Here is a 118185-nt window from a genome sequence, read left to right as displayed (position 1 = left end):
CCTAGAACTGGATTAAGACCTCCCAGGTCTACACCACCACCAAGCATCTCATAGCCTAGGGCAGAAGTTACTGAGCCTTGGAGCCTTGGAAGAAGAGGAGGGCAAAGATTGGGGATCCTAAAGAGCAAACGACTGTGGCAGGAGAAATTGGAGTGGAGAGGGGATGGGAATAGACAGCAAGGAGGAGTGAGTGGAGGCCCCTTTGGGTGGTGATGGTAATGATGTTGTCCAGGGGATCAGGAGCAATGAGGGCCAGCACTGGGTCCAGCCCTCTTTGGATCAATCTTTCCCCCATCTTCCTCTTATTCTTCTCACCATGGACACGTCGGGGGAGGGAGGTGACTGGGAGGGGAGAGAGGTGCAGTGGAGAGACATAGGTGACAAGATGAGAGTCTTCCCATTCTTCCTCTCACCTCTCCACATTCAGCACCCAGGACTAGCGGGAGGAACAGAAAGGATAGGGTGAGGAAGAGGAGAGGGAAACTCTTTGTCCCTCTCCCTCTGTCTCTTTTCCTTTCCCCCACTGAAGGCCTTATTTCCAACAGATACTCATGTTAGAACTAGGAGAGGAGATTGGTTGGGGGTGTCATGTGGTAGACAGAACTGGCTGAACTCAGACACGGTATTATGCAGTGATGACTGCGATGACAAAAGAACAGGGCAAGGAGAGGCAGAGTGCATGTGCGTGTGTCTGTGCGCGTGTGTATGCGTACACCTCCAGTGTTATGGAGCGAGGGAAAGGGAATCTCTGGAATCACCCTGTTGTGTGTGTTGGGGGGGTGGTGCGCAGGTGCAAATGGCCAGCGTAGATCAATGAACTGCAGTCAAGGACGAGCTGTACAAGACAGGAGCCTCCCAGCGGACAGGCAGGCAGACAGCCCGGCGCTGTGGTTCTACCACAGCGACTTTTGAGTTTCAGTGCCAAGGCCTGACAGACTCCCACAGGAGTGGTATTGGCCGTTAGTGGAAAGAATGGCACCCACAGGGCAGGACCAAGAGGGTGCAAATTAGAGAAAAGCATGCTGGTTATTAGCTGGTAAGCTTGCCTTTTATTCAATTATTTTTAATATTAAGAAGCTTAGAGGATATATTTCAAATTTGCCTTCAAGCTTTTTCACCAAACTTCTAGAAAAGTTCCACTTCTATGCAGTGTTTTTCTAAAACAACACAAAAAAGATTTTGGATTGCACACTTACCTTCCCCACCAGGACCTCATTCCATTGTTATTGGAAGTAACTGTCTAAATTTAATTTTTAATGGACTCAGTTTAATTATTAAAACCTTATAAATGAACAGCGTTTAGATAAAAATAACACATATGTATTTCAAAAGCTTCAAAATATAGAAACTACTTGGTTATACAGCACCAGTATTTTTTTCATAGAATTGAAATATTCAAGTGCTGCCTTGGCGAAACTTTATACTCGACCATGTTCTCATCATTATCCAGATGTCTCTTTCTCACTTTGTTGATAGAGTCAACAGCAAAGGAATCCCCTCTTGTTTCCTTGACTTGGTGAATTTTGCATCCTATGCTTCCTCCTCAGACCCAGGATGAGTTGGGGGGAACGGCGTGGAAGACTAACCATTTAGCTACAGAGAGCCACAAGTGGCCAGTCAGCTGCAGCTTCCTCCTGTCTGCTGTCCCTGTGGAATGTACTGTGGAATAAGAGGGGGCTGTGTGCTTACCTTACAAAATCATCCCACAAAGACATCACTCATTCAAGTACGGAAGGAACTATAAGCAAGCTTATAAATAGCGTTTATTAATGTTTTTTAATATTACATTTCACTGTTAGTTTTGTTATACCAGTAACTTATATCTATTAAAAAGAAGGTTCTGGACTCTTGCCCTGGCTTCCAGAATTCTGGGGGCGGTGGGGGGATTCGAGAAGTGTCTTCTTGTGCCTCCTCCATAAAAATTACCCTACTCACATGTATACGATTCATTTATTTATACAGAACCTACTTAATAGAAGATACTATGGCCTCTACTCCAAGACATTCAGCTGTATAAATATATATTTAGATGTGTACATGCAGAATCACTCTTTATGTGTATGTCCCCTCCTGCTAGCTAGTGCTCCTCTTTAGGGCAGGTTTCATGTCTGTTTTATTTTTGTATGTTTCTCTGGTTTTTTGTTGTTGTTATAATGCACAATTTATTTTTTATTATTTTGTAACTTATTAAATTCATTTATTTATTTTTATTGAGGTAACATTGGTTTATAACATTATGCAAATTTTAGGTGCACAGCATTGCATTTTGATTTCTGTGTAGACTACATCGTGTTCACCCTCCAAAGAGTAATTACAATCCATCCCACACACATGTGCCCTGTCACCCCTTTCACCCTCCCCCCTCCCCCGTTCCCCTCTGGTAACCACCAATCTAATCTCTGTATGTATTTGTTTGTTTGTTGTTGTTGTTATTTTTATCTTTTATTTATGAGTGAGATCATATAGTATTTGACTTCCTCCGTATGACTTATTTCGCTTAGCCTAATACCCTCAAGGTCCATCCATGTTTTGCAAATGGCTGGATTTCACCTTTTTATGGCTGAATAGTATTCCATTGTGTGTATATTTGTCTGATTTTAACACAGTACCTTGACCCTAGTAAGGACTGAATAGGTATTTGCTGGCTGGTGTATGGTCTGTGAAACAAAGATGTTAAAGACAACCACAGAAGAGATGGGTTTGGACAAGTTTTGCTAAAACATGCCCTCAAATGCAAAAACTCTGCTCTCTTCCAGAGCAAATTTCCAACATCAAATATTAATCAAGCCTACAAGCTTTATTTCATTTTCTCCATGAGAAGTAGTCTCGCTAGACAGGACGCATCAAGCAGAAAATAACACATGACTTCATGACATTCCCTGTCCACGATGTCGTCATAAGCACTTAGCCCCAGTCCATTCAGCTTCTATAGTACTGGCTGCGGACATCAGCTGAGGTGACAATATCATTCAGGCGTCTGCGTCATCCCTTTCCATTCCCTCCAGCTTCTGGAGTCTCATTTTAGCTGCGGGAATCACGCGGCAGGGCCTGTCTATAATGTCCCTTGTAGAGATACTCTGACTCTTTTGCCCCTACTGTCCAGTTTCCCCACTCCAACACTGTGCCACGTACTGTGCATGTGACTTAGAAGAAGAGAGTCTGAGCAGAGGGCTTTGCCTGCTGCAAATGTCTCAAAAAGAAAGTATGAGCAAGGCAGCTTCTCGGCGCTCATCCACAAACTTGGCCACGATACCTATGTAGCTATAACTTACATCACATTTTCCCTAGAGTAAGTAACAATGGAATACAAATTCCCCCTGTGAGTAAGAGCTCCAATTATCCTGCAAATTCTCCTGCAGTTTCATCCAGATGAAATTTCATCCAGATTGCCATCCAATCAGCGGCAGCAGAGATTTTAGCAACCCATTTTTCCACCCAGGAATATCTCTTTAGGACAATTGCTTTCATTTTATTGCTATTCAGTTCCAGTCCCATAAACGTAATGAGGGAAATACAGAAATAGAATCAGAGGGACAAGGAAAGCAAGCAGTGGAACAAAATACGTTTTAAGAGCTGTATGGACTTTATGGAATGTCCTTTCTTAGTAATCCTCAGGATCATCAAAAATAGGTCCCGGCGGGCCTTTTTGGTCCTGCAAAGTTCTAGGTCTTGTACCCCTTCTAACTTGAACACGAAGCTGGGCAGGTGGGAGTGTTCAGGGCAGGGGTCCCTTACACAGCAGCTGCCCATAAGCTTCGTGAACTGAGGTTTGCTGTCCTCCATTAGCTGGTTGCCAGGTTTCTGGAGGATTAGAATAGTAAACAGTTGTTTCTGAGAAACAGAGATAGGGTTATGCACAACCTCACAAGCTAAATTTAAACTTAATAAAGCTCTTTCCTAACGTCCTAGATGAGTGATTTTCAACCGGGGTGGGGACGAGAAGAGATCCGTCTCCAGGGGGTACGGGGAGAAGGAACCTGCATGTATAGTTTGAAAAGCTCCCCAGGTGAATTTGCCTCCCATCTGAAAACCCCAGCGCCTCTTCAGAAACCCACTGGCACGGATCTGGGATGCTGACAGAAGGCCTCACTAGCTTTTCCTGCAATTTGCCCACAATGCTCCTGACATTTCAAAATGAACCTCTGAAGCACTTAGGGAAGATCACATAGGGAGACGTTGTAAGTCCTTGGCCCGTCTCCCCAGTGTTGCCCTGTGAACTTTCTCACAGTTATAAGGGCATCTAAGCTAAAGAGGCTGAATAGCATAATGAGAATGTGGTGGGTATAATTAAATGTTGACAACTGTTGACCAAGAGTCTTAAGTTTGATCCTTGGAGCTGCCAAAGATTTAGAGTGTGAATTGGGATGTCATCAAACATCTCTTCCTTAATCCCTGTAGATCAGAGATGGCTGCAGAGATGAACAGCAATGAAGTCTGGAGCAAAAGGCTGAAGATGGAAGTAGACGCAGCCTTTCGCTGCCCGTGTCTCAGATACCTCCTTCCACTCTGTACTCTACTCTTGTGCTATCAGCTTGGGAGGGAAGCTTCCTTCTTTTTTTTTTTTTTATTATTTTTTTTTTATTAATGTTATGATGGATTACAAGCTTGTGAAATTTCAGTTGTACATTTTTGTTAGTCATGTTGTGGGTACACCACTTCCCCCTCCGTACCCTCCCCCCACCCCCCCTTTTCCCTGGTAACCACCGATCAGATCTCCTTCTCAATATACTAATTTCCACCTATGAGTGGAGTCATATAGAGTTCGTCTTTCTCTGACTGACTTATTTCGCTTAACATAATGCCCTCGAGGTCCATCCACATTGTTGTGAATGGGCCAATTTCGTCTTTTTTTATGGCTGAGTAGTATTCCATTGTGTATATATACCACATCTTCTTTATCCAATCATCAGTTTCTGGGCATGTAGGCTGGTTCCACGTCTTGGCTATTGTAAATAATGCTGCGATGAACATAGGGGTGCAACGGACTCTTGAGATATCTGATATCAGGTTCTTAGGATAGATACCCAGTAATGGGATGGCTGGGTCATAGGGTATTTCTATTTTTAACTTTTTGAGAAATCTCCATACTGTTTTCCATAGTGGCTGTACCAGTTTGCATTCCCACCAGCAGTGTATGAGGGTTCCTCTTTCTCCACAACCTCTCCAACATTTGTCGTTCTTGGTTTTGGATGTTTTTGCCAATCTAACGGGGGTAAGGTGATATCTTAGTGTAGTTTTGATTTGCATTTCCCTGATGATTAGTGATGATGAACATCTTTTCATGTGTCTATTGGCCATATTCATATCTTCTTTTGAGAAATGTCTGTTCATGTCCTCTGCCCATTTTTTGATTGGGTTGTTTGTTTTTTTGTTGTTAAGCAGTGTGAGTTCTTTGTATATTATGGAGATTAACCCTTTGTCGGATAAGTGGCTTGTAAATATTTTTTCCCAATTAGTGAGCTGTTTTTTTGTTTCAATTCTGTTTTCCCTTGCCTTGAAGAAGCTCTTTAGTCTGATGAAGTCCCATTTGTTTATTCTTTCTATTGTTTCCCTCAACTGAGGAGTTACAGTGTCCGAAAAGATTCTTTTGAAACTGATGTCAAAGAGTGTACTGCCTATATTCTCTTCCAAAAGACTTATTGTCTCAGGCCTAATCTTTAGGTCTTTGATCCATTTTGAGTTTATTTTGGTGTGTGGTGAAAAAGAATGGTCAATTTTCAATCTTTTGCATGTGGCTGTCCAGTTTTCCCAGCACCATTTGTTGAAGAGACTTTCTTTTCTCCATTGTAGGCCCTCTGCTCCTTTGTCGAAGATTAGCTGTCCATAGATGTGTGGTTTTATCTCTGGGCTTTCAATTCTGTTCCATTGATCTGTGGACCTGTTTTTGTACCAGTACCATGCTGTTTTGATCACTGTAGCTTTGTAGTATGTTTTGAAATCGGGGATTGTGATTCCGCTGGCTTTGTTTTTCTTGCTCAGGATTGCTTTAGCAATTCGTGGTCTTTTGTTCCCCCATATGAATTTTAGGATTGTTTGTTCAATTTCTGTGAAGAATGTTCTTGGGATTCTGATTGGGATAGCATTGAATCTGTATATTGCTTTAGGTAGTATGGACATTTTAACTATGTTTATTCTTCCAATCCATGTGCAAGGAATGTTTTTCCATCTCTTTATGTCATCGCCTATTTCTTTCAAGAAAGTCTTGTAGTTTTCATTGTATAGATCCTTCACTTCCTTGGTTAAGTTTATCCCAAGGTATTTTATTCTTTTTGTTGCGATTGTGAATGGGATAGAGTTCTTGAGTTCTTTTTCTGTTAGTTTATTGTTAGTGTATAGAAATGCTACTGATTTATGCACGTTAATTTTATACCCTGCTACTTTGCTGTAGTTGTTGATTATTTCTAATAGTTTTTCTGTGGATTCTTTGGGGTTTTCTATGTATAAGATCATGTCGTCTGCAAACAACGCTAGTTTTACTTCTTCGTTACCTATTTGGATTCCTTTTATTTTTTTTTCCTGCCGAATTGCTCTGGCCAGCACCTCCAGTACTATGTTGAATAGGAGTGGTGAAAGTGGGCACACTTGTCTTGTTCCTGTCCTCAGAGGGATGGCTTTCAGCTTTTGTCCATTGAGTATGATGTTGGCTGTGGGTCTATCATATATGGCCTTTATTATGTTGAGGTACTTTCCTTCTATACTCATTTTACTGAGGGTTTTTATCATAAATGGGTGTTGGATCTTGTCGAATGCTTTCTCTGCGTCTATTGAGATGATCATGTGGTTTTTGTTTTTCATTTTGTTGATGTAGTGTATCACGTTGATTGACTTGCGGATGTTGAACCATCCCTGTGTCCCTGGTATAAATCCCACTTGATCCTGGTGTATAATCTTTTTGATGTATTGCTGTAATCGGTTTGCCAAAATTTTGTTGAGGATTTTTGCATCTATGTTCATCAGTGATATCGGCCTGTAGTTCTCCTTCTTTGTGTTGTCCTTGTCAGGTTTGGGGATCAGAGTGATGTTGGCTTCATAGAATGTGTTAGGGAGTTCTCCATCTTTCTCAATTTTCTGGAACAGTTTGAGGAGAATAGGTATTAAGTCTTCTTTGAATGTTTGGTAGAATTCTCCAGAGAAGCCGTCTGGTCCTGGACTCTTGTTTTTGGGGAGGTTTTTGATTACCGTTTCTATTTCCTTACTTGTGATTGGTCTATTCAGATTCTCCATTTCTTCCTGATTCAGTTCGGGGAGATTGTAGGAGTCTAGGAATTTGTCCATTTCTTCCAAGTTGTTCAATTTGTCGGCATATAGTTTTTCATAGTATTCTCTTATGATCTCTTGTATTTCATTGGTATCTGTTGTGATTTCTCCTCTGTCATTCCTGATTTTATTAATTTGCGCTTTCTCTCTTCTTTTCTTGGTGAGTCTGGCTAGGGGTTTGTCAATTTTGTTAATTCTTTCGAAGAACCAACTCTTTGTTTCATTGATCCTTTCTATTGTCTTTTTTGTTTCAATATCGTTTATTTCTGCTCTTATTTTTATTATTTCCCTCCTTCTACTGACTCTGGGCTTTGTTTGTTCTTCTTTTTCTAGTTCCGTTAGGTGTCGTTTGAGGTTGCTTACGTGAGCTTTTTCTTGTTTAGTGAGGTAAGCCTGTATTGCGATGAATTTCCCTCTTAGGACTGCTTTTGCTGCATCCCAAATGATTTGGTATGTCGTGTTCTCATTTTCATTTGTCTCCAGATAATATTTGATTTCTTCTTTAATTTCTTCAATGATCCATTGTTTGTTGAGAAGCGTGTTGTTTAGTCTCCACATTTTTGCACCTTTCTCTGCTTTTTTCTTGTAGTTGATTTCTAGTTTAATAGCGTTATGATCAGAAAAGATGCTTGATATTATTTCAACTCTCTTGTATTTATTGATGTTTGCTTTGGTTCCCAAAATATGGTCAATCCTTGAGAATGTTCCATGTGCACTTGAGAAGAATGTGTAACCTGCTGTTTTTGGATGAAGTGTTCTATATATATCTATTAAGTCCATCTGGTCTAATTTTTCATTTAATTCTATTATTTCCTTGTTGATTTTCTGTCTGGATGTTCTGTCCATTGGTGTTAATGGTGTGTTGAGGTCCCCTACTATTATTGTATTGTTGTTGATGTCTTCTTTTAGTTCTATTAAGAGTTGCTTTACGGAGCTGGCCCCATGGCCGAGTGGTTAAGTCCGCGCGCTCCGCTGCAGGCGGCCCGGTGTTTCGTTGGTTCGAATCCTGGGCGCGGACATGGCACTGCTCATCAAACCATGCTGAGGCAGCGTCCCACATGCCACAACTAGAAGGACCCACAACGAAGAATGTACAACTATGTACTGGGGGGCTTTGGGGAGAAAAAGGAAAAAAAATAAAATCTTTAAAAAAAAAAAAAAAGAGTTGCTTTACAAATTTTGGTGCTCCTGTGTTGGGTGCGTATATATTTATAAGTGTTATGTCTTCTTGGTGGAGAGTCCCTTTTATCATTATATACTGTCCCTCTTTATCTTTCTTTATCTGTTTTGCTTTGAAATCTACCTTGTCTGATATTAGTATAGCGACACCTGCTTTCTTTTGTTCATTATTAGCTTGGAGTATTGTTCTCCATCCCTTCACTCTGAGTCTGTGTTTGTCTTTGGGGCTGAGGTGTGTTTCCTGGAGGCAGCATATTGTTGGATCTTGTTCTTTGATCCATCCTGCCACTCTGTGTCTTTTGATTGGGGAGTTCAGTCCATTTACATTTAGAGTGATTATTGAGACGTGGGGGCCTACCACTCCCATTTTGTGTCTTGTTTTCCGGTTTTCTTCAGTTTCCTTTGTTTCTCGTCCCATGGTTTAATCTGTTCTGATGTAGAGCTGCTACTCTCTGTTGTTGTCCTTCTACTTATCTCCTCTGCTCTTGGTTTTGTAGCCCCTTTCCTTTTTTGGATTTTTCAGGAATGAGGGTTTTCCTGAGGATTTCCTGAAGAGGAGGTTTTGTGGCAATGAACTCCCTTAATTTTTGTTTATCTGGGAAAGTTTTTATTTCTCCATCGTATTTGAAGGATATTTTCGCTGGGTAGAGAATTCTCGGCTGTAGATTTTTGTCCTTCAGATTTTTGAATATATCATTCCACTCTCTTCTAGCCTGTAAAGTTTCTGCTGAGAAATCTGCTGATAGCCTGATGGGGGTTCCTTTGTAGGTTAGTTTCTTTTGCCTGGCTGTCCTTAATATTTTCTCCTTGTCGTTGACTTTTGCTAGCTTCACTACTATATGCTGTGGAGTTGGTCTTCTTGCATTGATAAAGTTTGGATATCTATTGGCTTCTGTCACCTGAAGATCCATCTCCCTCACCAGATTTGGGAAGTTCTCAGCCATTATTTCTTTGAATAGGTTTTCTGCCCCTTTCCCCTTCTCTTCTCCCTCTGGTATACCTATAATCCTTACGTTGCATCTCCTAATTGTGTCTGATAATTCTCGGAGAGTTTCTTCATATCTTTTAAGTCTTGCTTCTCTCTCCTCCTCTGCCTGCAACAATTCTATATTGCCATCTTCCAAATTGCTAATTCTTTCCTCCATATTATCGGCCCTACTGTTCAGAGCATCTAGATTTTTCTTAATCTCCTCTATTGTGTTCTTCATTTCCAATATTTCTGTTTGGTTCTTCTTTATCGTATCAAACTCTTTTGTGACATAGCTCCTGAACTCGTTGAGTTGTCGGTCAGAATTCTCTCTTAACTCATTGAGAATCTTAATGATGGCTGTTTTGAAGTCATCGTCATTTAGGTTATATATCTCATTTTCTTTGGGATTGTTTTCTGTGTATTTGTTGCTTTCTTTCTATTCTGGAGATTTAATGTATTTTTTCATATTGCTTGATGTTGTTGATTTGTGCCTCCGCATGGAGATAGAGTTTAGTTGCTCCTTTCACTTGTTTCAGCTGCTGCGGTGGGGGGAGCAGCTGTTTATACTTCACCAACCAGGAACCCTGTCTGTAGTTGCTAACTGGGCCTGGGCCCCTCTTCGTAGCCACAGTGGCCCTTTGGATTCCCTCCTCTGCCGTGGGGGCCGTCACAGGGGGGCTTCAGGCTGCAGGTGCCTACTGTTGCAGCCCAGGAAGCTTCCTTCTTGCAGAGACTTCTGGGGAGACAGAAAGCCCAGACATCATTGTGTGAGCCGTGACTGAGACTAACTCTTGAATCGGCCATTTAGTTACGCAAATAAAAGGCAAAGCCCAAAATTGGAAATGGGGCCATGGCAGACACTCTTTGATGGCTAACTCAGAACTTCCAAACTATTGATCACATCTGTACTGCACTGGTTCTCAAAGTGGTCCTGAGACCCTTTCAGGAGGTCCATGTGGTCAGAGCTATTTTTGCGATAATACTAAGATGGTATTTGCCTTTGCTGCTCTCATCCTCTCATGAGTGTACAGTCAGGTTTTCTCAATGCTATATCGTATGCGATAATGAAACAGAATCTCGGAGCGGATAGGAGAATCCAGCGGTTTTCCATTAGGACACATCATAAAGAGATATGCAAAAATGCAAAACAATTCCACTGCACCTACTGATTTTTTTGGAAAGTGGAGTTGTGTTTCATAAAAATACACTCTCTGTGAAATCTGCATGTAATGGGTTTGTTATTTTAAAATAAATTAATAAACGTTCTTAAAATTTCTCAGTTTCAATTTCTAATATGGGAAATATTGATAGACATAAGCTAGATAAATAAAAGCTCTTCATAGCTCCTCAATGTTTAAGAGTACAAAGGGGTCCTGAGAGCAGACAGTGTGAGAACTACTCCTACCGTGGGGTTGGTGTGCGGCACAGTGAAGTCAAGAGGGAATGAGCTCGAGGCCAGAAGCAACAAGTGACCAGCCTGAGGCTCTGCCCCAGCTGCCCTGAGGGGTCGCTGTTTCTGCACAGTAACCTGTGCCGTGCTACCCCTGCAGGGAAGCTCTGGGACTCAATAGGGATTCCCAATCCCATTTCCCTCCGTCTGCCTCCCACTATAGAAACTGGAAAAAACAAACAAATAAACACGCAAACAGATATTCGTTTTCCTGGCCTACCTCACAGCCAGCAGTGACCACGTGTCTCAGTTCTCATCAATGAGACATAAAAAGAAGTGCGTGGGAGTTTCTGAGAAAGCTTTTGCTTCCTTACAAAAGGCGGGAGAAAAGAACATGCCGGCATCATCCCTTCCTCTCCCTCTTGCCTTGGATGGCTGGATCTGAGGCAGCCATATTGCAACCGTGAGGAACCAAGCATATGGCCTTTCAGATGGTTGAGTGAGGAAATTGGCTTAGACGGCATGTTGTGCGTCCCCCATAGTCTTTTTGTTACCTCAGAAAAATAAAAGCTATTTGGTTAAGCTCCTGTTAGTATGACTTTCTGTTTTTAGCATCCAAAAGCATTGCTAACGGATCCAGTTACCTAAGAAGCTCTTAAGTTGTGTATGTGGCAGGCCAAGTGCAGTGCCACAGATTTTGGTTGCGTTGAGAAAAATGTTTTATTCTTTTTTTTTCCTTACAAATACCTAGAGATTTACTCTGTGCCCCCCAAAAAACAGCGACAAAAAGAAAATGTGTGCTATGGAAGGAGCATGTGTCATTTTTGAGAGTTGCTGACGGATCAGTTGCTGGGCAGAGTTGAGTGAGCTGTCCCCCGGCCCTGGCAAGAGCAGCGCTGCTTGGGCTCCAGAGACGGACAATGGGGCAGAGCAAGGAAAAGGGCTCGAGGGTCATCCACCCCTTCCCCACACGTCAGCCAAACCCCAGCACCCGGGAATGGTGGCCTTCCCAAGCAGTGCCACCCATAGAACCAAACCTGCGAGACCAGTGGCTGGAGGCAGTCACTCAAATCAGCCTCTCTCTGCGTAAGCCTCGGCTGCTTTGGCTGGGGCATGTGACTGGTTCCAAACTCTCACCTCTTTGTCTCTGTGTCTGGCTTCTCTATCTTGGTGTTCATCTCAGTTCTCAACTCATCTCAGCATACGGAATTCAGCGTTCATTCTATCTTCACCCTTTCCTCCATCTGCTGCATCTCCCATCAATTTACATGACAACCTCTTGCTCTTGGTCCTGGCCCCTGGAAACCTGACAACTCCCACAGAATCTCCTTGGTGGTTGTCTGGCCAAGCCAGCTCCAGCCCCCTGTAAAAGGGAGGAGCAGGGAACATGGCCACTTGTGATGAACTGAGGCAACCGTCCTGAAAAATGATGTCTGTGAAATAAGCTCTGAAAACAGAGGCACCCAATCATTAGTTAATGCTGTGTTCGGGAATTCTCATCTTGGTGGGTGTCTTAGTGTATAACTGGATGGCTGGTGAGCCTGCATGCCCCATCCCCTTTCATGTTCCACTCACATTCTTCAAACTGCACACTGCCATTTATGCCTTATTTTTTCTTAAGATTGCCTTAATGTTTGCTTTTACTTTGTTTCACTGGAATAAAATACATGTGAGTGACACTGTGAAGGAGAAGGCAGGTGTCTGTGTGGGGTGGGGTGGGAGACACAATGCACAATCTGACTTGTGTGACAGAACATAGGGCATCTTCCTGAATTCACTCTCATCCTTTGTTTCCTCTTTCAAACAGTGTCTAATTACCTGGGTCTTTCTTTCAGTTATAACCTGTATACTATGTGCTTACTATCTTCCATTTGTTTTCTAAAAAACCTAGTTTGTGGCTTTTATTCCTAAACATATCTGCATGATGAGCAGCCAGGCTGGGAAACACCATGTCCCCAAGGCCAGGGGGCCTTAGATGATGAGATTCTGAACACACTGTAATTAAGCTCTCTCTCCTCTTTCATTGCTTTCTAGGAAGGGTAAACCATTGTGTGCTGCAGGAGTGTAACCAAGCAGGGGCGGAGGGTCGACATAGCTGTCTATGGAGACAGTCTCAGACCTTATCTGAGCAATCCCAGTGAGGCATCTGAGGGAAGAGAGCTGCCCCTGGGGGCTTTTACCCTCCCTTCAACCAACTGGCTGATCTATTCAGCTTTCACCCTTGGTTCCTCTTCTCTGTACGTGTAGTAGGGAGAAAGTGGGTCCCGATTAAAAGCATGGAAGTTAATGAACCTGACTGGCTTACTTGGGAGTCTTAACATAGGATGCTGGCCTTATCGGCCAGCAACCACTTAAAGAAATTGGTAATAAGAAAGGGGTGGCAAGGATCTACTGAATTTCAGACCACTTGAGTATAGTATCAGCTTTGAGGGCTCTTCAGTGCCTTCCAAATTCAAACTCAAGATTTATCCAGATGCTGAGTGGAACTGTCTTTTACGTGTAATTTGGTATTGGAAAAAAAGAAATACCATAGAAAGAAAAAAATCACTGGACAAAGAAAGAAGATTAAAGCATTTCTTTTTTTTAAAATTTGCACCTGAGCTAACATCTGTTGCCAATCTTCTCTTTTTTTGGTCCTTCTTCTCCCAAAGTCCCCCCAGTACATAGTTGTATATTCTAGCTGTAGGTCCTTCTGGTTGTGCTTAAAGCGTTTCTTTTAGGTTAACAAAAAAACGACAGACTAAAAGCTAATTTCCAAACCTAATGGAACATTCTTTTATCTATAAGGATTACCGTAAGTGATGGAAATTATAGAACTTGAATATTTATTTTATTTTGGTTAAATAAAGCAATGAAGAAGAAGGAAGAAGGGGAAGAGGAGGAGAAGGAGAAGAAAAGTAAGAAGAACAAGAGGGAGAAGAAAAGGGCAGGAGGAGGCAGCAGAAGCAGACACGATGCATCTAACGTGCAGGAAAACTGTATTTTAAATATGATTAGTAAAATATGGCAATGTGCTATAAATATACATTCACAATTTGTATGTAATTATAAATATAATTTACTGGATCATTTGGTATCTATGTTTAATTAGAAAATGTTTAATTATCGTATATATAATTACACGTATAAAATTAATAATTGCTTTCCTGCATTTATGGAATTAGTAAAAGTACAATCATACAGAGGTACCCTTTTAGTGTACCATTGGAGTACATACAAATGTGTGACTAAGCAAACTGGATGTTTGCTTTTTCTAATCTGCTTTCCATTATTTGATTAAATAGGTGATGTAAGTAGAGTGCTTTGCATTGTGTCAAGGCATAGTACAAGCTTCATAAACACTAGATTTTAAGTTCTATTCTTAGAATTAACCAATCAATGTGCATTTCCTGAATGGCCTGAATACTGTGTCCAGTTCAGATTTGGAGGACAAAAAGGCCGATTCCTAACCCACAAGGTTGTTTACAATCTACTTCTGCATTTAGAATTGATCCCTGCATCTTCAGTGTTCTTCTAGCATTTTGCTTATACCTGTAGTGTGGTTTTTCATTCTTCTTTGTATTATATTTTGTTGCATGTATATCTCCTCTATTTGACCCCAAATTCCTTGAAGTCAAGCCTACAGCACTATCACCTGGGATTTGCATATAGAAATTATTCAATAAATGTTCTTTGAACAGAAAAGTTTGGTTTATTGAGTCCAGCTTTATAGATGCCTTTTGATACACTGTTTTCATGTCAAGTGTACAGTCTCCTAAAAGAACATAGCTACTGGGGCCAGCCTGGTGGCATAGTGGTTAAGTTGGTGCACTGTGCTTAGGCGGCCTGGGTTTGCACATCTCTTGTCAAGTCATGATGTGGTGGCAGCCCACATGCAGAACAGAGGAAGATTGGCACAGATGTTAGCTCAGTGACAATCTTCCTCAAGCAGAAAGAGGAAGACTGGCAACAGATGTTGGCTCAGGGTCAATCTTCCTCACCAAAAAAAAAAAACCAATATAGTTACCAAATTGTAATTTTTTCTGATATTTATTTATAAGGTGATAATGCACAAGTACCAGATTTTAATGGATAGTTGAAAGTGTAAAAGTTGACAAAAGGGTGAGATCAAGATTGACTTAAATCAAAAAAACTTTGGTATAGCTATACTATGGAATACTATGCAGCAATGAAAAAAGAATGTAGAATATCTACATGTTTGGGTGTAAAAAGGTCTCGAAGACATACTGTTAAGCAACTCTCCCTCTAAGCTTCCCTATTTTTAATAGCATTCCACTCTTCCAGTAATACAGGCTTATCCTTTTCTCTATTCTCACCTCTAGCAAGTCATGTGATCCTTTCCACTTCAGGATCTGCCATCTCAATTGCAACCTACAGCACAGTCTATTTTTAGTTTCTTCCTGCTCTGCTGCTTCATGGTGAGTGTTCCTCAGATGTGACTCTACATACGTCGTGTGCATGGCTCACATTTTTCAGGAGCCTGTATTTAATAGTTTTAGCTTAACAGTCATGACTTTTCATAATTTCATCTCTACCTAAACTGGGGTTTTAATATTATCTCACGTTATCTACTTGAGTTGTTTTCTAGCCAAACTCAGTTAGGTTTCGTTCCCAACGCTCCACTCTTGTTCGCAGAATCCTGGGCACCAGGTTGCCCTCCTCCACGTTGAGTGCTGTAATGGAGGGCGCTAGACCTGAAGTGGAGAGCCTGGCCTCTGTTCTCCATTCTGCCCTTCACCACCAGTGATGTTGGCTGGCGAGTCCACCTCCTTGGATTTTGCTGCTTCCCTGTCAAATGGAGAGGCAGCGTCTGCCTCGCCAACCCCTTCAGGTTGCTGTGAAGAGCAATTAAGCCATGCTTGTGGGAGGTTAAAGAAGTGTAAATAACAATACAATCATAAGATTTAATAACTAGAAAGATGCATACCAGGTTAGACCTCTTCAACAAAACCTTTCCCAGCCCTTAATAATCATCTTCTTATTGTCAATGCACTTGATTTAGCTGCCTCATGGTATGTTTCTTTTTTGTAAATATCTTCTCCCCTTAACTAAATTTAAGCTTTATATGGAAGAAATTACATTTTGGGCCTCTTTGCATCCCCATCATGTAACACAGTCCCTGGATGTAAGCACTGTTCAATCAATAGTGTGGTTATCTCCAACATATCTATTAACAGCCTCCCCTTTCACTTTCAGATGTATCCCAGTTTTGACAATACATTTTCTGGTCAACCTGTTGATAAGGGACTGGGGATGGTGATGATGGTAGAGAAACATCCTTGATGCTGCATTTTATTTGGCTTCTCTTTTTGCTCTCCTTTCCTTCCTCAATGCTACAGCTAGATTTTTGGTGTTTGTTTCTGAAAACAGAACAAAACCATTCGGTAGTGGTTATTTCACTTCGAAATAGAGGATTATAATTTTCACTTCAGTCCAGCAGTATGTTGGGAGGAGAGAATCATCTCCTGAGAAGCTGCTTTGCTTCCTCTCCTCTGGGCTTAGCTGACAGACACAAGGGCAGAAGCTGGTTGGCACAGATATGACACAGAATGGACTCAACACTCTGCAAGTAGCCTGAGCTAACCCTTTGGGTCTGAATGTAAGAGTACCATAAAATCAGCAGGGGACACAGGAGATAGTAATTTGGTTCCCTGATATTTTAAGACATCATTATAATGAATTGCATGGGAAGACATGTTTTCAGATATCAATTATCATTGGCACCAAAGAGATCAAGAAATTAAAATTTTTTTGGTTTCTAAGCAGACAATTAAGATGCGACCCACTGAATCAATGTGATTTTAGGACTTAGATTCTTGTTTGAATTCTTTTGAAAATATCAGAACAGATATCACCTTGTTCTGAATTTAGCATGGCCATTTTGGCAATAGGCATAATTTGTGAGAATCCTCCCTTCGGCAGTGATGTGGGCCGTCTTGTCTTCTGGGTAAAGAGGCTTGCCTTTAAGTTTGGCACCCATTCCAGCATAAGAACCCTTAATATAAGAAACACACTAAGTTCTGACTTGGAGGAGACAGAACTGCTATAGGACGGAAGGATTGAGAACTGACACTTGGGGCTAGATTCCCCTCCTGGAGTATGTATGTCTTTGGAACAAGCGATGCTCTGCAGTGTTCAGTAAGCTTAGACACCTTTTATAAAGCACAAAGTTTCAGAGTTAAGTAGTGTGTTCAATTATCCCTGTGCTGTAGATAAAAACCAGCTCTTGGATGGAACCCAAGTGATATCTTGTTGGGTTAGATGATAAATCTTACCCCACATACAGGCATTCTGATACAAATTTTAATCCTCTTATGACTTAGTGATTGAATTCTGATTCTGGCTTCTATTTTCGGGTACCTTCTTCTGGAAAGTGTCTTCTATTCCCTACAAATATCCTGTGGTACTCTTCTTCTGAAGTGGCTCTCAATCTACGCTCCTGCAAAAGCTCTGTCACTCCACATGCTAAACTGAGGTGTTTTTCCGCTAAATTCCAAGAACGGTGACAGCTCCTTACCTTTCAGAAAATGACAATTGAATGGATAAGATTTTCTCAACTTCAAATTATTTTTTCCATAATTCTCTTTAAACTTAAGAACTTGGGTTGATCAAAGACAAAATGCATAAAAATTTAGCAAATAAATGAAAACAAGAAACCCGTGCTTTCATAGGTTTTATGTTTACGATTTTTATGTTCATATTGATCGTCGTAATTTTATTTTGCATCTATTAAATAGAATTATCCTTTCTTTCAGCCAAATTGTCTTGGTTTTTTGAGCGAATTGAATATATCAGTCAGTATCAGAGCCTACCACAGTGCAATCACTCAATAAACATATGTTGAATGTCTGATTAATGGAAGAATACACGATGGTCTTCCCAGACAGCATGGCATCCTGCAAGAGCATCCTGCCTCTTGAAGAAGTTGGTGAAGTGGCTGACCAACCCAAAGTGAGACGCTCTTCTAGTCCTCCAGAGGGAAACAAAGAAGAGCTAGACAGTTTCCACCCTTCAGAGAATTGATAATTTTCAGCAAAATGTGATTTGTAAAACATGGCAAGAACACAGATTCCTATACTACCATTTAGAGAAAGCTAAGTGTCAATGGCGGGATAAACAATTATGTCTAACTGGAGGCGATCAGGACAGACTTCATGATGGTTCTTCTAGTACTTACTGTTGGCCCCGAAGGACAAATCGGATGTTGGTGAGTGCAGGCAAGAGGTGTGGAATGAATTGCAGGGGCAAAAGCAAATAGTGGGAAAGCCTCAGAGCAGATCCAGCAAACCTTGAGTTCTGTTTGTTGTGTGTCAGTTAAAGCGAATGGGGGCTCTTCCATGTGGAAAGTCCTACAGGCAGAGGGAAGGGGTGATGGTTAATTATGCGAGCAACGGAAACCACAGAAAGGTTTTGAATGGGGTAGCTGGTGCGACTGGAGCTGCTCTTTGGTAAGGTCAGTCTGTATGGGATGGATTAACCCCCACAGGAAGTGAGTAGGATTCTACAGTCATCCAGGGAAGAAGTAATCATTAACAACAATTCTGTGTTCTTTTGAGTCCTTATTCCACAGCCATACCAAGGTCAATATGCAATAAATACTCATTCTTGACAATGATCTGAGCTGCTACCCTTGAGAAGCCAGTGGCTAAAAGACAGAGCTGTCTAAATCGCTGTGACATTCGATCCTTAGAGAGGGCCTCTGCTAAGGCTGGGCAAGTAGGGCTGGCATGACTCCAACAAGCACCCTTCACTTCAGGGCATCACAAATTTACATAGTGATGATGACACTTCTCTGGCTGATGGCTGCAAAGTGTCCTGAGGAAGGGGATCCCTTTTATAAATTGCACAACGTCTCCCTGTATGCAAACAGTAGGGCTGTGTGTCCATGATCCTTCAGAGGAAAAGAGGGGTAAATTTCGCGGTATTTTTAGAGTGGCTTCTCTATGTTAGATGAAAGCTAACTAGTACCCTTCATTTCTAGTCTGCAAACATCTCACCATTCCAGGCACTCTTTACTAAAACTGGTCTCTCAAACACTGGTCTCATCACTACATTCTTAGTGAGCATGTCCTTATGTCCCCTAGCTACCACTTTGGAACCAAGAATCTTTCTCAGCCAGTCTGATAAAATCTTAATTTAGGCAATGACTCTTTCAATCTCCCATCCTTTTTGTCTTCTTGGCAAAACTTGTCTAGATGGTCTGTTTCTATGAGTTAAATGCCATTTACCTTAAGGAAGCAAAATAAATGGATTTTGGTTCTATATTTCCCTACACTGTTGACACGTACAACCACAGGACTATATAAAACCCTAGAGCTATTATGAGCTCTGACGGAAAGGAAAATAAGTCAAGAGGTATGCCAGTGTAGGAAATCCCATCCTAAAAAAAGAAGTGGCCATCTTCATTTTGCTTCCCTAGCCTTGACTCCTCTCACAGTTGGCTTGGCAGGGTACGTGGTTGGTCTCACTTGGGTGTGCTTTCATGTTAGGCTCCTAAACGATTTCTCCTCTGAAGGGAAAGATCATGTGGCGCCGAGTCTGAGAGACAGGCTGGGTGGACAGTGCTCTGCCTGCTGTGATTCAAAGGGCGAAGTCCTCCATTCTCAAAACTATGTATATTTACATAGCTATCGCTTTCTTTTGACACACATTTGTCTTTGAAATGCAGACATTCCTGCTAGAGCCCTGAGGAAAGCTCAGTCCACTAGGTGTGCAGAAGAGAGGAAAGAGCCAAAGAGGGGGCAGAGGAAGGATGAGACTGGACCTCACGCTGTCCTATTTTGGCGAAGAGATTTCCCGTTTCTGCACACCAGCGTCTGGCGGGTGCATTAGCAGACTGGCAAAATACCTGTAACTAAAAGAAGAATTTCTAAATAAGCCTGTTTCTTTGAGTGTAGAAGCAGTTTAAAGATTCTTAGCAGTTTTTAAGGTGGCTTTCCCAAATAACATTTTTCATTCACTCTAAGTTTATTTTAAAACCAAAACCATGAACAGGACTGGCTACACAATTTATGGAGCCCAAGGCAAAAAGAACATGCAGGATTTCTTTTTCAAAAACTAAGAATTTCAGGTGGCTGGTGATGGCAGAGCATTCAACCAAGCACAAGACCCTTCTCAGGGGAGGTGGGGAGGCCTGTGGGACTCACAGGTTGCATGTCCATGAATGAGCCTTATTGACTGACTCTCCTTTGACCAGAGTTTTCTCAACTGCCACAAGCTAGTGGCTCTCAGAGGAGAGGTCCCTGGAAAGCAGCACCAGCAACATCTGGGAACTTGTTAAAAATGACAATCTTGGGCCCCAATCTGTGTTTTATCAAGCTCTCTAGATGGTTCTGTCTCATGCTCAAGTTTGAGAACCACTGCCATGTGATGGATTTCAGTGACTAAAATGATGGATCTCAGAATGGAAGCTCTCTTAGGAATCATGTGGCCTGACCATCCCACAGGATGAGGAAATTAGGGCGGGGTGAAGCAGAGGGAGGCCTGGGGTTCAAGTTCGACTCTCTGCTCACCCACTGAATAATTTACAGAGCACCAAATGGTCTGTTTCATTAGTTAATCACTCATAGTCACCTTCCCAGTTAAAGCCAGCTCATATCCCAATTTTAAAGATGAGGAAATCAAAATGCCAAAAGTGTTCAATGAGTAGACAAGTGGAGCTGGGATTAAAACCCAGAGCTTCTAAATCCCCTCTCCCTGGCCCTCTACTGGGTCTTCAGGTAATCTGATACAGCTGACAGGTGAGCTAAACTGCTTTCCACTCTCCGACAGCATCAAAACCTAACACGAACCAGCATAGCCTGATCGTCCCAGGAAATGTGCAGTTCACAGTGGCTCAGTTTGCTGTAATGACAAGGACTGATGGAGGGGTTGGTTGTTTTGAAGAAGCTGGTGTTTGTGAGACGCGTCATATGGACTCGTGGCTCTCAGCACCACCACGCAACTGAGTCATATAGTTCACTGTCCCAGTCCAAGTGGCCAGCATGAGAGTAGAATGTAGCCCAAGCCCTCCACACTTGCAGGTTTTTTGGGAGGCCTGTAACACACTCTTCTGTATCCTCAGGTCTGTCCCTTGCAGTCCTGTCATTAAGTCACTTTGAAGTCCTTGGCCCCGGCTTATCATTTTTTCCATTCTCAGGCCAAGGCTATTTGTAGTTTCTCCACCTGTCACCATATGTGTTAGGCTGCAAAGGGCGAGTGCAGCTTCATTAATAGCATGAAACCAGCTCAAGCTCATTTAGAACACTATGCTTTCTTTGAATGTTCCTTTTTAGGGATCCTTTAGGACTCTTCACAGCTTTTCAGCTGTGTAGTTTCACTTGGGTTGGGTGACACACATCGAGTTAGATCTATACTGTATTAGTTTCTTTTAAGGCCTGAACTATATCCCATTTGTAAATGAGGAATCTTTGATAACCTACTGGTCGCACAATGTGCTCATGATTGAAGAAGTTACTGCATGAGTCCAAACAATACAGATGTTATAAAGGGATTATTATAGATGAAATATCTATGGAAAGGAAGCAGGAAAACATAGAAAGTAAGAGAAAAACCTAATTTTCAGAGTGCAATTTATAACGCAAAATGGAAAGTAGTCACCAATGCAATAATAAAATGGAAAATTGTGGAGAGTATTAATCAACAAAGAAAATAGAATGTATCATAGATCCAAATGTAAAACTCCTAAAAGATGACATAAAGAAAATCTAGGTGACCTTGGGGCCAGCCCAGTGGCATAGGGGTTAAGTTCATGTGCTCTGCTTCAGTGGCCAGGGGTTCATGGGTTTGGATCCTGGGTGTGGATCTATGCACTGCTCATCAAGCCATGCTGTGGCAGCATCGCACATACAAAAAATAGAGGAAGATTGGCACAACAGATGTTAGCTCAGTGACAGTCTTCCTCAAGTAAAAAGAGCAAGATTGGCAACAGATGTTAGCTTAGGACCAATCTTCCTCACCAAAGGGAAAAAAAGGAAAATCTAAGTGACCTTGGGTTTGGTGATAACTTTTTAAATACAACACCAAAAGTATAATCCATGAAAGAAAAAAAATGATGTTGGACTTCATTAAAATAAAAAAAAAACTTCTGTTCTGTGAAAGATATCACTAAAAGCATGAAAAGACAAGCCACAGACTGGGAGAAAATATTTCCAAAAGACATATTTGATAAAGGATGGTTATCCAAAATATATAAAGAACTCTTAAAACTCTACGATAAGAAAACAAACAACTCAATTTAAAAGTGAGCAAAAGATCTGAATAGACACCTCAAGAAAGAAGATATGCAGATGGCAAATAAGCATATGAAAAGATGTTCACATCATATGTCAATAGGGAATTGCAAGTTAAAATAATAATCAGACACCACTACATACCTGTTAGAATGATCAAAATCCAAAGCACAGACAACACCAAATGCTGACAATGATGTGGAGCAACAAGCACTCTCGTTCCTTGCTGGTGAAAATAGAAAATGTGAAATACAAAATGTGGCAGGTGAAAACCACCACTTTAGAAGACAGTTTGGGCGTTTCTTACAAAGCTAAACATGCTCTTACTATATGATCCAACAACAGTGTTTGGTATTTACCCAGATGATTTTAAAACTTATGTCCATGTAAAATCCTGCGTATGAATGTTTACAGCAGTTTTATTCTTTTTTTTTTTTATTAAAGATTTTTATTTTGTTTTTATTTTTTCCTTTTTCTCCCCAAAGCCTCCTGGTACATAGTTGTATATTCTTCGTTGTGGGTCCTTCTAGTTGTGGCATGTGGGACGCTGCCTCAGCGTGGTTTGATGAGCAGTGCCATGTCCGCGCCCAGGATTCGAACCAACGAAACACTGGGCCGCCTGCAGCGGAGCGCGTGAACTTAACCACTCGGCCACGGGGCCAGCCCCACAGCAGTTTTATTCTTAATTGCCAAAACTTGGAAGCAAGCAAGATATCCTTGGGTATGTGAGTGGATAAATACATTGTGGTACATCAGACAATGGAATATTATTCAATGATATAAAGAAGTGAGCTATCAAGCCATGAAAAGACACGGAGAAAGCTTAAATGCATATTGCTAAGTGAAAGAAGTCAGTCTGAAAAGGCCACATACTGTATGACTCTGACTATATGACATTCTGAAAAAGGCAAAACTATTGAGACAATAAAAAGACCAGTGGTTGACAGGGATTTAAGGGGAGCGAGGGACAAATAGGTGGATTACAGGCCATTTTTAGGGCTGTGAAACTATTCAGTATGATACTGCAATGGTGGATGCATGTCATTATACATTTATCAAAACCCATAGAATGTACGACACTAAGTGTGAACTCTAATGTAAAAAGGACTTTCGTTAATAATAATGTATTAATATCAGTGCATCAGTTGTAACAAATGTACCACGCCAATTGTGAGATGTTAATAACTGGAGAAACTGTTGTGGGAGTAGATGGGAGCTCTCTATACTTTCATCTTGATTTTTCTGTAAGCCTAAAACTGCTCAAAAAATAAGTGTGTTGATTAAAAAATTATATAAACTTACGGCAGAATAAAGGATTAACCAAGCTTGAACCTCCTACCTTTGGATTTCTTGTTATGTGGGGCTATACCATTTCCTAATTGTTTAAGTGACTTCTAGGCAAATTTTCTATTACTTGTAACCAATAGTGTCCTAACACAAAATAGAGTTTTTCTATTTGTTTTTGGTGGTGTTGTTTTTTAGAATGATGTCTTTTACATCATTCTGTACCACTTTAACACATGCATTCCCAGTGAAAGGTGAAAAAAATCTTACTCTTTTTATGTATAAAGCACAGATACATGTATGGTATATAAACAGATACACAGATTATCTCTGGTACTTCAATGTCATGGGGGGAAAATTAGGGAAAAAAAGACTAAAAAATGCTTCTTGGGGGAGTAAGAATGAAAAATGGTTGAGAAACACTGCTTTCACATAAAAGATCTGAAATTTAGATAACAGCATGATGTACTGAAAAGAACATTGATTTGATGTCACAAGAATAGCTATATGACCTTAGTAAGCCATCTAAACCCTTTGGCCACATTTTCTTTGTCTACAAAATTTGGGGATTGATGATCTCTAAATGTATATTCAAGTTCTAACAGTCTATATTTTTGTTCTTTATTTTTACAAATATAAAATTTTCTAGCATTAGATTATAGTATTGTCAAAAGCAATCATAGTGCCAACACCACCACTTAACCTTACAGTGAAGGAAATAATAGAAAAATAACATAATGTTGCCCACAATGAAAGTGATAACTATTCAGCTTTCTATGTATAGGGCCACGTACTAGAAAACTTAAGTTTATTTATCTTGCTGATGAAGATAGGGTTCTGAGAGCAAAATGCAACTGATCTCATGGGTGATTAATGTGTGACAGGGCATTTCTGGTCGGCTGTTGCCCAGGTAGGTGACAGCTCGCCTCTCTCTCTGCTCCATCCTTCCCCCACCTCCAAACACACACACGCAGACATGGTCATGCACACATCAGTTTGCCTCAAATGATATGCAATTAGATTGTGTTTTGTAATGGAGGTAGAAAGAAGAGTTTGTGGTTGGAGAGGGAGCGTGAAGAAAAGAGAGGAGGGAAAGAATGGACTGGCTTCTTTTGTAAACTCAGGCACGTGAAGGAGTCTTGAGGTGCTTTGGGTAGCAGAGTGAAGCCTCGAAGTTGAAAGAACTCTCCAAAAACAGAGACTCTAGGTTCAAGCAGAGCCGTGTGGAGTTCCAGATGTGAAAGCTGGAAAGGAAGCCTGTCACCTGGGCTCTGCACAAGATCCGACAGTGCTCTGACATCCCAAGTCCGGAAAGCGCTGGGGCTCTGGGGTTGGTGCCCTGCTGATGCGCAATCACTGAAAGTTGCTTTCAGGGCCATTCCACTAGACTAGTGGCAGAGGATGGACAGGCCTGGCACTGTGGGGAAGTGAAGCTAACAAACTACCATGTGAGCACATGAGAATCGCCCCCTTAAGTTCTCCAAAAATAACTATGGGATGCTTTGAGGGGGCCTGAGACCCTGTTGTTACACATATGGATGCTGTTGAGCCAGTCAAAGTGTAGGTGAAGAATGATATCCTGTTTAATCCTGTTTGATGGGTACAGAGCTTCAATTTGGGAAGATGAAAAAGTTCTGGAGACAGATAGCCACAATGGTTATAAAACAATGTGAATATACTTAATGCTATTGCTCTGTACACATAAAAATGGTTAAAATGGTAAATTTTAAGTTTTAACACAATAAAGATGATCTTGCAGAAATGCTAACTGCTAGTCATCTTCTGTTACCATAGTCTCTTTTCTAAATAAAATTAGTAAAGTAGAGGTCTGGGAAAGAAAAATTGGATCAATATTTCTAGGACTTCCGTCTGGAAAAATGATCTCTAATTTCCTCCAAGCTCTAAATTACCAAGCTTCCATAATTCTATGACTTAATAGGAAGGTTGGATGGCTAATGAAGCAAAATGAAATGGGAAGTCTCATTTTCCATTTTATCACTCCAAGTTAGGCTCAGCTGTAGTTCTAAATGGCTCTACAATCTAGAAGTGGTCTTCTAGAAAATGAGGCACAATTGCGGAGGGTGAATTTGTCTCTCTCTCCCTTTGTGGTACTTTCTGCCCTTCCTGGGAGGAACTTCTCAACTCTCTCATATCCCCTAACTCTATTCGTCTCTTACTCTCAGCAGACGTCCTTGCCTTACACACTTCATTCACGAGCCGTCAGACAGAAGTGCCTCACCTGCTGGGACCAAGCCCGCAAGCCAGCCAGCATCTGCACACATCTTCTCCTTCGTCCTCCTTAGTGGCGCCTCATCCTTTCCACACGTGCTCTGATCCCACTCCCTTCCCCTTTCGCATGGACTTCGTTCCGTATTTCCCATTTCTCCCTCTCTCCCTCTTTCATCTGGATTCTTTCCCTCAACATTCAAATATCTCTAATATATTCTACTTTTCTGTTTTCCTCCCTTTTTTCTTGTATTTTTACAGATGAAATATTTTTCCCTCAATCCAATTTTTCCTCTTCACTACTTTGAAAGTTATACACTGTATTTCTATTATTTTAGTAGTTATCTGGGAATTACACATGATATATAAGTTATCAGCTTCCTAAAATTATACAACACCCTTATCCTCTTCCTGGATAATGCAAGGACTTTAGACCACCGCAGTGCTGATCATCTGTTCCTCATTGATAGGCTATTGCTGTCATGCCGGTAAGTTCCATCTTGATTTTTTTTATTATGGTAAAATATACATGACATAAAATATAGATGATATAAAAGTTACCATTTTAACCATTTTTGAGTGTGCAGTTCAGTGGCATTAGGTACATTCACATGTTGACCAACCATCACCACCACTCATCTCCAGAACCTTTTCATCTTGCAAAACTAAAATTCTGTACCTATCAAACAATAACTCCCCACTCGCTCCTCCCCACTGGCAACCACCACTCTACTTTCTGTCTCTTTGGATTTGACTCCTCTAGGTACCTCATATAAACAGAATCACATAGTATTTGTGCTTTTGTGTCTAGTTTATTTCACCTACCATAATGTCCTCAAGGTCACCTATGTTGTAGTATGTATCAGAATTTCCCTCCTTTTTAAGGATGAATAATATTCCATTAAAAATACATATCAATATATACATCACATTTTACTTATCGATGGACATTGATTGGCTTGTTTGCCAATCAATGTTTCCACCTCTTGGCTATTGTGAAAAATGCTGCTGTGAACATGAGTGTACAAGGATCTATTTGATTTCCTGCTTTCGATTCTTTGGGGTATTTACTGGATCATATGGTAATCCTATACTTAATTCTTTGAGGAACCACCATACTGTTTTCTCCAGCAGCTTCACCATTTTACATTCCCACCAACAGTGCACAAGCGTTCCAATTTCTCCACATCCTCACCAACACGTCACTTTCTGTGCGTGGTTTGTTTGTTTTTTGGCTTGGTTTATTTGTTTATTTACTCATTTATTTGTATGGTAGCCATCCTAATGGGTATGGGATGGCAGGTTTGGTTTCCTTTTAATCAACATGTTGCTTCTATATTCAAATTTTATAAAATGTTAATGATGGAAAAACATGGTAGCTGCTGCCATCCCCATTTCCGTGTGGAATTTTTCCAGACACATGCATGTGTGTTCATGCAAGTAGTTCCGACTGCTCTGACACTGATTTTCCTTCTGAAATTGGGGTTTTATAAGATCAAGTGACTTTTGGATTACAAAGGGAAAATGAAACTGTGTTCCAGTTATTTTTGTGTTTTTTTCAAGGTAGGAGTTGCCAAACTTTTTCTGTAAGGGCTGGATAGTAAATATCTACTTTGTTGCCTATATATGGTCTCTGTCGCAACTACTCAACTTGTAATAATATAATTAATGTAGTTATAATACTATAATAATATCCCATTGTATGTATAGTCTTGAATTTTTAACCACCAAGACATTACTATTTTTGTCTCACACTGTTTCTTTTTTTTTTTTTTAAAGATTAGCTACATATTTGCCACTCTGTTTGTGTGTGCTTTCTTGCATCTCAGACCTGACTGGGTTCACTTTCCTTCAGTCTGAAGTACATTCTTTAGACTTTCTTTTAGTGAAGGTTTATTGATGACAAATGCTCTCAGATTTTGCTTTCTGTGAAAATATATTTAATTTACTCCAGTTTTTCAAAAACAGTTTTATTGAATAAGATTTAGGTTAATGGCAATTTTCTTATAACACTTTAAAGTGTTACAGGTTTAACACACTTTTTTACTGTCTTCTGGCTTCCATCGTCGCTGTTAAGAATTAGTTGTGAATCTAATTCTTTCTTTGTGGTAATCTATTTGGGATTTCTAATTGGTTTCTCTTAAGAGCTCCTTCTCTTTGGTGATCTATTGTTTAACTATGATTTGTCTAGGTCTGGATTTTGTTTCATCTATCCTGCTTGAGAGTCAATAATTTCCGGAACCTGAAGATAAGGATCTTTCATCTGTCGGAACAATCTCATGCAGAGTCATGAACTTCATAATGACGTTTCTGTCAACAATGACCACATATATGACGGTGGTCCCATAGGATTAGTCCCACATAGCCCAGGCGTGTAGTGGGCTGTACCATCCAGGTTTGTGGAAGTGCAGTCAGTTATGTTTGCACAACAATGAAATCGTCTCACAATGCATCTCTCAGAACACATCCCCATGGTTAAACACACGACTGTCATTGTTTCCCTGAATATGGCCTCCTACCCATTATTTCGTCCTTCTACAACTTCCACTAGTGATACATTATCTAATTTGCCTCCCACCCTCCTCCACATTTCCAAAACTTGCATATCTTCTATCTCTTTCTCTCTATGCTGTAGTCTGGATTTTTTTTTTTTCACATCAATCTCTAAGTTATATATTTTCTCTTCAGAATACCTGTATTAGTTTTCTATTGCTGCCCTAACAAACTACCACAAACGTAGCAGCTTCAAAGAACACAAATTTATTATCTCGCCCATCAGGAGGTCAGAAATCCGCTCAGCTGGGCTGGCTTCTCTGTCCAGCGCTCACAAGGCTGAAAGCGGGGTGTGGGCAGGACTGCGTTTCTTTTGGCAGGCTCTAGGGGAGAACACGTTTTCAGCATTTTCTAGAATTTTATATGCGTGGAATCATGCAGTATGCACTCTTTTTTTGTCTGGCTTCTTTCACTTGGTATAATTATTTTGAGATTTACCCATATTATTGTGTATATTGATACCGAACCTGAAGTGATTTCGCTCACCCGTTGCACAGCAAGCCAATCTCTGACACTGGGTGTGGTGGAAGAAAGTAGGAATTTTATTTTTGCACAGCCCTGAGCAAGGAGAGAGGGCAGCTAACGCTGAAATCCCAAACTCCCTGAAAAGCTAAAAGGAAGGGTTTTTATTTGGGGTTTTAGGTAGGGGAGGGGGAGCATATGGCCTTCCTGGTGGGAGCTTTCCCACCAGCCTGTCTTTGGCCTTGAGACTGTTTGTAGAGAGGAGGGAGCTTGTGACCTTGCTGGTGAGCAGCTTTCCCACCAGCCTGTATCTCTTTGCCGGGAGGAGATAATCCAGGTGCTGGTCCTTGGCAGTGTCTGTCTCCATGGAGGATAGTGGATTCTGGAGCCAGGAAGCCAGAGAGTAAGCAGGGAATGAGAGTTTTGGTTTTAACCCATATAGGCTGGGTTTAATGTGGGGAAACTGATATCACAGTCAATATCAATTCAAGTGTTCATTCCTCTCTATCACCCAATAATATTCTCTTGCATGTATATTAGTTTCCTAGGGCTTCTGTAACTAATTCCCACAAACTGAGTGGCTTAAAACCACAGAAGTTTATTCTCTCACAGTTCTGGAGGCTAAAAGTCTGAAATTCAGCAAGACCACTCCCCTTCCAGAGGCTCTACGGGAGAAAGTGTTCCTTGCTCTATTCTAGCTCCCGGTAGCTGCCTGCATCTCTTTACTTTTGGCTGCACCACTCCAGTCTCTGCCTGTGTAGCCACATTACCTCCTCCACTTCTGTTTATTTTCTCCTCTGCATGTTGCCTTAGGTCACTTACGATGGTATTGAGGCTTATCTGGATAATCCAGGATTATCTCTTCACCTCAAGATCCCTAAGTGAATCATACATACAAAGACCCTTTTTCCAAATAAGATAACATTCAGAGATTCTGGGCATTTGACTTGGATGTCTATAGGTGACAATTTTTCAGTCTATCACAGTAGGGATATACCACAATTATTTTATCCATTCACCTATTGAGAGATGTTTAGTTTATTTTCAGTTTTTGGCTATTACAAATATGGATATTTATATATTTCTTTGTATGGACATATGATTTCATATCTCTTGGGGAGATATCTAGGAGTGGACTGGTTGGCACATATGGCAGGCATATATTAAATTTTTTAAGAAACCGTCAAACCTTTTTCCACCAGCAGTGTATGAGAGTTCTAGTTCTTCCACAACCCGCCCAACAGTTGGTATATTAAATCTTTTTCATTTTAGCCATTCTATGGGGTATATAATGCTATTTCATTGTGCTTTTAATGTGCATTTCCCCAATAACTATTGATATTATGCATCTTTTTCTGTGCTTATCTGCCACTCCTATATTTTCTTTAAGGATTTTTGTATGTTTGTTTTTTGGTGAGGAAGATTGGCCCTGAACTAACATCTGTTGCCAATAATCCTCTTTTTGCTTGAGGAAGATTGCCGCTGAGCTAACATCTCTGCCGGTCTTCCTCTATTTTCTGTGGGATGCCTCCAAAGCATAGCTTGATGAGCTGTGCTAGGTCTGTGCTCCAGATCTGAACCTGTGAACCCCAGGCCGCCGAAGCAGAGTACTCAAACTTAACCACTACACCACCTGGCTGGACCCTACTCCTATATTTCCATTGGTGAAGTGTCTGTTCAAATATTTTGCCCATTTTTAAATTGGTTTTCTTATTATTGAGTTGAACCATCATTATGTATTCTAAATATAGGCATTTTACTAGGTATGATTTGTAAATATTTTCTCTCAGTCTGTAATTTGTCTTTTCGTTCTCTTAACAGTCTTTTGAAAAGCACAATTTCCTAATTCTGATGAAGCCAATTTATCATTTTTTTCCTTTTGTGGATAATGCCTTTGGTGTCATATCAAAGAGATATTTGTCTAACCAAAAAGCAAACAGATTTTCTCCCAGAAATTTTATAGTTCTAGGTTTCACATTTAAGTCCACAATCTAGTTTGAGTTAACTTTTGTGTATGGTGTGAAATACGGATTTAAGTTAATTCTTTCATCTGGTGTTTCAACTGTTTTAGCACCACTTGTTGAAAAGACTACCCTCTCCCCATTGAATACCTTTGCAACTTTGTCAAAAATACCTTTGCTCTTATATGTGTGGGTTTATTTTTGGAGTTCCTGCTCTGTCCCTTTGGTCTGTTTCTCTATACTGTGTCAATACCACGTTGCTTTGTTTACCATAGCTTTACAAAAATTCTCGAAGCTACGTAGTGTTAGTTCTCCGACTTTGGTTTTCTTTTTCAAATTTGTTTTGATTACTGTAGACCCTTTGCATTTTTATGTGACTTTTGGGATTAATTTTTCAATATTTACAAAAGCTAGCTATGATTCTTTTTTATTTGATTTGATTTTTTTTTCCTTTTTCTCCCCAAAGCCCCCTGGTACATAGTTGTATATTTTTTTTTAGTTGTGGTCCTTCTAGTTGTGGCATGTGGAATGCCGCCTCAGCATGGCCTGATGAGTGGCGCCATGTCCGCGCCCAGGATCTGAACCGGCGAAACCCTGGGCCACTAAAGCAGAGCGTGTGAGCTTAATCACTCGGCCATGGGGCTGGCCCCAACTAGATATGATTTTGATTGAGATTGCATTGAATCTATAGATCAATTTGGGGAGAAGTACATCTTAACAACGTTGACCTTTCTGACCCATGGGCACAGTATATCTCTCCTTTTATTTAGGTCTTCCTTAATCTCTCTTAGCAACATTTGTAGTTTTCAGTGTACAGGTCTTAATATATCTTTTGTCAGATTTATCCATAAGTAGTCCATATTTTTGATGCTATTATAAATGCCATTATTTTAAAATTACATTTTCCAATTGTTCATTGATAGTATATAGGAACACAATAAATTTTTTGTACATCAGTCTTGTATCCTGCAACCTTATAAAATTCATTTATTAGTAGATCTCATCAGATTTTCTACACAGACAATCAAGTCATTTGTAAATAAGAACACTCCTTGTGTCTTTTGAATCTAAATGCCTTTTACTTATTTTTCTTGCCTTATTACAGTGGTTACAACTCCAAGTTGTATTCAACAAGTATAATGTTGAATAGGAGTGGTGAGAGTGAAATCTCTGTCTTTTTCCTTACCCTAGCTGGGGAACTATTCACAATGTCAGCATGGAATATAATGTTAGTTGCAGTTTTATTCTTTAGCAGGTTGAGGAAGTTCCTTTCTATTCCTAGTTTTCTGAGAGTTTTTATCAGGAATGGATTTTGGATTTTGTCAAATAATTTTTCTGCAACTATCAAGATCATTATATAGTTGGTTGTTCCTTATTAGTTTTCAATATAATGAGGTATATGACTGATTTTCAAACATCAACCCAGCCTTGTATTCTTGGGGTAAACCCCATTTCATCATGATGTATTCTCCTTTACATATACTACTGGATTTAGTTCACCAATATTTATTTTAGAACTTTTGCACATAAGTCCATTAAAGAAATTTTCTACTTTTGTAATGTCTTTGTCTGATCTTGGTATCAGAGTAATGCTGGCCTCATAGAATAAGCTGGGAAGTCTTCCTTCCTCTACAATTTTCTGGAAAATTTTGTATAGAATTGGTGTCATTGGTAGAATTCATCAGTTGAGCCATTTGAGTCTGGAATTTTCTTTGTGGAAAAGTTTTTAACTACAATTTCAATTTTTTCAATCAGGCTGTTTAGCGCACCTACTTTTTGTAGAGTGAGGTTTAGCAATGTATGCCTTTCAAGGAATTCATCCATTTTATTTAAGTTGTTGATCTTTTTGGCATACAATTGTTTATAATATTCCTTTATTATTCTTCTAATATTCATAGAATCTGGCATTTGAGAATGAGGAAATTGGTGCAAAAATGTTGATACTCTGGCTACTTTATGGATATGAGCAATAAAATCCTTTGTCTTCGACCTAGTAGTCTCATGTCTTCTGCCAGCATCCATGAAACTGAAGCAGGCTAGATTATTAACTTGCAAATAGTGTAAAAATCTCAAATCCTTTGAGTTCTGACAGTCATCCTTTACTTTTAACCAATTTTTGACTTTATATTTAAGGTGCATTTCTTCCATTAACAAAATGAAAAGGCAACCTACAGAATGGGAGAAAATATTTGCAAATTATATATGTGATAAGGATTAATATCCAGAATATATAAAGAGTACATAGAACTCAATAGCAAGAAAAAATTCAATTAGAAAATGGCATAGGAGGGGCCAGCCCGGTGGCATAGCAGTTGAGTGCACACACTCTGCTTCAGGGGCCTGGGATTCTCCAGTTCGGATCCTTGGCATCGACCCATGCATTGCTTATCAAGCTATGCTGTGGCAGGTGTCCCATATATAAAATGGAGGAAGATGGGCACAGAAGTTAGTTCAGGGCCAATCTTCCTCAGAAAAAGAGGAGATTGGCGGTGGATGTTAGCTGAGGGCTAATCTTCCTCAAAAAGAAAAAGGTATAGGAACTGAATGGACAGTTTTCTGAAGAAGACATACAAATGGCCAACAGTTACATGAAAAGGTGCTCAACGTCATGAATTATTACATTAGTGAACATTAGTGAGTCATCAGGAAAATGTCAATCAAAACCACAATGAGATACCACCTCACACTTGTTAAAATGACTATTATCAAAAAAATAAGCGATAACAATTGTTGGTGAAGATGTGGAGAAAAGGGAACTCTTTTGCACTATTGGTGGGAATGTAAATTGGTGCAGCCACTATGAAAAACAATATAGAGTTTCCTCAAAAAATTACAAATAGAACTACCATATGATCCAGCAATTCTGCTTCTGGGTATATATCTGAAGAAAAGAAAATCACTATCTCAAAGAGATATCTGCATCTGCATGTTCATTGCAGCATTATTTACAATAGCCAAGACACGGAAACAACGTAAGTGTCCATTGATGCAAGAAAGGATAAAAAATATGTAATCTATCTATCTATCTATGTGTATATAGACACACATGGACATACATACAATGGAATATTATTCACCTGTGAAAAAGAAGGAAATCCTGCCATTTGTGGCAACATGGATGGACTTTGAGGGCATTGTGCTAAGTGAAATATGTCAGCCAGAGAAAGACAAATGCCACATGATCTTACTTATCTGTGGAATCTAAAAAACCAAACTCATAGAAACGTTTGGTGATTGCCAGATGTGGGGGGTGGAGAAAATGGGTGAAGGCAGTCAAAAGATATAAACTTTCAGTTATAAGATAAGTTCTGGGAATTTAATTTGCAGAATGGTGATTATAGTTAATAATATTGTATTGTATATTTAAAATTGCTAAGAGAGTAGATTTTAAAAGTTCTCATCACAAGAAAAAATTTATAATTAGTGAGGTGACAGCTGTTGACAACTTATTGTAGTAATCATGTAGCAATATGTACATATATCAAATTATTATGTTTTTTACATGTAAAACTAATACAATGATATATATAAACTAAAGCTCAATAAAACTGGAAATAAAAGAAAAAAGTTTATTTCTTATAGGTGGTATATAGTTGAGTCTTACTTCTATATGCAGTCTGATGATCTCTACCTTTTAAGTGGATAGAGACTTACATCTAATTAATAGATTTACTTCTAATGTGATTATTCATATGGTTAGGTGGAAGTCCATTATCTTCCTCTTTGTTTTCAATTTATTCCATCCATTCTGTTTCCTTTCCTACTCATTCTACTTTCTTTTTGATCAATTGAGTGTTTTTAATGATTCCATTTTATCTCCTTTGTTGGTGTTTCAGCTCTAACTGTTTAGTTTGTTATTTTAGTGGTTGCCTTGGGGCTTGTATTCTATGTCTTTAGCTTATCAGAGTCTATATTCACGTTATATATTACCACTTCACATAATACAGAACTTCCTCGATTTACAATGGAGTTACCTCCAGATAGACTCATTGTAAGTTGAAAATATCGTAAGTTGAAAATATATTGAATAGATCTAACTTACTGAGCCTCATAGCTTAGCCTAGCCTACCTTAAACATGCTCTGAACACTTGCATTATCCTACAGTTGGGCAAAATTGTCTAACACAAAGCCTATTTTATAACAAAGTGTTGAATATGTCATGTAATTAATTGAATACCATGCGTATTAAAAGTGAAAAACAGAATGATTATATGGGTACAGAATGGTTGTAAATGTATCACTTGTTTACCCTAATAATTGTTTGGCTGACTGGGAGCTGCAGCTCATTGTCACTGCCCGGCATCACGAGAAAGTATCATACCACATATTGCTAGCCCAGGAAAAGAGCAAAATCCAAAATTTGAAGTACAGTTTCCACTCAATGCATATTGCTTTCGCACCATCATAAGGTCAAAATCATAAAGTCAAATTAATGTAAGTTGGGTGTTGTCTGTATATAGTTTCTCCCTTCCTGACCTTTGTGCTGTTGTTATATGTTTTACTTTTATGTATGTTATAAACTCCACACTACATATTATTATTTTCCTAAATCATTAATCTTCTTTTTAAAAGGCAAATAATAATTTTTAAAAATCTTATGTATATCCATTTTATTACAATTTCTAGTATTTTTTATTTCCTTGTGTGGATCCATATTTCCATCCGGTATAATTTTCCTTGTGCTAGAAGGACTTCTTTTAACCTTTCTTGTTGGTGATAAATTCCTTCAGCTTTTATGAGTCTGAAAAAGTATTTACCTTCATTTTGAAAGATATTTTCACTGGGTATAAAATTCTAAGTTTACAATGTTCTTTGAATACTTGAAGATGTTGCTCCACTGTCTTCTAGCTTGCATTGCTTTCAAAGAGGAAACAGCTGTAATCTGTATCTGTTTGGACCTGTCTTCTTTTCCCCTCTGTATATAACATGTGTTTTTTCTACCTGACTACTTTTGAGATTTCTCTGTTTATCCTTGATTTTGAGCAATTTGATGTATTTTTCTTCATGTTTCTTCTACTTCAGGTTTACTGAGAGTCTTGGATCTATGAGCTTACAGCTGTCATCAAATTTTGGAAAATTTCATCCATTATTTCTTCAAATGTTTTTTCTGTTCCCTCCTCTCACCCCTGTTTTCCAGGGATCCCAGTTACTTGTATATTAGGCTATTGGATGTCCCACTGTTCACTGATATTCAATTCTTGTTTTTTTTTTTAATTCTCCTTTCTCTCTGCTTTAAATTTCTTATGATTTCTCTTGCTAAGTCTTCAAGTTCACTAATCTTTCCAATGACCATTTTAAACTAAACTCTTGGTTTGAGATTTTTAGAAGTGTGATTGGGGTTGCAAGTCCAAACTAATGTGAGGGCCAGTTTATGCTTAGAAGTTCTCAGGGAAGAATTTTTTTCCCTTTCACTCAGCACCAACATTTAAGACAGACCATTTTTTTGTTGTCCTCTACCAGTCATTCTGGTTCACCAGAATTCACAGTGAATTCACGCAATTCACTGATTGCACGAACCTTTGGAGTTTCAGCTTTTTGAGGGAGAGTCTTGCATCAGACTTTCTCTGGTCAGCATGCTGAGCATGCCCTGGCCTTTGTCTTCTGTGCTTTGCACCTTGCATGCCCAAGAAACCCCACTTTTTTTAGCATACGCCCTCAGGATGAAATTTGACTTTAGATGTTTACGTTACTTCTCATAGCTTCTACTTTCACTTAGTTTTGCCTTCTAGATGTCTTACTTTCCTGCCAGCCCATCAACGCATTTACAAAGGCAGGAATTATTCACACTTTACAGCTGGGGGAGCTGAAGCCTGGAGAATAATTTGTGCAGCCCCACATAAGAATAAGTGATAATGCTGGGCCTTGAATCCAAATTCTCAAATCCTGGTAATGTGGGATGTGAATTTGATCCTTAAAAGTAATTTGTTTTTATATGCCTGCAGTTTATATTTTTTAGGGTTTAAACACCTTAACTGGTTAATATAATGAAAGGGCTTATGAGCAATACTATAGCATGGAGTGTTTAAACACAATGCTTCTCAAACTTTAATGTGAGTAGAAGCCAGTGGTGGATCTTGTTAAATGCCAATTCTGATTTGTGGGGTCTAGTCTAGGGTAGGGCTTGAGGCTCTGCTGTAGAATAAGTCCCCAGGTGGGACCACAGGTCTGCAGACAGCCCATATTTGAGTAGCAGGGGTTCAGCAATTTCTTCAAACAAACAAGATCTTATAGTGTAAGGGACAGTAAAATGTGGTTAAAATGTCCCAGACTGGGAAGCAGGTAATACTGTCTCTGATCTTAAAAAAAAAAAAAACCACGTGGCTGCTCTCCGCGGATCAAGCCCCAGGCCCCAGGCCTTGGTGACCAAGTGAGCCAGGCAGAGGCTCCCACCTAGCCCAGATGATGGTGTAGCACTGTGCACGGAAGTGCAATTAAAATAAATAAATAAATAAACCAAACCAACCAACCAACAAAAAAGCACTTGCAGGATGCCAGAACTTAAAGTGACAGTAGAGATTTTATAACCCAGGTTTTTCATTTTCTACATGTATGGAAATCTAGCTCAGAGAGGTAGCTAAAGCTGCCTGAGGTCTCAGAGCAGGGCCAAACCTGGGTCAACCTGGTTCTGATGCAAGTTCTTTTCTGCCATAGCACACAGCCTCTCCAGACACCAGTGATAACTAAGCTGGGGCAGCCCCCCTAGTCCCTCAGCCTCGGTACGCTGACCTGTAAAATGAGAGGGCTCTATCTAGTCACTAAGACTCCGTTCTCTCTGGTACCTTCTACAAGTTGTATCTCCTTTATTTCTCATATCGGAAAAGAGTAGAAGAAGAAATGGGTCCCTCTCCTACTATGGAACTTTAGACCTAAGGCAATTAACCCAGGCACAAAGTGTTGTTTAAAATAAAATTTCAAGTGGGAGTGTACTCTTTCCACTGTTAGAAGAGAGTCTCCTGATTCTCAGACTCTGTCAAGTGAGAAAATTGTATTGACTTTTGCCTCACAGTACTTGTCTTATTTTCAGCTGAGTTACCTTAAGGACTAAATCATAGGGGGATTTGGAACTCGGCTTACTTTCTGCGACTAAGAGATAACAAACACTCGCCCTCCTATCCCTTTATTACCGCCAGCTCTCCCAGGAGGGGGTCTTAACAGCCCGTCAGTTGTGGTCTTCCTCCTCTTCCTCCATGCCCTGACTTTTCATTTTGTTTAGCCTCTCCAGGTCCATTACGAGGGATTGGGAAAGGGACACTCAGTGCAATTGGTCTTTAAAAGATACACTTGAAGATTTCTCTTTGAATAAAGGAAATAAAAATTCCTAATGATTTTATAATTTTCCAGAAAGCAAGCATGTTCGTGTGAACATTGAGAAAAAAGAAAACATATTACTCAATACCGCGGAAAAAAGAAAGAGAAGATGAAAATAGAACAGAAAAATTTCAGGCTTTCTGCCAAAGAAAAACAACCAGCTTTTTGGTATATTAGGTAGAACCATACATCCTGATTGAATTCAAACTAACAGTAACTATTTTGGATCTCCACTAATGAAAGTTTGGCTCATCAATAGGCCTTGTCCTGAGCATAGAACCTCATCCATAAGAACATACCTGAGTGAGCAGCACATTTTCAATCAGCGTTCTTGTCTATGCCAGAGCGGATGCTTCCCAAATGTCTCCTTCCAACCAGCTCTCTCTCCTGCACTCCAGATCACAAGTTGGGTCTGACTATTGAACATATCCCCAAACTGAATGCAGCATGTTCCCCACTTCTTCTCCAGACCCCCATGTCTGCTACTTTTCCTCTGCTGTCTCAAGAAATAGTACATCCACCCACTGACCACATCAGGAACTAAAAGGAAGCCTAGATTCCTTTCTTTCTCTTCCTCTGCCTCCATCTAATCAATTAAAACATCTTCTTCTACTTTCCAAATGCCTCTCATAGCCATTCCCTCTGCTCCGTCCCCATTGTTGCTGTCCTAGCTCCCACCTTATCTTTGCTGCTAGAATGATCTTTCTAACATGGTAATTCAATTAGGAACCCCTGAGTAAATTCTCCAGGGCTCCTTTTGATTTACAGAACAAATCTGCACTGTCCAGTGTGGTAAACAAGGTCCCTGTTCAGGGTTTGCATTAGCCCATGTACCATGTGTCCCGTCTTAGTTCCTCTATGCCCCACGCTGACACCTCACGTTAGACTCTCACTCAAGGCTCTAACAGGCCTCTATGCCTTTGCATGTGTTGTTGCTTCTTTCTAAACACTGACTCCAGCTTAGCTACCTGGAAGACTCCTGCTCATCTTTCACACCTCAGCTCAAACCCCACCTCCCGTGTAAGGTCTGCCTGTATCACCTAATCAGCCCTGAGTCCTGTCTTCCGTACACCCACGCATTGGTACCTACTCCCATTACAGCTCTTAAATTATCATGCCACAGCCCTTCGTTTGTGTGATTCTCTCCCCTTTCATCTGTGAGCTCCTCGAAGGTGAGAGCAATCTGCTTTCTTCTTGGAATCACCAGCACCTACCATGGTCCTTGGTACTTAGAACATGCTCAAAAAATATTTGCTGAATAAAGAAGTAAACTTTTAGACTTGCCTTGTCCAAATTGTTTGGCTGAGCCACAGCAGATTCAGAGAAAATTCTAGAAATTCTTCCCTTGTTATATGGGAGTGGCCCAGGGAGGGGGTCATTCCAGAACAAGAGTTGAACCTACTTTCCCCCAAGCACGTGTTTGGCAACTTCTTTTGCCTTGGGTTTCCTTACACTCTTGGGGAGAATCACTAGACTAAGTTCAAGAACTACGTCAGAGGATATTTGACGAGCCTGGATCAGAATCAACCAGCTAAAGTGAGATAGACCGAGATTACTGCCTTTGAGAGAAGCAGTATAACACAGTGGCTAAGAAGTTTGAAACCAGGCAGATCTATGTTTGAATCCTGACTGCGGCATCTACTCCTTGTGGGATGATTTATACTCATTCACTTGACAATCATTTTTTTAATGGCCTATGTGTCAGAGACTGTTCTACATTCTGGGGATAATAAGATCTAACGTTAGTGATGTACTTAACACATACCTGTAAATCACACGTCCTCACCATGTACTACACATTATTATTAGCAATTCCATACTAGACTGACATCAAAATTCAGGCATTGACATCCCAAGGAGCCATAAATATGCTAATGGCATTAAAAAAGTTTTTAAGGAATTATTCCAGCCACCACCAAGTTTCAGTCAAAATTACGACGTATGCAAAAGTCTTCGCCTACCTCTCTCACTTCCTCCTTCTCTTTCAGCACTGTGTTCTGTCCTTTATCATCTAACATCCTACATCCCACCCACCCAAGCATTTCCATTTTCCAAAAGTCCAAATTAAATCTCACCGCCTAGAACCTAAACTCAAATTCACCAAGTCCATCTCAGACATTGCCTGAATAAAATAACTGACACAAATGGAGGTTTCTGAAGGGGCAGCTTAACCCTGTTAGTCATCAAATCTCCTGGTCCCCATAGGTACGTGAGGATGCTCTCCTGGGGCTTACCCGGGCTGAGTGGATCCTGAAGCGCACATCTGGCAGGGAGAGCGTCTGTTCCCTGGAGATTTGAATTTGCCAAAATGGGAAATAGGGAAAGTAGAGTCAGATGGAAGGGAGGGAGTCCAAAAGCATTGTCTGATCAAGAGCATAAGACTGAAGCAGAAACTAAGAGATGGAGTAAAAAGCCAAGTCAAGGAGGAGACGAGAACCTGGGTGGACTGAGCATGTGGAAAGTGACCTCCAGTAACACCTGCTACAGGGTTGCTGCCACCCAAGGTGCTTGCTGGGCTGTAACTCAAAGGTAACCTGCAGAAACAACATCTACCATCTAAATGAATTATCTGTCAATCTAAATGGCTCTCCAGTTAGGGGAATATTTAGGACACAATTTTTGAGCAGATGAACTTCCGATATTCCTTGCCTTCCGAAGTTTCAGGAGGATGCACATTCTTCCTCTCTCTACCCCTCCTTCCAGCCCCTTCTCCCTCACCCCTCCCACATACACACAAAGATTGACCATCAAGAAGTTAAATCAACATTATTGAAACAATGCTGCTTTTAGGAAGAATGATGTGCATGCAGTGATATAAAAAGACTTCCAAGATACAGCGTTATATTAGAAAAAGGAAGTTACATAATAGTTCATATAGGTTAGTCCTGCTAAGTTTTTTAAAAACAATACTTACGTATGTGTGACTATGTATGTAAAAATTCTGAAAGGATTCATAAGAATCTATCAATGCTAATTGTTTGTAGGGTTAGGGAAAACGATTACATTTATAAATGTACATTTATAAAAACAAACAAATTGAGATACCAGGAATTCTGAACCTCGTGGCAACTCGAGAAAATCGTAAACATCATCAATAGGAAAAAGAATGTGGGCTGATGCATGAATGAGTGTTGAAAATGCCAAGGATTTCATGTTGTTTTAAGTCTGTTCTTAAGAAGAAGTAACAATAGTTGGATTGAATTTTATCTCTTGTTATTTTACCCACGCTGCTTTCTGGTTCTGTGTAAAACCTAGGTGTTTTAACTGACGGCGAGATCGATAAAAGCTAACTGTAGGCGGACAAAAATTCAAATGCAAAGTTAAACTGGATTAATAGATGTGATGTTCAGCTCTTGATGATGTTTTGTTCTCCGAGCTGGTGAGAACACAGCTGGAGTAATAAAGGCTATCATTTATTATAAATGTAACATGTACTCACTGCAAAAAGCAAATAGAACAAAATTGTATGAAATACATTGTTGAAGTTCCCTCCTCTTTCCACCCCCTACCCATTCCCCATGGTTTGCTGATGTGGGAACAGTTTGGATGCTTTCCTCGAAATACAAACATTTTATAGATGTACATAATCTTCTTCCACAAAAGAAATCACTTTTGCAACTTGCTTTCCATTTCTAAATCACAGACATCAAAATTTAGAGATTTTCCATAACTTCTTTAATCAGCCCCCTACACATGGACATTTTTTCATATTTGTAGGGTAGATTCATAGAAAAAGAATTTCTGGGTCAAAAGGTACATGTACAATTTTTGCCAGGTAGTAACAAATTCTTTCCCCAAAAGATAAGATGGAAATCACATTTTAGAAACATTTTATATATACATGAGGAGTGTGTCTAGAAAAAAAATTAAGAAGATAATATGACATAGCTGTTGAATGTATGTGTTTTGTAATAATTGACGATACTTGAGCTGTGTGACCTTGGATGTGTCATATAACCTCTTCAATCTCAGTTTCCTCATTTGTAAAATGGGAATCGTAGCTCCTGCCTCCTAGGTGGATGTGCAGATTTAATGAGGTAATTTATGTAACATGATTACCACAGTGTTTATCACATACACAGCCCTTAATAGATGCTAAGATGAAGAAGAAGCTGGAAAACAAGTGTCACAAGATAATATAAAGAACTTTCTGTGTACTATTGATTGTCCTAAAACGATTGAAAGGCGACCATGTGGAATCAGATTTGATGTTTTCTCTGGAGCTCGAGAAGACAGATGTGGCTACTAATGGGTAGAAGTTACAGCACCTCTTCCAGTAATAGGATGAGTTCAGGGGCCTGTAGATTATTCGGTTTGGTGGGCCTCACTTAAGAAAAAGGAATACAAAATTATAAATTCTAAATTTGGGACAAAGTCTGGAAAGGGTCATGCAAGCGAAGGTCTCTAAAGCTCAAGATTCAGTAAATCTACCTCCAGATGAGTCATTTTGGAGTAGTCAGGCTTCTGGGACTGGAAAATTATTTTCAGGGTCATATCAGCCACACTTTAGGTCTAAAAATAATGCATACAAGCAAGTTTTTTTAAATTTTATTTTTTTATGGTGTTTGTCAGTTGATTTTCTGCTAGGTGGGAGTTGGACTATATAACATCTAATAGCTCTTAAATTCTTCAGTTTCTATGAATCTGAACGTTATTTACATATCAAATGACCTAAGTATATGTATTCAGAAAGAGAACAAAGTGATTCACAATGTTACATATTATTCCTTAGACAATCCATAGTTCTTAAGATTTGAGTTTCTTTTGGGAACAAGAATAGTGTGATTACAGTAGAGTGGAAGATTGGAAAGGGGACTGGGAGCACCCAAGAGAGGATGATAGGAGGGCTTGACTGTTAATACAACAGAAGGAGGAAGCCAGCAGGGAAGCAAGCAAGCAGGCAAGGTTCGACTATCCTTGGCAGGTTCTTTGGATTCTCATGCACGTCAAGGATATTTTGGAGGTGTGAAAAAGATTGCAATTCTTGAGCCATGGAATTTTTCATGAACTTGAGCTGAGGAAATGGCTGGGTGAGTGTTTAGGCAGTTGACCTGAAAGAAGGCTTGGAGAGGAGCCAGTGGCGATGGAGACACGACCTCTACTTGTGGCTCTGTCACTAATTAGTTGATCTCAACCAGGCCTCCTAATCTCCTAGCAGTGGTTAACAAGAGTCGTGGGTTCAAGTTCTGGTTTTACCAACTATTAGTCATATGATCTTGGGCAAGTTACTCTCTAAGCCACAGTTTCCTCATGTGTGAATGGGGTGATTATACTTACTCACACGTAAGGTTTTTGCGAGATTAAATTAGGTGGCATTCAAAACATTCTCCATAGTGCTTGGCACAAATAAATGTTGGCTATATTTATTAGCTTTTTTAAATTATGGACATCTACTAGGTACCATTTTTTTGTATTAGATGTAGTGGTATTCCATACTGTACAAGGTAAGATCCTTGCCTCCCAGGAGTGTATAATCCGGTAAGTGAAATGATGCATAATTATTTATGATTCAAGGAAGTCTTTGTTAGTTATAGAAGCTTTAGTTACGTTCTAAAGGTTATTTAGAATGCAGAGGTGAGTCATTTCTGGCTGAACTTCTCAGGAGTTGTTTTAAAGGAGAAGACATTTTAGATGGGCCTCCAAAAATGGTCAGCAGTCTAAAAATGGAAATTTGTGAGATATATTGAAAGAACCATCATCAGTAGATGCTGAGCCAGTCCAGGTTGTGGAGGCAACCGAGAAGTACACAGTTAATCTTTTAAAGAGCTTTACTGAGATATAATTGGCATAAAATAAACTATGCATATTTAAAATGTACAATTTGATAAGTTTTGATATACACACACCTGTGAAACCATCGCTGCAATCAAGGTGAGGAACATATCTATCACCCAAAAAGTTTCTCATGCCCCCTGGTAACACTTCCCTCCCATTCCCACCCAAATCCTTCCAATCCCCAGGCAACCGCAAATCTGTGTTCTGTCAGTGCAGACTAGCTTACATTTCTAGAACTTTATATAAATCAAATCATACAGGATGGACTCTTTTATGTCTGCTTTATCACATTTAGCATAATTATTTTGATATAATCCATTCCTTTTTATTGCCAAATAGTGTTATATTTATGAATTTACTACAATTGTTTATCCAGTCTCCCATTAATGCACATTTGAGCTATTTCCAGTTTTTGGTTATTGCAAACAAAGCTGCTATGAACATTCATGCACAAGTGTTGGTGTGGACACATGCTTTCTTTTCTCTGGGATAAACACCTTGAGTGGAATGGCTGAGCCATATGTAGGAATATGTTTAACTTTTTAAGAAATTGTCCAGCTGCTTTCTGAAGTGGTTGTACCATTTTATATTCCCACCGACAATGTATGAGAATTCTATTTCCTCCATATCCTTGTCAACACTTGATGTATTCAGACTTTTTAAGTTTAGATATTCTTTTTTTTCCTAAAGATCGGCACCTGAGCTAACATCTGTTGCCACTCTTTTTCTTTTCTTCTTCTCCCCAAAGCCCCCCAGTACCTAGTTGTATATTCTAGTTGTAGGTCCTCCTGGTTGTGCCATGTGGGATGCTACCTCAGCATGGCTTGATGAGTGGTGCCGTGTCAATGCCCAGGATCCGAACCAGCAAACCCTGGGCCACCAAAGCAGAGCACATGAACTTAACCACTCAGCCACGGGGCCAGCCCAAGATTAGATATCCTTACAGGTGGGTAGTGATATCTCATCATGGTTTTAATTTGCATTTTTTGAATGACTAATGACGTTGAGCATCTTTACATGTGTTTATTTGCCATTAGTATATCCTCTTTGGTGAATTATCTGTTCAAGCCTTTTGTCCACCTTTTTATTGAGTTGATGATTTTCTCAGTGTCATAGGAAGAGAGTTTTTTACACATTTTGGATATAAATCTCTTGTTGGATATGTGATTTGCAAATATTTTTATTCTTTTTACACATTACTGAGTTCAATTTGCTAATATTTTGTTGAGGATTTTTCTATCTATGTTCAAGAGGGAAATTGCTCTGTAGTTTTCTTTTTTTGTACTGTCTTTGTCTGGTTTTGGTACCAGGTATTGCTGGCTTCATAAAATGAGTTGGAAGCGTTCCTTCCTCTTCTATTAGGTGGAAGAGTTTGTGTCCGATTGGAGTTACTGCTTCTTTAAATTTTGTTAGAATTTGCCAGTGAAGCCATCTGGGCCTGAAGATTTCTCAATTTGATTTTTGTATGTTGACTTTGTATCCTGCAACTATGACAAATTAACTTCTTAGTTCTAATAACATTTTTGAAGATCCCATTGGATTTTCTACATACACGGTCATGGTCTGTGAAGAAACACAGTTTTACTTTTTTCCAATCTGAATGACTATTTCTTTTTCTTATCTAATTGCCCTGACTAGAATCTCCGGTACAATGTTGAATAGAAGTTGCAAGGGCAGACATAACTGTTTTGTTCCTGATTTTAGGGGGAAAGCATTCAGTTTTTCAACACTAAGTATCATGTCAGCTATAGTTTTTTTTTTTATAGATGGCCTTTTTCAGGGTAAGGATGTTCCTTTCTATTCTAGTTTGCTGAGAGTTTTATTAGTAACAAGTGTCAGTTTTGTCAAATGCTTTTTTGTGTCTATTGAGATGATCACATGGTTTTTCAATCCTTTTTAATCTGCTAATGTGGTGAACTAAATTGATTGATTTTTGAACATTTAAACCAACCCTGCTTTCCTGGAATAAACCCCACTTGATCATCATGGGTACAATTTGCTAAAATTTTGTCAAGAATTTTAGCATCTATTTTCATGAGAGATATTGATCTGTAGTTTTCTTTTCTTGTAATGTCTTTATCTATCTTTGGTATCAGACTAACATTGGTCTTACGTAATAAGTTGGGAAGTATTTCCTTCTCTTCAATTTCCTGGTTGTGAATAATTGCTACTACTTTTTTCTTAAACGTTTGATAGAATTAGCAACTGAAGGCATCTGGGCTGTAAGAGTGTTTGTGTTTGTGTTTGTGTATGTGTGAAAGTTTTAAACTACAAATTGAGTTTATTTAATAGATATAGGGCTATTCAGATTTTTTATTTCATCTTGAGTGAGCTTTGATAGTTTATGTCATTAAAGGAATTTGTCTATTTCATCTAAGCTGTTGAATTTATTGGCATATAGTTAATAATATTCACACATTATTCTTTTAATATCTATAGAGTCTGTAATGGTGTCACCTCTTTCATTACTTATTGATAATTTTGTGTTTTTTTCTAGATCAGGGTGGCTTGAAGTCTATCAAATTATTGATCTCAAAAACTTAGCTTTCCATTTATTGATTTTCTCTACTTAGTTCCTGTTTTATATATTTTATCGATTTCTACTTTGATCTTTAATATTTTATTTCTTTTGCTTACTTTGGGTTTTAAAAGGTTCTGCCCTTTTTTCTAGTTTCTTAAGGCAGCAGCTGAGGTCATTAATATAATATCTTTCTTCTTTTCTAATATAGGCATGTAGGGCTATAAATTTTCCCTTAAGTACTGCTTTAGTGGTGTCCCACAACTTCTGATATATGGTATTTTCATTCAGTTAAAAAAATACTTTCTAATATCCCTTTTGGTTTTTCCTTTGATCCATGGTTACCTAGAAATGTGTTATTGAATTTCCAAATATCTGGGGTTTTCTAGAGATCTTTTTGTTACTAATTTCTAATTTAATTCTATGGTGATCTGACTGCATACTTTTAAGACTTGAATCCTTTTAAATTTGTTGAGAGTTGTTTTATGGCCCTGAATATGATCTAGCAGATGCTCATGCTGGCTCTCCATAATCCCCAAGTCCCGGTGGGTGATATAGTGGGCCCATTATGGAAGCCTGCACACACAGTAGGTTTCATATTAAGAGAGGAGCACTGAGTTTGGGATTCATGACTTTTAGGGCAAATGAAGCAAGACTGCTCTTTGTTGGGGGGTAGACATTACCTCATTTGTCAAGGCTGCTCATTGCAAATACAACTCTGAGAAATGGCTTAATAAAAGCTGCCAGGGCCCTATAATTTTGGCATACCTGAGAGAAAGTGCAGGCATACTCAGGACCCATGGTGGACTTCCCTCCAACAAAGTCACTGAGCACTTTTAATTCTTTTGGATTATTTTTATTCTTTCTGTGTTTCATTTTGGGTAGTTTCTATTTCTATGCTTTCAAATTCACTAATCTTTTCTTTTGCAATGTCTAATCTGCCCTTAATCCCATCCAGTGTATTCTTTATCTCAGATACTGTAGTTTTTATTTCTAGATGTTTCATTTGGTCTTTTAAAAAATATCTTCCATGTTTCTACTTAACTTTTTGAACACACGGAATACAGTTGTAACAATTGTTTTAACGTCCCTTTCTGCTAACTCTAACATCTCTATCAGCCCTGGGTCAGTTTCGATTGATTGCTATTCTCCTTGACATGGGTTGTGTTTTCCTGCCTCTTTGGATATGTGGGAATCTTTGATTAGATGCCAGATATTGTGGTTTTTACCTTACTGGGTGCCAGATATTTTTGTATTCCTCTAAATCTTCTTGAGCTTTGTTCTGTGATGTAGTTCAGTTACTTGGCAATAATTAAGTTACTTAGAAACAAGTTATGTATCTGGAAACAGTTTTACCCTTTGGGGTCTTGCTTTTATGATTTTATGATTGTTTTATGATTTGTTAGGTCAGTTCAGAGCAGTGCTCATTCCAGGACTTGTCTGGGAACAATTAATTCCATACTACTACTGGTCAAGGAATAATTAATACTACACTCCCACTACTCTAGGAATAATTAATTCCACACTACTGAGGCAAGACCTTCCTAAGTACTCTACCCAAAGCTCTGTGAATTATGTTTTTACAGTTCTGCTGGTGGAAGCAGGCACTCACCTGGCCTGTGAAAATGCTGGGCACTGTTCCCCCTAATCCTTTCAGATGGTTCTTTTCTTGGACTTGAGTAGTTTCCTCACAAGCATGCTTTGATCGTTACTCTGCTGAATACTCGGGTGGGAAACTCTGAAGATCTCCAAAAGCTCTCTCTGTGTGTGGCCCTCTCCTTTCTGACACTCTGTCCTGTGACTATTAGCTGCCTTCTACTCCCTGGACGCTAAGCTTCTTCTCCTCAACTCAGGGAATCCTCTGGACTCTACGTCAATGCTCTGGCATACAAGTTCTCTCAGTCTGTAAACTGAGGCAATCATTGGACGCTCCTCATTTGTTTCCTATCTCTCAGGATTCCTGTCCTTCATTGCCTGATGGCCAGTGTCTTGAAAGCCATTGTTTCATGTTTTGTCTTTTTTTTTTTCAGCTGTTTCAGGAGGGAGGGTGATTTTAGTGCCCATCACTCCATCTTGGCCAGAAGCGGAATTCTCCTTACTAATTTCTTGACATTAGCCATTATTTCTTCAAGTATTTTTTCCTGTCCTCCCACTTTAGAGACTCCAATTACACAAATATTGGGCTGCTTGCAGTTTTCCCACAGTTCGCTGATCCTCTGCTTATTTTTTCTAAAGTCTCTTTTGTCTCTGTGTTTTATATTGGATTATTTCTATTGCCATGTCTTCAAGTTGACTCACCCGCTTTTACGCAGTGTCTACTCTGTAGTTGAACCCATTCAGTGCATTTTTAAATCTCACACATTGTACTTTTCCTCACTAGAGAATCAATTTGTGTCTTCTTAAAAAATATATCTTTCATGCCTTTACTTAGCATGTTCAATCTTTCCTCTAGCTTCTTGAATATACAAAATGCAATAATAATTACTTTTAATGTTCTTTTCTACTAACTATCATGTGTTAATTTTGGATTAGTTTTGATTGATTATTCTCATTATGGATCATAACTTTCCTGCTTCTTTGCATACCTGGTAATATCTGATAGGTGCCAGAAATTGCCAACTTTCCCATCTAGGTGTTGAATGTTTTTATGCCTATAGAAATATATATTTTTTAAAGATTTTATTTTTTCCTTTTTCTCCCCAAAGGCCCCCGGTACATAGTTGTATATTCTTCGTTGTGGGTCCTTCTAGCTGTGGCATGTGGGACGCCACCTCAGCATAGCCTGATGAGCAGTGCCGTGTGTGCGCCCAGGATTCGAACCAACAAAACACTGGGCCACCTGCAGCGGAGTGCGCGAACTCAACCACTTGGTCACGGGTCCAGCCCCGCCTATAGATATTTTTGAGCTCTGTTCTGGGACATGGTTAAGTGATTTGGAAACAGGTCGATCCTTTCAGGTCTCACTTGTGAGCTTCTTCAGACAGGACCAGTACGTCATTTAGCTTAGGGCTAATTTCTGCCCCCTTCTCAATGCTCTATCTGATGCTCTGTGAATTAGGAGGTTTTCCACTCTGGCTAATGGAAGCAGGAACTATTCCCTGCCCTTTATGAATTCCAAGCATCTTTCTTCCTAATCCTTTTGAGTGTTTCTTTCCTTGGCCTCAGTTATTTTTCTCCCATGCATTCACTGATCAGACCGGAGGGGGACCCTCTGCAAATCTCTAGGCTTCTCTCTTTGTAGCTCTTTTCTGTAATTGACCTTGCAGACTCTAGCCACCTTGGTCTCTCTGAACTCCCAGTTTAGGGAGTTGACCAGTGAGCTACGCCTGGGTTCCCCTTTATTGTATTGCATCTTGGAAACTTTCCAAGCTGGGACAATCCTAGTGCTCATGTTGCTTATTTCCTGCCTCTCAGGGGTCGTCATCCTTCTTTGCCAGATGAACAATATCTTGAAAATCTTTGTTTCATATATTTTTTTCCCCCAGATTTTAGCTGTTTCAGGCAGGATGGTAAATCTGGTGCCTTTTGATCCATCTCCTTTGGAACCTGAAGTCCCCACCATTAATTTTTGAAGACTAAGATTAATGGTTTTTATAATTGTTGATCCAGTCTCTAATAGTTAAAATTTACTGATAGACTTGTTCAGAGAGTATGATTTTAATCTAAAATATAAGCTTTTGGGGCTGGCCCCGTGGCCGAGTGGTTAAGTTCGCGTGCTCTGCTGCAGGCGGCCCAGTGTTTCGTCGGTTCGAATCCTGGGCGCGGACATGGCACTGCTCGTCAGACCACGCTGAGGCAGCGTCCCACATGCCACAACTAGAGGAACCCACAATGAAGAATGCGCAACTATGTACCGGGGGGCTTTGGGGAGAAAAAGGAAAAAATAAAAAAAAAAATCTAAAAAAAAACCAAACTAAAATATAAGCTTTTAATCCAAACAAATTAGCTCAGTCACTGTTTCCAAGGATACTTATTTCTGCAACAAATATTTGAGTACCTACTATGAGTAGGCACTCCTCTAGTTGCTGGGAATTATGGCTATGAATAAGGCAAAAATCACTGCCCTCATGGGGTTCATATTCTAGTGAATATGTTTTTTAAAATGTTAATGCAATGCATTTGCTAATTTGTCAAAGTCTTTTTGCAGAAAGCTCCAAACAATAAAACTAAGTGATGTAAACCCTTCTAAGGAACAGTGATAAATCCAGGCGTGCTTTCAGCTTGAGACATGTCAACAAATTAGTAGCTGTGAACCACAAACCGTCGTGTAGCATCTGTGGGCAACTTTTATTCAATTTGACATAAGCTTCAGGAGGCCAGGGCCCTAACAGCTAGCCTCTGTATCCCCAGTGCTTAACAGAGTGTCTAGATGACAGTAGGTGCTTAATAAATATGTGATGAAAATATTTCAACCTACTGGTCCCAGGGGTCCTCGTCTTGGTTCCTTCTGGGGCTCAACCGATAGGGAACAGCTAGCCAGCGCCACTGGGATGAAAAGGCTTAGGTGCAACACATCAGGGGGAGAGGGAAATGTATTCCATCCTCCATTGTCAGTTCTTTTAAATTTATGACTGGCAGGTGAGAGCTGACACTTCCTGCCTTTGGTTTGGTTCCTGACATTTTAATATGGTTGGTCCAAGTCCCTTGTCTTGATTTCCCCAGGTGAGGGCCGGGAGGAGAGGAACAAAAAGAGGGGATTCTGCAGCTTTTGAACTTTACTTTTTTTCGGGGGGGGGGGAGTGTGAGAGAGATAGCTAATGAATATGTGGAAATACACGGAAAATGTGAAAATACAAATAATATATGGAAAACTTGGATGCTTTGGGGGTGGTTGGGGACCCAGGTCGTGGGTGTCCCTCCCCTGGCCCGCGTACATCCACCCACCCTGGGAACCGATCCAGGCTCCCGCAAGTCAAGACGCACCAGGAGCCAGAAGGCAGGAGGGAGGATGGGAGGCGTGGGCTGCCGCCGGCAGCCTCAACGCACTGCACCAGGGAGGTTTCGAGCGGCGGTAGGGGTAGGAGCCAGGCCCCGGGAGCCGCCGGCGCCCCTGCCCGCCCGCCGGCAAGTGCTCGGAGCGGCGGGGGCGGCGCGGGCGGAGTGGGGCGGGGGCGCGGCCGGCGGCCACGTGACGGGCGGAGCGGGTATTAAGCGGCGCGGCGGCTGCTCGCAGCCGGAGCTGGTGCTTCGCCCGCGACCCAGCGTCTAGGTGCGCCGCCCCGAGAGGAGCCGCGCGAAGGTCACCCGCGCCAGCCGCCGCCCGCGCCTCTGCTGAGCCCCGCGCGCCCCGCCGCCTCCGTCCGCCCGTCCGTCCGTGCGTCCGTCCGCGCCCCGCGTGCCCGCCGCAGCCCCGGCTACCTGAGCGCCATGAACCAGATAGAGCCCGGCGTGCAGTACAACTACGTCTACGAAGATGACGAGTACATGATCCAGGAGGAGGAGTGGGACCGCGACCTGCTCCTGGACCCGGCCTGGGAGAAGCAGCAGAGGAAGGTCAGCCAGGGCCCCGTGCCCGCCAGCCGCGGGTTGGCCCGCGTGTCTGTGTCCCATTCCCCCCGGGGCTCCGGCCCGTGGGCGTCGCCCACCGACCGTGTGGACTAGCGAGAGGGGCTGGATGGAGGTGTCGTGTTGTCCCATGTCATCGTAGCCTGGGTGCCCCGTTAGAAAGAAGAACACGTCCAGGGACAGGCAGGAAACTGGGCGTCGTGTGTGTGCGCGCGCGCGTGTGCCTGTGTGCGCGTGTGGGTGACAAGAGTCACAAAACAAAAAATGTTAATGGAAGAACAGCGCTGTGTGAGTGTGTTTCTGTTTTAACCTGCATTAGATCCGAATTTGAAAGAGTCTCGTGTCCGCTCCGGACCCCTTGAGTCTGTGACCTTGGCCGCAGAGTTGTGTCTCCTGGCCCCGATGTGTCCTTTCCCCTTAGCGCATCTCTCCCCAGATAAAAGAGGTCAAATGAACATCAGCTTCCTTCCGCTTTTCACAGGGCTGCCCCAAAGAGTAATTGAAAATCATTTATTAAATGTGTTGGGCTCCTTAGAGAGGGATGCTGTGTGAAACTAGACATTCACCGATAAAGTAATAATTATTTCACCCTCTATTTATGGTTCATTGAGGTAAGCACAAAGGGACGAGGGAGTCAGCCAGCTCTAAAAGCTCCCTGCCCATCTTGGTTGGTGCTCTCTGGGGCCCAGTGGAACATTCCACTATTGGAAGGTTTCTTCTTGATCCCCTTGGCTAGAGCAAGTAGGGGATACTTACCAGGAGGCTAAATCCTGTCTCCTGTTTGGCTGGGCACAGAGCCTGGCTGGGTCAGGCATGCCCGCACAGACCTGCTAACCCAACCTTATGATGACAGGTCATGGCAAAAGCAAAGTGCCCTCTGCTTTTTCCCCTGTTTTTCTGGGAGCGGAGCAAAGTGGATTTCCCTTCTAAGGGTGTGCTTCTAAGTGGACAACCTCTGTTGACCATATGTGTGCATGGGAAGAGCTCTGTGTAGCTGCACTGTGGGTGACTATGGGACAGTACATGGTGAATAAGTGTGTGACTGTGGAAAACATATATCCCATACTTCTTTCCCAACAAATGTGTTAGCTGGAGGAGAGAGGTCCCATATTTGGATAATTGTCAAATAACCATTTATTTTTGTTATTTATAAAATTACCATGGTATTTTTATATCAAGATTTCTCTTTTATCTGCCTTCTCTCTTAAAATACCACTTACTATTATTATTCGAAAGCACTAATTTAGCTGCATTTCGTTCTCCACCTTAGTTCCCTAAGACTTCCACCATCTTTCCCTTCTTGGGAACAACAGAATGTGAACGATAAATAGAAGTCTCGTCTATAAAGGAAAATAAGATTTCAAACCTACAAATTTTAAAATGACTTGTGAGGGAAACACATGGTCTGAAGGTTATGAATGTGTCATCTGGACTCATTGATGCATTATCCATCAGCAAGAAGTTAAAAAATGACTTTAAGTTTTAGCAGTGAGTGTTTCTTTTTAAAATTTCCCCACAATTTTGATTACTACATTTTTCATGGATTAAAAAGAAACCCCAAACTCCTAAGTCTTTGCTTCAGAGTTTGCCTTTTTTTCTTATAAGGAACAGTAAGATAAGGAATTGGACAGGTAGTCTGCCCATCATTTTTTAAAGTAATAGTCTAATCACAGTGGTTTCTTTTGATTTTTTTTAAAGTACAGTGCAATAGCAGGATAGAGCTGTCAATTGCCAAAGACCACATTGATATACCTTCTGTCATATTTAATTTTTCTAAGGTATTTACAATATTTGTTTATGTAATTGTTTATATAATTGCATTCTTGTAATTTTTTTAAGTTTGGGATTCCCGTGTGAATGTATTATAATAACCGTATAGCACTTGAAGTATATTATTAAAAACAGACATACTTCCTGGTCCTAGTACAAAATAATGCTAAAAGTTTAAAGTGAGGATTCATTTTTTTTCTTAGATATGTTGAGTGTTGCAGACACTGGGGAAAAACAAAACACTACTTTGGGGCATAGACCTGAGCAGGTTCAGAAGATACTCTGTTTCTACTTTGGTATAGAACTTACTCAAGTCAGTAAAATAATATTGAACTGTGAGCTCAGTGCAGCCAGAGCAGTGGCCTCTATTTATGTCCTGTGAGACACACTGTTGGAACAGGTCAAGGATAAAATGCCATTGTTTCTATTGTGGGCTGCCTTCTCCACACTTGCCATTTCAGTGATATGCTGGGTATGAGATCTGTCAACAGATGCTGGTAACACATGATGACGTCTGAAGCGTTATAATGGATGTGGTGCCTAATTATATCCACAGTTCAGAGTCTCATGGGCTTTGGTAATCCTTGCTCTCTGGTGTGGAATTCCTTGCTACAGAAGGACTTCATGAAAGTGTGGTGCTTTTTTTTTTTTTGGTAGATTTCTTTTTTAATTGTGGTAAAATACATATAAAAATTACCATCTTAACCATTTTTAAGTGTACAGTTGGGTAGTGTTAAATACATTCACAATGTTGTGCAACCAATCTCTAGAACTCTTTCCATCTTGCAAAACTAAACTCTATAAACCCATTAAAAAATAGCTTTCTGTTCTTCCCTCTCCCTAGTGCCTGTCAACCACCATTCTACTTTCTGTGTCTACAAATTTGACGACTCTAAGTACCTCATATAAGCGGAGTAATCCAATATTTCTCCTTTTGCTGTCTGCCTTACTTCACTTAGCATAATGTATTCAAGGTTCATCCATGTTATAGAAGAATTTCCTTCCTTTTTAAGGCTGTATAATATTCCACCACATATGTATACCACATTTTGTTTATCCATTCATCCATCAATGGCCCCTTGGATTGCTTCTCCCTTTGGTTATTTTGAGTAGTGCTGCTATAACATGGGTGTACAGATATCTCTTCATGACCCTGCTTTCAGTTTTTTTTGTTATATACACAGAAGTGGAATTTTTGGAACATCTTGTAGTTTTGTTGTCAGTTTTGTAAGGAAGTGAGGTGCTTTTTCCCAAGGAGGCAATTGAGAAGATGTTGAATTTTGCATGAGGACATGCAGGCATTTCAAAGTGCTCCCCTTCTCTTTCAAGGATGTTTAGTAAACCAGAATAGGAATATTTATATTAGGAATTATTATATTTATATTTATATTATATTATGTTATAATTATGTGATATACATATTGCATAAGTTAGGCTCTCTTCAGTGGACTTTTGGAACTTCTAGAGTTTTGGTGTTTAAAAGCAAGCTTCTCCTGGAACCAAGGAACACATTCAGCCTTTAATTCAGCTGAAGCCTAATCAGGAGGTGACTTGTCAGAAGAGCAATGCTGAGTATGTGTGCTATCTCCGCAGCACAGGGCGCTGTCCTCACCACTCTGCCAGGCTCCAACAGACCTTTTAAGGAGATGGCTGAGTGTTTCGATGCATCAAGGGTCCTTGCATCCTTAATCTGTATATGGCTGGATGATCCATAAACTTTTCTGCCAGTTGTCGAGAGCCTGAGAGAGTCATTTATTTGTTCCACGTTCAGAGTTCTGATTGGTTTCAGTCATTCCTAAAGAAATTCAAGGTCTTCTGAATAGTCACAATTTAGATGGACCAATTCACCATTCACCTCAGAGCACCTCCTGTCCTCCAGGCTAAAATGTTGCCATGTCGGGTCGGCAGCATTGAAGGACACGTGTGCAGGAGCAGCTGCCCACAGGGTCTGGATTGTGTAGAGAGCCAGGGAAGCTGAGCGTGGCCCCTTTCAGTGTTGGTGGAGAGCAGCTGCTGATTAAGGGCGCCACGTGAATGCTCTTCTCCCCTGCCCAGAGGAATAGGCTCGTGCATGCATTTTTCTGGGGTGAATAGGCACTAATTGTTCCAATAAAGTGAACAATTAACAAAAAACAAACAACAAATAAAAGCTTGTGAAATTTCTCAGATTCATGAGACGCACATAAATCTCCACTCTGCCTGGTACTCTCTGTTGCACCATAATCAAGTCACTAAACCTCTCCAGTTTCCATTTCTTCATCTAGAAAATAAAGATAACTGATACCTGTCTTTCTTACCTCACAGGGGCTTTCAGGATCAAATGGTTTGACTAGTTGATGTTGAAGTGGCTTTGTATGTGTCAAGTGATCTGTAAATGTTCAGATGTTATGACTCTTATCCTTGTGCAGCAGATGTTTCTTAATTTTATGAGGCGATGTAATAGTAATGAGCATGAGTGACAGATGGTGAAGTACAGGATTTCTTCCTTAGAGTCTTTGATGTACTTTTTAAAATTATGGTAAAATAAATGTAACATAAAATTGATCATTTTAACCATTTTTAGGGATACAGTTCAGTGACATTAATACCTTCACATCCGTCTGCCGAACCTTTTCATCATCCCAAAATGAAACTCTATTCTAGTTAAACAATAACTTCCCATCCCCCCACCTCATGTATTTTTAAAGACAGGATTTACACGCTTGAACACTTAGAACCTAGGCAATTTTTTTTTTTTTTTTTAAGATTGGCACCTGAGGTAACGTCTGTTGCTGATCTTTTTTCTTTTTTTTTTCCATCTTCCCAAAGTCCCCCGGTACATAGTTGTATATTTTTAGTTGTGGGTCCTTCTAGTTGTGGCATGTGGGACGCCACCTCAGCATGGCCTGATGAGCAGTGCCATGTCCGCGCCCGGGATCCGAACCAGTGAAACCCCGGGTCACCAAAGTGGAGTGCGCGAACTTAACCACTTGGCCATGGGGCTAGCCCCTAGGAAATTGTTTTATATTAGGTTGCAGATGCTTGTTGTATAAAGAGCAAAAATTATAGGTCAAATAAGGAAAATCACCATGGGTGAGAATAATGAAGAAACAACTTTATAAGGGAGTAGAATGTGGGGTTGGCCTTAATTTGTGTACTTACTAAATGTTAGCTGAGTGGAGAAGAGAAAGAGAGCATTCCTGCCTAGAGAAATAGAGTGATGGGGGTCTTTTTTTGCCGGGGGGCGGGGAGAGGGAGTGATAAGTGTGATGTTATAATAAGTGTGTACATGACCCTTTAGCACTGGGAAAGCACCCTCACATCCGTTATTTCATGGGACCCCCTCACCCACGGTCTGATAAAGAGATGGAGGGACAAGCTCAGAGAGGGGACTGTGGAAGGAGAAAGTAACCAAGGTGGCCACACCAGGATTCGGTGTCCTGACCCCCAGCTCTGTATTCTTTGATGTGTTTGAATCCTCATGATGAGTTTGAGGAAGTGTGAAGAGGAGATGGGCTTAACTGAAGCTAAAGATGCAGATTCATAAATTTGAATCTGCATTCAAATTGAGAGAAAATTGGGTAGGTAAACGGGGCCCAGGTTGTAGAGGACCTGGCATGCCAGGGTGAGTGTGGACTCTATTCTCCAGGCAGCACAGCGCTCTGGAGGGTTCTGAGCTAGGAAGAGCTGAGCTTAAAGTAGGATATTGTTTGCAGAATAAGTCAGACTGCATAAGGGCCTGAGGTGGGGCCCCCAGGCAAACGCCCGTTAAGGGATCCTAAGGATAAGGTGGTGAGGATTAGAATGAGGGGGCTAATAGAAGCAGTGGTGAGGAAGGCATCAATTTGAGAGTGATCAGGAGGGATTATAAAAAGGATTAAATAACCCCATGTTGTTCCACGCGGGCTGTTGTATAAATCCAATTAAGCAGACATGACCTCACCATGAGAGCTCCTGGACTTAAAACTCAAGACAGTGGTGTTGACAAGTAACCAACAAACTAATGAGGAGAGTCTGTTTATCCCCTAGGAGATTGCGTCTGGATGGAAAGCTAAGTATTTACGGGGTGTGTCAGTGCAAGGGAGTGGGCCGCAGTGCTGAGGGGCGAGTCCTGTGTCCCTGTGGCCGGTACTGGAAGGGAGGGCTGGAGTGTCAGGTGGGCTTTGATGGGCAGAGAAAGTTGTTGATGGGCAGGTGTGTAAAGGCAGAATTTAGTATGAGCCCTAAGAAACACCAGCCCCCCGAGGGCCTGTTGTCCTGAACATGCGCTTGGTTTGCTGTGGAGAATCACAGGGGCCTGTGTGGAAGGCAGAAAGACCGCTCTTCGTCTGTGCATCCTCCGTGAGGCACGGTGATGTGTCCTGGGATCTGCCCTACCCCTTCAGCCAAATTCACCAAGGAAGAAACTTGAACCCAAAACAAGATTTTCTGAGAGTGGGAGGAGGAATATAACTCTTAGCTGGGAAACTTAATTAACGCAGCTTCAGAACCCTGTCAGAAAGTGCTGCTGTGAGTGGCTGCAGCTGGGAGACACCTACAGACAAGGCGCAGCTCCGGAGTGGGTGGGGGGCTGCCGCGACGAGCAGAGGAGTTGATAGGGAATACGTTGGAGGACAGTCGGAATTGTACCACTGTTTCCCTGGGAACAGTACTAATTCTTCCAGAAAGAACAGAAAGCAAAGGTTAGGGGAGAAGCTTGCTAACTACCGTGCTAGACAAATTTCAGAGGAAGCAAAATCTTGATTGCAAGAAATTGGTCTTTCTAAGGAAGTCTGAGGAACATTTTTTACACAAGCGTGTATCTGTCTGAGCACAGGCACACACACCTGCACGCACACACAACACCCCTCCCCACAATTCTCTAGATCGGAAACCAGAAGACGTTTTTACCTGCAACCTTATTGAAGAACAAAATATAAATGGAGCACAGCATCACTCTTCATTCTTGCGTTCATTTGGCAGACATTTATTATGGTCCTGCTCAGGGCCACGGATAGTGAATTGAGTTGACAGCACCCTTGGCCGTCAGGAGCTTACAGCCTACTTAGGAGACAGAACAGGCCCGTCAGAAGCACAGAGGAGGGACACCCCATTCAACCAGGCTGGTGAAAGAAAGTCGAGAGTATTTCCAAAGTGCCCCTCGTATGTGGTTCCCTGTCATGGTGAGTGGAAACATCTCCCTCCCGGTGCCCAAGCCAGGAGCCTAGATGTTATCCTTGATGCCCCCCTTTTTCCAATTCCTGTGGAGCCCACCTCCTGAAGCCGTCTGGACTCTGCCCCTTCCTCCTGTGATGTGCCTTAAGGCCTTCTGACTCTCTGTGTTTCCTGCCTGGATGGGGGTGGTGGCCTCCTGCTTTGTCACTCTCCCGCAGATCATGCTTGTCTTCAGGCTTTTCACCGTGATGCCGACAGGAATGATCTTTCTAACACAAACCTGCTCCTGATAGTCCCTGCTTAAAGCCTCTCTGTGGTTCTTTTACTGCCTTCAGGAGAGAGTTCAGACCTCTTGCAGTGGGTTGTGAGGCCAGGCCTGAGCTAGCCTCTGTCCACTATTCCACGTGCCCCCAGGTTCTTTAAGAGCCAACCGTGCAGAGTGGCCCTCCCCATGTTTGACTCCCCTTTGCCTTATACTCAGCCCCTACCTCCTCTGCCCCTCTTATGAGTTCCTTCTCCTTCAGGCCCCACTGCTGGGCGGCCTGCCCTCTAGCATGTGGGTCACCTGGTGCTGTCTGGGTCTCCCCTCTGAGGTCTGTGAGCGGATGCTCCTCTCCGGTGCCTGCAGTGGGCCTGCTCAGAGTCTGTGCTCAGATTTGTGGAATGAAGGAATTATGAGTCATATTTTTGAAAAGAAGTTAGTATAATTAAAATTTTTTTGGAATCTTTATAGCTGCTTGAGCTATCAATATGTTAACTCCAACTCATGCTTATTGTTTAATGCTTTTAAAAAATATTTTCTTAAAGCGTTTTCTGAAGTCCCCAAAATGATGGAGTTCTCTGGTTTAATTCTAAGACTGAGCCTTCAAAGATAAGCTGCTTAATCTTTTAAAAAATAATTTGGTATTAAAAAGTCCTACATGCTGTATAATGTTATAATCCAATGTTACTGTGATAAAAAATAAAAGTAAAAAAAATCATACATGCAGATTTATTTAAATTGTAATAAAATGTGTCACCATATTAATGAACAAAGCTCTGGTAACTTAAATTTGATTCAAAATGACTGTTTTTTCCAGATTGACAATCCACTTGATAAAATTCCAAATTCATTTATGATTCAAATAAGTATAAATTTAAATTTGTGTTTTTGTGTATAAGACATGATAAAATAAATTTCTTTGGAAAACATGCTATGCTTCATTCATAGTGGAATTGGAAAACAGAGAATAGATGCAGGTGATTCTGAAGAGTGTGTGTGGTCCTGGAAAAGTTTGTGCCTGAGCAGTACTGATACATGCCAAGTCCAAGACTAAGAAGTTAGCATGACTTTGAGTTGTCTTGTTTTGTTTGTTTGTTTTTGCCCAGGGGATAAATGTGTCTGTCGTAGTCCGTAGAAATTACTATAGTTGTTAGTGTCTATTACAACCTTTTCATTAAAAGACATGCTATCTTGGGAAAACTCTCATTTTTTAGTGATTGTGAGGACCAAATGGACAAGTAGGTGAATATGAGATTGTTTAGGGGGACTGAGAACAATATTTAATAAGAAGCTGTGATTGAGTTTTACACAGACAGTTATAATTGAGATTGGCAAATCAAGAAATCCTATCTTCTAAAGTCATAGGGAGTCTTTAAGTTACTTCGTTATAGTCAAACAAGACGTGAAAATAATAATTACTTAGAAGGTAGGTAATCACATTCCTCTTTATTAACGTTTTGAGATATTTTACATGTATTAGGTTGAACCATATGAAATTCTCGATACTGATCATTTTGTCCTCCAAAAATTTCAATTTCTTATGGTTCACTCCAATAAAACCATGGTAACAGTATTGTCCCACTATATCTGAGGTCCTTGACCAATACTACACAACAGCCGAGCCATAAAACTGAATTCTAATCATTTCTAGCCTTATTGCTAAAGACTTTGGTATTCATTTGGGAAAGTAAGGGGGTTGTTGGGTTTTGGAGAAGTTAAAAATGTGAGGCTTGGAGTGCAAACTGGTGCAACCACTATGGAAAACAGTATGGAATATCCTCAGAAAATTAAGGATAGTTCTACCGTATGATCCAGCTATCCCACTGCTGGGTATTTATCCAAAGAACTTGAAAACACAAAGGCATAAAGATACCTGCACCCCTATGTTCACTGCAGCATTATACACAATAGCCAAGACTTGGAACCAACCTAGGTGCCCATCAAGGGATGAATGGATAAAGAAGATGTGGTATTTATACATGATGGACTACTACTCAGCCATAAGAAATGATGCAGTCCGGCCATTTGTGACAACATGAATGGACCTTGAGGGTATTATGCTGAGTGAAGTAAGTCAGAGGGAGAAAGTCAAATACCATATGATCTCACTCATAAGTAGAAGATAAAAACAACGACAAACAGACACATAGCGTTGGAGGTTGGATAGGTGGTTACCATAGTGGAAGGGGGGAGGAGGGAGGGCAAAAGGGGTGATTGAGCTCACGTGTGAGGGGATGGTCTATAATTAGTTTTCGGGTGGTGAAAATGATGTAATCTACACAGAATTCGAAATATATTGTGATGTACATCCGAAAATAAATAAATGAAAAAAAAAAACAAAAACAAAATAACCAATAAAAAAAATGTGAGATTTGGATTGAGAGCTTAGTGTCCAATGGAAATATCAAGGAGAAAGGTCAAGGCCGGAGATTTAGGTATAGGAGTTATCTGCTTATAGGCGATGGTTGAAACTTTGGGGAGGGGAAAATGGAAGAATATCTACCTGAAAGGCGCTGAGGTGAGCAAAGAATGGAGGACCCCTAGAGGACGCAGTGACGTTACCTGAATGTGGAAGCCTTGCTTCTCTGGTTGAAAACATGCGTGCAGTAGACAACTTGGGACCGCTTGAACTGTTGAGATGTCTTTGATTTTCTTCCTGGAGAAATCTCACCTTGGTATTCCATTGGAACTTCTCCAGTCCGTCTGAAGCTGGCATTTGAATTGGTTTAGTTGCTGGAACAGAAACCCAGGGATTTGGCACTGTGGAATGGGGTATCTTTTAGCTCATGAGATGAGTTATGCTTCAAAGGAAGTGAAAAGCTGTAAGAAATTATTTGTGATGTTGTGCTCAAGTCTGTGACATAAAATCCTTCTGCAGTTAGAGTGGCCAATGATAGGCTTTATTGAGGAAGTCTTTATTGAAAATTTGTAAGGATTACTGATAAAAGTAGAATTTGTTTCATCTTTACATAGTAAATGTAGAATTTAACCCCGAGATAGATTTCCTTCTCCTGTTTTGTCATTTATAAAATTAAGGAAATGAAGTCAATTATTGTCCTCATTTAGGTGGTTTGTTTTAAGGTTTTTAAAAAATATTATCGATATTTTGGATATTAGCATCAGCCATGAAAATGGTAAGAGACATATACAAAATTATAATCAACTTAGAGATTACCCATAGAGGTTAGTATTTTTCTATTTTGAAACATACATATTTTTGAGGGCAGGCAGGGGCAAGGCTCAGGTTGGGGAGAGAGATGTTAGCTGGAAAAATGCAAACCATATGTTTTCATTTTACAAACTGTATATTTCTATTCTATTATTGCAATTTTATGAAATAGATAGTAAAATGCAATATTTTATTGCATACTTTGATCTTTTATGTTAAATTTTTGGATATAAGAATGTTTTAATTTTTTTTTCAGTGTAACACCAAAACTAAAAGAATTCCAACAAGACAGTAAAAGTGATATTATATGTGGATTTTTCCCAGTGGATTAAGAAAAAGAGGGGGAAGGGATGTGATGTTTTGTTCCATGTATCCCAAACTATTCACTATAGGGCAGGGCAGCTATTTATTGAGAATTGCCAGGCACTATTTTAACTATAGATATTATTTTATTCGATCTTCACAAGAATCTTGAGAGATGAGTATTGTTATCCTCATTTTTCAGCTAGGGAAGTTAAGTAACTTGTCCAAGGCTGAGGAAGTGGTAGCTGAAAATGCACATAGAATTTTATCTAAATTATGAAGATTCAGTTCTGGCTCACAATTGAAATTTTATAAATGTGGAGATTCTAGTTGTTTTATTGTATAGTTCTACGAGCAGCAGAGTTGAGTTTTGGAGAGAGGCTGCTTAAGTCTACAGGCTGTGTTTTTAACTACTAAACTCCTGTTTTTGTTGCTTTCTGCTCTTACTTGTAACCAAGAAGCCAGAGGAGAAGCCTGGATTCAGTATTCCTAATTTCTCACTTATCGATAACCTACTGCCATTGTGGAAGGGTGTGTGTGTCTGTGAATTTTTAACTTCTAAATGGGTACAACTGGAAACTTCTGATGAGAATGAGAAAACTAAATTTTGAGGCATGGTGAATATTGTCATTTGAAGATTATCTCCATGTCAGGCTCTAGCTGTTGGTTTGTCCAACAGAAATGCCCAAAGCAGGAGGAAGGGACCACAGGAAAAGCCAGCCAGACTTCTCAAATGGAGTTTTATGGGACATGCCATGAAGGGCACATCTTTGGAATTAACTGCTGGTTTGTCTGACTCAGATCCAAAAGAAGCTAGAATTCAGGATGCCTAAGTATTTGAGTCAACTCTCTCTTGTGGCTAGACAACGAGACTGAGTGTAGATTAGAGTTCTCCTTCTGCAGGCATGAGGATGTATTAATGAACAGGAGTGCTCTTCAAGATCCGGGCTCCAGGGAGATTTATCCTAAGATGTTGTGAAATGGCAGTGCCAAGGGCTCCCTTTACTTTACATTCAAAAAGTCCTGCTTTTCTTTTACTTATTTAACTGCTTATTATGCAGAATTTCAAACATACATGAAAGCAGAGAGAATAGAGAATATAGTGAATCCCTCTGAACCCAACTGGCCGAGGAAAACCCAAGTTTCATGACTAGGGAAGGTCAGTTCTTTTTTTTCCCCCCAGCTTTATTGAGGTATAATTGACAAATAAAAAATTGTGTATATTTAAAGTGTACAACATGTGTTGATATACTGTATACATTGTGAAATGATTACCAGGGATGTCCTATTCTAAAAGGATAAAAAAAATTTTATGTTCAACAAATGCTTTATTTGTTAAACAATATTTTGAAAGAAATTAGCCTGAAGCAAAACTTCAAAGTGGGCCAATTGTTGCCTTCCCGGTTTTGGAACTCCTCTCTCCTCGCCCAAGACCCCGTGCGTGCTTTCTGCTACCCCTTCTGGCCATCGAGGCCTCCTCCCTGCTCTGCTTATATACCTCCCCTCGCCCCCAGATTCTCCTAATGATTTCTTAGGTTCTTAACACTGTAATTGTCTATTCCTGAAAACTAAGGATTCCCAAGACCTGCCTTTCCATAGATCATCAGTATTTTAAAGGTGACCTTTCTAAGACAGTAACCATGTTGTCTAATTCTGGGAAGGACCCTAGGGGTGAATGTCAGGCCCGATAGGAGAGGAGGATGGAATTGTGCTAAGAAAGCACAATTTTTGTGCAGAGGCGAAGCCTCTTAGCATCATGTAAATTTGGATCATTACTATTTGTGCCCACGTGTGAAGTCAGTATTGATGGGATATATGCTCTGTGGAAGGAGTATTTCTCTCCTGCTGCTGTGAACTGATCTGATAAACTGACCCTATAACCTCTTCCAGGTTTGTTGGTCTAGTCCTCTCTTAGCTCCTGTGACCGTTGCTTTTACTGCTTTGAGTGGTGAGCTTGAATTTGAGAGAGGAGGTGGGAACAATGTCTGAGGATGCTGAATTCGATACTTCTGCATCTTTATTTCCTCTGCCACCCCCAGAGTACAGCCGGAGGAAGGAGCAGGGCAGACATTTAAAGGGTTCTTGGGGAAAGGTTATTTTTAGGGGCGGTCTTGCCAAGACTGCTTCCGGGAATTTTATTTAGACACTCATCAGGCCCTTGTTCTTTTAGATATGTGAATTTTCAGGGTAGGCCTGGAAGTGATGGGGGGCTGCATGCATGCACCATTTCATTCCTTACAAAGATTATTTTATTTTTTTCCCAGCTTTGTAGAGATCTAATTAACATATAACATTGTGTAAGTTTACAGTGTATGATGTATTGTTCGTCTCTCAACCCTCTATTCTTTCTGAAGGAAATGATGAAGGAGGGTGAGTAATTTCAGAAGTAGTGTGACCCTACGTCCTGTTTGCCCAGGACAGTCCCAGTGGTGGCTGTTGTCCCAGAGTAATTAGAAAGAACGTCTCCTTTGACTCTCAGAAGTGGTCCAGTTTAGACTACAAACTCTATGGTCACTCTGTTCAAAGGAGATAGACACAGCAATCTCAGAGAAGGTTAAAATAATATTGAGGCCCAAGTAATTTACACAGGCTAGTAATGCCTTCTCTCAAAGGACTGGCCTATTTTTGAACTTTAAAAAATACAAATATTAGTGAAATGAGATTTCTAATACTTTGACAAATTTGGATACCAGAGTCTAGTGATTTCTGAGTCTTTTAATTCATGAATCTTTCAGAAGACTGAGCCTTGCAGCCTGCTGTGGGAGAGAGCCCTGTGTCTGGAGGGATAGGGGACCCCCAACCCTGCTGGAGCCCTCTTGGGGGCCAGGTTCTCCTCTGAAATGCATGTCACCATTACACTTGGTATTTTATATGCTATATATTTGGTTTTATAAATATTACATATGCTCACACTTTACATGTGCTCAACGTTAAGGATGCTTGTTTTGCATGTCTGGAAAACTAAGGATTGAACATTATTTAAATATCTGAACCAATTACCAAGGTCAGATCTCTAGGTTTGTTTTTATGACAGTTTAAGTCTTTTCTAAGAAAAAATATTTGTGTGTTCAGACACTTGCAAATCTGGGAATGGAGTGGTGATCAGTATTTTCACTGTGTGATAAAATCGTGTTCCAAGTAAACTTTTCCCTTGAGTGCGTGAGACACAGGTGGGGCAGTCACTGTTGGGTCCTTTAAGGACTCGGTAGGGGAGCAGGAAAAATCCTGTCAGAAATACCTGGTGGGTGACAGTGGGTGCTATTACTGTAACGAGTATCTGGGTAACTGGATATTAAGGGCTCCAAAGGATTTCTAGTCTCCTGTCCTAGAATTTGGACAGTGTGTACCTTCTCCATTAGGGTTTTAAAATGTGATGTCGAAATAGGGATTTTAATGTGAAACTTAAAAAAAAGTCTTGAAGTAGCGCTACATTGAGTGATTAATTTCAGAAATCTAGGGTTGCTGGATTATATCCAATTTAAGTAGTTCTTCTGCAAGAAACGTGGATGATGAATGAAGGAAAGCTAGCTAACGTAATTACAGATAACCAGGGAAGAGCAAAGAATCTAGGCTAAAAAATTTTATATACTTTTCTGAGTTACTTTTTTAAGATACATTTATAATTAAATAATTGCATAATTCATACATTTTCATTGTAGAAAATATAGATAAGAAATTTTAAAGTCACAGTCTAGAGAAAACTTTTGTTAACATTTTGCCCTATGGCCTGCTAGATCACTTTATGCTATACTATAGAAGCATATACTTATATGTTTTATACTATTATATATAATTGCCTGAAATGGCTCAGGATACAAAGACTTCCTTATATATTTTTATGAACACATTCCATTCAGCCTGAGCCCTAGGAAAGAACATCTTGATGGAGGAAATCTCAGCCTGGTTCCCTCCTGTGTGGAGTGGGCAGGAACTTTGGAAATGCCTGGCTTCCCTGTTTTTCTTCTGATGTTACCCAGGGCTTTTCCCATATGTAGAGGAAATCTCTAGGTGTACCTGACTGGGGCGGCTGTTCCTGACTTAGAATTGTGCTCTGATCCAAAACGCCAATGCAGAGAGTATGGTGTGTTACAGAGAGCTGTTTCGTTCTAAATGAACACTTTCAGCCCTCGGTGTAGGCAGCCATTTATTTGGGTCCCTGAAAATAGTAACAGTATGGTGAACTTGAATTAAAGAATGTTTATTTTGCTGTCTGTGTAGTACAAGCTGCTTCCCCAGTTGCCAGGATGGGCTGAGGGGTTGAGGGGAGCATTGGTGTGCTTTCTTTAACCTTGAATTCATCCTGAAGAAGAGAAGAATGAAAGTACAATAAATGTTGCTGTCGCCTAAAACTGAGCAACAGTTGGGTCTACGCTGTCACAGAGCCACATCGTGCACATAATTACCCAGGCTCCAAGGGAACAAGTTATTTTGGGAAGCGTAGCTCAGGATCAATCATATGTAAGGCTGTTTGTTGGGAGTCTTAAATGCTTGCTTACCAGAAAGTCCTCAAAGGAATTCTTCACGTAGATTGTGCCAGCTTGGGGGAGGCAGGTGTGACCCCACAGAACTCCCAGCCGGTGGCTAAGTCAGGCTCTTGGCCTCAGGAAATCTTGAAGCTCTGATGACCAGGCCACCAAGAGCTTTCATGTAGTCTTTGACTTGCCACCCTTTTCTTTTTTTTTACCTTTTATAACAAAAATGACTTAGACTTTGATTTGGAAGATATTTGATTTGGTTAGTTTACCATATGCTTCCAGCTCTAAAATAGTTTGGCAAGAATCTGTATATTTCTAATCTTAACTTTTTTTCCATTTAATGGGGAGTTGCGTCAAGATCATTTGTTACCTGGCCTTTAGAAGAGAGAATGCTATAATATTTTTTTTATAATTAAAATTTTATTTCAAAAATTTTAAAACACCCTTTGGAGTTAAAGTAGAGGTAGCTTGGATTGAAAACTAGATCGTGAGTCAAGGGCTCAGAGAAATGTTTGGGGTCCTTGCCATGTCTTAACTCTACCTTGAGGATACTAGAGACATGGAGATGAGTAATTGCGGCTGAAAAATGAGAATTAGGAGAACGAGTAATAAGGACTCCTGTAAGTGGTAATAAAATGTTTGTAGGAAATTTTCTTGAGCAGGGAGGAAATTAACAGATGGAAATAGTTTAGCTTCTAGATAAATGTAAGATCTTTACGAAACAGAAAAGTGCTAAATAATTCAACCCAAATCCAGTATTATTTATGGTGATCCGTATAAGAGGGAACGTGGGGACACATATTGGATTTTAAATGGAGAGTTTGACGTGGAGAAGGAATGCGGTAAGCCGAGACTTAAGACAGTTGTCACTTTCACGGGACAAGGGAAGCATTTGCAATTTAAGATCAGCAAATGATAGACTTCAGTTAGTTCTGTGTATCGTTTTTGTGTATTAATTACTATTTGTCTTCACTGAAATCAATAAAATTTAGATTGGAATAGTGACTATTTTAGCATATTTGAATGTTGACCTCTGTTTAGAAGAAAGACTCTAAAACTATGTTATCAAAAGACAATGGTTAAATAAAGGTGAAATCATGACTCCCAGACAAATAGAAAAGTGAAATATAAACATGTTAAAGATATTATTTAACTAATTAATGAGAAGATGGAAGAAGTATTACAACCAGTTCAAAAGAGAATCTGAAGGATAGGCACATTTGTGGATCAGAAATATTGAAGTGAATGTCCAAATGGAGGCAGACTGTCTGCTGGGGGAGGAAGGAGTGTTGTCCCTGACTGAACAGAATGCATTTCTTGTCTATAGACAAGAATTATTTTGCGTTGCCCTCAGTTACCTGTGGCTTGCGGAGTTGTAGAATAGCATAGAAGCAGTGCTGTGGACAATCCACAAGTTTCCCATCGAAGGTCTGACTTTTCCCAATGTAAAGTAGCCTTGTTAGCCATTTTCCCTTTCCAAATTCCATGACTTTAATCTGGTCCATCCTTTCTCGAAGTTATGGAGGAGATTCCACGGATCAGAGAGGTCATTCCTCAAACTGGAATTAGTCTGTGCTAGATTTTGCTTTGTTAAAAAACCCTGAAAAGTGTTTTCTTCTCCTGTTAGGCAGCCTCAGAGTTTTTGGCACCTTTCTTTATGTATTTTGAACAGCCCAGGGACTAAATGAAGTCTGTCTTATGAGCCTGGCGATTGAAGCCTAAAATTCACACTTCAGAATTTCTGAGTAAAACCAGACCTGGATAGGACTGTCTTTTCAAGAGCTGGGAGAGCCATCTTTAACCTTCCCACTTAAAGTCTCTTCCATTAGCCCCATTCTATTTTTAGATACCGTCAGCACTGAGGTTGCCTTTTATTTTTTACAAGGTCTGGTTTTTTTTTTTGGCAAGATTATAGAGTCTTTTTTTAACATTTAAGGATTCTGTAGTTAAGTTTGACATCATAATAATTTTTTAAAACCTGGAACTTGAGCACTCACAGATTTTTAGCTCCTTGGTCGTTTTTATTTTTTCAGTTTAAAAAATCTGATTGCTGGCCTCTTTGATCTGTCCCAGTAAGTCTGAGAAATAAGCTCTTATTCAATAAATAGTTACTGAGTGCCAGTGTGTCCTAGGCGCTGTCTAGAACACAAACCAAAGATCCCTGCTTTTCTCTGTCACTTTGACCGGCATTTTTAGAATGTTCAGTTGGTGGTATCTCACACCAGGTATGTCTGACAGTGTTTTTCCTGCTTCCCCACCAAGTCCTTAAGAGGATTTTAATGGTGACAACCCCACTTGAGTTGTTTGTGGCTTTCCTACCCTTTAATTTGAGATTGTTAGGTCTTCTAACATTGGATAGAAAGAGATCCTAAATCCTGCATTTAGGCAGAATTTATTGGGGGCGAATCAAGAGAAAAAGGCTACCTCTTTTTTTTTTCTCTTACTTTGTCTTTGAGCAAATAAATTGGTATTTATGAGTATTCCTGGAACTCAAGTTGAAAGCAGTATTTTGGGACTATTGATTTCCAATTTATTTATGCCTGAAATTGTCACAGTTAAAACTTGAAGTATTGAGAATTTACGTAGGTACTAGCTCTGTATGTGTGAATGCAGGTGCACCTCCTCAGTGCTGGGTTCTTCAGGTGACACAAAGGTGAATAAGGCAGATGAGAGGCTACTGTATTCATTTTTGGTTCTTTGATTCATGCTTGCAGGCATATAAAAGCCTGGGAAACCAGTTGTGAGCCTTCCATTTGCAATGGAATGTGATGGGATTTGCCTTTTTACGCGAGTTAATTTTAAGGCTCTCTGTGCCTGGTACGTTATGAACCAAGTCCTGATTCGAATGTCGCCCTTTATAGTCATCGTTGCTTAGGAATAAGTTTTTTACAAAGTGCATAGGCATAATATTTTTACCCCCATTGGCAAAAACTAATGTTCTGAGCACGTTGTACCTTGAGGAAGTTAAGATATGCTAATGATGTTCTTTGTTCTCTGAACAGTGGTGTGAGTACTTGCGATAAATCAGGAAAAGAAGACCTGGCATCATTCTGGATCCTTGGATCACAGAGCCTCTTGCATCCCTTTTCTGACTGTACAGCCGCAGTCTATGAAATATGCTAAGCAACAGCATGTTTGTGCTTAGTTATTGGAAATGGAACATTTCCTGTGCTCAAGTAGACTTCAGTCGTGACTTCAGGCTGTCTTTATTTTTCTCTGCAATGACTTAATTCCCTTTCAGTTTAAACCCCAAAGCACCCCTAGTGTTTTTGAATTGCCATCACTGACTACTGTTCTTTTGTGTTTCTGTGGTGTTTATATTTGTGAAATATTTTCCAGTCTCTTGGGATTCATCATACTGCACAGCCAACTAGTTGAGTGAGATTAATGTGCATTCCTAGAGGGGGAGAAATAAACAACAGGAGAGGTGAGCTGACTTACCCACGTCGGACACTGAGATGGTCACAGACCCAAGTGTCTGATTTTAGGGCTGCTGTTTTTCAGGGATTGCTAAACTGAGCTGTCGCATGCCATGTTATCTAGCAGGATCTTGGAGACTAAGTAGAAATTTGTGGGTGGAGAATAAAAGGGCTGCTCACTGTGTAGTTAGATGCCTGGTTATGCAAGTTATGAGACTATTAGGGCTCCACATGAACTTCCAAGACATCTGGTAGTTGATTGTAGTACATGTAAGATCCTTAGAATTAACGCTCTTCTACTTACATCCTTCTTGCTTGAATTAAGTTTTTTAAATGTTGTGTGAGTAGTTGAAAGGTGTACCTGAGCCTTTGGCGACCTTGAGGGTTTGGAAGTTTTTCAAGATCAGGTGACTATTCAATGTTCTCTGTGCTGAAGAGTCATTCACCACTTTGAGTGATTTCTGGGTCTGGAGACTTTTTAAAAAATGTTTCTAAAAGATGATTGAGTGAATATTTAAATTTAAGATCATGCTGCTGATGTCTGATGTGATTCTGAAGTGGCCCGCTGTTGGGGCATCATAGCATTTGTGAGGATCACCCAGTGCAGTCCCCCCGTGATGTGCGGATCAGGGGCTTCCCGGCTGAGGGGACGGTGAAGATTTGTGGTGAACGAGCGTGCTCTGCTTCTGCCGGCCCTGCACCTTGTGGCCATTTCTGCCCTCTCAGAGGAGGCGGCCGCCTGCCTCTAATAAAGGCAGTGACTCCTTCCTTAAATGCTAGAGCTGAAACCACAGTTACTTCAGAGAAACAGCTCTGACCCTCCCCTCTGACCTTAGCCAGAGATTTTACCACTGGGTGCAGTATTCTAGAGCCCACTTACTTTTCCAGTATTTAAAAAGGACCAGGAAAGCAATGAGACGGAATCATGGCAAACTGAGAATTTGTGAAGTGGAAAAGAAAACATTATTAAAGTGATTATTGTAAATAGAAAAATAAATGGAGCATTTTTAGAAAATCAACCTAAGAGAGTTGGGGTTTTTAGTGGTTTTACGTGAGAGGGTGTTCAGACCATTGTGAGAGGTATTGTTGGCAGGCCGGTTTCTATATTTCTTCTCCTCTTGATAACCTTTTGAACAGCATATTTGAACAATATCATGACAATTATTATCCTTTTTTTGATAGTTGGGAAAGTGTGAGGGCATGAAGGACACAATCGCACAGTGTTACAGTCAGGAACAGAATCGGAGTTTTGGGCCACAGCTACAGGCTGGACTGGGCTCTGCCTGTCCTCTTGGCTCCCTCTCAGGGACCACTGTCCCTGCTTACCTGGGGCTCGGTTGTCCCACCCCACAGAGGCAGGCCAGGAATCGACACAGTGAGCCTCTTGATGTCTTTACTCACTGAGGAAAGTAAACGATGTGCAAACTCAAAATCAGAACACGCTGACAGTGCCCCAGACCGTTTTCGACCTGACAGACCTGCTGCTTTGTAATTGATAGGTTTAAAAGCTAAAAGCTGGTCAGGCTGCCTACCCCCGAGCTGCATGCTGCAGGCTCCGCCTGAATGTCCCAGCCATCCGTAGTCTCTGTTCTCTTTCATTCAGAAGAGCCCCATGGCTATAATGAGTCTCCATTTCAGACAATGTGATCTGGAATGAGTATTTTATGTAGTTATTGTTAAAGAAAAAGCTGGTTTAAAAAGAATAAAGGAAATTTATAGATACTGTATTACCAGACTTTTTGTTTGGAGAAAATGGAATAGTAAATTGAACAGATAGTCTTATAGGAACCAGCACAGGCCTAGAACCTTATTACTAAAAGAATTAGTAATTAACTGATAGCATGAAATGGACTCATACTCAGAGAACCATGGCAGACTCAGCATTGATTATTTTGTCCTTATCTGTATATCCAGGTAATAATCTCTTCCAGGTAGAGATGTGAACTTGTTTTATATTAATAATCACAGATGTTACTCATTTGGATGAAAAGGCCTTTTTCCCCTTCGCTCAGTGGAGTAGTCTGCAACGTAGGTGGTTGTATCTATACGCTTAATTAACTTGAAACCAAATACAGATGCATAGGGTTCATTAACACAAGCTTATCTCAACGTTTCAATAAGGACATAAGTACTTTTTTGCCATTAAGCATACTGTGCTGATTATCATATAATTTAATTTTGAGAAATATAATAGTCTTATAATTCCTATCAACTAGGGACTTTTCTAGTAAGTTCTTCACAAACAAGGGAATGGCGTTGCCCACCACTGAATGGGGCTTACAATTCTTGCTAACAGATATTCCTGGGAAACTCCTCCAACTGATATTTTTCTCAACCACCATGTTTTGGGTGTTGAGGAGCATTTTCTAGGCCTCTAGATTATGTTCAGAAATATAACAGAAGAGAGACTGCTGATGATTTGAGTATCCTTCAGACTTTCCACATGAACACCTAACACTGCAAGTCACGGGAACACAGCCTTCATCCTCAGGCCGTCTGCTGCTGCTCCCTGTGCTTGGAGAGCTTCCGTCCTGCAATCAGGAAGGATCCGTATGGGCAGGAAGACCAGTCTGCACTTACAGGACTGCCCATCCTGTCCAGTGACTTGTGAGTCTTTATGTTTTGGGAAGAGATGCTAATATTTGCTCCCATTGTCTAAGGAATAGACATAGTGAGACAGTGACTGTCACTGTTTTTCTGGCTTTTCTTTCTGTGACTTGAACACTCCTTCCCTTAGCTTTGTTGTGAGCTTCTTTGAAAGGGGAAAAGGACTAGAAACGTCAGCCTTTCCTTTCTGGAGATGGATGGTTCTGTGGTTTCCCATCTTGGTTCTCTTCGTGTGACTCTGAAAGTTTTTTATGTGCCTATTTTCGAGATGCAAAAAGCATTTGTATTTACCTTTAGGTGTAGAAGAGCAGGGAATGAGCTGTTCTCCAGGAGAGAGATAGAGGAAAGTTTGAATTGGAAGGAAGAGAGGAGGTTGGAGGCCCTCCGATGTGACTGGGCAGCTTCTGAGCTGAGCTGTAGGCTGGGGAGACGTTGGCCTCTTTGCATGATGGTCTCTGTCTAGTTCATAGAGCACCGTTTCTCTTAAGAAAGGACATCGAGCTTGGTAATCTGGTTTGACCCAAGGAGGCTGCCTCCAAAATCATGTGGACTACCTTCATTCCATTTTAGTTTTCCAAGATTTGGTTTTCGTGGACCGGAAAGATGCATGTTGCTACCACACAGCAAGAAGGTCCACAAAGAAGCACAGGTATATGTGTGGGGTTTTGTTGCTGCTGTTGTTGCTTTTGTTTCTATCTCCTTGATGATTACAGGCTTTTCACAGAAACAGAGGACGATGGGAAATGCATAGGAACAGTCTCTGTAGCGCATGGTAATTAAAACTGTAAATAGAATGAAAACTAAACAGTCTAATAAAGCATGAATTCCTTTTTCAGAGTGTACTGGCCTCTTTGCAAGCTATTATCACAGAGCTGTTGGGATCCTCTTTCTCATTTAAGTTGGTTAGTCACCACCTTTATTGGCTGTTAGGAATACTCATTAAAAGTAAGGAAACTTCATTATACTTAACTAAATAAATTGACCTTTTAGATTGAAATCATTCTCTGGATTTGCATTACCGAATAATTACCTATGGTAAATTACCTTCATTATATGTATACCTATGAAAAGATGGTATCACACAGACTTTCACAGTGTTCCATAATGGGGTCAGGAAGCTTGCATTGATTTCATGAGCAGCTTTGGGGTGATAGCCAGAAGTGCTTCTGATCCTTTTATTATGAAGGGACTTAAATAACATGGTAACAAGGTAAGGTAATTTGCACCAGCACTGTTGCCCATTTTAAGTAGATGTAAATAAAGAGAACTCTGTAAATATTTTATATTATTATATTTTTTCTCTATCAATTCCATTTTTAAAAATCACAGCATGCTATTCTCTTGTGACTTTCCCAAAAGATTAGTTATGTGAGTAGTCTCAGTAGTGTCAGTTAAAAAGAAAAACAAAACCAAAACACTTTTAAAGTAGTGTTGCTTGCTGAAAATGGAGCCTGGGATGTTTTTTACTGTGAGAATTTAGTTATCTGGAAACAACCTAAATGTCCATCCTTAGGGAACTAGTTACGTAAAGTACAGTATAGACACTACAGTGGAATACTATGCAGCCATAAAAAGGAATGACCTGTACTGGTATGGAATGATCTGTAGGTTATATGTTTTAAGTGGGTGAAAAAAGCCAGGTGCGGAACAATGCATATACTATGATTTGTCTTAAACACACAAAAAACAGTGTGTGTGTGTCTGTGTATTTATATTTGTGTAGAATGTCATTGAAGGGATACAGAAGAAACCAAATCTGTTTGTTCCCTTTGGGGAAGGGAACTGGGTGACTGGGAACAAAAGTGAGAGGGAGGCCTTTTACTTTATAACCTTTTGTACCACTTGAATTTTGAACCAAGGACATGTATTAGCTATTCAAGAAGCAAATACATTAAATAAATAAATACATATATAATAGACTCTTGTAATAATCTTTAGCTTTATTTTGTTTTCTAGAGGAGTACTGTCCAATGGAACCTTCTGTGATGCTGGAATGTTCTGTGTCTGCACCATCCAGTCCAGTAGCCACTAGCCACATGTGAGTTTTGAACACTTGAAAGGTGGCTTATGCAGCTAAGGAACTAAATTTTTAAGTCTTGTAATTTTAATTAATTTACATTTGTGGCTAGTGGCTACCACAGTGATTGGGTGCAGATCTAGAATATATGGCTTAGAGGATCTCTTCTGTTTAGACCTGACTAAAGTTTACATGTGTTTTAGGAGAAATACTTATGAGTTTAGGCTCTCAGGGTCAAATTCATTATTCTAAATCCAAGAAAATGCCCCATTTTCTTTTAGCCCTCAATTTAATACCATCACATAGTTCTTGAAATAAGTGATTTTTACTTTAATTTGAGATTTTAAAATCGTCTTTATTACCCAGGAAAATCATTTTGATGGAAACTGTCTTTTTGTCGTCTCACTTGGAAGCAGTCTGTTTCTGAGGGGTTCGTTTTCTCATCTCTAGCACAAACCCTATTTGTGTCTCCCCTAGTATAACGTGCCGGGCACTTTGTTCTTGAGCCCAGCAGCTGTTGCGAGACAAGGGGACGGTTTGCATTCTTAGCCAGCAGCTGCCAGAAGCATTTCTAATCTGGTTTTGGCAGGAAATAGTGCACAAGTGGAAGCCGAGTTAAAAGAAGCTTGAAAAATAAACGAATGACTTTGGATGCCGCTTAATATGTAGTTCATCTTTCCGCTGCGGTTTGCCCTAGTAATTGTCACCGTGACTAGACTGTGAGCCCTTCCAGGGCAGGCTGCATCTAATTGTCTTTGAAATCCAGGGTCTAGCCCAGGATCTGGAATATGCCAGTAAGGGGTCATGATTACTATTATTATTATTATTTAAATGATCGGCTGTACTGCGAATTTGTTTAATTGGTTTAGTTACTAGCTTCAAACTGTTGTTCATCCAGGATAAACTAGTTGTAGATAATTAGTGGTTATGGGTCCCTCCTCTCTTCTCCTTTCTGCTACACAATACCGCCCACCCTCTGCTCTAAAGTAAGACATTTTGAACATTCTTTAAACATTATTCATCCATTCTGCAAGCAAGCTTATTTTTGTTGTATGCAGGGAGTAAGCATATCCTAATTTAGTCTATCTTACCTACAAAGTAAAAGGTTTTCAGAAGGTGAAGGCATAGATATAAATGTGGCACCTTTTTAAACTGAAGGCAAAAATTCCTCAGGTTGTATACCAAATAAATGATTTTTTGTCTCTAAAGAGGAAATTTTACTAAAATCTTACTTTTAGGCCTCCAATCATTCTTTTCATCAAATTCTGTTTGCTTTCTCTAGAGGGCCCAAGGAGCTCCAGTCCCTTAGACGCCCCAGAATGTGCAGGATGTGAAGTGTTGTCTGTGTGGAGGGGGTCTGGCTGCTGATGGGCTGTGCTAAGGAGTGTTTGGTTCTTGTTGCAGACCTTCACTGCCTGGTGTAACTCCCACCTGAGGAAAGCTGGCACCCAGATTGAGAACATCGAGGAAGACTTCAGGAATGGCCTTAAGCTCATGCTGCTGTTGGAAGTCATCTCAGGTTGGTCTTAAACATTTTCCATAGGTGTTATACCCCAGCCTGTTGTTCTGTGTGTAAGCAGTAGATATGCATCTATTTAAAGATGACTGCCTCAGGAGTTCCATTTGAACCTGGCTGGGCAAGAATGTGGTATTATTGGCAAAGAAAAGCTTTTCAAAGAACATCTGCCTAGAGTTATTTTTCTGTTCTAAAAAAAGAGTGAATTCTGTTTAAAATTGACTTATTAAAATAATATTTATACCACCCACCTTGAAACAAAATAAGAGAAGAAAAAATGACGTTTATATGGCTACCCACCATACTGCCCTTTCCACTCTTAGACCAGTTAGTGCACATTCCAGAAATTATCTTTCGTGCAAAAAGCCAATGTATATGTTAGCATGACTCTGAAAACATGGGTTAAAATCCCAGAGGGGTTATGTTTTGCCCTGAATTTCAGTTGGCTGGCTTAGACTTTGCACTAGAGAATGGATCACCCTCGAAGCAGTGTGGCTGGGAAGGATGATGGCACGTCCGCCCTGATCCATATCTTTTCATAATCAGGTGTCTGAGATGAGCCCTGGCAGCCACCTCTGTGATTTGAACTAGGCTACCCTGACTGCCTCTAACAGCTAGTCAGCAACTCCGAGTGCTCCAGGGACACCAACCAGCTTCTTTCTTTACTCATTTGTGAGTTGGCTTGGAGACAAAACCGGACTCTCCCAGCAGATCTGAAAGGCATATGGCCTTAATAATATAGCTCTCCACTGGTCCATTTGATCTTGAGAGGTTTTGGTCAGTGGTCCCTCTGTGCTGTGATTTATAGAAGCTGAGGACACATAAGAAACAGATACCTATTTCTGTTTAAGGAAAACACACACTCCAAATTTTGGCATCTTGATTCTGCATCAAGGGGTTATTTTCTCTATGTCTATGCTCTTCTTTTTCCATCCGGCAGGGGAAAGGCTGCCCAAACCTGACCGAGGGAAAATGCGATTCCACAAAATTGCTAATGTCAACAAAGCCTTGGATTACATAGCAAGCAAGGGTGTGAAACTGGTGTCCATCGGGGCTGAAGGTGAGTGAGATGTGACGGGAATACCCCTGACTGCCTCCTCAACCTCACAGCGGGGTGTGGGCCTGCAGCTGGATGAATCTTCCCTCCCTCCCTCCCACCATTTACCGTCCACGCCTCATGTCAGGCTCTCTACTAGGCTCTGGGCGTACAGAGACAAAAGCAAATGGTACCAGGAGTGGGAGACTAGGCTCTAGGATTATTTTCAGAGAATAGAGTCAGACATAATGCCGTCATCTTCAAGCAGATCATAGAAATGAGAAAGAGCTTATACATCCCACAGACTCTTAATAAGAACTAATTAATAGGAAGGAAGTGGCCCCTTCATTCTCTGTGGGAGGGTGGGGTCCTGGTGATTCTGGCAGGAGCCACGACTAGCCTGCCTCTCGTTGTACACAACTGAGTCCCGCGGACCTGCCAGCTGGGAGCACTGGAGGAAGGATGGATCAGGAGGGACCTGTGTTCTCTGAACTTGATTGTTTAGAACCTTAGCTCGTCTGGTCTTTAAACTTGGAAACTCCTGGGTTGTGCTCAGTGATTATACATATGCAAGATTTGTGCTTATTATTAACTCAGAATTCATTGAAACTGGAGACAGTTGGTTATGAATACCATGTGTATAACTAGACACACAGTGACGCTTATAAAAAAAACATAAACTGGTCTTTCCATATATATATTTTCCAATAGCTCTGAAGTCAAAACTTATGGGAAACTTATAGGAAAAATTTATATACTGATTATATTATCTTTACACTAATTTGCTGTCTTTTCTTACTTAAAGAAATTGTTGATGGCAATGTGAAAATGACGCTGGGCATGATCTGGACCATCATCCTTCGCTTTGCTATTCAGGATATTTCAGTTGAAGGTAAAAGACATGGTTAAAAGTCTGATTGTATGAAGATATTTAGAGTATTTTGTAAATTGAGCTTATAAATTAAAATTTGAATAGGATTTTGTAAACTTGAATAGCCATTTGCATGAGTGAATAAAAGTTCTGTGAGTTGGTTTTCACAGGTTTTATATTTGTATGGGAAAAGACCCCAGCAATGCTGTTCCATTCATGGGGGTGGAATCATTTTGGAAAAGAGGAGCACATGTTCAGAACAGAAGTCGCTTTTTAAAATGAGCATTTTTTGAGCTTCTTTATTGCTTATTAAACTAGTAGGGTCACAACTATAACAGAATTCTTTAGACTTAGAGCTGAAACACTTTTTTTTCCGGTGCAAAAAAATAATCAATTGAAATCAGCGTTTGTTCGTCTGTCCTCCCTCCCTCGCTTCCTTTTCTCTCTCCCTCTTTTTTTTTTTTTTTTTTCAGAATGTCTCTATTGTCCTTATATCTCTTGGCCTAACAACTGTTCCATTATTATAATAGAACCCTAGTCCTTGGCATCACCACTGAAGGTGATAATCTTTAGTCTTTTACGCCCACTGTACTCCTAAATATTTTGATAAATTCAGTACTGTTGAAAAGTGTCAAATTGACATTCTTAAAATTAGAATTTGCTTATTTAGCCCTCCAATCGTAAAACGTATAGTTGCAGAGTGTAAGGGCAGTCTGAATTGTCCAGCCAGTCAGCCTCCCCCAGCTTTGTCACCTAACACGTGACCAAGTACCAGCGTAGTCAGGGTGGAGGCGTTGTCTATAATTCTGCTCAGGACGGAGTACCCCTGACTCTGGTCTTTTAAAGTGATTTTAGTTACTAATCTACGAACAAACATTACAAATCACCAGTTTGCCTCCTGTTGTACCAGATGACATGCGGCCTGCCGTACTTGCCCTGAAGGAGTTTCTAACCCACTTAGACTAGCCGCTTCTAGCACTGACGCCCCATGTATGTTGTCTAAAAATCAAAGTAAGATATAATGACACTAAAACCTCAATAATTCAGGCTCAGGAATGACAGCCAGCTTGAATTAATGAATAGTCTGAATTTGAAAACTTTCATACAATGTACTTTTATTAAAGTACACTCCTTTCATGCTAAGGAAAATAATAAGATGCTTCTTTAAAGTTGCTGCTTTATTAAAAAAGAGTAATTTGTAACAATTTTATCAATTTTGTATACTTATAAATGTAAATGTTTAAACAGTTGAACCAACTTTAAAGAACAAATACTATTTTAAAAAACTTTGTTCACGCTTCTGCATGTGCTGGACTAGGAAATCCTTTTCTGACAAATGTTATGGAGAGGAACTTGTGCTCAGGTTGTTTTCTTATTGGTTACAAATTTCAAATTCGTGATGATATTAATTTAAAACAATTCTATTCCAAGGGTAGATATGAATGGTATAATCCATTAGAGATTTTCACCTAAATTATTAATGTGCCCAAAATAAGGTAATCAAATGACAGTATTTTGTAAAACATCACAATAAAAAGGTACATTAATGTACTTTTCAAAAGAGTAAGAAATTAAACATTCATAAGTGGTCATTTCATTAGCAAAGTACTTAAATCTCTTCAAGCAGACATCTTTCAGTGTCCAACACAGTAGATAACTTTAGTTTGTTAACTTATATTTTTCTTTTAGTTTTATGGATTCATTTCTTAACAACCTCACTTAGTTTCTGTAAGTCTACAGAAAAATCATCTTAATTTGCCTTAGTGAAGTATATGATGTAGGAAAAGACATTGTTGTTACAACTGAATTCTTTGAGGAGCCGGTCTCCTTCAACAGAATGGTGGGTCTGTTCCATGAGAGAAAATGAGAGATTAATGTGTCTGTTGACGAGGGCAGTCCAGATGGAAGTAGATGGGGTTCCTTGGTGGGTCATGTGGTTTTTCATGATGGAATGACACATGACACTCCCTACTATTATACCCTCAATCAGGGTTTGGTGTGTGGACGTATGTGTGCGCCAAATGGCCATGTTTCAGATTTCACCTACACCTGCAGGGCATGGGGCCTACCACAGTCACATACGTAATTGACACAGGCTTGCGGCCTCTTTACTGAAAGCTTCAAAAGGGACTTGGGGGTGGGAGAGCCTCAGCTTTGATTAGAATAGCCAGTTAAATAAGGAGAAAACGTAGTTCGACATTCATAGCCTAAAAGTGTTCAGACATGTTCCGATAGAAATTAGGTGAAACTCCATTTGTAAATCTTGTAAACCTAAACTTCAGTCATAGGATTTCCTTGACCTCCTGTACCTCTGTTTACTTTTCTAATCTAAGTTTCATTTAAACTTTATAAAATACAGTACATTATTTCCTCCTCATGTGCTTTTTCTTATTAATAACATTGGCCAGGACCCCAAAGGTAGGCAGTTATGTATATAGCAGAACAAGTAGATATGGAGTTTCTTATTTCAACATCTATACCAATTAATCTTTTAATGAAGTCTTAGAACTTTCAGTCTTTTTTATTATCAAGAATTTGCTAGATAAGAGACATGAACAGGAATCATTCAAATATTCTTTTAGCACATAAAATTTAGGGGATGTGTTTATTTCATCTGGGTTATGGGTCAAAGAAAAGTCGGAACAAGAACAGACATTTTAGATGAATAATGACGGAAGACTTATTTCGATTTGAAAAAATCAGTGTTGAGCCTTTAATAAAATGGAAGGCCAGGGCCCAGTGTTAGTTAAGAGTCCACATGTTTATATGGGCTTTCTAAATTGTTGACATTTAAACACAGGCAGAATCCTGGGTTGCATAGGTCCCTTTGAGGAGCTGTTTGGAGGTATGTAGCTTTGGGTCCTCCAAGAAGCAAGTGCCAAGATGGTATTAGAAGCTGTCTTGGTCTGTTTGGGCCACCATAACAGAATACCACACACTGAGTGGCTTAAGTAACAGAAATTTATTTCTCACAGTTCTGGAGGCTGGAAGTCCAAGATCAGGCTGCCAGCATAATCGGTTTCTGGTGAGGACCTTCTTCTTAGCTGGTAGATGGCTACCTTGTCACTGTGTGCTCACATAGCAGAGAGAGAGACAGACAGAATATGCAGCACGCTGGCATTCTTTTGTCTCTTCTTAAAAGGGCTAATCCCATGATGAGGGCCCCATCCTCATGACCTCCTCTAACCTCCCTAAGGCTCCATCTCTAAATACCGCCACGTTGGGGGTTAGGGTTCAACATAGGAATTTTGGGGGGACACAAACATTCAGTCCACAACAGAAGTGCGAGAGTTTTGTTGGAGGAAGTGCCTGTGGAGGATGAGGGGTGAGGCGCAGGAGATGGCTGTGAAAGCCTTCAGGCCAAAGCACTTCGCTAAGTCTCTGCTGGAGAAGGGGCAGGGAGGGCTCGGGGAGGAAGAGTCTCGCTCTGCAGTGCGGTCCTCAGGCTGGTTCAGCCCAGCTGATGGGGAGTCCTTACGCCTAGGTTGCTCTCAGAGGAGCCCCGCATGTGGCAGGAATGGCCCAGGTCTAGCGCCCCTCCCTTGTTCAGTCTTTGGCTGGAGCAGCCCTGAGGAAATATGGCCTTTGGGGAATGCAGGGGTGGATTCCGAGTGTAGCAGCTGGGACATCAGTGGCTGTCCTGTGTTCCCGGCAGCAGGACGTCTGACCAGCACGTCTTCATGGCTACCACAGAGCATTGTTGTTTTGTTACCCTGGTGAAAGCTCAAATGGCCAAACTTGAAATTTACCAATAAAGAGCCTTTAAGTGTTGTAAAAGTCACTGGGTAAGGGAACAAATTTGAGACATAGTGGCCTCTGTGATTTCCATTTACCTAAGAATATAAATCATAAGTGAGATGAATGACTGGTTAGTTAAGTCATAAACTATACACATTTTTAAATTTTTCATTAAACCGGGTAAGCTACCCACTGCCCTGAAGTCTGGTTTTGTATTGATTATGTCATTAACTTAACAGTTGCTCCTGTGTTGTCCTTTCCAAGTCCCTCAGTGTCATCAGCAGTCAGTCACTGGGAGCAGGGTTCCAGCTCCCGGTCTCTTGCAGAGACTACGAGAAGAGATGATGATGCCTTTGGCTGTTGGCCCCCCGGGAGGTCTCTTCAGAAAGTGACTAGGAGTTGAGTGAATTAAGTGGCAAATATTTCCTTGTGGACATTTTTTTCTTGGTTATCGTTACAGAAACGTCTGCCAAAGAAGGTCTGCTGCTTTGGTGTCAAAGGAAAACCGCTCCTTATAGAAATGTGAACATTCAGAACTTCCATACTAGGTGAGCGGCGGGGGGCCCCCTGGTCCTTATGTTCTCGCTGGAATCCACGGATGTAGGGAGAACAGCGTTTATTTATAGTAGTGTTTTCCTCCTCCTACCTCAGGGGCTTTCTTTGTATATAGCAGAATTAAGGCTATGGAATTTTTAACACTTAGGGTCTCTCAGGGCAAAACGTTTGATTAAGGTTTGGGGTGCTGGTAGGACAGTGCTGTGTTTAGAAGTGAATATTGTGAGTGCCAGAGTGGGTCTCCAGAACGTGGGGGTGAGTGAATGTGCATTCCCGAGCTTCACCTCGTGCTGGCAAGAGGCGGCGGGAACGGCTCCTCGGTGAGAAGGAGAGACCGCAGCAGAGTCCGTAGGTTCCCGTGGACTCGCTCCACCCTGATGTCTCCACTCCGTAGTGCATGGAAAGACACTTCATCCACCAGTTTTGTATGATGGAATTCAAGAGAAGTAGGAAAATCATGTTTGAAAAATTGTAGGAACTGGATGAATGAAACCGCTTGTCATCTGAGAGCGTGATTTTGTCACTTGCTTCAGTCTTCTTTCTCATGCAGATCTTTTGTTATGATTATGTGTGAGTAGAAGTTTGTTTAGTTTTTTACCCTTTATATGGTGGGTCACCTGTGAATATAAATGGATCCCCGGCCACCATGGATGGTGAGAAATGAAGGATAAAGATGAGCCACAAGGAAAAATTGGGGAGGTTCTAGGTGCACAGATATTAAAGTGTCTGTCTACCAAGTGTCCGGTGCTGAGCTGGCCTTGAGTGTGCAAAGGTGAGAGAGAAGCCTGTCTGTCCCTGTAACGGGCTGCCTGGAGGACGAGAGGAGCTGCAAAGGGCTGGGACCCTCTGCCTAAACATCAGGGGGCCCAGACTTGCCTCCCACGCACCTGCTTGCTTTCTTCCTCGGGCCCAGGATCGGCCCACACTCTTCAATAGTGAAGCCCCTGTGTTTCCTTGTCCCCCGACCCATAGGAGAACTGAACCCCCACTCCCAGGCTTCAGTAGCCCGCTGGTCACTGCTGGCAGGCCCATAGCCTGAGGTTGTCTGAGGGACAGTTAGTGCTGGTGTTTCTGGGGACGCAGACTGGAAATCCAGATCCCCCCTGCTAAGTCCCTCAGGCACCTCCATGTCTTTCCCTTTAAAAAAAAAAGCATAACCTTAAGGAAGAAAGACAGAGGAGCGCCTGTGAGCTAATCGTGGCTTTTTCAGTGTTCTAGAACCCTTGGAGGAAAATGTGTCCTGGACATTTCAGGAAAGATGCCCTTGTGTATGTTTATTGGGCAGACCCTATGGAAAGTTCCAGAATGGAGACTTGGAGGAGAGAGAGAGAAGGAAATCTGGGCCTGGAGGGCGCTTACAGAGGAGGAGAGCAGCACAACAGTAGAGAGGGCATCTTCCCTCCTGCTTCTGCCCGTTCTCCCAGCACAGAACCAGCCTGGGGCAGGGGACGGGGAGGAGTTCCAGGCCCGGGGAGCCTGACGCTCTAAATGGAAAGGGGAGGAACAAGGGGGTGGCAGTCCTCCGTGGACCTCAGGAAGAAGACGGGTGTTCTAGGGGCCACAAGACCACTGGGTAGGGTGGGGAGGAAGGCACATAGGGGCCTTTTGTTGAAGTCAGATAGAAGGAAGTTAGGGGCCGTGCATCCCAAATTTCAGGCCAGCGTCTGACCAAGAGTGGACCCTTGCTGCTGCTTTCTCTCCATTAACATGTCTTCCTGTTCTTCTCAACCGTCGTGCAGCTGGAAAGATGGCCTTGGACTCTGTGCACTCATCCACAGACACCGGCCCGACCTCATTGACTACTCAAAGCTTAACAAGGTCATTCTGGGGGCCCAGCATGCAGTGTTCCCTCCGCCCCTCTGCATGTCGTCCTGAAAATGAGCACATCAGCACCGTACAAACACCGAGGCCACCGCCAGCATCGCCTGTCAGCCGCCTTGTGCACAGGGAGAACAGGAGGCGTGGCCAGGAAAACGCTCACTGTCCTGTTAGCGCAGGACAAGACCCAGAGCCAAGTCACCCATTTTGCCCAAATTAAGATATGTTTGTCGTTTTGGCTTGGTTTACTGTGAAGGCTTTATCTATGTTTCTTAGAGGTTTTACACTCCTAGACTGTAAATATGAAAAGTGAACTATATGTTTTTTTGAGGAAAGAAAGGTTCAAATACAAGATAATTTACTTTACCTTTTCTGAAGGATTTAGTTACAGATGTATTTATTCAGAATTATTAACTTGTTTCTCACACAAGGGACACTTCATAATTATCTTGCTTTTGATATCAGATATTAGTGGTAGCCTGAGAAGTTTTGGAGGTTTCTTTTTGGTTTTAGTCTTTTCAGAAAATTCAATTTAAGAAACTTTACTTCTCCCTTTAAGTTTAAGATAGAGTGTACTTAAGTTTCAAATAGTCTTCAAAATCACTTTTTAAAAGTAGAAGTGTCTTCTTTGATGGAAAAAAGAAATCTGGGCCCCTTGTAAATCCTGTGCTGGAGGCTCTGTGCCACCCTAGGCGTCATGCCCTGTGAGATGTGAGGCTGCAGGCGCTGCAGGCCGGACGCGTTCCTCCAGGCGGTGGTTGTGGGCATTTCCTTCTGGTTGCTGCTGTGCTCAGCGGGCCGCTCACGGTGTGTTGCTGTGTTTTGGTGTGGAACCCACCCTGCTGCATGCTGCCCTCATCCGTGTGGCATGGGTGGTCGTTGGAGCAGTGTCCTGCCTTCCACCACCTTTTCAGTTGTCACATGCTCACCACCACTCTCCTGGCCTGTCTCCATTGACTGCAAGGTCACACGTGAAGAATTTATTTGCATCCGAAAGGTTATTACTACAGTCCTGTGATGGAAGGTTGCCTAGGAAATGGAGCAACCAGAGTTCCTCAGCTTCTCAAAGCGTATATATATTCTCTGACTCCTGAGTTATTTTGAAATGTTTCAGGGACAAGGTGTATTTTTTTCAATTAATCTTTATCTCATTTGTGAAATGAGGGGATTCAAGGTAGACTTAATTTCATTAGCAGTTTATAATGGTCAGTTTTTATTACAGAAGGTCAATAACCTGTGGTAATTGGCCATCTGAGATGTGTGAAAAAATGATAATAATAGCTAATACTTATATAGCTCTAGATAAGACATTGTTATAAATATATATGTATATCTGTTTTAATATATAATATATACATGTATATACATTACTATTAATATATATTAATGTGTGTTTATATATTCATATATGTATATTACACATACACACACATACTCATTCAGTCTTCATAATGCACAGTAAAATATAATGCTCTATAAAGTAAGTACTATTATTATACTAGTTTTACAGATGAAGAAAGTGAGGAATTCACTAATGTGCCCAAGGTCACATGGCCAGTTGCTGATCCAAGAAAATACTTAATTGCCACATTTTATCTCTTTAAGTTACAGTCTAAATGAGATAGCTTTCACAAAGTCTCAGAATCATTACCCTGTATTTTTCATGCTGAAATTTTTCTTACACATTAAAAACAAAAAGAAAGAAATTTTTATTCAGCTATTTGGCTTTATAAACATTTGCAAAAAAATATCCAGGTAAGACTCTCTTTGTGATGTGGCTGCTTTCAATGAAATGATTATATGTTTTGTTAAAACAGCATGTAGTTAAAAAAACTTTTTGCTTGAAATAATTATATACTCTGCGAGGCCAGGAAGCTTACTTTGGTTTCTTCACTGAGCACTGTGACTGTTTTTGAGGGCTGCACTTTTTAAATGTTTCACTGGATTAAAGTGATTGTGCTCATTGCAATGTATTGCAGTTTCTAGAATGTTTAAATGGCTTTGATGTTAAAATTCATTAAAGTCACCTCTGGACTAACACGACTTTTCATTTTGATTTTTCTCTCTTACATACCCCCATTCCAGATGCATAATGTTACTCTCTACTAGATTAAAACAAATGTTAAATAAGTCTTTTAGTTTTTCACTATTTCAGTTATACACTTCTGGTAAAATTTATTTTGTTTATAGATCTTTAACCAGTTGTACAGTGGAAGATAAATGTAATCTTAAGAACAAAAATTTCACTTCAATTTTCATTTGCAATTTTAAGTTTTTATAATTTCTTCTAGTCATTACCATCCTAGAAACATAATCTTTGCTCTTTGTAGCCCTCTTGTAACATTCTTGAGTGATCTAGAAGTTTTACCTAGCAACGTGTTTCCCTGTCCTCTTTACTCCTTGTCTTTCTTACCTTTAAAACAAGGGTGTTGGACTAAATATTTCCATGATCATCTTCAGATCTAGAAAGTATATGTTTCATGATTTTCTTTGGAATCATTTAAATTTAGTTATTAATAGAGTTGAAAATAAGCTTTGACGTATTCAGGATGTTCTTTCCCACCCATGAGAAAGTATCTGACAACTTTCCTCCTAGTCACAAAGCATTTGTTCTCTTAAACCTTTTGTTTACATTTTATGAATTGGATTGTGCATGGATTGTGTGTTTTTGTATCATTTTTGATGTTTCTCTAAATGTTTGAAGTGATTGGGAAAAGATAAGAAGGAAAATTATTCATACTATTACGGTTCTGTGTGGTTGGGAAGGTCTCTTCACCAAAGTGAGGATGTAAAAAATTATTCGTATGTCCTGTTCAAAAAACATTTTTAAAAACTAGTTATGCTCTTTTTCGTGTAGGATGACCCAATAGGAAATATTAACCTGGCCATGGAAATTGCAGAGAAGCACCTGGATATTCCCAAAATGTTGGATGCTGAAGGTGAGTTGACTTATGTAAAATCTATGTTATGGCCATGCATGGGGGTCTGTAAAACTTTATAGTCAGTTTACATCTGAAGTACTTAGGATTCCTTAATGAGTATTAGAGAATTGCATACATAGCTTTTTCATAAATTATTTTTTAAAATCCCTCCCCAAAACAAGCCAGCAAAACTGTGGCAAAAAGGTTTGTAAAGGTTCAGCTTTGGCAAAGAAACAGAATGCTTTGGTTTGTGGTTTTCAAAGAAAAGCTTCCTATTTTAATTTTTTTAACAACATAATGTATTTTCCTTACCATGTAGAGACAAGTTTAGCAAATAAATCGTTTTGTGAAGTGCTTAAGGCTCTATAAGGAAAAATTCCTTCCTTCCAACTACAAGTTATAGAATCGAAATAGAGAATTTAGGACATCCAGCCATCAGTATGCCTCTCGAACTTTCACATTTCATTTTTAATTAGTCTCAGTTAAATTTAGTTAGATCCGAAAGAACTTCTAAATATTTTGCAGTTCAGCATCACTTATGCTGGGGACTGGTTTCAAATACCTTTTGTGCCCTTTAGGTATGATGAATTGTACCTATGTATAATTCGTGTGAGTTACACCTATGGCACACCATTAAAGCACAAATATATGGAGACCATTCATTCATTTCACTTATTCACGATTCACTTATCACTCAACAGACATTTATTGAGCACCTGGTGTGAACAAGACCCTCTGCTAGGTACTCCAGGAGATAGTGAGATGTATAAGGTAGGGTCCTGACCTTAAGGAACTTAGATTACTGTGTTTGTTGTAATATTATTCCCTAATGGTCCATTGTTTCACTAATTAGCATTGTTGGGGAAAAGGAAAGAACTTGATTATAGTCAATAGTCAATCTTCTCTTCCTTCTTATTTTTGATCATTATGTTACAGCTGCCGTAACAAATTACCACAAATTGGTTGGCTTAAAACAACAGAAATTTATTCTCTTATAGTTCTGTAAGCTGTAGTCTGAAATCAAGATATTGGCAGGGCCATGCTCCCTTCGAAGCCACTAGAGATGTATCTTTCCTGCTTTTCCCTGCTTCTTGAAGCCTCAGGCATCCCCTGGCTTGTGGGAGCATCACTCCAATCTCTGACTCTGCCTTAGATGGTCATCTTCCCTGTGTGTCTGTCTCTGTGTCTCTTTCCCTCTTTGTATAAGGACACCAGACACATCAGATTTAGGGCCCTCCCTACTCCAGCATGACCTCATCTTAACTTGATTACATCTGCAAAGACCCTACTTTCAAATAAGGTCACTTTCACAGCTATTGGGGGGTAGGACTTCAACGTGTCTTTTTTAGGGACACAATTCAACCCATAACAGTGATCTTTCAATTAGGATTCTAATGTTGCCCATTTATTAATTTAACCATTTTATCAAACACCTGTACTATTGCTATTAACACTTGAATATACTCTTCAGAATTCTACTGAATTATGAATTCTCCAAAACCCTTTGGAGGGAGAAAGTCAATAAAACAATGAAGTAGCAACATGGAAAAGTTCCATTTCCTTTTCATCCATCTGTCTTCTCTAAGTGAAGTTTACGTTTGTGTGGTCTCCCTTTGACCTTCCCATATGATAAGTAACTACCCAGAATTTACCCACTTGAATTAGTGGGGAGGAAAAAACTGGCAACATTTAGTAAATTCATCTTCCAGGTCATTAATGCCTCCCTATTATATTAAAATTGAGGATGAGCACTGTCATCATTACTCTGGCATGCTAACATTCTGCCTAGTTCTTAGGTTTTTCCTTGGTCTCTGAGTCCTGGTCTCGGCAGATCTCCATTCTGCGTATCCTTTGTGTTGACAGAGTGCCTTAGCACTCCGTTCATTTCCTCCTCTCTTGTGACACATCCTAGTCTCTCATTACTCTTCTTCATCTTCCATTTTAGTGGTTCCAAAAAATGCTCACACATTATATTATTTTCTTTGTAATTTCTCATAAGAATCTTCTGGCAAAGAGTTATGAACTTGCCTGACTCGGGTGTGGGTCATGCTGTAATACAACTACCCAAGAGATTCCCCCATGAATTGCCCTTTGTATCTTTGCTGCCTTATGTTCGGACTTACCATCACCACAACATCCTCTTAACATGTTCTTATTTCTGCCATGCCTTTATCATATGTCATATACTGGTCTCCTCCTGTCAGACTGCTAATCCTTTTTGGCTAATCCTTACCTTCCCACCTGCTTCTGTTGACCTCGCTTTCTGTCATTTGTGTTAGTCTCTGAACCCAACCTAGGGATTTTCGAGTGGCTAATTGGGCCACTCACCCAGGAACTCACCTATGATAAAAAGTGGTGGAAATCTTCCTCTTCTTAACTATCTTCCATGCTTTTGAAAGGTTATAAAAGTTGTTTCCCTGTTTTCTTCCAAAAACATTTTTTGAGGTGAGCACCAGGTTTAGATTTGTGGGTGCGTGTGTTCTGTGTGGACTTGCAAAAGGGGGACCTTTGTGGAACCCTGGGCCCTCTATGTGTACAGCAATTGAAAGTCTGTGGGAATGTGCATTCTGTGGGAAATTCTGGAGTCTAATTCTGGCTGTGGATGTGACTTACTTGCTAGTTTAGGGTTCTTCTGAGCTCGCCATGCCCTTCTCTCTGGCAATTCCCTTATTTCTGTTGGCAGTTCTCAAAAGTGCATAGAGAGTAATAACTTTGCAGGTGTGACTTCTTTGATTTGAGCCAAAGTTTTAACAACATAGGCGTGTGGGGGTAAAGAGAGAAGATTCATTACTTTGGCTTCTCTGAGGCAGCACTTAGCGGGAGCCTGCTGGCCTTAGAACATCCCAGCAGTTAACCTTCTTTTCTCCACACAGATTTAGTATACACTGCCAGACCCGATGAGAGAGCCATAATGACTTATGTTTCCTGTTACTATCATGCTTTTGCTGGTGCACAGAAGGTGAGGATGTAAAATGTGAGTCACTGCTCACCCTTCACCTTCTGTGTCTGAATTTTTTTTCAATTGTTTTTCTCTTTTTTTTCCCTCTTATCTGAGTAAGGAGACCCGTCTGGTTCTGAGGAGGCAATCGTTTGTCTTTTTTAGTCTCTTTTCTTTAAAACTTACTTTCTGTCCATGCAGTAGTATGCCGTTCATGTTTGTTTTCCAGAAGATTCCATACTGTTACGCAACCCCACATCCTTTCTATTAATATCCTCTGAAAACCCAATGAATAGATTTCACCTTAGGGAATAACAAGGTATCTTTTTAACTTCCTTCTGTCCAGTGAGTGAACTGAGTTTAAAGTTAGAAAGCAATTCAGCAAAAAACGGTGTTTCCAAGGTGGAGGAAGAAAGGATGTGTGTTCACCTGGTTCTGTTTTCTCTCTTCCTATTGGTTATTTCAGCAGCTAATACAAATGGTAGCAAGAGTTGTAACAAGCCAGGTATACCCTTCTCTTTAGATGGTTGGTAACTACTGGTGATTTCTATAAATGGCATGGTAAGTATGTATAGACGGCATTAAAAGACATGGCCTCTCCGAGGAATTTCATCCTCATCCAAGCCAGGGCCATTTACAGAGCAGGAATACCAACAATTGTGAGGTTGGGGTGGGGAAGTGGCAGGAGAAATGGGGCGCTTGAGCTCTGCCAGCATTCCCAGCATCATGCATAGCAAAAAGTGGCAAAAGTGGCAGATGACCTGATATGGTCAGGAGACGAAAGGCCGTGGGCTTCATGAGTCACGAGGAAGTGATAACAACTCTGACATGCAGCATATGGGCTCTCATATTAATGCCCTGAGTGAATTTTTAAAAGCCCATCGGGGGTGGGGGAAGAAAAAAAGCCCTCAGTTTGATTACTAAAAGAGCATGCTGGTTCAAATTATTCCGTTCATGAACCGTGTCAGTGTTGTAGCGCCTTCATGAGGTTCAGGATTGTGGGCCCAGGAAACAGAGAAAATCAATCAGTGTGAACCAATTTGTTCTTCCCTTTCTCCACCCTGGTTTCTATTCTTCATCTGTGTGTGTTTGTTTTCTGTGTTATTCTTCCCTCCCTTCAGACATTGTGAACACTCCCAAACCAGATGAAAGAGCTATCATGACATACGTTTCTTGCTTCTACCATGCTTTTGCGGGAGCGGAGCAGGTATTCAACACTTGTCCATCCGGTTGCCGTGCTGCTCTTCTGCGTCGGTTCTAGTTGTGTGTGTGTGTGCGCACGCGTGTGGGTACCTGGGTGTGTGTTCGTGTGCTTCACATCTTACCTCAGAATCTTCCTGAGTGTTTTCTAATGACCTAATATGGCACGTTCCAAACTGTGAATACTTTTTTTAACAGCTTTAACTTTAGCCAGTTCCTGAAGTGTTTTTATCTCTCTCTCCTAAGACATTACTTTTATTTAAATTGTGGGAAATATTTGTGCTTTAGGAAACAACAAGCGCCATGAAAATTGAGCCGTGTTCATTGAGCACTAAAGGGGAAAGGGGAAATGTGACAAAGAGAAATGATGCCTTTCCAGTGCGCCCTTAGTCTCCTCTGCCTAGAAATTGCCTTCATGGTTCAGTGATTTGTTGTAATATCTTCATAAGACTAATCTTATTTTAATTGAAATAGTGAAAGGTAACAGTGTTAGAACCTCAAAAAATTCACATTCCTTAAGACAAACAGCTTGAGGGGCATTGTGGGTGAATGTCCTTCAGCTTTCTCCATGCGCAGCTGTTTGTGCTTCTCGCTCCTTCACATATCGGCGCTTGGAGAATCCTGATAGACTGAGATGGACAAAGGTTATGTTATTTCTGTTATTTCTTTAAGACCAACACCAGCAAATGGTGGTAACCAGAAATCGGCCCATATTTGGGCTTTAGAGGGGAGACTTTGGGGCAGGCTGTGGGCCTGGGAGCTGATGGGCAAGTTGCTCTTCTTAATTCATCATCTGATCATGGTTCAAGGCACTTTGCCATTCCTGCCCCAAGTTCCCCCCACAAAACGATGATAGAGAATTACGTATTACCTCAGTGACTTCCCATGTAGGTGACACAAAGTCTTTAAGCAAGTTCAGCTCTGTGGAAGGATCTAGCAAGTTCTACCTGTTCCGTTCAGGAGAAGAGGCCTTCTGTGAACTCAAGCGCAATAACATATATGTTCAGGACCCAGTCACTTTTGCTTTGATTTCCAAAGGCTAATGTTATTCAGAGAGTTCTCACCCCATAGTCCTGAGGTCAGTACAGTGCTCAGGTGGACATTCAGGGACCGGAGGTTTTGGGTTCCTTGACCCGTATATTTCTGTTACTAACTTGCTTGATGTTTTACAAAGCTTGTGTTTTAGACTAACGGTATCTCCCCATTATTCCCTACAGTATGTTCAGCCTGCCGTGTAAGTCTGTGTGAAAACTGTAAAAAAGGTGTGAAATGATTCATGGTATTAAACTGCCATACCCTCAATCTTATTCCACCCTAACCTAGAATCTGCACCATGTACAGCACGCCATCTCCCTCATTACCTCTCATGCCCCGCCACGTTCAGTTTTGTGTACGTGCATCCGTGTCGACAGAGCTGTCCTGTTTACCTATTGTGTTTTACAGGCCGAGACAGCAGCTAACAGGATATGTAAGGTTCTTGCTGTGAATCAAGAGAATGAGAGGCTGATGGAAGAATATGAGAGGCTAGCAAGTGAGGTAAAGGAAACGGGTGACCTGCAGTCCTGTCCGTACCCACCCAGAGGGTGAGGCACACAGGGGGAACACAGATTGTCAGTGTTTTTTTTCTTTGCATTTTTCATCTCAGATAGAATAAAAGTAGGGAAATATACTTGACCTCAGAGGCGGTTCATCTTGTAGCAATGTGTTATTGACCCAAAGGTAATCCTGGGGGTCTTTGCAACCATCCCAAAGCATCGCGCTAGTTGGCCTGTTTTGAGAAGTAGAATATGATTCCATCCTCGGTGGACACCTCCAGGGTTGCATTCCCTTAGATGACATTCATTACTTGTTTTTTTCCTGCTTCATTGGCTACTGACATCACATAAGGTGCTCTCCATATTCAGGAGCCCTGCTCCACACAGTGGCCCAGCGTCAAAGGAACTTGCCCTGTGGGGAGACATGACTCAGCCTTGTGTGTGTATATAAATATCAAGAGGGAAATTGGGGAAGACAGAGCCCTCCGTCCAAGATATTTGAGCACGAGTTTCCATGAGGCCATTCTACAGCTCTTCAGCCAGATTCTTGGTTCGAATAGCACTTTCCATGTTGCTCTTTTTTTGTTCTTGTTATAGCATAAATAGAAACTGAGCAGTCTCATCATTGCCGCTACACTGTGTTCCCCGTACGAGATACGGGCTGAGCGAGTGCCACAGCCACATCCTCTCCAGATTGACCTCAATCACAGTGACATGTATCGGAGACCAAATAATTTTTGCTCTGAATTAATTTAGCTGACATTTGATCTGTACTGGGGAAAGTATTGGGGCACTTAGAATAAATCTTCCTAGGTAGTGGTTTATATTAATCCAGTCTAATTACACTGAGTTTATATTCTGAGTGTATATTCCCTGGTGCTTTGGGGAAATCCAGTTTGGTGGCATTGTTTAATGCCGCTGATCCACTTCAGGGTTGAAGCATGACCAGGACCGAAGGACAGACCATCCTCAGTAATTCTCTCCCTCCTTTTCTTACATGGTCCTTCGTTTATCCTCCTCAAACTCTTAGGCTATGGGTATATCACCATTTTAACTAATTTTTATTCTTATATGCTGTCATTTTCCAAGTGATCATAAGTTAAATTATTAGTGGCTTTTCAGCAGATCATTTCTGAGGCCATGGTAGTAATTATAGAGAAGGAGGTCTGTACCTCATCCTTAGGCATTCACTACCATTGTCACTTTTATCATGTGGATTTCCTTGAAAGCTAGATATTAAATTAAAATAGACTTTGGCCTTGTCAGTCCCAGATTTACAATACATTTGTCTAATAAATTCGTTAGATTTGAGCTTATTTAAAATATGAATACATTTTAAGTTAAACCCAAATCTTTGCTGATTTTATTATACAACATTCCACCACGTCAGATTTTTTTGCTTTCATTTTTTTCCATTTAAAAGCTCCATCAGCATTTGTCTGCTAATGTCTGGTCCCCGAGTTTCCTGTAAATGTCACATTTTTGTAAAATATGGCTCGTGCTGACTTCGAGTTTTTGACCTGTGTATGATATTGTTGGGGTGGTCACTGGTGGCCGTGGGTGGATACTGAAGTTTTCATTCATGCCACAGTGCACAGACATGCCTTTCCTCCTTTTAGTCAGGAGTATTATACTTCTGTAATTTTAGGAACATTAGGTTAATGCATTCCAAATTGTTAGGTGCTTCTGCTTTTCAATAGGGGGCAGCTTGCTGGTGATTTCAGCAGTATTTTTGTGTTTTGGGAGCAGCTTTTGGAATGGATTCGTCGCACGATCCCCTGGCTAGAGAACAGGACTCCTGAGAAGACCATGCAAGCTATGCAGAAAAAGCTGGAGGACTTCCGGGATTACCGTCGGAAGCACAAGCCCCCTAAGGTGCAGGAGAAGTGCCAGCTGGAGATCAACTTCAACACCTTGCAAACCAAGCTGAGGATCAGCAACCGGCCCGCCTTTATGCCCTCCGAGGGCAAGATGGTGTCGGTGAGTAGCCCAGGCTCAGAAGCTCTCCTGGTCCCATGGGAAGCCCTCTTTTTTCATAAAATCTTTTCTCTGATGGGCCACTGAGCAAGAGGCGTTGACTTCTTCAGTCTGTAGTTACTGAATATAATTTTGGCCCTGTAACCACTTCATTCTTGATATTTTTCTCCCCACCATCATGCAGTTCTCGACTCCTAACTGTTATAGGTGTGGTGCCTCACAAAGGGCAGGCCTCCAGTAAACACTCAGTGAGCGGCCCTCCCCATCTCCTCCTCTCCTCACCATCCGGCTTTGTCTTCTTCCCAGGTCTCAACACTCGGTGAATGGCCCTCCCATCTCCTCCACTCCTCACCACCCAGCCTTGTCTTCCCCCTAGGTCTACCAGCATCTAGATCCCATGCCCTCTGTTATCTGCTGTTACGACCTACCCATTTCACCTTCTCTACAACTTAGTCCTACATTTATCTCCCTCTCTTTGCATCATCAGTTTCTCCCTCTGTACTGAATCATTCGCATCAGCATACAGAAGTATTCTAGAATATGCCAGACAAAAATTAAAACCCTCTATGACTCCACATCTCCCTATAGTAACTGTCCTATTTCTCAGCTCCCCTTCCAGCAGAACATGCAAAGGGAGTTCTTTTTGGAACTGATTTTCAGTCCCTCACCACTCCTTTCTTTCTTTCTTTTACTCTTCAACCTGGAGTAATCTGGCTTCTACCTGCACCACCCCCCCCCAACCCCCCTGGAACTGTTCTTGTCAAAGCCAACGGCATCCATGTTGACAATCCAGTTGTCACTTTTAGTTTCATACTCTCTGTAGCTTTGACCCCATTAATCACTGCCTTCTTGAAATTCTTTCTGCTCTTGAACTTACAGTTTTTCTTCCTACCTCACCAATGAGTTCTTCTAATGCTGCTCAAAGATTTTCCTCTTCTCCCCAGCCCGGAGATGGCCAACTCCTGGGCTTGGTGCTGACCCTCTTCTCTATCTTTGCACCCTCCAGGTGGTTTCATCCAGGCCTGTGGCTTTAATGACCACCTGTAACGCCTCCCAAATTTTACATCCCCAGCTCTGACTTCTCCCCCAGTTCCAGGATCATCTGTCTGCTTGCATGTCTCAAAAGCATTCCACACCTAACATATCCAAGAGTTCTCCCACAGTGTTCTCTGTCTTAGTAAGTGCCATCACCGTCCCCTAAATGACTAAAGCCCCAAACCCAGGTGGTGTCACTGATTCTCCCTTTCTGTCATTTTCTTGTGTCCAGTTCCTCAGCCAGACCCATTGGCTCTGCTTCCAGATTATATCTTAAATCTGTCCTCTCTCCACCTCCACTGCCATCAGCCTGTGACAAGCCACCATTCTCTCTCCTTCAACCCTGCAGTAACCCCTCACTGGCTCTTCTTTTTCTTTTGCCCCCTAAAATTCATTGTCCGCAAGGCAGCCACTGTCATCTTTTTAAAATACAAATCAGAGCATGTCTCCTTCCTTCTCAAAACCTTCCAGTGACTTCCCAAAATATTTAGAATAAGATTCAGATTCATTTTCCTGGCCTATAGGATCCGATGTGGTCTGACCCCCTCCCCACCCTGATGATCGCCTCTCTTGCTGGCCCACCCCTCACTCACTACACAGCTGCCCTGACTTGCTGTGGTCCTTCCCACATGCATGTGGAGCACATCCCTCTTCAGGCTGTTGACCTTGTTCCCTCAATCTGGGATGCCCCTTCCCGACTTCTTCACATAACTGACTTTTTCTGTCACTGAGCCAAATGTCTGTCCCTCGGCTCAAATGCCACCTCCTCAGAGGGGTCTTCTCTAAGTACCTTGCCTAAAGGAACCACCCCCACTGGGTTCTCAGCATCACTTGACCCTGTTTCCTTCACAGCATGGCACTCTCCAAAATGAACTTGTGTAAATACTTATTTATTGTCTTTCTCCCCCGACCATCATGAAAGCCACACAGGCAGAGAACTTCATAGGTGTTATTTCCTCTTATAGAAAAGTCTCTCTCTAGTGCCTGGCCATAGTTGACACTGGCTGGACGAGTGAGCCGTCACTGAGTAAGAATCATTTTGGATTGAGTCACTTTGAGGCTTCATCTTCTTCTAGCCAGAAAATTTAAGCCCTCTCTGCCTTTGTCCACACCTGGAGAAGTATTTAGGTGTCATCAGGTATGTACTAGCTGATGAGAACAACTTTGTTAGCCTTAAAAGGCCCTGGGGATCATTAAGACATTTAGAAGCCAGACACTTGAATGGTTATTTTGGGTCGGGAGGGTGAGGGAAGGAAAAGAAAACAGGAAGAAAATACTGTCAAACATGTGGTGGAGGGGATTTATAGGAAAGCCCAGGAGGCCGCAGCGTGGCACATTTGCCTTTGCTTGTCCTCGAACCCTCCCAGGACATTGCCGGCGCCTGGCAGAGGCTGGAGCAGGCAGAGAAGGGTTACGAGGAATGGTTGCTCAACGAGATACGGAGGCTGGAGCGCGTGGAACACCTGGCGGAGAAGTTTAGGCAGAAGGCTTCAACGCACGAGACGTGGGCTTATGGTAGGTAGACTAGACTCGGGTTGGGTGTTTGAAAAGTCAGAGTTGAGCTGTGGACAGACCCACAGCATGCAATGACTACTCATTCTGTCCCTAATGCCTGTGACCCTGTGGGCAGGTGTCCTCACCTCTCTCCACTCTGCTGTCCCAGGACTAAATTTCTTCAAGAGGTGGGCATGAAGATTTATTTTCTAATCAAGCAGATAATGTATTTTTTCACAAAATGGCACTCAAGATGCATTCTTCCCATACTTAACCAAGGCCTGGCCTCCTCCTGTCTTACCCCACTTTTTTCTATTTGATTCCACAAGTATCTGTTTATTCCCTCACTGTGGGGCAGACAGCCCTGGCCCAGATCCTCGCTTCTGCTGACAGAATGTTTACTAAATGCCACAAAGCAACATAATTTCCCACTTAGGAAATCTGCTTGGAAAGGAAGAATGCAAGGTATTTATAGTCTATGTTTTCTGTAGTCTTAACTTCTTATTTCACTAAGATTCATCTACTTCTTTTAAGCCCTGCAAACGTACCTGTTTCCAGAGCCATGATACTAGGGTCATATTTTTTTGGCTACCTGCTGTTTGCTGAAGTAGAAGAACAAAACGTTCCCCCATCACATAATCTATTTTGAGAAAGGGTAGGGAGGTCCCCCTCCTCCTTTGGTTCTCTTTTGCTTTATTATTGTCTGATTGGTGATACTGCACAGCAAGATGGTTAGTACATGGGCCTGGAGCCGGACAGGTTGGGGTCCCCAGCTCTGATACTTCCCAGCTGTGTGTCTTGGACAAGTTCTTAACCTCTCATTGCCTCAGTTTCCTCTTCAAAGTGGAAATAACAATGATACCTCCCTCAGCAGGTTTTGATGAAGATTTAATGAGTTCATATTTATAAAGTATTTAAATCAGTATCTGGCACATAGTAAGTGCTATGTTGTTATCATTAAATATATGAACATTTGCTTTCCATTTCTAGCTTTATAGAATTAAGTTCTTAAAGGTCATCAACCGGGGAATAAATGTGGGTCCAGATATAACCACAGCGGTTGCTTGATTTAAGAAACATTTGTAGGGAAATAGGTGGAGGTTCAGAGAGAAAAATTTCTAATATTATCAGGAAAAAAACCACAAGATACGTTTAACCACCAAAAGTAAAGCTTTCAAACAAAAATAATTGGGGTAAAGGTTGAACCCGTGGGTAGGCAAATAGAGTACAAGCAGCTTATCTAACTATCCCAGGTAACTCTTGTGAGCTAATAATTACTAACTTAACTGAGCATCTCACTGGAAAATCAGGTACTTATTACTCAGGATGATGAATAATGCAGATTTATTATTTGCAATGTACTCAGCATGCTTCCCTTGTCCCTTTATGTGTAGACATGAGCTTTCAGACAGAGGGACTCGGGCATCATTAGCAGAGTAACGGCCTGAATTCCACTTGAAATACTGCCTCCGCAGCTTCAGTCCTGTCCTTCTTTTCCCCTCTTATCTTGGTTCTTTGGAATCTTAATGATTCACTGAGAACTTTGCTGGCACAGAGAAGCTGATGCGTAACATCAGAGTATTCACACTCCTTGTTACAACCTTTGCAGGCAAAGAACAGATCTTGCTGCAGAAGGATTATGAGTCGGCGTCGCTGACTGAGGTCCGGGCTCTGCTGCGGAAACATGAGGCCTTTGAGAGCGACCTGGCGGCGCACCAGGACCGGGTGGAACAGATCGCTGCCATTGCGCAGGAGCTCAAGTACGTGCTGTTTGCAGGCACAGCTGCTGACATTCAGCCGACGCCATCCTCCCTGTGAAGCCCATGGGCTCTGGGTACAATGGAAGGATTCCATGAAGGGCTTCCCCAGAGCATTCCCAGGGAGGGGCAAGGGAGGCCTGCCCTTCCTTTCCTGTGCTAAATTTAGAGACAGCCAAGCTGGAGGACTCTGTGATGGCATTTGTCTTTCTTTTTCAAACAGATAAACTGACTTCAGCTTTGGTTCTCTGGTTGCGGTAGACTCCTTTGTCCTCCCATCCAGCAGCACCCCCAACCCCAGCACAGGCAGCTCAGCTTCCAAGAAGATGAACAGTCCATATGGTGGCCTGGGACACAGCTCAGAAGGGCGGCCTCCTTCAGGCCTGGGTGCAGGCGATGGGACTACATGGCCCATCCAGAAATCAAAACATAACAGAAGTCACTGCCTCACCTCTGAAGGAGATGCTGTGGCCCCACTTTGCTTTATCATCAAATCAGTGCTGTTTCATTTTTATGCTTTGTATTTTATGAGAGCAGCTAGCATGAGGGTGAGCCCAGGCTGCTTGAAGCCCGAGCAGGAGCCCTCAGTGCAGGTGCAGCCCCAGGCTGTGCTGCCCTCTGGGAGAGGGGCCTCCCCCCTGTGTTTCTAAGCATATTTAAAGACCCTTCCCCCCTTGCCATAAATACAAAATTTAATGCCCTACTCTTTTCCCTCTTATAATGACTGATATATCTGCAAAATTTTTAGAGTCTGTCATATAACTTTAAAAAATAAGTAATAAATGTTTATTTTAATATGTTACATTTTAAAACTCCTATGTTCCTCACTTTTGACTAAAGCAAACTCCTTAATTAATGGATAGGGCCTATTTTAAGAGTATCCTATTTTTTAGCCTTGACCAAATAAACTCTTAATTATTTATGGTCTTCCTACCCAATTTGTACACTATATTTGTGCCCTTCACGTTATTTTATTTCTCATACTTCTTAAATGTTGAATGTTTGGCTGCTCGTTAACAATTACAAATAAAATAAGAGGATGAAAAGAAACCCCAGCTATTAATGTTCTGTAGTAGCCCCCATGAGTAATTGGGAGTGGTTTTAAGTGTTGCCCATAAAATTTTAGTAATAATTTTGTGTTATTATTATTCCTGGTATTCCCAATGACTTTTTCTTCACACAGTCAAGAGAGGAACCACATACAGAATTTAAATCTGTGCTCATCTTAACGTTAGTAACATCCCTGTCCTTTTCACCTTTTCTAAAATAATAAATCAAAGTGTTTGTGTAGTTCTCAAAGTGCATAAAAAGTAGTATGCACAGTTATTCAAACCCGCACTCGTTGAAAGCAGGTATGTGCAAAGCTATTTCATATGCATTAGAGGCAGGGTGAGAACTGTGTGCTGTAAAGATGACCACCAGGAGGTGAGCGTCGCTGTGTCCATTGTGGATCAATAGAAGGATTCCTGGGTTTTTGTTAGTAAGTCTTTCTTCTCTTTAATATTTGCATTTTGAAGAGCCATGGCCTTTTCACTTTGTATTCAAGGCTGTGCACATTGCTGGTGTGTTTTGGTTGGTTTTGGATTTTTGACTGTAACAATAAGCACAGGAATCTTAGTCCATCTCAGTGTGGTGATGTGCGTGTGTGTAGAGGGCCGCTCTTAAGGACTGGACAAGCTTGAACTAGGTGGTAGGGAGCTTCCTACCCACTGAAGGAACCCTCAGATAACCACCGCATGCATCTCCTTTATTCAGTAACAGAAACAGTCACGTTCAATAAGGACAAGTTAACATTATTTAAGAGGGGAAAAAAAAACAAGTAAGAACAACCATTGCCTTAATTTAAGGTTGAAAGGAGAAATAAATTTAAGAGTCAGGGAAATGGATTTGTTAGGATAGGAGAGAATTTCCTGAAAGTTGTCTTATCTTGGACTGTTCTTGAAGGAGAGGTCTCCTGAAAATGTCTTTAAACCTCTGTGAGTTTCACTTTCATCTTAATTAAAAGGGTGGTTAAATTTTGTACAGGATTCAAAGTTTTTTTTATGGCCAGAGATACTAGGTTAACCTTTTAGTTGAGAATTTGCTTGAATGGTAAGTTCAAATTACTTCACCTCTCAAAGATCCCATTAGGATGTACGGACAGGGCTGGAGAGGAAGAGTAATTCTTTCCTAAGAAATCCTGTTGTTCTTGCTTGTCACACTAGCCGCGTTAGACAAGTAAGAACCTCTTTGTCCAGAAGAGGAAGGACTGTTCTGCCAGGCTGTGCAAGTCCTTCCAGTGCTAGACACGGCCACAGCGCCCCTTCCGGACGTGACGCTCCACCCAGCCGTGAGGCCCAGTGCCCTTCAACAGGAGCCAAGGACACAAGGGGTGCAAGCTGATACCTCCCTCCCCCTTGACTCATTTGATGTCCTAGTCACTGTGGCTTCAGCGCAGCCCACAGGACTGTCCTCTAGGTCAGATAGTTGGCTTCATTTACAGGTACATTGCCACTTAAAAATAATGCTGTCTGGGGGCCTGGCCAAGAAAACGATGAGGGGAGTTAAATAAAGTTAGCCTGAGGCACTGAGAAGACACTGTGTCTCTGTTTAGAAATCCGTGGACCAGCAAATGTTTTATTAATTTTTCTTATAATCAGAGAATTTCAATCATATTTGCAATGTTGACCATTAGCGAAACCCTGAAATACGCCACCAATTCTCTATCAGATCTTTTTTTAAAGAAAAATTATCTGTTTATTTTGAGCTCCTGTCCATTCTTCCTCATATCACCTGGGAAAGTTAATCTCTATTTTCGCCTCTAATAGCGAACTGGACTATCATGATGCTGTGAATGTCAACGATCGGTGCCAGAAGATCTGTGACCAGTGGGACAGATTGGGAACACTTACTCAGAAGAGGAGAGAGGCCCTGGAGGTGAAGTCTTCAGCCACCTGTTGACATGAAATCTTTTAATAGAGGCTCTTTAATTAAGTCACTGTTATTAATTTTCTGAGTTTTTTCTGTGACATTATATGTATAAAACAAAACAGACTGTCTAGTCAAAGCAGTCTCTCAAGAGAATACGAAAAGTAGAAGAAAGAGGGAAATGGAAAGTTGGTAGCTTTGTACTGTGATTTATCCATACAGCAGTGAAGCGTACTTTCAAATTTAAAAAAATCAGGGGCAATGAGATTATGGTGTAAACCATTTTGTATCAAGTAGTAGTTACAGTGAATTTCCAGAAGCCCTTATATAAGAATAAATAGAGCTGTGACTGAGTCAGGAAATCAGGAAGTACTTCACTTAAGATGTGCAAAGGGAAAATGGCCACAAATATTTAAATAAGGAAAAATTGGTATGAAACAGAATCAGGATGAATTTGGCCTTATCCAAGTAGAAGGATTAGCTAAACAGCAGTAAGTGACTGGTATTTAACTGTCACTAATTATCTTTCACCATGGAAGTCTCAGACAATGTGGAAGAAAGAATCACTTGCCAGTTTTCTGAGTCTTTTCATCCTGACGCTGATGAAACTTTTAAAATACATGTTATCAGGCTTCCGGGATGCCAGCTGACCCTTCCATATCCATCTAAAGAAGGGAAGATTGAGAGAGAGGAAGGACCAGGCATGTAACATAGACAGCTCAAATATTTTAGAACGGGAGAGAAAAAAGAATCTACTTATGGAAGACATCTAGATACAGGATGCTCTGTTCTGCATCATCTCTGCCATATGAAAAGCATAGTATCCTCTGTGGCTTGAGGCCCTGCACTTTCATAGGCCCAGAAAGGCAACGAGAGCTCTGTGTTAAATCCTGAATGAGGATTTGGGAACATTCAGCTGTAGCTCCTCTGTCTTCACTAGGTGGGTGACTTTTCGGAAAGGCACCCATCTGCTCTGCACGATGTTGACTAAAATGAGGAGGATGCCCTGAATTTTCTGTTACCCAGTGTGGTTAGGGAATCAGATCCTCTAGCTTATAAAGTACTGCTTTAGTGGAAAGCAAGTTACTATAGATCCTATGTGGATTCTGAAGTTTTAAAAAAAGTAGCATGTAATAGAGTACCTAACATACTATTAAATCAAGGCTACTGTAGATGTTATTAAATTCTCCTTTGATTCAGAAGGCACTTCAGAGACCTGCAGGGCTCAACCTGATCATTTGAACATCAGTTAGTCTTTTGTGTACACATGCCCGTGGTGGCAGCATTGTGCTTAACAAAATGCCAGCTAATAGTGTATTGCTCTGGAATGCATATTTACATTTTCAGATACTTTTTTATTATTTCATTTATGGTAACACTTCCTTCTATTTAATCTTCAGAGAACTGAGAAATTGCTGGAAACCATTGATCAGCTTCACCTGGAGTTTGCCAAGAGGGCTGCTCCTTTTAACAACTGGATGGAAGGTGCCATGGAGGACCTGCAAGACATGTTTATTGTCCACAGCATTGAGGAGATCCAGGTAACTGAGCCCCTCCTCTGTGCTCTTACTGTGCTAGAAATGAGTTATAATTTTTAAAACTTAGCGGTTTTTTTGTTCTGTTTCATTTTTTTTCTAGGAAAAATGTGGCTACTAAACCCAAATTACCCTTTGACCTTTAGCTTAAAAATGTGAATACTGCTCTTTGCTGCAACTAAATGAATAGTAATCTAATAATGGTGAATACATTTAAAAGGGTTCGTTCTTTTAAAAAGAACGTGGAATTATTGAGCAAAAAGTAGACATATATGCTCTTGTAGTTGTTCACGGAAACTTATGAGTTAACTGCTTTGCAAATGTGTGCATATTACTGTTTATTAAGATCGGCAGAGTTTTACCAGATCATAAAGCATAAGAAACCATAAATCAGCACTTCTGCCTCCCAAAAGCCAAAATGTTCTGCTTCTGATTTCTTCTGGAACTTTCAAGTTGTAAACAAGACTTTGAAGACAACATCTTAGGGAGGAGAGTTACTCTCCAATAGCCAAGACCCAATTTATCTAGAGACCATTGTACAGTGAATTTGATGTGTAATAGAATATAAAGAGAAAATACTTTTTAATTATTTTTTCAGTAAAATAGGTCATCAAAAAGAATCCAAATATAAAGGAAATACTGAAAGTTGGGATTTGAACCCACATCTCCCTGCCAAGGAGTATTCTAGAAGGGTTTGCATCTGGATGTAAGGGGAAAGAAATTACTTTGTTGAACATTGCATTTGTTTTCTGAAAGACGCTGTGATGGTGTTTCTTGCATGTGCTCTTAAGCAAAGGTTAGCAACCTAAAATCGTTTATTTTTGGAATAAGTGAGATTTCTAAGTATGCCTTGGAAGCCAATCTTGATGTGGGAAGTCGTTTGTCTAGTGAAAGTTGTGCTGGCAGCTGATCCTTTGTAGCACTTAATAACATTAGCTTCCCACTGGAAGGTGGTCCACGTGCCCCTATGTACAGCTGAATGGAAGGGGCTGCTGTCTTCTGCGTTAGGGTCAAAGGATGGGTTTGATAAATGAGGTTCTATAAAGCCTTAGGGTAAAGAGTTGGTTTCTGGGGCCTTTCCTTTTTGAGGACTAGGGAGGTACTTCCTGGTGGTCTTTAGGTATCAAGGCAGCAAATGTTAGGTTCTTTTGTTGGACTACAAAGGTGAAACTGGTCATTGGAAAGGGCAGGTAAATTAAATTCTCTTTCTCAGTGGAGAGGAAGACCTAAACAGTAGCTGAGGATCAAAAATAATGAAAGCAAGCATGAATTTTTTTTAAAAAGAAAATAATTACTTTTTTGAAGACTTTGGATTAATAGCCCTCAATTAAATAGTCATCATGATATCTTTTCTCCGTTTTCAAGGAACTTGACTTTTGGGCACCAAGTAGCTTTTCTAAAACATCCAGAATTTGTTTTTCTCCAGAGACTCCTGCAGTTATAAAGGCCTTAGCACATGTGCAGAAGGGAACATCGAAGCCTATAAAGTTCACCCTAAAGTAAGATGGACTTTTCTCTGCTCGTGTCTCTGGTAGAGTTTGATCACTGCCCACGAGCAGTTCAAGGCGACGCTGCCGGAGGCGGACGGCGAGCGGCAGTCCATCATGGCCATCCAGAACGAGGTGGAGAAGGTGATTCAGAGCTACAACATCAGAATCAGCTCGAGCAATCCCTACAGCACTGTCACCATGGATGAACTTCGGACCAAGTGGGACAAGGTGGGTGGCTGAGGACTGATGTGGGATGAGGGCGGCATTCTTCAAGCCGAGGTTGAGGGAAGACGTAAGAATTTAGAATTAGAATTAGAGTGGGGAATTAGAGCGACTACCTGATTTTGCATCATGATCAGGGTTTTCATTCACCTGATGTTTTACAGGCGTGTTAAAAGATAAACTGAGGCATATTAAAACTTTTAAGAGTTTATTTGAGCAAAAATGGATTGGAATTGGGCAGCATCTAATCTAGCAAAAAGAAAGGAGCTCTGAGGCGTGCTACAAGATGAAAGATTTTTATAGCCAGAAGGGAACAGGAACAAGGGTCGGTTATTGCAATGTTCTTTTCCTTTAGGGGGTGGAGGAGTCTATCAGGCAGATTACCTCACTAGTGCTAATCAGGCGATTCCTGATTGACTGGTTTCAGATTCCATTTCTGGGAGAGCTGAAATTGTAATTAAGTCTGCTTGGTTTGGTGATGTGGGGCTTAGCATAAGTCACTCCATTTTGGGACTGTTGTCTTGTTTTTAACAGATGAAACACGTTAAACTCTTAAATGCCACTCACCAGCTTCTGTGATTTGTAAGGAAAGAAGGTAGAAATGATTTTCCTTAAGGAAAATATTCTAAATGTTGGCAAAACCAGTCCAGATTATGAAACTAATACCATAAAGCAAACTATTTTCAAAACCCCAACTGAAAATTTGGTGGAATCAGCTTGCCTATACTACTTCATTAAAGGATTTTTAGAATACGGGATAGATGTGTGGGGATTTTAAATACAGAAAAATTGCTTAGAAAACTATCTGGGGAACTGAAGTATTGCTAACGTGCTGCCTTTTACATTTTGGGCAACTGTCCACAGATTTAATTATCATCAAAATGGGATCATTTGAGCCTTTTTGTCTCATTCTTAAAAAAGTTTATTTTCATGGTTTAGATTATAACACAGTCAGCTCCGTATGCTACCACATAGTCTTTAGGAACAAGTCCACCATGGGGATTTGAGGTGGCTTGCCGTAAAAACACACGTGCAGTAATTGTTTAGTTGTAAACAATGCAAAAAGGGAGAAAAAACAGATGTGGGAAGGAAGGTGTCCATCTGACGGGCAGTAGTTAGTTACTGCATTTAAGTCATATTTAGTTCTGGTCTTCTGATGGCCGAAGGGAAAAGGGAAACACATTGAGATAAGTGATTTCCTTGGGAACAAAAGGGAAATACATCATTTCTTAAAGTGAGACAAACTTTTCTCCAAACACAAGCTATAAGGCAAACTAGCCAGGTGGATTTCTATAAAAGGAGCATTGAATAATAATGTCTTTAGCAGCAGTTTTGCAGAAGACACAGAAGAGACTTCTGAAGTAGCTCTTTTGTGTGTTGATTCAAAGAGAACTGAGGCATGGCGGTAAAGTGTCAATTACAGGGTACTGGGAAACATGTAGGCCAGGCACAGTATGTCCCTGTGGGCCAACAGTACATGGAGACTGAGCGCATGAGCCTCGCCGGGGTTCTTCACCTTTTTGTGTCTTGGACCCACTGGCAGTCTGAGGAAGCCAGTGGATCCCTTCTGATAATAATATTTGTAAACTCATAACAAATCCTTAAAGTTACAAAGGAAACAAATTATGTTAAATATAATTATTAAAATATTTTTTAAAATTGGGCTATAATAATGTATATGCTTCTTTACTAACACATTTAAAACCAAGATGTAACCTCAGGTCTAATAATTTTGGAGTAATCGTGGTGAGTGTACATGCTATTTCAAGAGGCAGGCAGTGACTAATGTTATATGAGAATGCCTGTGGTTTCTATTGTGAGTCACAGTACTGCTAAATACTACTGTGGATTTGCTGCCCACATTCATAATTGAAGGAAATGCTAACTTTCAATTAGAGATAGTGAAAATAAAGATATCATTTTCCTTCATTAAAGTTCACAAATCCTCTGCACTCTGGGCCCCCATGGCGTTAGTGCTCAGGCCAAGAGTCCCTTGCTGGAGGAACAGTCAGAGTCCCTAATGCGGACTTCGTCTCCCAGCAGGCACTCGGTGGCACTGGGTGGCCGTCAAGGCTAGAATGAGCTCTCCCTTTGGTCCCTAGAGTAGGGACTCCCACTCCCTTTCCTCTCCCTACCTCCTCTTCCCCTCCCTCGACTTCCCCTGCCTCCCTTCCCTCTGCCCCTCCATTCTCACCCCCATCCTTTCGACTATTACGTTATCTTTTGGTCACTCCTATCTGGACCAGAGCTGGCCTCTAACTCCTGTTGCCCTTGGGTCCCAACAGGTGAAGCAGCTCGTGCCCATCCGGGATCAGTCCCTGCAGGAGGAGCTGGCCCGCCAGCATGCCAATGAGCGCCTGCGGCGCCAGTTTGCCGCACAGGCCAATGCCGTCGGGCCCTGGATCCAGAACAAGATGGAGGTAAGTTGGCACTCTTCAGAGAGCTTTTCACAAGCTTTGAAATTAGACCCTGAGCTGACACAACACCACGCCTTTTCTCTGCCTTCTGGTGCTCCACTCAGCGCTGGGAGAACACCAGTCCGTGTCACTCTGGGCTTCATTCTTTGAGGCTGTTCTTGCTGCCATCTGTTTATTTTGTCGTTAACAACGACAGTGGCCTCTTTCTCAGTTTCTAGCCTCTACAGGACCTGGACTTTAAACCATCCATCCCTAAAGAGGACTTGTGAAGTATCACAAAACTTTGGATCTTCAGAGCATTTCAGGAAAAGTGATCTTTGATTGACACCGATTTCTGGGTTCATTTTATCACCAAGAACAGCCAAGAGACATTCATTGGCCCACTTACTTTTCTCCCAACCTTCCTTTTGGTGCTAAAATGTTAACTTTTCTCTTAAACGGGAGAACATCTAAAAATATAATAAATTCTTTTGACCCCAGTGGTCTTAAATCTGCCCGGCAGCCCACTTGTCCAGCACATCCCCAGCCTTCTCCCAAACAGGGCAGCTCCAGCCGAGGGAGCCTTCCACCTTCACTGGCAGAAGGCTGAGTTGCCTCATTTCTTACCCCTCTTGCTTTACTGTTTTGGATCTTGGTTGATTTTCTTTTCCATCCTCTAGATGGACTAGAACCAGAGCTGGTTTCATTCGGTGGTACTGCCTGTTTCCCACTTCATCTGAGAAAATCAAGTGCTGTTGGCTGCTGCCTAATGCTGGCATAGCATCTGACGCAGGATTGGGAGGGATGACTCCACAGTTAACCTTAGAGGCCGACTCACCGTGTTTTCTTGCCCTGTTCTTACCTCTATCAGGAAATTGCCCGGAGCTCCATCCAGATCACAGGAGCCCTGGAAGACCAGATGAATCAGCTGAAGCAGTATGAGCACAACATCATTAACTACAAGAACAACATCGACAAGCTGGAGGGCGATCATCAGCTCATCCAGGAGGCCCTGGTCTTTGACAACAAGCACACTAATTACACCATGGAGGTACGGCAGCCAGACAGGCCTGGGTGCTGCTCTTTCTAATTGTGACCGTTTCACCTTCTTAGGGTGTTATCTTCCCACGCTTGTCTCTGTTTGTTATTATTAAGATCTACAAGTATGAAAGTTATGGATCTTTAAGCCTTTCCTGTCACTATATGTGAAAAAGCACTGGAATTATATTGAGCACTATATAATTGTTAGTCAGCAGCAGCGTTATTATCATGGCAGTGAATTCGTTGCACTGCTTCAGAGAGAGCACCAGAAATTAGACTGTTACATTTCTACCAGTTTGGCCCAATTTGATCTCCCTGGGAGCCAGCGGGCATAATCCAGGGGCCCATCCCGTTACTTGGTAAATGGAAAGATACTTCTAGTGACAAATAGACTCTACATTGTATATTTTATTTACAGGGTGCCAGTTGTCACTGTTAGAACCCTGTCTCACTTCTGAGTACTTCCCATGACAGAATCTTACAAAAAGTGGAAAAGTAGAATAAAAAAGGATAGGGAAGTCTATAGTAAGCCCTATTTATCTCCCTTTGGGTTGGCTCTCCTGTTATGAAAATGAGGAGGCAAGATTGACATGCTGGAAAAACCTAGAGCTGATCATTTCATTTTCTCCTCGGTAGCACATTCGTGTGGGGTGGGAGTTGCTGCTGACAACCATCGCCAGAACCATCAATGAAGTGGAGACCCAGATCCTGACGAGGGATGCAAAGGGCATCACCCAGGAGCAGATGAATGAGTTCAGAGCCTCCTTCAACCACTTTGACAGGGTACCGCACTCCCTCTAGTTATTTGAAAAGCAATACTGGGGACATTAAAAAATGTATTTGAAATAATATCCATGCTATTAGTTTAAGTCTTGATGACCTATAAAGGTTACAGGTAAAGAGGACGATTAATGCCAAAGGGAAATAGCCACCAAAGTGAAGTGTGCCAAGCTCTCCTGTTGCTCAAGGTGACACAAAGCCTAGGACTGTGTGCTGTTTTATGCAGATCACTTAACGACTGCCTTTGTAGTTGATAGCAAAGCTAGATTTGTTCTAAGTAAAAATGTTTCCTTAACAAAACGTGGTTGTTGGATTTAGATCATTTTCTAAAGACTAAGATACAAAACTCTGATGTACTTTTCCTAAGTAACTATTTAGGTAAAGCTCCTGATGAAAATTTAACTTACTCTTTTAACATATAAAACTTAATTTTCTTTTTTAATTGATAAAATAGACTCATGAAATGTTTTAAGAAAAATGCACCACTATGAAAATGTTTCATAGTAAAGGCAAATAAAAAGTTAAGTGCTGCTTTTAAAATATTATCTAGTATTTTGATTTGAATAATATTGAGTAAAACCAATTCTTTATAAGAAAATTCCCAGTTTGCTTATCATATGGCCAAGCGTGAATTTTAAGGCCATGTTCCATTTGTTAAAGATCCCTAAAAAAGGATATTCCATTACTTTGAACAGCAGCCTGTTTATAACTTACAAATATCAATAAATGGTTCTTTAAATGCCACTGGGCTAGGCCAGCCAGATTTGGGCCTATTAAAGAGTTCAGACAGTGGACTTCTGATCAGGGAGCTCAAATATAAGTAAAGAATTAAACACAGAGATGGCTATTGAAGTTAGCATAGTTTCAGCCAACTTTATTGCGCAGAAACATGCTATAATACTGACCTGACTTCATTCATTGAAGTTCAAGTCATTTTTCTCCCGTGGAGGAAAATAATTGATCATTGTCTTGTACAAATCCATCTGGGCTTGTTGGAGGTCATCTCTCACTCATTTGGGCCACTTCAAAGGAAAAAAAGCACATTTATTTGAATCCAAGATCATGGGACTGTCTTTTGCAACAAAAGTCCAAAGGAGGGCAGTGCAGAACCTGCCAAGTTTAAAAGTTTGCTTGAATTAAATATTAAGGATTATACATCTTGGGGGGAAACGAAGTTTGCTCAGAGTAGTAAGGAGAGGTGTCAAGGCTGCAGATCCATTTTGCTTCATGTTCTATTAAATAGCAAAGACAGGAATGGCAGGGGGCACAGAGGATGTGATCTGAGGGATTCTTACTGAAGCTTTAGAGCATCGGTGTAAGAGGATCGGAGCTGGCTTCAGAAAGATGTGCCTGGCAGCCATGAGTGTGATGGACTGCAGGGTTGGGGGAGAGGAGAGAAAGTGAGTGGAGGGTCAGACGGGAGCCTCTTGGAGAAGGGAGGAGGAGGAACGTGAACCCCTGGGCTGAGGGATAGGAGTGGTGGGAGTGAAGAAAAGAGGACAGAGCTGGGATTAATTGAGACAGAAATCTGACGGCACTTAACAACAGCATCTGGGGGCTAAGGGAGAGGGAAAGATTAAAAGTGACATGGCAATTCCAAGCCTTGAGAACACGCGAGAAGGAGTGCTGTTGAAGTGGACGAGCCTTGGTGGCGGAGAGGTCCCCTGGGCAGCTGGGAATCCAGGTCTCGAGTTTAGGGCTGAAACTCGTGGAAGTCACCACATAATGGTCATTTCTGGCAAGAGAGAGTCTGGAGAGTAGAAGAGAGAGGGGCCCCTATCGTAGGGAATCAGCTACATTTAAAGGCGGCAGAAGAGCCAGAGAAGGAACACTAGGAGAAGTCAGTGAAGAAGAAAGAGTGGGAAGGATGGCTTTCGAGACTGTGGCTGTGAGGGCGGGGGTGGTGACTGAGGGCTCAGCACACAGGTGTGAGTACAGACACACACAGTTTCCCTTCATAGAAAAAAGAACTTCTGATGTTAACTTTTGGGACTGGCCCTTTCATGGGCTAATGAAAACAGCAGAAAATTAACCTTCTATTTAATACTTAGCTTGGCCAATAAAAAAAGTGAATTCTTACCTTTAAATTGATATTGATGCTTGAAGCCTAGCTGTCCTCTCAAAACCCTCAAGAAAATCTTCAGCACAGCCGTGCACTTCCTGTCACATCCAGGGCTTGGCATTGAAACCTCTGTTTCAGTAGAGTTTGGGTCGCTCCTTGTCCTGCCCTGGCCTTTCCTCAGCTGTGAAAGCTGTTGTCCGCTTGCGGCTTCTTGCACACTGCTCTGTGTAGATCCTCAGTGGATTTTCAGGGGAGGCTGAGCTTGCTACCCGGAGGGGCCACTCTATTCTGGCCAAGGGCTCGAGAGTGGTTGTAGGGTGACGTTCCAGTTGTTGGAGTTCTAGGAATGCTGTAGTCTTTGGGGGAGTTTTACAAATGCAGACTCCCCAGGGCCATGAGAGCATCATAATTTCTCAGAACACTTACAACATGCTCTGTCATCAGTGGTGGCAGTAGTTAGCTCCTGACTAGGTCATTTTCAATGACTCCAGGTAGTTCCTTCTGCCGCTTTCTTGAATGTGTGGTCTCCTTTCATTTTTGTCTGATGTTTACCATCCCTTCCACCTTTTTCTTTTTTAAGAAATTATTTTGTAACATCCCTCTGTTGGCTCCGTCCTTCCTATAAGTCAGTGGTGACTTTTATAATCTCCTTGGCAGAGCTCAAAGTGGCCTTTTCTCTTCTTAGATCTTGTTCACTTGGTTGAGTGGAGTTGCTTATTTCGCCTCTAATTTGCACCTTCTCTGTTCTTTCTCTTTGGCGGCAGAGGAAGAATGGCCTGATGGACCACGAGGATTTCAGAGCCTGCTTGATTTCCATGGGCTATGATTTGGTAAGACAGAGGTTAAAATTCTACTAAGATCTGATATTTTATTGAGTTTGGATTTATATTATGGGAGATGGCTGGCTTAAAGTATGGTGGCCCATTTGAGATTGGTTCATTTTCATTATATAGGATAATATTTTTGAAACTTTGCCTGCTACTATATAAAAAGAATTTCACAGAGCCAGAACATATATTTTTATTCAGTAACTGATCAGATTTTTTCTAATGAAGGGTGAGAACATAAACGTTCCTGATGATTTTTTAACAGCTCTATTGAAATAGAATTCACATACCATACAATTCACTCATTTAAAATGTACACTTCAATGCCTTTTAGTATCCTGAGGATTTTTTTTTTTTTTTTGAGGAAGATTAGCCCTGAGCTAACATCCACTGCCAATCCTTCTCTTTTTGCTGAGGAAGCCTGGCCCTGAGCTAACATCCGTGCCCATCTTCCTCTACTTTATATGTGGGACGCCTACCACAGCATGGCGTGCCAAGCGGTGCCATGTCTGCACCCGGGATCCGAACCAGCGAACCCTGGGCCACCAAAGTGGAACGTGCGCACTTAACCGCTGCACCACTGGGCCGCCCCCAACCTGAGGATTTTTAAAGTGCTTTTTCCTCTAAGATTTTAGAATATAAAAAAGTTTTAGTAATAAATCAGCGACGAAAATCTTAGATTTCCCTGTGGGCTGTGAGAGTACTGGTATGCCCTCCCTTCTCTGTTACCCCTTAATGTGTATTTTGAACAGGCGCTTTGATTCCTCCCGGATCTTTGAAATAAAAATCACCAGAACCATTTTCTGAACTGCCTTCTCTTTAGCAATGTTACTGTTCTCAGTTGTAGTCTGAGAAAAGGCCCAACTCTCTCTCTTTGAATTCCTCTTCCATAATTATGATAAGGCCTGAAGGCAACATGGGTCATAGGAAGGAATTCTGACATTTAGGAGCTTCTGGGAACTTTTAAGGTCATTCAGTGGCAGTAAACAAGTCACCCATAAGGAGATCTGCCCAAAATTGAGGGGAAACACAGGGAATATTTGTTTCAAAGAGGAACTTGTATGTCAATAGGTAAAAGCAGAATGGCCCTGTTGAGAGTTGTGTACTGTTGCAGTAAATGTTTCTTCACCTCAGGGTGAAGCCGAATTTGCCCGCATCATGACCCTGGTGGATCCCAACGGACAGGGCACGGTCACCTTCCAATCCTTCATTGACTTCATGACTAGAGAGACGGCCGACACTGACACCGCCGAGCAGGTCATCGCCTCCTTCCGAATCCTGGCTTCTGATAAGGTCTGTACTGACAGGTTTTCCTCTGCTTTTGCAATAGTCCACTGCATTATTCAAGTAAAAGAAGAAAGTGTTGCAAGTAAAAACCATTTTGATACTAGTACATTTTGCACCACATCAGCATTGAATTCAGAAAGCAGCATGTAAACATAACAACAGTGTACCCAGAACAGAGAAAACACAGGCGTTCTGTTCCTGGCATTTGTGCTTGGGCCTCACAGTGAGTTTTATAGAAGGAACCAAGAGTATGTATTTTGTAGAATTTTTTGTGCGTTCTACTCGTTCAACCCCATTTTACATTCTGGCTTGGTAGATAGGACTCAGAAAGAAGAAACCATGCACTTCAGATATTGTGGAACTTAGAACCTTCTCTAGGTTCAATGACCTTGACGTTGCGTCCAGACTGGAGCAAAGTTAAATATAGCCATTCAGTCATTCCAAAAATTGGCAAGGTTTTCATTATATGTAGCCTAGAAATTAAGTAGGAGTTTAATTGCAAGCTCAGAATTTTTGAATTGCATTCCCCAAACAATAAAAATGTCTCAGTATCTATAAATTCCATTTCGGACATGATTCTTTTACCCCATGTTCTAGCTGAGAGGGAAAAGGTTTAGCACAAACCCCATCTGCTAAAACACATCAGCAGGGCCATGTTTATTACATTAAAATATCCGACAAGATAAAGTATCTTAAAAACAATAAGAAGTCTGTTTTAACATGAATCTTTTATCATGGGGATGCAGGTGCAGGGGAGAGAGCCCATCTGATGTAGGAGGTCGTAAACCCGGCTCATCTAAGCCCTGCAAAAAACCCTACTGTGAAGGACAATATGATATTTGCTATTTATTTATTTTGACTCTTACCAGCCAGTCTGTTTCACCAGAATTATCCTATTTCCTGTTGGACATTTGATATTTAAAAAAAAAAAGACATTGTTAAACATCTGTTTTATTTTGTTTTAGAAGAGGTTTTCTCTAGTGGCAGCATGTTTCTGGTTTTTTAATAAACTCATTAGGAAAATGGCTCCATTTTCTTTTTTTTTTTTTGTGAGGAAGATTCACCCTGAGCTAACATCTGTGCCAGTCTTCCTCTACTTTGTATGTGGGACTCCTCCAGAGCGTGGCAGATGAGTGGAGTAGGTCCGCACCTGGGATCCGAACCTGCAAACCCCAGGCCACCGAAGCAGAGCACACAAAACTTTAGCCACAGGGCCGGCCCCTCCATTTTCTAAAACAACATACCACATACATTAAAAAAAGAAAAAACATTGATTATGTTAAGTTAAATATCCCTATGTTCTCATCAGTGTATGATGTAAACCATATCTTTATCTTTCTGGTATGAAATTCAGATCACAGTATTTGTCACTTGCATTATGGCTCAGTCTGAGAAATATTGATGATATTGCTCTCTTTGCCTTTTTAAAGCATATTAAGACCCTGTGGGCCAAAAGATGAATCACTTTGCAGATACGCTCTTACGAGTAAAATTCAGCCTTTCGTTGGTTGTCTAGTACTGTGCCCATTAGACTCCCTGCCTTTAATCCTTTTTTCAATTAAACAAACGCAAGCAATATGTAAGTATTAAAACCATTTCTATTCCAGTGTTTTCTGTGATTGACTTTGTAAACACTTGTGTATTTTTTTCAGCCATACATCCTTGCGGAGGAGCTGCGTCGAGAGCTGCCCCCAGACCAGGCCCAGTACTGCATCAAGAGGATGCCCGCCTACTCGGGCCCGGGCAGCGTGCCTGGCGCCCTGGATTACACGGCGTTCTCCTCCGCGCTGTACGGAGAGAGCGATCTGTGATGCTGAGCTTCTGTAATCGTTGATCCCATCAGAACGCAATAAAAGTTGAAGTCACAGGTTGTTTCTTGGAAACTTTGACAAGCTTTATTAAGTTAAGAGAGAGAGAAAATTTTTTTGTAGCTCAGTAATTGCGGCAATGTAACATGGCTGAAACTAAATTTCTACAGTGTATGACATAGTGTGCTTCATGAATAGGTTACTTTATTTCTGAATTTTTAGCTACATACAAGGAGATATCAGATTTTTTGTTTGTTCTTTGATAAAACAAAGCAAATTACTTGAGTACTATGAAATTAGGAGGATCTAGGGATGGAAGCAAAGTAAAAAATGGGAAATTCCAAAATACCCAAAATTTGAGACCAGGGGGAAGAAAATGAAAAATTTGGTAAATGTTTGATATTTTAAAAAATATTCTTCATATCTAATATGCTTATGCGATTATCCCTAGGGGAATATATTTGGGATATTAGTGTTTTACTTTGTTGCCTATCCAAAGATTATCTTTATTTAAGTATAAATGGTACTGTCGTCTCTTTAGTTGAATGGAATAGTGTGAGGTGGAACTTCCGGCGACTAGAAACAGACTACCCAAAAGATCTTCAGTACTTAAAAATTTTAAAATAGAGATTATAGTCAGCTCTTCATTATTTTGGACTACGTAGTCCAGTTAGTGGGTTTCACTGCCTTACTTATCCTCCAAAGTAGGGACCTCAGGAAACACAGAAATCAGTGTAGTTGCCAGAGAGGAAGATGAATGCACTAGGTAAAATGAGTTTTTTAGGATTATTTATTGATTCGAGGCTCCTGGGCTTTTTCTAGAGATTGTTAGTACAGGTTCTCAAGAGATGACCAGAGAGAAGTGCTCTGTTTTTAAATAAACAATTGTCTGTAGTAATAGTTCCTAGCAGGGGACAAGTCAGAAACCAGTGCCCTTACAGCTCTCCAGGCAGACCTTCTCCTTTCTGCCTTTAGTTTTATGACCTGGTAAGGAGAAGGAGTTTATAGGAATGGCCTAATTCTCAACAACAGTAGAGGTAACTTCCTTCACTGCAGAACCTTCATGTATTTTGGGGTGAATTCATTTTGGGTGGTAGGAGTTACTAGATGTTTTTGCTAGCACATAGTGTGTGTTCATTGCTTTGGTGGGATGGTGCATCCTAACGAGTTCTCAGTCTGGCTCGTTGCATCTGAAGCCCCATTACAGAGGGCACCACATGAGCTCCCAGCATCGTCTTGATCTCAGCAATGTCCATTCAGTTTTCAGCTTGTGCTACCGTCTATGGTAACTCCCCCCTCTGTTTTTCCATCTTGTTGACAGCTTGTAGAGAATAAAGCAGGAATTGTTTTATATCTGAGTCCTTAAGGATCAGGAAATGAATTATAAGCAAACAAAAACAGCTGCAAACAGCACATAAGTGTTACTAGAAAAGTAGTAATGTGCCTATTACCTATGGTCTGTTGCTTCAGATTTTTATAGCTTTCCACCAACAGCTGGAAATGTGATATTTTCCATTCACAACTGTCTGGTAACTTAATACTTTTACTACATTGGCCCATTTAGAACCGTCAACCTTTATAAATTTTATTTAATTTCCCTCATGTTATTAAATAGTCGGTAGTTTGCAAATTCCTGAAATATCTGATTCTTTGAGCTTAATGCCAAACGCTTTTGGGGTGATGTTTAGATGAACTCTGACTCCTTATTTTATTTCAAGTAGGTGCTATATTCCAGCCATAAACATTAAGGAAAAACTGGGAAGTTATTCTGCCTTTGAGGCTACTCGGGGGAACTGTGGTGTTTTAGGATGGGTATAGTTAGCTCATCTACCTAAAATTTTAATTTCTTTGTAACATTCAGGCAAGAGAATGGATCAGTGCTATCTGCTAATAAATGAAGAAAGGAAATAAAACCTGAAAAATACTTAATAAACATATTTATACTCTCATTTTAGAAGTTATTTTTATTTCTGAAGCTGAATTATCAATTAAAATTAATTTGTAAAAGAAGAAGAATGCCTGTTTTTTCCTCTTTCAAAGGATAACCAGTTTATTTGGTTAACCACAAACTTCCTCACTGAAAATTTCCATCTTATGTAAAAACTCTCATTTGAGTTATTATTTGCCTCCCTTAAAGAATTAAAGACTGGCTTGTTGGGTGGAGGGTAAATGTGAGATGGAGAACTCAGGTGGACCCAATTAGAAGTGAGCGATGAATGGATCAGGAAACTAAATGGATTAGGAAGGAATCAGAATCCCCAGTAAGTGTTTTCAAAATGTATACATAACCAGCCCTAAGGCCAGAGTTTCAAGTTGTGAAGGTCTGGGTTAAGACCTTGACATCTTTATGCCAGACAGAGAAAGACAAACACTGCCTGATTTCACTCATATGTGGAAGATAAACACATGGATGAAGAGAATAGTGGTTACCCGAGGGGAAGGGGTGGGGGAGTGGACATAAGGGATAAAGGGGCACGTATATATGGTGATGGATGAAAATTAGACTAATGGTGGTGAGCACGATGCAGTCTCTACAGAAACTGATAAGTAATAATGTACACCTGAAACTACACAATGTTATAAACCAACAAGACCTCAATAAAATAATTGAAAAAACAAAAGGACTTGGACATTTGTATTTTTTTAAAAAGCTCCATGGAGGAG

The 118185-nt window shown here is 40.9% G+C and overlaps 1 protein-coding gene across 1 annotated transcript; it reads left to right on the top strand.

The window, feature by feature from the left end:
- Positions 1-51245: 51245 nt before the first annotated feature.
- On the top strand, positions 51246-117470 carry ACTN2 (actinin alpha 2). The gene is made up of 21 exons (XM_014846524.3): positions 51246-51608; positions 76180-76294; positions 77232-77351; positions 78133-78219; positions 82397-82484; positions 84231-84309; positions 87167-87248; positions 91290-91375; positions 92812-92904; positions 94653-94883; positions 97283-97430; positions 99019-99169; positions 101974-102082; positions 103474-103614; positions 105144-105326; positions 107606-107740; positions 108588-108767; positions 109394-109540; positions 112364-112429; positions 113561-113719; positions 115366-117470. The coding sequence occupies exons 1-21, from the start codon at positions 51483-51485 to the stop codon at positions 115522-115524; spliced, it is 2685 nt and encodes an 894-aa protein (XP_014702010.1). The 5' UTR covers positions 51246-51482; the 3' UTR covers positions 115525-117470.
- The last annotated feature ends 715 nt before the right edge of the window (positions 117471-118185 follow it).

The sequence above is a fragment of the Equus asinus genome, chromosome 2 (assembly GCF_041296235.1).
Source record: "Equus asinus isolate D_3611 breed Donkey chromosome 2, EquAss-T2T_v2, whole genome shotgun sequence".
Lineage (NCBI taxonomy): Eukaryota > Metazoa > Chordata > Mammalia > Perissodactyla > Equidae > Equus > Equus asinus.
The sequence above is the reverse complement of the archived record's forward strand: the minus strand, read 5'-3'. Positions and strand labels throughout refer to the sequence as shown.

Coding starts and splice junctions, on each gene's coding strand:
- ACTN2 (XM_014846524.3), top strand. CDS start 51,483: ATGAACCAGATAGAGCCCGGCGTGCAGTACAACTACGTCTACGAAGAT. Junction 77,352..78,132: donor GGTGTCCATCGGGGCTGAAG/GTGAGTGAGATG, acceptor TCTTACTTAAAG/AAATTGTTGATGGCAATGTG. Junction 107,741..108,587: donor GGATCCAGAACAAGATGGAG/GTAAGTTGGCAC, acceptor TACCTCTATCAG/GAAATTGCCCGGAGCTCCAT.